The 144,179-nt window shown below is 38.5% G+C and overlaps 1 long non-coding RNA gene across 2 annotated transcripts; it reads left to right on the forward strand.

The window, feature by feature from the left end:
- The first annotated feature begins 10,396 nt into the window (after positions 1 to 10,396).
- LOC136319898 (uncharacterized) lies at positions 10,397 to 101,394 on the forward strand. 2 transcript variants are annotated; one of them, XR_010728239.1, is made up of 4 exons: positions 10,397 to 10,491; positions 44,326 to 44,436; positions 98,199 to 98,511; positions 99,935 to 101,394. It is a non-coding gene; the product is annotated as an uncharacterized lncRNA (long non-coding RNA). The 2 variants fall into 2 exon arrangements; XR_010728238.1 differs by lacking the exon at positions 99,935 to 101,394 and having other exon boundaries at positions 98,199 to 99,013.
- Positions 101,395 to 144,179: the final 42,785 nt, after the last annotated feature.

The raw sequence follows: 144,179 nt of genomic DNA on the forward strand, positions 1-144,179 counted from the left end.
AACCAGCAACCTCAGCGTTTCCAGGTTGACACTTTATCCACTGCGCCACCACAGGTCAGGCCCAGAGTATTTTATAATATTATAATTTTTTATATGTGCCATGACATGGAATGGTTTGAGAAGCACCAAGTTAGGAGGCTGTTGCTGTAGTCAAGGCAAGAAATAATAGTGGTTTGAACATAGTTCCCATAGGGATTATAGATAAATGGATAGATTTGAGAGATTCTGAGGGAAAAGAATTGGTGGGATTAGTCATTGACTGGATATGGGGAGAAGGAAGTAGAGGAGACAATGTAAAAGATGATCCCCAGATTTCTCATTTAGGCAACTCAGATAGAAAGGGTGCTGTTTACAGAAGCAAGGAAGACTGGAACAAGGTTGGGAAAAAGGGAATAAAGAAATCAGTTTTAGACACGTTGAGCTAGAGATACCTGAGAGGCTTCCAAGTATAACTAACAAGTAATCAGTTTGTCTTGAGGAAAAAGATGGAGCTAGGAAAATGGATACTGACCTATTGATGATACTTTAAATTGTGGAAATAAATGAGATCACCTAGGGAAGATGTGTAAAGTGAGGAAGAATAGGACTTAAAACAGAGCCTTAAGATAAATTTTTTAAAGACATGAGTAGAGGCAGAAGAATTACCAAAGACATTTGTGGAAAAATAAGCATTATAATGTGTGGAAAAAAAAGTAAAAGAGTGTTTCAGTATTGAGTTCTTCCAAGAAGTGAAACATGAGAAAAACTCAAGTGTCCATTGGATTTGGGTCTTGCCTCTTGAGGGCTAGCCAAGGATATGTTGTGGTGGGGAGAGAGTGTGAATAGGCTCAGATGGGTAGGTTGAGGTGTCGATATATGAGTGTTTAAGGTTCCTTGCGACATAGAATTTAGTCCAGAGTAGAAAAAGAGGGGCATAAGTCAGGAGCTGAAAGCCAGCTTTGCTTATACCACTACATTCTGGTAAAAGTAATGTTGTCATGATAGGAGGATGGACTATATTACCTTTATCAGTTTGTTATCTTGAGTTAGAACTGATAAATATGTAGACATATAGTATTTGAGCCTGTATTTATAGTCTTGCCCTGAACCCCACAAAAGCTAGGAGAAGGCCTGTTTTTACATGTTAGATTTCTATTCCTAAATATTAGTGGTCTACAGGTAAGGTGTTCCCAACTTTGATTTGCAATATTTCAAATTTCCCATAGATGTCTCTGTCTAATTACTTAGGTCTCAGCTCAATCAGTACCCCAGAGGTAATAACATTTGCGTCTCTTTAGCTCCCCGCTCCACCTTTTTCTGTTCATTACTCAGTCTTATTTTATGTCTAGCCCCTTACCTTACCTGACATTATCTTCTTTAGTTATTTGGCTGCCTAGTTTAATTTCTATCCTCCACCCCCACCCCACTCCTGTCCATTGAATGTTAGTTCCGCTGGGACCCAGATTATAAGCATTGTGTTCACTACTGTCTCCTAAGGATTTAGAACAGCACCTGAAATTAATAGACACAATAATTTCTATAATGTAAATGAGTATCTACATTTTAAAGTAAATGATGTTTCATTTACATCAGGTATATGGAATGTGTTAACCAAATATTTTCTGTAATATCACTGAGAGAAGATTTAATAGTTAGCCAAATTGATATATAAGTAGCATATCAATTATTTATCATGAAGATTTCTTAAGTATTGAGTGTTTTCAAAATGTTTTATTCTTCTGCACAATTTAAATCCATGTTTTTCAACCATTGGTCCGCAGACTGGTCCACCAGAACTTTTGTGCCTGCCCACAAAAGAGTTAACTTGCAATGATGTTGTGTGAAGATTATAGACCCAGTGATCTTAATCGAATTCTCTTATGCTCAGAGTGATTTCTGCTTTAGTGGTCCCTGAAATAATTATATGTTCACTGGTCCCAAGTGTAAAAAGGTTGAAAACCACTGATTTAAGTCACTTCATTCTTAAAATGACTAATTTTTAGGATAGTTCTCTATCAAGATTTTGCTAGGGTAAATGTTACTTCCTTTTTTTCCCTGAATACTATTTAATTAATTTAAATTCTTTGCTCATTGAAGTTTGAAATAAGATGTTATTGTGGCACTAATGATTGCTTTCAGAAATAACTGATATTTTAACTAAAATAAACATAAAATCAGACAGAATAGAGAATTTTATTTTCTGAGTTCCTGAGACAAGCTTAAATGTCACAATGTGCATTAGTTTTTAAAAGCAGATACTTAATCAGTTTAGAACATACTTCAGGAATAAAAATAATCTTGATAGAAATAGTGTTATTCACTACAAAAGTGCATTCATTAAATCTTTTATTTCAAAGACTAATATAAAATCAGTGTTCTTAGATGGTCTTTCACAGAAGAAATTCCAGAAGCAATTTGGTTTCATTTACAGTTATAAATAAGGGTGTTTCATTTCACAGAGCCTCAGGGAATCACAAATTAAAATTTTCCACTAAAATGGATGCCATCTACTATTCATTATTTCAATAAACAAACCACTCCACTCTGCTGAAGTTGTAATCAGGGTAAGGGATATATAGTGCTTGACATCTGCAAGGCTGAGAGGGTCTATTTTGCATTCTTATTCATAAGCAGCCCCTTTCTTATCTTGCTCTGAGCTCCCCAGGCCCCCACAGAGCTGATCTCAGTGGTGTAAAGCTCTATTAAGCAAATAGAAGCTCCATATTCAGAAGTCATCTCTGGGAATTCAAAGTGTTCCGAGAGGGAAATTGGTACGATCAAGATTAAAGTATTATAAAAAGTTCTGTTAAATTTCTGTTGAGATGCTAATTAATATTCTAAAAATTGTTAATCAATTCAATTATTTAATGTACTTAAACTTTAACACAAGGTACAGGAAAAGTAACAGGATCTTTCAATTATGCCTAGAGGCATTCAGAGAAATAGTCTAAATAGAAAATCATCAAATGGTGTTTTAGTTTGATTTCAATATTCACTTGTTCTATCACATTTAATAAGTTTGAGAAATCAATATTTAGTGCTCAGATAATTGAAGAAATATTAGAAGTATTAGAAGACTTTCAGGAAGTGAATAATGACAACTATTCCTTAAGGCAGTGGTTCTCAAAGTGTGTGCCAGGGTGCCCTAGTGTGCCCTAGAAGATTTCCAGGCATGCCCTATGGTATTCTAGAGAAATATGTGCCTGTTGGGAACCAGAAAACCAACAGGGTTTTTGGAGTTTAGATTTTTGAGGGACAGAAGTGTGGGGAATTGGCTGTAAGCTGGCAGTCTGCCCAACCCCCACCTCACTTGCCCGATTAGGTTGCAAAAGGCTGTTAAGCTGTGGTGCTGGATTGTTTACACTACCCCCCATGTTTCCTGGAAATACTAGAGGCAAGTTTCTTCTATCCTTTGTTTGGTGTAAAGTTAAGATGACATGTATGGTGGGGTTTTCTGCACTCAACACAAGAGTAAAAAGAGGAATTCTTCAATGTATTGACGAGGAAATGAGAGTTTGCCTTTTAAATACATGCCCAAACATGGAAGAAATTGCTAGGACACATCAGGCTCATGTTTCTCATAAATACAAGAATGATAAAACTTAACACATTCGTGCAGGTATCTACCGAATTTACTAAATCTTACTAAGAGTGTATCTATATATATAAAAAGATAACTTTTTGTCATTTTTAAATTTCTTAACCCCTCTTTATTGTGAATTCTAAAAAGCATAACTCAAAAAATGTAACATAAAAATGTTTTTTAATGTCAGAATAAATTTAATTTTGTCGTATTTATTTTGTTTAATTACCATAAAAGCACACTTGGATTTTATATTTTGTTCTTTAATATTTGACTTAATTATTATAACAAATTTCTCAGAAATTTGTATGTAGTGTGCCTACAATTATTTGTAGGATTTTAAATGGGCTTGGACTTCAAAAAGTTTGAGAACCATTGCGTTAAGAGAATCTTTTACCTGAAGTGCAGAAGACAGTATTAGCATGGATTATTAAAACCATGCTGGTAGTCTTAGTTTGAATTGTTAAACAAAGAAGTAATTTGCTAAATTTTTAACATTTGAAACCTAATTGTGCTGTCAACAGTAAGCTAAATGAGTTATGTTATGTGAGTTATGCTTTATTCCTATTAACATTAAAAAATTTGTGTTGTTAATAGGGACAGGAATTATATCAATATTGTTAACTATTAAAATGTCTATCTCTAAGGCTTAATGTATCTGAAGTGGTATATACGTAGTAGGGTGTATAGAAAATATGTGATGCTCAATCCCCTTTGGAAAACAGTACATTATTTTCTGTGTCTCTAGTTTGATTTGTAAAGAAAAATAAGTATCAGAAATGATCATTTATCTTCAATTGAACATATTGAGCAGGTAATAGGACAGTTTCTGAAAACAACAAAATTTAGCTGCAGAATCATAATAAGATGTAAAATCTTTATTTAAAATTTAGCTTTAAAATATTAGATCTTGGGAAAATGCGGGACATTTAGGGAATATAGAGAACAAAAAGTTAAATAACTACTTTCAAGATGCGTTTTTTTAAAAGATGATTTTTACTTTAGATTTTGAAATTTAGTATATAATTGTGTTTATATTAGAAGGAAATTGTTAGGGTTTAATCTATTATTTTTATTATGGAAACTTTATGGCTAAAACAGAGTATACAACTGTCTCTTACAGAAGGAAAAGGCCTGCATCAAAGTTATCCCTTGTTGTCAAGAGTGAATTAAAAAAAAAATTCAGAACTCAGTGCAAGTGGGCTGCCATGACTGTGTGTGGTGTTCTGGTGTATCTGTGCCTGGAGAGCTCAGTTATCAACTATTTATTCAGTCTTTATCAAGCACCAATGATTTACTGAGTGTAAACAGTAGTAGCCACTAACTATAGTGCCCCTAAAGGCTACTTAGCCTGGTACTAAGAAGTTATAGTTGATCAATCTAAATGAGAGGAAGTTTTATACCTTATATATCCAGATAACTCAAAACCTAATTAATCAGTATAAGCCGTCTTCATTAAAAGAAAACAATAGCATATTCAAACTGACACATGGTACTTATTAGACTAACAAAAATGGAGTCATTTTATTTTCATATTCTCTCTTTTTTTACTATAGGGCCTTTTATGCTATATACCATTTGCTGTTACTTGGCTGGTGTAGCAGACACTATGAATGTCTTGCATGTATCTCTTCAGATGTGCGAGCATACCAGCTTGACTTCCAAGGGCCAATAACTGCATCTTTGTTGGGAGGCTAACCTTACTTTTCCAAAATCCACTTTGTCCATATGCCCATTGGGAGGCTGAAAATGTGTGGGAATTAATGTCCTTCAGGTGATGGCCCTTAATCCAGTGACTTATGGTGTAGAGGTATAAATACTCAAGTTCTTCACCCCTTTGCTTGAATAATTCTAGAGCTTTCCTGTGGTGTCCACTGTAGGTACTTTAATAATGCGTGCTATATTGGCTGCCTTTCCTTTTCTCTATTACAGGAGTTGGGAACCTTTTTGGCTGAGAGAGCCATGAATGCCACATATTTTAAAATGTAATTCCGTGAGAGCTATACAACAACCCATGTACATTATGCATTATCCAATAAAAATTTGGTGTTGTCCCGGAGGACAGCTGTGATTGACTCCAGCCACCTGCAACCATGAACATGCGCGGTAGGAAATGAATGGATTGTAATACATGAGAATGTTTTATATTTTTAACGATTTTTTTATTATTAAATATTTGTCTGTGAGCCGAATGCAGCCATCAAAAGAGCCACATCTGGCTTGTGAGCCATAGGTTCCTGACCCCTGCTCTATTACCTTTACTCTGCCAGGGTCACTTTCAAATAAACCAAGTGCACTCAGTCCTCATCTCAGAATTTACGTCTAGGGGAAATTCAACTAAGAATTTAGTATTCTGCAAACAGTCCTGGTAGAATCTTGCTTGTGGCAGTGCAACTCTACTAAATACAGATAGTGGGTAAAAATTTTGTTTCTTTTTTGGGCCTGAAAAACATACATACTCTAACATATGTGGGAGATTCTTCCTGGATATATATAATATAATTGTATATCCACATTTACCTAAATGCTATATTGGATTAACTGGTTTCACTCCAAGATCAAATAATCCATCAAATTGTTCACTTTAAGTAATAGAAATAACTGGGTAAAGTGATTATGCATTCATTCTTTAATTAGGCAAAACTTATTGAATTTCTTTTATGTGCCAGGTACTATTTTAGGGTTTAGAGATATAGCAATGAATAAGACTAATGGTTATTTAGTTTAAATGCTCTGCCCTCAAGGAAGCTTAAAGTTGATCTTATTTTGTTTCCAGTTATATTTACATGATGTTCTTGCAAATGCATGCTATTCTTGCAAATGTTAGTAGTTGTTAATAGGTTATTGGTTTTACTCAATGTATTTAATTTTCCCCACCAGTATGTGCATTATAAGACTGAGGGTTGTAAAATATTTCCTCTGTTATGCTTTTCTAAAATGATTGTAGCTTACTGACTTTGCATTTTTGGTCTACTTTTTTTTTCTCCTTCAGTCATTCTTCTATTTCAAAAATCCTGTTTCAAGAATAACTTTTTGTGGCCTCAGTGGTAGAGTGTTAGTCTGGTGTGTGGAAGTCCCAGGTTGGATTCTAGTCAGGACCATCTGCTTCTCCACCCCACCACCTCTCCTCCCCTTTCTCTTGTTCTTTTGATTGGTTTGAGCACATCAGCCTTGGGCACTGAAGATGCCTCTGTGGAGCCTTTGCCTCAGGCACTAAAAATAGCTCAGTTGCCAGCATGGCCCCAGATAGGCAGGGCATCAGCCCCAGATGTGGGTTGCTGGGTGGATCCCAAATGGGGCGCATACGAGCATCTGTCTCTCTATCTCCCCTCTTCTCACGTGGAAAAGAAGGAAAAAAAAGAAAAGAATAACTTTGTTATTGTAGAATTTGTTTGTTTCAAGGTTTACTTTATTATTCCACTAATGCCTTGCTGAAATTAGCATTTTCAATGTTCTTATATTTGGTTCAGCTATATTTAAACTAAAGATTTGTAGGTTTTGATTAACTATAAAAATTTTCAAAACTGAGTACATTTTTTATTAAGGAAATAAGGAATCCAAAACACATAATTCTTTCTTTCCTTTTGTATTGACTTTACTAGGGTGACATTGGTTAATAAAATCATATAGATTTCAAGTGTATAATTCTTTTTTTGTGTGTGACAGAGACAGAGAGAGAGAGACAAAGAAAGGGACAGACAGGAAAGGAGAGAGATGAGAAGCATCAATTTTTTGTTGTGTCACTTTTGTTGCTCATTGATTACTTTCTCATATGTGCCTTGACTGGGGGGCTACAGTAGAGTGAGTGACGCCTTGCTCATACCAGTGACCTTGTGCTCAAGCTGGCAACCTTGGGCTTCAAGTCAGTGACCTTTGGGCTCAAGCCAGCTATCATGGGGTCATGTCCATGATCCCACGCTCAAGCCAGCAATACTGTGCTCAAGCTGGTGAGCCCATGCTCAAGCCAGATGAGCCCATGCTCAAGCTGGCAACCTTGGGATTTTGAACCTGGATCCTCTGCATCCTAGTCTGATGCTCTATCTACTCTGCCACAGCCTGGTTAAACTTCAGGTCTATAATTCTATAATACCTTATCTGTATATTGTATTATGTGTCCACCATCCCACAAATAATTCTTAACACTACACAGAATATTATCTATCAGTTTGAAGTAAGTACCAAATTTAGCTTTCCACTTTGTAGCAATTTTCAGCTTAATTTATACAATATTAAAACTTTCTTAGAAATGCATACAATTATTATTTTTTAAAATTTATTCATTGATTTTAAAGAGAGAGGAAGGGGGAGAGAGAGAGAGTCAGAAACATCAATTTGTTCCTATATATACTTTGACCAGGGATTGGACTTATAACCTTGTGTATCCAGGTGATACTGTAACCAACTGAGCTATCTGACCAGGACATACAATTCTTATAAATGGTTACTGCCTTTCTGACATATGTCAGGGTAAACATTTATAAATTAAGAGCTAGGATTTTCCTCATGTTTATGTTTTGGATTGGAATGTTCACTTGAAATTTATACTCAGTTGAACCTGGAGGAAACTAAACAGAATGTTTATATACATAGAGTCTGTTATTTGAAGATTTGTACATATGTAATATGGGTGTCCTTTTGAAAAATTAATTATTAGTCATTATCTGCCTTTAATATTCTTTGCACGTAGAAATGATTCTTATCAATCTGTACTTGGCTTTTTATTTGCCTGCCTAAGATTCACTATTTCTTCTTTAGATTTTTCTTTGTAGAATGACCTCTCACTCTACTTGGGTTTCAGGTGTGATTGACTGTTTCCCCCTTCAGTGGTGGGAATACCAACTAGGTGCGACCATGATGGATAGTACATCCCCTTGGCCACTGTGATTGGTTCAAGAGTAGATATGTAAACCAAGTCAGGCCAATCAGAGCCAATTGACTTCAGCCAGCATATGAGAAAGATGCCTTTTCCTCCTGATAGGGTTGCTAGACTGGTAGTCTGCATATCTGAAACTATAAGTAGCTGTCTTTTTTTTTTTAATAATTTTATTTTTTTAATGGGGTGACATCAATAAATCAGGATACAATGATATTGTTTTTTTTTTAATTTTTTTTTACTTTTATTAATTTTTAGAGAGGAGAGAGAATGAGAGAGAGAGAGAGAGAGAGAGAGAGAGAGAGAGAGAGAAGGGGGAGGGAGGAGCAGGAAGCATCAACTCCCATATGTGCCTTGACCAGGCAAGCCCAGGGTTTTGAACCGGCAACCTCAGCATTCCAGGTTGACGCTTTATCCACTGCGCCACCACAGGTCAGGCTTCTTTTTGAGAATTTAGGAAGAGCTTGCTTGAAAACAAAGCCTATAAAGGGAATTGTAGCATAGATGGAGGGAGATAGCATCCTATGATGAGGCCCAAGCATATAGGTCCAGTGGTGCCTGGATATCTACAACCTGGACTCTTAACTTACATGAATCATTGAGTTTCAATTATTCTACCAACACCCTCCCACCACTCATTCACAGCATTTTTTTCTCACTTCTAACTGTAGGCTTTCTTATACTTACTATATATCCCAGAAGTCAATGTGTTCTCCCTTCCCCATTATGACTTTTGAGATTAAAACACAAAATAAAGAGACTTCTGTTTTAAAAGCCTTTCTGCTCTTGGGGTGTGTACTAGAGAGTTAAGCCTTTCTTTACTGTGAAACAGTAAGAGGTGTCTATAGTGTAAAAACCATAGGTAGATGCACAAAGGAGACCAGAGCCATTGAAATTTTGAGTATGATCTAAATCTACAGTCATATAGCAGGCCTATTATCCTTAGAGATATACTGTTTACTCAACAAATGTTTATCAGGTTCCTACTATTTTAGGCATGGAAATAGAGCAGTGAGCAATACAGATAAAAATTTCTGACCAGTTGGAGCTGACATTCTTGTATTATTCCAGAAGACTTGGTACTCAGAACTGGAGCCATTTCTGGAGCAGATGGCACTCAGGAAGACTTCATTTCTTTGTCTAAAACACAATGTTTTCCATTATACTTGAATTAAAATCCAAAGGATTTAACATGTTTGCTAGGATTGCAAAGATCCGGCCCATGCCTTCTTGTCTGAGATCTTATCCAAAAAATTACAGCTCCTTACTCATGCTGCTTCAGTCCAATAAACTTTCCTTCTTTCCTCTAACATTAATGTGTCTCAAATTTTTGTATCTTCTCCCTTCTCCCCTTCATTTTGACTATTTCTTCCCCCTGGGACACCTCACGTGGTCATAGATTAAATGACACTTCTTCAGGGAGACATCAACTCCTTGCCCAGTCTAAAGTGGATTTCCTTAATATTCTGACAAAGAATCCTATTTTCATAGTATTTATCATCATGTGTATATGTATGTATATATTTTTTTATTTAGTGTTTATTTGATACCTCTCCACCACTGTAAGCTCTATGAGGTCAGAGACTATATTTATTTTGTTCACCGAATTACTCAGTCATTGGCATAGTGCCTAGCACATTGTAGGAATTTAAATACATTTGTTGCATAATTATGGGACTTGATCTCAGGCTCTTTAGATGTAGACTTTATTGTCTCAACCATTTTTTGAGCCTCATGTCTTCTAAGTCAAGGTCCCTTTGCAGCCTTCTTCTTTAGCTGCCTGTCCTGGGGTCATTCTGGTACAGCAGTCACCATCTATTTATGTAATAGGCTGGGCCTCAGACACCAAACTGGGAGAGTGACCACAGAAACCTGATGAGATAACAGGAACCAAAACAGAAACTCCATCCTTACAACTAGAGCTAGAATTGAAAGGGGCAGCATAATCCCAGAAGTCATTGGTCATCATAGGGCATTGAATCTCAAGCCTGACTGTGGGCAGAAGAGGCTCAGGCAGCCACATGGAAGCCAGTGATGAGACTGGGAATATGGGCAAGTGTGTCAGCTTCGAAGCTTGTTTGTTGTGTGTGTCAGTTGGGGGTGGTTATATAGTGGACAGCTATTTAGGATTCCATACGACTGTCTAACACATGGAATGTCTAGATAGCTAGGCACATATTGACCCTCTAGGTGGGTGAATCAGTAGAACCTGGGATGCTGGGGGATGCTGGGGGTAATCAGGTGCAGGAGAAATGAGATAGAGCTGACATACTGACCTTGCCTATTCCCAACTCATTCTGGTTCTTGGTTGGTTTTAGATGGGGTGAAAACAGATAAAATCTTAGCCTACTGTGGTTTCTTTATAGACTTAAATTTTTAGATCCAAGAAATTAATTATTCCCCTCAATATTTTATTAATGAAAGTTTTTAAACACACAGCAAACTTGAAATAATTTTACTGTGAACATCCAAATGTTTACCATCTAGATTCTATTATTAACATTTTACTTTGCTTGTTTTATCATATCTCTATTCTTTATCCACTCATTAATGCACCATAGTGGGTTAGTTTTCAAGAATTAAATTTGTAATAATAGCAATATTTACCAAGATAAAGCTGAGTTATGAATTCACAGAAAATTCAGACATGTCTGAATATATCTAGAGGACAAGTGAGGTTTGGCCACTAACAGTTTATTTCTGTAAGAGCCTAAGGAGGCTCCTGGGAAATAACTTATTTTTAGGTTAACAGTAGATTGTATTAGTTTTGATGTAAATTGCAGACATAGACACATTTTTCCTTAAATACTTCAGCATTCATATTATTATCAAGGATTCAATATTTTTTTGCATTTTTTTCTTTTGAGGAAAATTTTACATATAATAAATGCACAAGTTTTTAGTATAGTTTTGCTGAATTTTGACAAATAAATACACCTATCTAATCCAAACCCTATTAAGATATAAAACATTACCATCATTCTAGTAAGTTCCCTCATGCCCTGTACCTGTCAATTTCTGCCCCAAGTCCCAGAGGCCAGGGATGTTCTGTTTGTTTTTTTTCTATCATAGTTTCAAGACATTGATTTACACAAGTTAAAGTCATCAGTGAGCCCTTGAATAATCTTTCTCCAGTAATCTGTTCTTCTCATGATTCAAACAGAAAAAAAACTCTGCTTCCAAGATGTAAAAATCAACCAAAACTGGGTGCAGTGTCAACTTCCTAGTGACTTTTCCCAGCCAGGGCCTAGGGTTACCTTATCTAACTCACGTTTCCTCAGGGTGTGCCAGGGCCAAGGGTCACAGGGTCACACTAACAGAAACAGAACAGTATTTCTTTGGTTATTCTCTCCCCTCCATTTCCACCCCCAACCCCCAAGGCCCACTCTGAGGACATTCTGGCCTCTTAAAATCTTACCAGTGCTTTCCAGAAGTCTCCACACATCTCACACAAACTTGCTAACGTGGCCAAAACCATTTCTTTCTGTTGACACTAGCTTGTTACCTTTACTTGGAACCTTACTGCTACTTCTAAAATCTCTGCTAACCTAAAGGTGGGTTATTTCCCAGGACCATCCTTAGGCTCTTACAGAAATAAACTGTTAGTGGCCAAATCTCACTTGTCCTCTAGATATATTCAGACATGTCTGTATTTTCTGTGGGTTCATAACTCAGCTTTATCTTGGTATATTTTGCAATATTATAAATTTGATCTTTCAAAACTAAGCCACTGATAAAAGCCACAACCTTTTTTTCGGCCTTATTTCTCCAATACAATGGTAAACACTTTATGTTTTATGTTAGACTTTAGCTTTCATGCATTCTTTTTCATGTATTAAAGTGCACTCTTCTAAACCATCTTATCAGTAATGATTTTGAAATAGTGCAGGGTTGGCACTGACTGGCAGCCAAAAAGTAGCTTCACCTACCTTGTTTTTATTCAAGCACAATATTTAATATTTGAATATTCTATTTTATCCTTATTTGAAAAGTGAATTCACAATTGAAAAATAAAGGGGCTGGTAAGAAACAAAAGTCTAAGTACCTTAACAATGAATTTGGGACAGAGACTAAAGTTATTAAATAAGCTGGAGACAGTGATTTGTCAATCTCAATCAAAGTTTCATTAGACTTAAGTGGCTTGTCTGTATGTTGAGGTATGTATTTTTTTTAAAAGAAAGAACATGTGTGGATGCTTTAGAAATATACCATGAAAGACTGAGTCTAAAAGATAAAGTATAATGAGAGATTGTAAATCTTTGAGAAGAAAACCCAATGTTAAAATAGCATGTTATGATTTTCCTAGTACTACTTATTGCAATTAATAATGATAAATATACTATGTATTTATTTAGTTAGTATAGATTCATCTCACTGATAAATATATCCCTGAGTATTTTTCTTCTTCTTCTTTTTTTTTTTAAATTTTATTTATTCATTTTAGAGAGGAGAGAGAAAGGGAGAGAGAGAGACAGCAAGGGAAAGAGAGAGGAGAGAGAGACAGAGAGAGAGAAGATGGGGAGGAACTGGAAGCATCAACTCCCATATGTGCCTTGACCAGGCAAGTCCAGGGTTTCAAACCGGCGACCTCAGCATTTCCAGGTCGATGCTTTATCCACTGCACCACCACAGTCAGGCCTATTTTTCTTCTTTCAACCATTCTTCCATGTGAATCTAGCAAAATGACTAACATTTAGATTTATTCTAAAAATATGTTGAATGAATTAATGAATTTGTATGACTAATCCTATAGAAACCTTCTGTGGTATTAGGTTGAAAGATAAAGCACATTTTAAATATTGATAGACACACCCAAATTGCTCTCCAAAAAGCATAAATCCCATTATTGAAGTACTGGAGCAATATAAAAAAGATGTATGTTTGTTGTTTTCTTGTGAAGAAATTAATATGCTGAAAACAACAACAACAACAACAACCCTGTTTTATTGTATTTAAAATGTTTGGGTAGAGAAGTACACTGTATTGAGAAATTATGTTTTAAATTTTTGAAATTTTTGCTTCTTATAGGTTGATAGTGTGGTTACTTTGAAATAATATAAAAAACAGAAAGTTGTGTGCATAGATGTTAGCCAGGTAAAGTGTGGGAAATTTATTTTTGATAGAGGGAAAAGAAAGTGCCAATACATGATATTAAAGTAGAAATCCAACTATTCAATAATAGATGTGAGATTAAATAAATTATAGTTGGGTAATATGGAGTCATTATAAAGAAAGAGATGAGTCTGTAGGCAGTGACACAGAAAGATACTTCTATTATATTACTGAGGGAGAAAACAAAGGTAATATAATCCTGTTCCCTTGACACGAACGCTCTGTGTGGGTGTGAGTGTGTTCACAGACACTTGTATCTTTGCCCACAGAGAAAAAGCGTCTGAGAGGGTACAAACCAGATGTTAACTGTTATTCCTGGGAACTTAGTGGGTTGAAGTCGTGATACAGAGATTTTAAATTTAATATGCTTCTGTTTTAATTGAGGCTTTTAAAAAAACTAACATATACATTTTGAAATGAACTATTTTTTTCAAAGAAAAAAAATGTGGTATTTGTAAGCCTGGTGGGCTGCTCTTAAAGTGCATTTGTTAATAAACATGCAAGAAGCATTAGGACGTTTCTTATAGCAGGTCTTTACAAGACTTACACAAAATTGGTTTGGTGAGATTAGTGATTTTCTAACATTTTTAAAGTCATGGAGCTTGTTGTTTAAACTGAATCCTAGGTAGAATTTCTCTATGTGAAAACAATAAAAGGAGAGTCAGATGGTGGAAGCTGCGAGTGAGGGGCCTCTCTCAGTGTTCTTCTCCCCTTATAATCTTTTGACAGCCTCTAGGGCTCTGCTGAACATAATTTGAAATACACTGGTCTCTTCCTGGGATGCTTTTGATTTAGTCCTTCCTGAAGGTCAGAGGGATATACGAGCTCTGTGATTCTAAAGCACAGAGAATAAAGAATGCCTACAGGTAACCCTGGAATTCTCTCTTGCCTTACAGAAAACATGTTTAGAACAGGAAACATTTGTGTCATGTAAGATATTTCCAGATGTACCATAGAAGAGAAACAGTTTTTATTTTGTATTTTTTTACTTTGGAGTCTTTAAAATCGTACTTCTTAAAATCCAAGCTTTATTTTCTGTGCCCTTTTTATATCTTTATAGTGATAGCAACAGTTTTGTTAAACTAACAAATATAGGTTCTATAAACATCTGGCTGCTCTGCCAATCTTAAATATAATAAGACAACTTTAAAAAATACAACATTAGTTTGTATTTATCTAAGAATATGCCTTTTCCAGAAGCAACTGAACATAAAAAGCATAAATAGTATTTAATAGTGAAATTTAAACTGATTAAAAAAATTATTCTTCCTTTAAGAAGTCTACATAATTTTATTTTTAGTGTTTTATGCCCAACATTTAATTTCTGGAATCTGTAATTAAGGAGCACGATTTCAAAATACCATATATGTTTAACTTGTTGATAAAACTTACAATTTATTTTGATATAAACATGCGATTGTGTTTAAAATAATAGAGAAGGCATATTATCACAATTTATTTATAGAGACCCAAGTTTTTGTTTTGTGCCTTAAATGGCTTTATTAATTTTTATTTAAAATTTGTGTAGGCCTGTGTGATTGACTTCATAGTAGAGGGAAACAAAAACAATCGTAACATAGAAGATGATAAATAAATACATATCTCTCTTCCCCACAAGGTGGTACTGTGGTTCTTTTACTTTTTCGAAAACTAAGCATAGAATTGATCTTTTCCCACTTGCCTTCCTTCCCCCAACATTTTACAGGTGATCTTCAATTAGATTCTAATAAAACTATGAAATAATTTCAAAGGAAACTTGATACTTTTAGGTTTGAGGTAACTGACAAGCAACTAAAAATTCTTTATTTAGCCTCCCTTAAGAATGTTTTCCCATTAGCTTTTTGCTTCTTAAAAAAATTTTTATACAAACTTCGGTTATAGTTTACAGTATTTTATTTATACTCCTTATACTGTATATACTATGATAGTGTATATAGTAGTTGTTTTTTGTTATAATGAAATGACATTATCAGACATCTTTAAAGTGTTTCAATAAGTGAGCGCAAATGCAACTTCATTTTTAGGCAATTCAAGTTTTAGGCAACTAAATTTTCTCTCTTCGTCTAACCAATCTCAATAATTAAGAACTTGATCTAAACCTGAATTATATAGGTAAAAATTAAAGAACATGCTAAAAAAATCCACTTGAGTAGAGCTTGTGCTTTCTTTTTACACTGTATATTTCAGCTTATTTGAAGATGAAAAAATATGTTCATATATGAATATGGAACATGATATACAAGTTTGTCTCTGTAGTAAGAAATCAAGCCTGGGTTCTTGTTTCAGCTTCCTGCTTCCACCCGCTGGTCTCTGGTCGCTTGAGGACGTTTGTTGTGAGCCCTTGCATGAATTTCTGGGCCTGGCGTCAGGGACACAGTGACAAACAAGCCACAGCGATACCCTCAGGGCAGCGATGGTCTGGGGGGGGGGGGAGCCCCGCATAATAGAAATGTAATGATTGGAAGTGGCGGGCGAGGGCACGTGTGTCTTGAGGCAGCGTTTGCATAGTAAGCGGAGTTCTTCCTTGACTGCCCGATTATTTGGTGGCCCAGGGAGGGGGCCGGGGGAGATTAGGAAGATTTGCTTCGGTGAGCTCAGAGTCTAGGAAGTGGAAGCAAATCTCTGATGAATTTGTTGGGTGCAATAATAATCATGGGAGGAAAAGGAGAAATGAAAGAAGAAAAAGGATTCCTAGAGATTGGGGAGACAAAATCAAGGAAAACACAGGATCAAAAATAACAGCAAAAGCCAGGGAAGAGAGAATGTAAATAGAACATAGAAAAAGAAGAAACGGAATCTAGCTAAGACAGAGACGGCGTTTTCGGTCCCGCTTACCGGGTGGAAAAACATCGACTTTAGAGGTTAGGTAACTGCTCAAGGTCATCGAATTAAGTACCAGAGCCAGGATTCTCGGGGCTCCACGCCCGCGATCCGCCCGGGGAAAGGAGGACGTGCGGGGCTGGTGGAGCGAAGCCCCGCGCGGGGCTGGAGCTTTCGCGCTACGAGAGCGCAGTGGCCCGCCAGGCGGGGAGCGGTCGACCCTTACCTCCCCAAGCAAGGGAGCTTTTCAGGGGCGCGGCCCCGGGCCCTCTTGGGACGTCCCCTCCCCAGCCAGAGTCTGGGCGGAGGAGTGAGGGGCGAGAGGCGTCCCGTCCTTCCGCTCCCGGTGGTTGACCGGCTCTGCCCGGACCGCGCTCGGGTTACCCAGTCACCGAGTCGCAGGGTGACCCCTCTCCCGGCCCGCACCTCCAGCCCGGGTCGCGCGCAGCAACGCTCCCTGAGAGCTGCGGGTGGGCGCTGCACTTGATGGGTGCCGATTTGACCACACGCTTCAGGGCTCGGGCGCCGAGCGGGGACGAGGTTTCCAGCGCCCGGGTCCCTCCCTGTCAATGAGACCAGACTCAAACACGAAGAGGCCGCGGGTATTTACTAGCCTCCCGGTAACTTACACGAATGTACACAAATACAGAAGACTAGGGACGTGTACACCTCTTAGGAGGTAAAAACACGACAATCACAAGGAATAATGCCCCACACAGTCTATATTGTAAATCGATGCAGTTTCTTATTATGAGCATCCTATTCGAGAAATAGCTCCTGCCAATTCTTAGTAATTACTTAATGATTATTAATTGACGAGACACCTTTCACCTAAAAACGTCTTGTCTGCATTGTCTTTTTTCGCAGAGAACTGCAAATTAAACTTTCTTTGTTAGGGAGAACAAAGAAGAATCCAAATTATTTCAAGGAGGCTTTAGCGTTTGACTTGGCAAACAGTTTGCTAAAGATCAACCTTCGTTCTTTGACTCGCCCCCTCCCTGTCACAGCCTCACTGCGGAGTTGTCTTTGCAACGAGGCTAATGCTCCCGGCAGGTTTTAGAGATTAGCAATTTAGAGTTAAGAGGAAATTTTAAAACCTTTTAACTTTTACTTTCGCACCAGAGGTAAATGAAGCCTGGAGAAGTTAAGGCTATCTTGGAAAATTGTACCAAAGTTTGGGACCTGACACCAGGTCTCTGCTCTGGTGCCCTGCGTGCTCCTTGTCATGGTCGTGATGGCCTTTGCGTGGCCCGCATGCTATGCTCCCACTTATGAGCCCAATAAAATACCCCCTTCTTGAAAGTTTGTAGAGAAGGCAATGTCTTCTTCCTTCTCATTTAGAAAATTATTTTCTTTTGCTGTCAGCTTCATTCTGACATAGATCAGTGGTGTAAAAGTGTGTGGTATAGAATAGAGTCGTTAGTAAATCCATCTCGTTTTTTGTTTCATTTGACAGCAACACATTAAATTAATCCCTGTCCAAAAGAATCACATTAAGGGAGCTGTCAATGCTAATCCTCAACTCATTGTTGCTACCTAGCTCAGGGCTGATTTTAATAGGTTGCTCTGACATTTGTTTCTTCAGAGGCACATGGTGACTTCATCTAGATCCAAATCTATTCTCAACAGAAACTGGAGGCCCCACAAATTTTCCTAGCTCCTGAATTCTCTGGGCTTCTAGCTTGGGGTTTGGGTTTTGCTGGAAATGTTGATTCACACTTACACCTTTAACTGAGTAAATATATTTATAACAATAAAAAGAAAGTGAGATAGACTTTTCCCTGAGAAAAACAAAAAGCTAATATTTTAAAATTTAAAAATAGGATGATGTGTCTATCCTTCTTATACTTGTTTTTAGCATCTTTCATTAGCTACCACCATTGTCTATAGATCTGATTGTACACAAATTAGATTTAAGAAAAATTTGTTAAAAAATAAAGTGGTTGAGCTTGACCGGGTGGTGGCGCAGTGGATAGAGCATCGGACTGGGATGTGGAAGACCCAGGTTCGAGACTCCAAGGTTGCCAGCTTGTGCGAGGGCTCATCTGGTTTGAGCAAAAGCTCACCAGCTTGAGCCCAAGGTCGCTGGCTCGAGCAAGGGGTTACTCAGTCTGCTGAAGGTCTGTGGTCAAGGCACATATGAGAAGGCAATCAATGAACAATTAAGGTATTGCAATGCACAACGAAAAATTAATGATTGATGCTTCTCATCTCTCCGTTCCTGTCTGTCTGTCCCTGTCTATCCCTCTCTCTGACTCTCTCTCTGTCTCTGTAAAAAAAAAAAAAAAAAAGAAATGGTTGAGAGAAGAATAGATTACATAAACTAATAAAAAGGGAAGAGGAGGGGCAAGGATAAGAAAAACTGGAGAAATATAAGAATAAAAGATCTGTAGAAAAGATGAAGGAAAAATAGAAAATTTACTGGTAGGAAAGAATAAAATATAAGTAGTTTATTGTACAGAAAAATTTAGGCAGTTACAGAAAATAGAAAAAAAAACATTTCAATAAGATTAAAATACTCCTTTAACTAACATTTAGAAACTATTATTATAAAATCTTTTCTTTAAATGTAATCTTTATCCCTCTCTCCCCTGCCTTCTGCACTCCACAGCCCACACTGATATAGATTATCCAGCTTTGTGCTTATGACATTTATGGATTCCAGATCTAACAATCATATATTAGCTTTTGTCTGGCCAGATAAGAGAAAACAGAAAACTGATCCAATCTTAAATCATTTAACCTGTTCTTAAAATATGCTTCCCACCTGGTTGTTTCTATTTTTGTAGATGTTTGGCAAGGTTTTAAAGATGAAATAGGGGCTAAAATTTGAGAAATGGGAATCCATTATTTAACAAACTTGTATTGCATGATTAGTATACAAATACACAGATTTGCTATATCCATATATATCAGTAAATTTTGTATATCCTATTTTTATAAGCTGAATTATACTTTATTCAAATTATGAGGTGATGCTGTAAACCTTTTGGTCAAGTGAACACTCACCTCTGCCTCATTTTTCCTTTCTGAAAACATGCCTCATTTTTCCTCCCTGAAAAATCCCTCCCAGAATTTTCAAGTAAGCACGTCATAGGTGTATGACTGATTGTGAAGATTTTAGTTATTTTAATTTAATTTTACTTTTATTATAGTTTTAATCTCCTTTTGCTCCCTTTATCTCTTCAAAGTTATCTCTGGACATAACTATTTTAAAGTTACTTTTATACACTCTCTGTAGAAAACAGTTTTACTGAACTATTTCTTTTTAAAGATTTTGCTCTTAATTAATTTTTTATTGATTGATTTTAACAAGGAAGAAAAAGGGGGGAGAGAGAGAGAGAGAAGGGGGAGGGGTGGAGAAGCAGATGGTCACTTCTCCTGTGTGCCCTGACCAGGAATCAAACCCAGAACTTCTGCACGCCAGGCTGACTCTCTACCACTGAGCCAACCGGCCAGGGATCACTGAGCTATTAAAGACAATTTTATTTATTTGAATGAACAACTGAGGTTCATACTGAGAAAACAGACTAGGGTTTTGGTGGTTCAAACACTAAGACTGCAAAGGATCAGTAAGAAAAGTACTATGCATTCAAGAATCTCCAGACAAATGCCAGGAGTATGAGGCATAAGAACTTAGGTTCGTATTGCATCAGTGGACTAAGACCTCGTTGACATTTTAGAATCTGGTAGGTTAGAGCAGACATGAATGGAATGCTAAAACTCCAGAGACTCCAAACTTGATGATGCCTGCACTCACTCAGCACAATGTCTTGAACATATTAGGCACACAGTAAATTCTCTTTACATCACAGTAATGAATGTGTGTGTAGAACATGCATGGGGGAAAGAATACAGAACAAAATGAATACAGAGAGGAAACAGAAAAGAGAAGACCAAAGTAGGTGGCAAAATCGGAATATTATTAGTTGTGGAATTGGGCATCGTTGGTAGTACTTTGCTGGGTTGCAGTAACTGAAGAACTGACTCCATGGGAATCAAGGCAGAAGGTAATGCCAGTAGGCAACAATGCAATAGATATATGAGTACTTACCTCTGGAACAGTATCTGTATGCTCTGTTCACTGTATTCATGCTCAGGAAGGAATGCCTTCAAGGAATATGTATTTCAAAGTAAAAACATGTTCATATTTAGATAGTGCACTATGTGTTATGATGTTGTGTAAGGAAATGACTTTCAGTGATTAAACTTCTGGGGGTCCTCATGGTTCTCTTCTGTGCAATCAGGAAGAGCTTCTCCCTTTGTTCTTCCCTGCTGGACAAAGGAAGTAGGGAACACCCTAACTACAAATCGTTGGTGGCAGTGCCCAGGCCACTGGTAGAGGCAGGGGTGGGACCTAGGGGCTGTAGTTGGTTTGATTGTGGTTGCAGTGGCAGTGGGGTTGTACACGGAGGGGAACTTTCTGTAGAGTAAACTCCCGGTCATTCTCTGGAGCCTCAGGCCATTTCCTAATAGTCCCTCCCTCTACCAATCTCCCTGCTCTGGTTCTGTTCACTGGCCCTACGGTTGGTTTGGCTGCTTTCCTTTCCACACTTGTCTCCTGTGATTTTAGTCTGAGGTTTTCTCTATCCTATGGTCGGACAGAGCCCTGATGCACTGCTTTTGCCCTGTCACTTATCTGACCTTGAGGGAAACAAACAAAGCATTTTTGGTTTTTAGAAAGAATTGCTTTTGTTAGTAATAACAGGAGCAGAGAGAACCAATAGAGCTGAAAGTCTATTTCCATAGTTCCTTTCTTTTAAACACTTAGATTTTTATGGAAACACAAATATATACAGAAACACCTAAATCAGAGGTTAAGTTTCAGACTCCACTTCTCTAGACACTTGTCACAGGAATTGGAGTTTATCTATGTCTGGGAAGGACAGGCTTCTGGGAGAATGGTGAAGATTTGAACGGGGTTGTGGGTACTGCTGGCAATGTCACAGCTTGGACTGGTTGGCGTTAGAGATAGGAAAGAGGAAGTCAGTGCTCTGGGGCTTTGCCTTTCGCTCAACTCTCCTCACTTGCCATTGCTTCTGAACATAGTCCTCCTCCCCCCACCTCTACTGCACCCCCATACAGCAGGGAGCAGGGCGAGAAGTCAGATGCAGGATTGTTTCTAAGTGTTGATCATTTTCTCTGAGCTCTTGATGGCCTCTCATTACTGACCTGTGACATATTTCTGTGATACTGTTTTCTGGGTTAGTAAACCGGGCTGTGGAATATAAAGAAGACCCAAGGGGAGAAAAGGAGGTGTATGAACTTATATACTTTTAGTTTTGTTCTATTGCTTCTCTGCCTTTAGAAAAGAGTGTAACTGACAACTACAGGCCATTTTCAAACTTAAATTATATCTGTGCAATTTTGGTAGAAAACCCCTGGGCAGGTATGATACCTTTTTTTCTGTGCCTGCCAGGTACCAAGCACATGGAAGGCATTTAACAAATAATGATAATAATTTAAAACAATGGGAACATTGGGTGTATAGGGAGATAAGAACTGCAAGACCGAGGCCCACTAATAATTAATAATGTCCCAGGAGGTGGTCCCACTGTTCTTGGATTTTAAATCCCCTTGTTCAATTTCTTGCTGGAGTAAATTCCACACAAAAAAGAATAATCTTTAATTTGATACTTAGTCACTTCAGTGTCCTGTGCTGAGCTGGCTAAGATTTCATATTCTTATGAAAATATACGCATTCTTAATCAGTCTGATAATGTTGCTCCCCAGGGCTTCTAAATGCAAAAGCAAGAGATCATATATTCAGATATATAGCTTCAAAGTTATAGGATCATCAGAGAAGTTCACATTTCTCATTTCTTCTTATTTCATTTTTTACTTTTTATTCTTGGAGTTGAAGGGAAAACAACACTGTGAAAACTTCTAATTAAATATATAATGAAACAAAGCCTGGCACCTACAAGTTATGGCTTCACCAGGAAAGGATTCTTGTCCTTTTATATAAAAGACTAACTTGACACTCATTTTAATAAAATGACAAAATAACTAGAGTATATCTTTATTTATTTATTTATTTTTTATAGTTTTCCAAAGTGAGAAGCTGGGGAGGGGGTTGAGGAAGGAGGGAGGCTGACTGACTCCCGCATGTGCCCAACCAGAATCCACCTGGGATGCCCCCAGGAGGTGATGCTCGGCCCCTCTGGGGCATTGCTCCGCTGCAACTGGAGCAATTCTAATGCCTGAGGCAGAGGCCATCGAGCTGTCCTCAGCGCCCAGGCCAACTTTGCTCCCATGGTGCCTTGGCTGTGGGAGGGGAAGAGAGAGAGAGATAAGCAGAAAGGAGAGGGGGAAGGGTGGAGAAGCAGATGGGTGCTTCTCCTGTGTTCCCTGGCCGGGAATCAAACCCGAGACCACATGCTGATGCTCTACCGCTGAGCCAACCAACCAGGGATAGAGTATATCTTTGATTAAGGTCTGATTACCAATTATTTTGCTGCCCCTGGTGCTCACTTCCTGAAGGTTTGGAGTCTGCCTTTATTTGAGTTAAAATATTCAGAGACCATAGAAAAGGGTACCTCAAGGAAAGATTGGAAAGAATGCAAAGTGTGTCTTTTTCCTATGTCTGGTGCACCCCTTTGCATCTGCGTTTGATTTAGACTTCCTTTCTCCTTCCTATTTTAAAGCTTATGATTTTACTCTTTTCTGAACTGACTCCATTACATTTTAGATTGTTTTCATAATATTCTTGGATCCTTCCTCTCTATATCCCTTCGTCATGGTCTTATTTTGAGGCTGTACCATCTCTTGTCTGAATTACTACAATAGCTTCTTGAGTGGTGCATTTAGTCTAGTCTCCTTGTAGTTCATCCCTCACCCCACTGTTAGAATCTTCCCCTTAAAACACAGGTCTGCTTTTGTCTTTCCCCTGCTTAAAAATTTTGATACCCACTTCTATAAGCTATTAGATAAAAATCATACTTTTTAGCAGAGCATAAGAAGAAGCACTATGTCGTCTGGTTCTTGGCTGTCTTCCTAGCCTCATCAATTGCTTTCTGGGCCGGGGATCTTTTTATGGGCTGCTTGGCTTCATCCATATCTTTGAACATGGCATTCTATCTACTTGGATTGCATTTGTTCCTTTGTTTCCCAGGGAGATACCTACCTTTACTTCAAGGTGCACCTTGAAATGACCTTTACTGAATTTGAGGTGGCAATTATTGCCTCCTCATCCCCACTCTTTCTTTTAAGAGAATCTGTCCCTGGACTAGAATAGGATTAAGTTAGAGTCTCTTTCAAAGGAATTGATATGGGTAGAGAATGTGAATTAGATGGCTATGGTTGTTAGATGAGTAAGGTTTTATGATCTAAGTGGTTGTTATGATTATATGTGCAAGAGAGCTTTCTTGTAGAAAACTGGGACAAAATGCAGAGAAAATATATGAGTGAGATGATAAATAAGAGAACAAGTGAAGAATTATCTTGGTTCTCATTGGTTTATCAGTTCCTATTGGGGACCCTCTAAAGAATAATTGCTTTTTAGGCACTCTTAAGTTTTTATGCTAATATCTTCTTATTTAACTTGCTCATTTAAATTTCTATTTTTTTTATTTTTCTTTTTTTAAAAATTGAATCTACTGGGGTTACATTTTTCAATAAAACGATATAGTTTTCAAGTGAGCCATTCTACAATATATCATCTGCACATTGCCTTGTACACTCACCATCCAAAGTCTAGTCTCTTCTGTCACCATTTATTCCCTGTTTACCCTTTTCCATCTGCCCACACCCCCTTTCCCTCTGGTAATCACCAGACTGTTATCTGTGTCCCTAAATTTTTGTTTTATTGCTTAATCCCTTCACCTATTTTACCCAGCCCCCAACCTAGCCTCATCAAGCTCTGACAGCTGTCAATCTTTTCTCTATTTTGAGTTTCAGTTTGCTTCTATTTTTTGTTTGTTTGCTGATTAGATTCCACATATAAGGGACATCATTTGTTATTTGTTTTTCTTTGATTGGCTCGTTTCACTTAGCCATAATACCTTCTAGGTCCATTTATGCTGTCATGAAAGATAAGATTTTCTTTTTTAAGACTACATATTATACCATTGTGCCTTTTTTATCCACTCATCTACTGATGAGCACTTGGGCTGCTTACAAATCTTAACTATTGTAACTAATGCTACAGTGAACACATCGGTGCATATATTCTTTTAAATTAGTGTTTCAGGTTTCTTCAAATATATTCTCAGAAGTGGAATCGCTGGGTCAAAGACAGTTTGACTCTTAATTTTTTGGGGAAACTCTATACAGTTTTCCATGGTGACTATACAGCTGCATTCCCACCAAGAGTGCAAGAGGGCTCCCTTTTCTCCACATCCTCACCACCACATATGATCTGTGGATTTATTGATGCAAACCATTTAGACAAGTGTGAAGTGATATCTCATTGTGATTTTAATTTGCATTTCTCTGAAAATTAGTGATATTGAGCATCTTTTCATATGTCTATTGGCCATATTTGGGGAAGTCTTTATTCAGATCCTTTGCCTATTTTAAAAATAGGATTGTTTGTGGGGGTTTTTTGGTGTTGAACTGTTTGAGTTCTTTATGAATTTTGAATATTAACCCCTTATCAGATGTATCAGGGAATATGTTCTCCCATTCAGTGGGTTCTCTTTTCATTTTATTGATGGTTTCCTTGCTGTGCAAAAACGTTTTAGTTTGATGTAGTCCCATTTGTACATTTTTTTCTTTTGTTCCTCTTGCCCAAGAAGAGATATCAGAAAAAATATTGCTATATCATGTTTATTGATTTTCAGATATTGAGCAACTTTGCATCCATGGAATAAATCTCACTTGATCATGGTGTATGATCTTTTTCTTTTTTACTTTTTATTTTTTTATTTTAATTTATTGTGTTTACATAGATTCTAGTGTCCCCTCGAATGCATCCCCCCACCCCATGTTCCCCACAACATCCCCCTTGTCCCCCTCCCCACAACGCCCTCCCCACTTCCCTCCAGGATTTGCTTTTCTGCTCTCTATAGCATTGTGTTATGTGTGTATAACATCCCATCTTACCATCTCCTTTCCCTCTGTCTGATTTCCCTCTGGACCCTTTGATCCCACCTCTGTCTCTATTCCATTCCTAGGTTCATAATGTTCATTGGATTCCTCAAAGGAGTGAGTTCATATGATATTTTTCTTTGTCTGCCTGGCTTATTTCACTTAATATAATAGTTTCCAGGTCCATTCACATTGGCAAAAGGTAAGATTTCCTTCTTTTTCGTGGCCCCATAGTATTCCATTGTGTACATATACCACTGCTTTTTTTTTTTTTTTTTTAAATTTTATTTATTCATTTTAGAGAGGAGAGAGAGAGGGAGGGGGCGAGAGAGAGAGAGAGAGAGAGAGAGAGAGAGAGAGAGAGAGAGAGACGGGGGGGAGGAGCTGGAAGCATCAACTCCCATATGTGCCTTGACCAGGCAAGCCCAGTGTTTCGAACCGGCGACCTCAGCATTTCCAGGTCGACGCTTTATCCACTGCGCCACCACAGGTCAGGCTACCACTGCTTTTTAATCCACTCATTCACTGACGAACACTTGGGCTGTTTCCAGATTTTGGCTATTGTAAACACTGCTGCCATAAACATGGCGGTGCATTTCTTCTTTTGAATCAGTGATGTGATGTTCTTGGGATATATTCCTAAGAGTGGGATGGCTGGCAGTTCCATTTTTAATTTTTTGAGGAATCTCCATACTGTTTTCCATAGTGGCTGCAGCAGTCTGCATTCCCACCAGCAGTGCAGGAGAGTTCCCTTTTCTTCACATCCTTGCCAGCACTTATTATGTGTTTTGTTAATGAGCACCATTCTGATTGGTGTGAGGTGACATCTCATTGTGGTTTTAATTTGCATTTCTTTAATGATTAGTGATGTTGAGCATTTTTTCATCTGCATATTGGCCATCAGTATGTCCTCTTTGGAGAAGTGTCTATTCATTTCTTTTCCTCATTTTTGATTGGACTGTTTATCTTCCTGGTGTTGAGTTTTACAAGTTCTTTATAAATTTTGGTTATTAACCCCTTATCAGATGTATTGTTGAATATGTTCTCCCATTGTATAGTTTGTCTTTTTATTCTGTTCTTGTTGTCTTTGGCTGTGCAAAAGCTTTTTAGTTTGATATAGTCCCATTTATTTATCCTGTCTTTTATTTCATTTGCCCATGGAGATAAATCAGCAAATATATCGCTTGAGAGATGTTGGAGAGCTTACTGCCTATGTTTTCTTCTAAGATGCTTATGGTTTCATAGCTTACATTTAAGTCTTTTAACCATTTTGAGTTTATTTTTGTGAATGGTATAAGTTGGTGGTCTAGTTTCATTTTTTTGCAGGTAGCTGTCCAATTTTCCCAATACCATTTATTAAAGAGGCTATCTTTACTCCATTGTATGCCCTTACCTCCTTTGTTAAATATCAGTTATCCATAGAGCTGTGGATTTATTTCTGGGTTCTCTATTCTATTCCAATGATCTATATGCAATTCTTATGCCAGTACCAGGCTGTTTTGAGTAAAATGGCCTTGTAGTATAACTTGATATCAGGAAGTGTGATACTTCCCACTTTATTCTTCTTTTTTAAGATTGCTGAGGCTATTCGTGTTCTTTTTTGGTTCCAGACAAATTTTTGGAATATGTGATCTATATCTTTAAAGTATGTCATTGGTATTTTAATTGATATTGCATTGGATTTATAAATTGCTTTGGGTAATACAGACATTTTAATGATGTTTATTCTTCCTAACCATGAGCACTGTATTTGCCTCCACTTGTTTGTGTCTTGATTTTTTTATCAATGTTTTATAATTTTCCAAGTACAAGTCTTTAGTCTCCTTAGTTAAATTTACTCCTAGGTACTTTATTTTTCTGGTTGTAATAGTGAAAGGGATTGTTTCCTTAATTTCTCTTTCTGACTGTTCATTGTTGGTGTATAAAAATGCCTCTGATTTCTGAGTATTAATTATATATCCTGCCACTTTGCTGAATTCATTTATCAGGTCCAGTAGTTTTTTGACTGAGACTTTAGGGTTTTCTACATACAATATCATATCATCTGCAAATAATGATAGTTTTACTTCTTTTTTTCCAACTTGAATGCCTTTTATTTCTTCTTCTTGTCTGACTGCTGTGGCTAGGACTTCCAGGACTATGTTAAATAAGAGTGGTGAAAGGGGGCACCCCTGCCTTGTTCCTGATCTTAAGGGGATTGCTTTTAATTTTTGCCCATTGAGTATGATGTTGGCTGTGGGTTTCTCATAGATGGCTTTTATCATGTTGAGGTATGTTCCCTGTATTCCCACTTTGCTGAGAGTTTTGATTATGAATGGGTGCTGGATTTTATCAAATGCTTTTTCTGCATCTATTGAAATTATCATGTGGTTTTTCTCCTTCCTTTTGTTTATGTGATGAATCACATTGATTGATTTACGAATATTGTACCAGCCTTGCCTCCCCAGAATAAATCCCACTTGATCATGATGTATGATTTTTTCCATATATTATTGGATCCGATTTGCTAATATTTTGTTGAGAATATTAGCATCTATATTCATCAGGGATATTGGCCTATAATTTTCTTCCTTTGTGTTGTCTCTGCCTGGCTTTGGAATCACAATTATGGTCGCCTCATAAAAGGAGTTTGGAAGTCTTTCTTCCTCTTGAATTTTTTGAAATAGCTTGAGAAGGACAGGAGTTAGTTCTTCTTTGAATATTTGGTAGAATTCACTTGTGAAGCCATCAGGCCCTGGACTTTTCTTTGTTGGGAGTTTTTTGATAACTGTTTTGATCTCATTTGTTGTAATTGGTCTATTTAGGTTTTCTGATTCTTCCAGATTGATTTTTGGAAGATTGTATGTTTCAAGGAATTTGTCCATTTCATCTAGGTTGTCTAGTTTTTTGGCATACAGTTCTTCATAGTATTTTCTTACAATATTTTGTATTTCTGTTGTGTCAGTTGTTATTTTTCCACTCTCATTTCTAATTTTATTTATTTGAGTCCTTTCTTTTTTTTTCTTGGTGAGTCTAGTTAAAGGTTCATTGATCTTATTTATGTTTTCAAAGAACCAGCTCCTAGTTTCATTGATTCTCTGTATTGTTTCTTTAGCCTCTATGTCATTTATTTCTGCTCTGATTTTTATTATTTCCTTCCTTCTACTACATTTGGGCTTTACTTGCTGTTCTTTTTCTAGTTCTTTTAGATGCAGGGTTAAGTTGTTTATTTGAGCTTTTTCTAGCTTCTTAAAGTGTGCTTGTAGTGCTATGAACTTCCCTCTCAGGACTGCTTTTGCTGTGTTCCATAAATTTTGAGTTGTTGTATGCTCATTATCATTCATTTCCAGAAATTTTTTTTTTTTTTTTTGACTTTTCTGAAGCTGGAAACAGGGAGAGACAGTCAGACAGACTCCCGCGTGCACCCGACCGGGATCCACCCGGCACGCCCACCAGGGGCGACGCTCTGCCCACCAGGGGGCGATGCTTTGCCCATCCTGGGCATTGTCATGTTGCGACCAGAGCCACTCTAGCGCCTGAGGAAGAGGCCACAGAGCCATCCCCAGCGCCCGGGCCATCTTTGCTCCAATGGAGCCTTGGCTGCGGGAGGGGAAGAGAGAGACAGAGAGGAAAGCACGGCGGAGGGGTGGAGAAGCAAATGGGCGCTTCTCCTTTGTGCCCTGGCCGGGAATAGAACCCGGGTCCTCCGCATGCTAGGCTGACGCTCTACCGCTGAGCCAACCAGCCAGGGCCAGAAATTTTTTAAATTTCTTCTTTCATCTCATTCTTAATCCATTCGTTATTTGACAATCTGCTATTTAGTTTCCATGTGTTTGAGAATTTTTGAGTTTTTCTGTTGTAGTTGATTTCTAGTTTCATGCCATTGTGATCAGAGAAAGTGCTTGATATGATTTCAATCTTCTTAAATTTGTTGAGACCACTTTTGTGCCCTAACATGTGGTCTATCCTAGAGAATGTACCATGAGCACTTGGAAAAAATGTATATTCTGCTGCTTTAGGGTGAAAGGTTCTGAAAGATATCTATTAAATCGAGTTGATCTAATATATCCTTTAAGTCTACTGTTTCTTTGTTAATTTTATTTCTTGAGGATCTATCTAGTGATGTAAGTGGGGTATTGAAATTCTCTACTATTATAGTATTGCTGTTGATCTCGCCCTTTATATCTATCACAGTGTACTTTATATATTTAGGTGCTCCTATATTAGGTGTGTAGATATTTATAATAGTTATATCTTCCTGTTGGATTGCTCCCTTTTTCATTATGTAGTGGCCTTCTTTATCTCTTTCTATAGTCTTTGTTTTTTTGTTTTTTTTTTTGTTTTTTTTGTATTTTTCTGAAGCTGGAAACGGGGAGAGTCAGACAGACTCCCGCATGTGCCCGACCGGGATCCACCCAGCATGCCCACCAGGGGGCGACACTGTGCCCACCAGGGGGTGATGCTCTGCCCCTCCGGGGCGTCGCTCTGTTGTGACCAGAGCCACTCCAGCACCTGGGGCAGAGGCAAGGAGCCATTTCCAGCACCCGGGCCATCTTTGCTCCAATGGAGCCTCGCTGCAGGAGGGTAAAAGAGAGACAGAGAGGAAGGAGAGGGGTGGGGTGGAGAAGCAGATGGGCACTTCTCCTGTGTGCCCTGGCCGGGAATCGAACCCGGGACTTCTGCATGCCAGGCCGACGCTCTACCACTGAGCCAACTGGCCAGGGCCTCTATAGTCTTTGTTTTAAAGTCCATTTTGTCTGATATAAGTATTGCTACCCCAGCTTTTTTTTCATTTCTATTTGCATGAAATGGTTTTTTTCCCATCCTTTTATCTTCATTCTATGTGCATCTTTTGTTTTAAGGTCTGTCTCTTGTAGACAGCATATGTACAGGTCCTGTTTTCTTATCCATGCAGCTACTCTTTGTCTTTTGATTGGATCATTTAATCCATTTACATTTAAGGATACTATTGATATGTAGTTGTTTATTGCCATTTTATTCTTTAAAGCTGTATTTCTCTTTTGCTATATTCTTTTCCCACTTAATCTGTTTACAATAGGACCCTTAACATTTCCTGCAGCATTGGTTTGGTTGTAATGAATTCCTTGAGTTTTTTTTGTCTAGGAAGCTTTTTATTTTTCCTTCAATTTTAAATGATAGCCTTGCTGGATAAAGTAGTCTTGGTTGTAGGTTCTTGTTCTGCGTTACTGTGAATATTTCTTGCCATTCTCTTCTGGCCTCAAGTGTTTCTGTTGAGCAGTCTGATGTCATCCTTGTGGGGGCTCCTTTGTAGGTGATAGCCTTTTATTCTCTAGCAGCTTTTAATATTTTCTCTTTATCACTTAGCTTTGGTATTTTAATTATGATGTGTCTTGGTGTAGGTTTCTTTGGGTTTCTCTTTAATGGAGTTCTCTGTGCTTCTTGAACTTGTGAGAGTTTCTTAATTTAGTGAAGTTTTCAGCTATGATATGATTGAACAAAGTCTCTATCCCTTGTTCTTTCTCTTCTTCTTCAGGAACCCCTATGATGCAGATGTTATTTCTCTTCATGTTGTCACAGAGCTCTCTAAGAGTTTCCTCATACTTTTTGAGTCTCTTTTCTTTTTTCTTCTCTGCTTTCATTCCACTTGTCCTCCTCCTCACTGATTTGTTCTTCAGCTCTATCCATCCTGTTTTTAATTCCTTCCATTGTGGTCTTCATTTCTGATATTGTATTTGTCATCTCCGACCAATTCTTTTTTAATATTTCAATATCCTTTTTTATACTTGCTATTTCTTTATTTAGGTGTTTGTAATGAGCATCCATTGTTGTTCTAAGATCTCTAAGCATCCTTACAATCATTATTTTGAACTTCGTATCTGGAAGTTTGGTTATTTCCATATCACTCAGTTCATTTCCTGGAGGTTTCTCTTGTGGTTTCATTTGGATTGCACTTCTCTGTCTTCTCATTATGTCTGTGTGTTTGGGTGTTTTGTTTGTAGAGCTGGTTGAGTCTAGGTTTGGTTTTGTCTGCCTCCAGTTTTCAATTGTGTTATTTTAGGTCTTCTTGGGTTGGCATCAGCTATTATTTGTAATCCACTTGCGGATTTGGGCTGCTCTGAAGTCTTGATTTGTTTGTTTTCTTAACAGGTGATAGTCTTGTTTACTGATCTCAGCAGGGGACTTATTTGAAACTCTATCCAGGAATGCCATGGGTGTAACCTGAGACTCTGAAGGCCTCTTCTGCTAGTTACTCTCAGCTTCAGTAGGGGGAGTTGCATCTCAGATCTCCATAGAGATCTTCTCCCTTCTCCCCATTTTTTATTTTCAGCTGTGTCTTGTGCTGATTGGAGCTGGAGAGATGTCTGGAGATCTGTGACTCAGAAGCACTTCAGTCTTTTGTTTTGTGGAAGGATCAGCCCCTCCCCAAGCTATGGCTGCCTCCAGCACTGGATGAGTCAGCTTCTCAAGTTGTCCCCTGCATTCCTCTGCCTCTCACCATCTGTCTCTCTCTCTCCCCTTTCTTTTTGGAAGACAAGCCAGCCCTTTCAACAAACCTCATTTCCTGGTTGCCAGACAAGTGGCTCTGAGCAGTATTTTCTGCTCTTTTTCTTGGAGTGACAGCCCTTCTGGGCTCTCAGCCTCACCCCTCCTCTGTTCCTGTAGGCAGGGGAGATTCAGGTGCTTCCTACCAGGTTTGTTGTGGCTTCTTCTTTGCTCCTTGGTTTTTGAGAGCTGTTGTTGTAGTCCAGAGTTGGTTTTTCATGCTGATTGTTCATAAATTAGTTTGTAATCCAGTTCGTTGGTGTGAGCTGAGAGTCTGTGCATCTGCCTACTCATCTTCCAGTTTGATTTTTGAAAGATTATATTTTTCAAGAAATTTGTCCATTTCATCTAGGTTGTCTAATTTTTTGGCATACAGTTCTTCATAGTATTTTCTTACAATCCTTTGTATTTCTGCTGTGTCAGTTGTTACTTCTCCACTCTCATTTCTAATTTTATTTATTTGAGTCCTCTCTCTTTTTTTCTTGGTGAGTCTGGTTAAAGGTTCATCAATCTTGTTTATCTTTTCAAAGAACCAGCTTTTGGTTTCATTGATCCTCTGTATTGTTTTTTTAGCCTCCATGTTATTTATTCCTGCTCTGATCTTTATTATTTCCTTCCTGCTACTTCCTCTGGGCTTTACTTGCTGTTCTTTTTTGATTCTTTTAGTTGCAGGGTTAAGTTGTTTATTTGGGTTTTTTCTAGCTTCTTAAGGTATGCCTATAATGCTATGAACTTCTCTCTCAGGACTGCTTTTGCTGTGTTCCATAAATTTTGGGTTGTTGTATACTCATTTTCATTTGTTTCAAGAAAATTTTTGACTTCTTCCTTGATCTCAATGTTGACCAATTCTTTATTTAATAACATGCTGTTTAGTTTTCAAGTGTTTGAGTCTTTTTCAGTTTTTCTATTGTTGTTTATTTCTAGTTTTATGCCATTGTGGTCAGAGAAGATGCTTGATATGATTTCAATCTTCTTACTTTTTTTTTTTGTACTTTTCTGAAGCTGGAAATGGGGAGAGACAGTCAGACAGACTCCTGCATGTGCCCGACCAGTATCCACCCGGCATGCATACCAGGGGGCGACGCTCTGCCCACCAGGGGGCGATGCTTTGCCCATCCGGGGTGTCGCTATGCCGTGACCAGAGCCACTCTAGCGCCTGAGGCAGAGGCCACAGAGCCATCCCCAGCGCCCGGGCCATCTTTGCTCCAATGGAGCCTTGGCTGCAGGAGGGGAAGAGAGAGACAGAGAGGAAGGAGAGGGGGAGGGGTGGAGAAGCAGATGGGCGCTTCTCCTGTGTGCCCTGACCGGGAATCAAACCCGGAACTTCTGCATGCCAGGCCGACGCTCTACCACTGAGTCTTACATCTTTTGAGACTCATTTTATGCCCTAACTTGTGATTTATCCTATAGAATCCTATAGAATGTACCATGAGCACTTGAAAAGAATGTATATTCTGATGCTTTGGGTTGAAACGTTCTGAAGCTATCTATTAAATCCAGTTGATTTAGTTGTCCCTTAATTCTGCTGTTTCTTTGTTAATTTTCTTTATTGAGGATATATATATATATATATATATATATATATATATATATATATATATAAAATTTGATTACTTTCATTTCATCCAGATCTTTTTTTCTGGGGATTTTTCTTGTTGAATCATATGGCTTAATTTCCTCTGTCTTCCCATTGTTTTTGTGTGTGGCTTGCAGGCTTGTTTGAGTTGTGGTCTTCTTAACTAGTAGAGACACTTTAAAGTCTTAATTTGTCAGCTTTCAGTTTGTTTAACTCAGCAGGGAGCTTGTTTACTGACCTCAGCAGGGGGCTTATTTGAAACGGTGTCCAGCAATGTGGTGGGTGTGATCTCAGAGAATCTGAAGGTGTGTTCTGCCAGTTGCTCTCCATGATCAGAGCACATTCTCAGTATCAGAAGAAGGAGGTGTATCTCAGGTCTCTCTGAAATCTAAGTTACTGCCACTGCCTCTTACTCCCTGCTTTCTGCTGTCTTTTTTTGCACTGATTGAAGCTGGAGTGCTTTTTGGAGGTGAGACACCTGAACCACTGGTTTGTGCTGAGTGGAGGGATCAATCCCTCCTCCAGATATGGCTGCCTCCACACTGGAGAATGAGTCGGCTTCTCAAGTCAGCCCAGGTACTCCTCTCCCCATCACCGTTTGTCTCACTCTCCCCAGTTTCACCGTGAAAGATGAGTTAGTTCTCTCAGCCCTCCTCGCCCCTGGAGCCCCAGGCTAGTGGCTGTGAGCGATATTTTTTGCTCTGTCTTTTTAAGGCACCTGTTGGGCAGGTAAAATATAATATGTGCACTTTGTTAAAGATGGCCCTGCCCAAATGGAAGCCCATCACCCAGGTAATATTAGTTGCCCTTCTTGCTTGGAATGGGCGTGATTATATTAATGTGTGTTGGGGAAGGCTGTGGGCAGGCAGGATCCTTGTAGCCTGGGTCTTGGTTTTAGGACTAAGCCTCTCCCACCCTTTCTGATGTGGGGTGGTGCAATTTCATCATGCCTCAGATAAGTGACTTTGTATTAGAGACTTCCCTATTTGTATATTGGATTAAAGGTTTGGATTTCTACACTATAAAGTGGGGCAGACCAGGAGCTTGCTCTCTTGGTTCCTGAGTTTAGTATTAGAGGAGAGAGCAGAGAAACACCATGTGGAGGAGGCCAGGAGAAGCAGCCAAGATGGTGGAGTGCTGAGTGAGAAGCCAGTTTGTGCAGAGTTTGTGCAGGGAGAAAGAAGGAGATGGGGAACAGAGGTGAATAAGTCTGGTGAGCTAGAAACCTTTGATTTTAGGAAACTCAGATAAAGTCAGTAGTTTTGTGAGCACTGAATGAGTGGGTTTTGGAGCCCAGTGCGTGTTTTTACTTGCCCACCAGGTGCAAGCTAATAATAAAGGTGATGGCCCACCAGTTCTTGGCTCAATTATTTCATTACCATCTGTTCAAATCTAATGCGAACCTGCATGGACTGTGATGGTGGCCCAGGCTTCTGGCTTTACAGCACCCCAGCTGCTTCCCACATACAGAACTTTTGCTCTTCTCCCTACTCAATGCTGTCCGTCTGTCTCCTCCAGTCTTTGGATTTCTAGGCTGGGTTTCCGGTTTTGAGACTGAGGGCCCCCATCTCTCAGGGTCTCTCTCCTTGTAATGAGAGCCCTTCTGGAAGCTCTGCCTCAGCCTCCTCTCACTCTTGGGAGCAGAGGAGCCCCCACCACTCCCCCACACTCCCCACCAGGATCGGTGTGGATTCCTCTGTTCTCCTTGGTTTTTGAGACCTGTTTTAGTCCAACATTGGTTTTTCATGATGACTGTTCTTTGATTAGAAATTAATTTGTAATCCAGTTTGGTGATGGGAGTTGGCAGTTTGTGTGTCTGCCTACTCTGCTGCCATCTTGTAATCTTCTGATCTTTTTAATGTATTGCTGAATCTTGTTTGCTAATATTTTCTTGAGAATTTTTGCATTTGTATTAATAGGAATATCAACCTATAAATTTCTTTCTTTTAGTGTTTTTATCTGGTTTTAGAATTAGGATAATGCTGGCCTCATAAAGTAAGCTTAGGGGTCTTCCCTCCTCTTGAATTTTTTGAAATAGTTTGGTTTTATTTTGAATGTTTAGTAAAATTCACCTGTGGAACCATCTGGTCCAGAACTTTTGTTTACTGGAAGTTTTTTGACTACTACTTCAATTTCATTTGTTGTAATTGATCTACAGTGGTGCCTTGAGATACAAACAGACCAACCTATGAATTTTTTAAGATACTAGCTGCAACTCGGTTCGTATTTTTGTTCAAGATTCGAGTGAAATTCTGAGATACAAGTCATGATTCGGGAAGCTGCCAGTAGTTGGCACATGGGTCCAGTATTGGCAGTTTGATATACGAGTTGACTGACTTACAAGCTCGGTTACAGAACAAATTAAATTTGTATCTCAAGGTACCACTCTATTCAGATTTTCTAATTCCTCCTTACTCAGTTTTGGAAGACTGTCTGCTTCTAGGAATTTATTCATTTTGTCCAGGTTGCTCAAGAGTTTATGTTTCTGGTTTTCAAATGATTTTTTATTAAGACTCATTTAGTACATGATATAAAATGATTTTATATATGTCCATCTTCCCCACCAGACAGTAAATTCCTCAAGGGTAGGGACACTGTTTTATTTATCTTAAAGTTCTCTGCAACTAGTCCAGCTGTGGTAGATGGACAATATACAGTGTGTTTGAATGAATGAACACTAACCTCAATTTTTAAGAGCCTTTTCTAACAAAGAGCTTAGGAAATTACAAAGTTGTTGTTACTATCATAATGGGTGATAAAGTGTTAGATCTTCTAATAACATATTTGTATTTTTATAAGGGCTTTCTGGAATTTCTCCTTTGAGGTACAGGAGACATAAAAGGGGGGAATTTGTCAGTATTAAATTTTGTAGGTATTTTGGAGCATTTCAATGTCTCTGAAATTATAACATACCTTTGTTTATGGCCGGGAAGGTGTAGGGCCAGCTTCAGGAGGCTGCTGAATAGGACTCCTTCCCGACAGAGATTGATAAAGTGGGATCTATGATTGGAACCTCACTACCTGAAACTGCATTTACTTCCAAATAGTTTTATTAGCACAGGTCTTCCAGGAAAAACAGAAATATTCTAAGTGAAAACAATCAAAATACCAAGTCACTTGAAGTGATATTATGGAGGAAAAGTTCAATTTGTGAATCAGTGTATTGCTGTTTAAATATTATTTTCTCTAATAATACACTCTCTTACACTTTCTTTGTTGGTCAAAGGACACTTAGCAGTCAGCAACTAAATACTTCTTTTCTATGGCATCAATTAAAGACAATATTATCCCATTATTGTTGAAATCTTATTACAAGAAAATGAAATGAAACAGATCACTGAGATTAGCCTGAGATGAATGTTTCCCTTCCCCAGATTTAACCTTCCAAGATTTTGGGTAATGTAATTCTTGACCTCCATTTTTAATGATAAGGTGTACGTTTTTACCCTCTTTTCTTCCTTCTTTAAAGTAGTACATTAATAAGCTTCCCCTATTTTGGGGTTATACCAAGACTTCCCCTTTTTTAATTGGTTTAACCAAGGATGTGAAATTCATTTCTCAAGCAGCCATCCTCATTAATGGGCACTTTTATTGGTGTAGATACTTTTGAGAATGTGAACCTTCACCAGAATTTTTAAAACAAGGCTTTTTTTGCAGACAAATTGTTAAACAGGGAATGCACCCTTCTTAGTACCATTTTTGGTAAATGGGCCAGACATTAGAGGCTAGCCTCGGTTGATAACTTAATAACTTCTGCTTGTGGTTTAAGGTGATGTTCCTTTTAACATTAAATAATTATATTTAACATATAATAGGACAGAGGTGCAGCCTGATCTGTGGTGGCTCAGTAAATAAAGTGTCAACCTGGAACACTGAGGTTGCTGATTTGAAAACCTGGGCTTGCCTGGTCAAGATACATACGGGAATTTATGTTTCCTGCTCCTCCCCCCTTCTCTCTCTCTCTCCTTTCTAAAATTAATAAATAAAGTCTTTAAAAAAATAAGATAGAGATGCAATGCAGACATGTTGGATAAACATAAACTTAGAGATGTTTAATACAATCTACACTTATTCTTTCTTTTTTATTTTATTTTAATTTTTTTAATTATTTTTTTTTGTACTTTTCTGAAGCTGGAAACGGGGAGGCAGACAGACTCCCGCATGCGCCCGACCGGGATCCACCTGGCACGCCCACCAGGGGGCGATGCTCTGTCGTGACCAGAGCCACTCTAGCTCCTGGGGCAGAGGCCAAGGAGCCATCCCCAGTGTCAGGGTCATCTTTTGCTCCAATGGAGCTTCGGCTGCGGGAGGGGAAGAGAGAGACAGAGAGGAAGGAGAGGGGGAGGGTTGGAGAAGCAGATGGGCGCCTCTCCTGTGTGCCCTGGCCGGGAATCAAACCTGGGAGTTCTGCATGCCAGGCCGACGCTCTACCACTGAGCCAACCGGCCAGGGCCAGCACTTATTCTTTCATTGTGAAAATTTTGCTGAGCTCTGGTAAAACTTATACGCAATATTCTCCAGAGACTTTAAGAACATAAATTTAACATAAATGTAGGTTAAACAGCTGGACAGAATGCCAGTGTTTTAAAATACACCTGTGAATCAAAGTTAGAAAACAAAAAGATCTTTTTAACTTCAAAGTAGCCAATTAAGTTGCAAACACTATTGATAATAGTTGCCTTATTCAGAGCCTTATTATATAAAACACCATGCTGTCTTGAAACTGAAGAGGTTGCTGAGAAGTCATCTTCATAATCCATAATTGAAAGAATTATAAGTGTAACAATTATTTCCCTCTATGTTGCTTTCACAATTTCTTGTTCTCTGCAGGAGTCTTGTTCTTTTCCTCTCTTTCATCTCATTGCACCAATTAAGCAATATTAAAGATTAGACTCTGCATGTCTACTGAGGAATATAAAAGTCGCTATTTTTTTCATAATTGTGAACTATGTTTATATAATTGATCAACTTTTTAAGTAAGTAACATCGATTGCAATATATGTTTTATAAGTAATATCTATTTGGCCTAAATTTTACATTTTATCAATCCCTGATTTATAATAAAGCAATGTGATTAATCTGAAGATGGACATAAATAGTATAATATTCAAACTGGAAAAACTACTCTGTATGGTGCAAAAGAGATAAGAAATAAGAACAATTCTCATGTGGCATATTTTAATCTAATCTTTAAAATTTTCTGTCATATTCCAGAAGCTGTTTCTGGGTTTAAGTACTTTAAAATATTAGTAATGATCTAAATGAAGATGTTAGTACTTATCAGGTTTGATATCATCATTTGTAGATAGCATGCAGTGACAGAGGACTCTTACAAAAATCTGTTTTTTTCTTCTCTACATTTAAGAAGTTCAGTTAATATTTGTTTAGGAGTGATTGCTCTCCATGCTGGGAATGTAGATGGGACATCTGTTTGTTGGAAACCCTGATTTAACGGTTGAGTTGAAGGAGAGGTAAGAAGCTGTCTATATGTAGTAGAGAGGAGCAGAGTGAAAGCAAGTAAGAGAGAGGAGAGGAAGAACTGAAGGAGAGTGAGGCCACAGCTCCAGCGAGAGTCTCACACATTTTGAACATGCAAAGTAAAAGACTTCCAAGTGTAAGTTCAAACTCTTCTTATTAAAAAATAAAAAAACTCCATCAAATTATGTCATCTTAACCAAAGCTAACAGCACTTTAAAATTCTTAGACTACATTTATAAAACATCTAAATATTTCTTCTTTCCTTTTGTATTTTAATAAAATAAAAAATATATTTGTATTTTAACAAAATACTATATATTTTAAGTAAAACCCTTATGTTTTACATGATTTCAGAGCCCATCTAATTCATTCTCCTAATTGTACAGGAGAAAAACTGAGTATTTTATATTATGATTAATTACATACTTTATTGTCCAAATCAGGACACCGAGAATAGTTTTCTAAATAGGTTTCTATAATAATTACTGCAGTACAATAGGGTTAAACTGGGGAACTAGAATTTATGAGTACCTTAATTTTAAAAAATAGAAACTAAGATTACCAAATGGTTGAGTCATTAAAATTAATTTAATTTTTTTCCTGCCATTATGACAGAGGGAAAAAGTTAAATTGGCCAATCTAATAATAGCTAGCAATTTTTGATTACTTATTATGTACCAGGCATTATTTTGAGCATTTTATTTGTAAAAACATGATGAATTTTTATGATAACTCTGTAAGATTGTTACTCTTAATTTTGTAGATGAGAAAACTAAGGTCTAGAGAGGTTAAATTAGTCATAAAGTAGTTAAGTAAGAGATGGGATTCAAACTCAGATACTTTGGTTCCAGAGTCTTAGCCACTACCTCTTCCGCCTCTCATACTTCTCACACTGATGGTTGTGAGGGCGGGTCTAGAATAGCAGTGATATTTGAAGGGCTGAGCAGATCTCAGAGGTTTGTAATCCTAGGGGGTTATAAAAATTCAAAGTCCAGGGTAGGAGGTTGTGAAGTAAATATATACTTAGAGACCAATGCAAAATATCTGGTATTATAAATCAGAAATTAAAGAATGAAGCTTCGGTTAAAATCATTGACACAAAATGACAAAGTTGCAGGTTTGATCCCCAGTCAGGGCACACATAGGAAGCACCCAATGAATGGTGGCTTAGTGGAACAGCAAATGGATACTTTCCTTCCCCCTCTCCTCTCTCTCTTCCTCTCTCTGTCTCTCTAAAAATCAATAAATAAATAAAAAAATAAGCCCTGGCTGGATAGCTGGGTTGGTCGAAGTATAATCCCAGAGTGTGGAGGTTGCTTGTTTGATTTTCTAATCAGGGCACATACAGGAGCAGCACCATGTTTCTGTCTCCCTCTCCCTGTCTCTCTTTCTCTCTCTCTTTCTCAAAAAGAACAACACACACACACACACACACACACAGGAAAAGAATGAAGCTGCAGTTATGGATGCCCCTCAGTGTGCTTCCTAAGGCGTGGGTCTTACACATGGCTTCAAGGAATGATACCTAATCCCAGGGGGAGCCGACAGAGGCAAAAAGAGCATCTGACTAAGGTGAGGAGTAAAGGTAGTAGTAGTAAATGAAGGTTTCTGATAATTTATTTGATCTACCCGTGACCTCAGTGGTGAGATTCAAATAATTTAACAACCAGTTCTCTTACCTAATGACTGTTTTAAGTATAAAAAAAAGATATACTGAAAGGTAGTTTATTGTTTCATGCATTTAATACTTAAATAAGAACAATAAAAGAGGTCCATAAAACTAGATTATGTTATAGGAGTTTTACAATGTTAATAAAAAATATTAAATAATATCTGACAAAACCCAATAAAACTGTTATTTAAGATATTTCCATATTGTGGCCCTGACCAGTTTGCTCAGTGGTAGAGCATTGGACTGGTGTGTGGATGTCCTAGGTTCTATTCTTGGTCAGGGTACACAAGAGAAGCACCCATCTGCTTCCCCACCCTTCTCCCTCTCACATCTCTCTCTCTCTTCACTTCCTGCAGCCATGGCTCAACTGGAGCCAGTTGGCCCTGGACTCTGAGGATGGCTCCATGGCCTCTGCTTCAGGTGCTAAGAAAAGCTCAGTTGCTGAGCAATGGAGCAGCGCCCCAGATGAGCAGAGCATTGCCCCCCTAGTGGGCTTCCGGGTGGATCCCGGTCAGGGTGCATGTGGGAGTCTGTCTCTGCTGCCCCTCCTCTCACTGAATAATAAAAAAGAAAATTCTATATTGCTTTTTGATTGGTGTTCTCACTTGCAATTTTTTTCACCTATGGGCAGAATGAACATCATCACTACAGGTGCTTAAAATAAGCTGTTGAACCAATGAACGTTAAAAAAGAGTAAGAAATGTAAATTTGTGATTTCCACATTGGGTGGCTGCTCAGGCACCCACCTTAGAGAGAATCCTGATTACAAGTGCCATTTTAACCACTGGTTTGCCAAACTCAACAAAAGATTAGGTATTGGTTCTGCAGAACTGGTGTGAACTGGCTGAATCCCACCCCTGCTTGAGCTGTATATACTACCTTGGCTTCAGTTTTTGTTGGTAGTAGGAAAAGCCCTCCTCTTGCTTCCAAGGAGTAATAGAATGAAAAGGAGCTGATGGAAACAGGAACAAAGGATAGCTTTCTAGTCAACACACTCAGGCTCCTTGGCACAGCCTTCATTCCTGGCTACCACTACTTAACCTGCTTGAGACCTCACACAGGTTCCTCTATGCTGAGGCTGTGCTGAGAAATCACAGAGGGACCATTGGACTTATTATTATCTCTTGACTTTTATATCTCTTTGTAATTATGGAATTATATCTCTCTGTGGAATTATGAGATTTCAGAACTGGGAGCAATATACTGCCAGTTCTAATGTGAGTTCTGTTGGTCTTTTGGGCAGTTATTTCTATCCCATTATCCAAGATATCTCTAATTACTATCATTTATCATTAAATTGACTTTGCTGTAAACATAAATTGATTATATATACTTTTAAACCTTTGGATGTATTATTGTGTCTAAGTTTTCTTTTAAGAGAAACACACTCATTCACCTAGGTCTTAGTTGTTTGTATTCATTAAACTGGCAATCACAATCTTAATTGTGCTGGTTAATCTTATTCTCTTATCAAGGAACCATTTTATTGAATAGTAGTACCATAGGGAGAAAACAATTCATGTCTTCAAGTATAGAGGTAGGAGCATATACCAAAGAGCAAACCAAAACAAAAGATAAACGATTTAATCAAAAGTAACATAAATAATGGGAAAATGATAGTAGGAATTACATTAATTCTCTGTGATATAATTTAAAAGTGCAATTACCAGATATTTTTTAACCCTAATTTGTTTGAATATTATCAAGAATTCTTGAAAAATGGTCAAATGCAATGTTAAAATCTAAAAAAAGTCTTATCTTACAAAAGCTAACAATATATCATTTTAGATTGTGTTTTGAAAGTACTTGTATATTTTTTTCATGTGTACTATATTTAAAAACCCTTTAGTTTTATATTAGAAAGGAGATCTAAGATGATCTAATTCACTTTCTTCCTTTATAAGGTGAGCAATCGCGAATCAGAATCCTTCATGGCTCGCTCAAGTTTGTATGGGAGTACAAATAGAACTGGAATCCAGATTTCCTGTCCCCCAGCCTGCAGCCCTTTCAATACTTAGTATTCACTTATTTTTTTCTAAAGATTTTGTTTATTCCTCTTAGAGAAGAGAGAGAGCGCATGCATGTGTGAGAGAAGCAGGGGAGGAGCTAGGAAGCATCCACTCCCATATGTGCCTTGACTGGGCAAGCTCAGGGTTTGGAACTGGCAACCTCAGCGTTCCAGGTTAATGCTTTATCCACTGCACCACCACAGGTCAGGCTGTATTCATTATAATAAAAAATCAATATGATATATATGGAACATAAACTGGATGCTATAAAACTAGTGCTGAAAGAGAAAGGCAGAAATCTAATTCAGGAAAATGAAAATTTTTTCTCTAACAAACTAACACTCCTTTGATGCACACAAAGCACCAGCCCAAGTCAGCAAACCATATAAATAATCCTAAATTCTAACTTTGTATCTGTCACTGTCTCTGCTCAGTATTTGGTAGGTCAGTTCACCTCAATGATGGTAAGCCCATTTATATAATAGAAAAAAATTATGTCTTTACTTTTTGAAGCAGGGAAGGGACTATATTTTTTTTAAATGAATGTATCAACAATTGAAAGGAACTTGAAAATTCTATGTTCTGAACGTTCATTCACATTTTGATGAGAAGCAAATTATATAAAGTGCTAACAATAATGGTTAAATAAAGCAGAAAATCTTTAAGCATGTTTTCTGTTCAATTCTACTTTTCGATAGACAAAATTAACTATATTTTTCACATATATACTTTTCTTTCTTGGTCAAATTCTTGTTAGAAATACTGTATTGTGGGACTATAATAACTTTCCTAGACTAAGTAAGCCAAGCTAAATCATACACATAATTTCTCCCTAAATCCCTGCCTTAGCTCAATGTATTATTGGTATGGATCACATTAACTGTGTAATTTCTGAATCTCCATTACTTTCTGATATTACAACCGAACCAAAAAAAAAAAAAAAAAAAAAAGAGCATGAATATGAAGGTAAATTGTGAACAAATAGCATAGCTATTTAACTTTTGTTTGTATACATATGTTTATATATTTTAGAGGTTGGGGTAAATTTTTATTTCAGATTAAAGAAATGAAAATGAAGGAAGAACCAAAATAATCTATTTTGGAGCAATAGCTTTCTTAGATTAAATGCTTAAATTATAATATTAGAATAAGCTTAACCCCAATCTATATTTCATTTTCAATACATGCAAGACTTAATTATAGACATAATTAATAACAAAATGTTTTGCACTTTTTTAATAGGAACTAACATTTAAATCTATTTGACAGAGGTCTGTTTGCTGCACCTTATTTGCATTATCTGTTATACAGAACAGATGAAATGCATATTATTCTTGTTATTTATTAAAGACATTTCCATTTTAACCTTGAAGGTATAAATTTGAGTCAAAGAAATAGATCTTAAATAAAAATATTCCTTGCAGTTAATATATTGGCACTTCTTTTCTGATTATATTTTTTATTTTAACCATAAGAGGGCACATTAGTTCAAGAAAAATGAAAGAAAAAGCACAGCAACAAAAAAGAAATAGGCTTAAGTGGTTGGCAGAGAAAATTTGTGTACTTAACTATGCTTATTTTCATTCATTTCTTTGTCATTAACATTCTTTATCAGAGTTTCCTTTTAATTTGTAAAGTAATCAAGCCTATATAGTTACATTAAGAAATAACTTCACTTTTTATTGCTAGCTACTACTCTTAGGAGAATGAGATTGGCCTAATTGAATTTGAGGAGTATGACTGTTATGTGACTAAGGAAGACATAAATCATGGCATTTGAAGAACATCCTGAGTTCAAAGGTATGTACGATTAAGTTATTATGAAATAAGTAAATGCCAGTCCCTGGTCTTGTAGCTAATAAAAAAAAGACACCTATGTGTGAATATATGCAGCTCAGCAACTATGCTTCACCACAAGTATTTATAACTTTTAAAATTTGGTCCAAATTACAAAGAGAACAATAGATGGTCCCAGAGTGAACACAAGGCTTTATTTCGATAGAAAGGCTTGACTAAGGTCGTAAACTGCAAGAAGGCAGACAGCTCAAGTGGCTTATGAATGACTGCCAAGTCTCAGAATAAGTTCATTTGTTTTTAATCTATGGCTAACTGTTATTTCTAATGTTCAGTCTTTTGCTCTAAAGGTTGCAGGTTCTTAATCTGTAAAGATTGAAATAGATACTGGCTAGTATTGAACAATAATGCTTTTTATAATGTGAATATAAAGGACTACTTTAAAGGATTAATTTATTATTTTATTTAATCAAACTAATTGGGCACCCACTAAGTTTCAAGGTGCTAGGGAGTAAAGATAGATTAATACATTGTCTTTGGCTTGGAAATACAGTTTTTAAAATTTCCCTGTGATTTATAGAGAAATAAATCAGCAAATAATTATAGTATATGATAACTTTATATATTAATGGGAGAACAGGAACATTTAGCAAACTTATTACAAAATATTTTACATTATATTTTTAAGGGAATTGAGGAGTTAAACAAAACCATTAGTATATATTATTTACATTGTAAGACTGTAGACCTGCTCTGGTAATATTTTTTTTCCCGAGAGTCAATTATACAATAACTTGTAGTAATTAGTAGCATAAAACAAGGTAATAATGTAATTAAAACCAAAATATTTACTTGCTATAGAAGACACTTTTATGCATCTTAATTCTGCCCCTCACAAGCTAATAATACTCTATAGGAATTTCTGTGTAGCTTTTACATCTGGTGGTTTTGGAATTAGCATGTACAAAGGAGTTCAGAATTATGCTTTAATTATGATTTGAATAAAGATTTGAGTCTGAGCATGAGTTGTCAACAGAACTGTGAGCTGGGGTAAAAAGAGATAAGGGCTGTTAGAAGGATAAAAAGTATATTTGCAGTCACTTACTTTAAAGTGTCTTTTGTTTTAAAAGAAGTAATTAATGTTAGAAATTAATTGGTTCAGAGTCTTGATTTTAAAGTTATCACTTGGTTGCTAAGATGAAGCCTTTTCAAAATTACTACATGATATGCAATGACAGGAACATTTCAGTTGAAAGGTAGAAAACATAATTGAAAAGCTAGCTTTTGAGTGCCTGCTTATCGCCCTAATTGATAGCAGACAAGCCCTAGGAACTAAATGCTGTAGTTCAATAAAAACATGTATTTAGCTGGATTTCACATTATTATGCATGGTTTCCTCTAAGAGCTAAACATTATTGCTGATGTTTTCATATGATCATAGACTTGAAGTGAAGTCTGGTCAGTATGCATTAACTATTATAAAGCAATCATTAAGTCAAAAATATGTGCAAACAACGTATACAGATATAGTATCTAAAAATCTTTTAAGGTTTGGATAACCAAATAGGACATCCATAAAATTCATAAAATGTAGCCATAAAGAATGATGTTTCGGCCTGACCAGGCAGTGGCACAGTGGATAGAGTGTTGGACTGGGATGCGAAGGACCCAGGTTCGAGACCCTGAGGTCGCTAGCTTGAGAGCAGGCTCATCTGGTTTGAGCAAAGCTCACCAGCTTGGACCCAAGGTCGCTGGCTTGAGCAAGGGCTGGCTTACTCGGTCTGCTGAAGGCCCACGGTTAAGGCACATATGAGAAAGCAATCAATGAACAACTAAGGTGTTGCAACGAAAAACTAATGATTGATACTTCTCATCTCTCTCCGTTCCTGTCTGTCCCTATCTATCCCTCTCTCTGACTCTGTCTCTGTTAAAAAAAAATGATGTTTTGGATGTACATTTATTGACATAGAAAGTACATTATAAACAGGCTATACAATATGAAGCCAACCACTATAAGAAAAAATAATATGCAAAAAAAAAAAAAAAGAGGGAAAAATTCAAAAGGACATAGTTAAAATAGGAAAGGACTAATGTTAACAGTGGTCATCTCAGGCACTAGAACCAAGTTTCAAATTGGTCCTTTAACCTATGAACACATTTTTTTTTTTTGCATCTTTTTTTTTAAGTATATCATTTATTTTATTTATTCATTTTTAGAGAGGAGAGAGAGACAGAGAGGGAGAGAGAGGAGAGAGAGACAGAAAGAGAGAAGGGGGGAGGAGCTGGAAGCATCGACTCCCATATGTGCCTTGACCAGGCAAGCCAGAGTTTCGAACCAGCGACCTCAGCATTCCAGGTCGATGCTTTATCCACTGCGCCACCACAGGTCAGGCCTATGAACACATTTTATTGAGAGAGAAAGCTTAGAAAATTGTCTAGTGCTAAGACCTGATTTTCTGTGGCTCACTGCTTCATGTGTTCTACTTCTTCAAATTATGCCATAGGAAGTATCTTTAGAGGTTGGTGTTTTCTATTGATCTCGACAGTTGTTTTCAGTAGTTTAAAAGTTAACTGTTCGGTGATTTTTCAAGAATGCACTAGAGCCTTGATTCAGCACATACTACTCTCCAGCATCCCAGGGAGCAAAGATCCTTGTAGACGCTTATTTGCTCTAAGCATCAGAGTGGGCTGGCCAATAGACATATGAACAAATGCTCAATATCACTAATCATCAGAGAGATGCAAATTAAAACCACAATTAAATATCACTTCATGCATATCAGAATGGTTATCATCAATAAATCAACAAATAACAAGTGCTGGTGAGGATGTGAGAAAAAGGAACCCTTGTGCACTGTTGGTGGGAATGCAGACTGGTGCAGCCACTGTAGAAACAGTATGGCGTTTTCTCAAAAAATTAAAAATAAAACTGCCTTTTGACCTATTTTTCCCACATCTGGGAATATAGTCAAAGAAACTTGAAATACTAATTTGAAAGAATATATCCACCCCTGTGTTCCTCGCAGCATATTTACAATAGCCAAATTCTGGAAACAGTGCAAGTCCCTAACAGTAAATGAGTATATAAAAAAGCAGTGGCACATTTATATATATAATGGAATAATACATAGCCATAAAAAGGAAATCTTACCCTTTGTGACAGTATGGATGGACCTGGAGATTATTATGCTAAGTGAAATAAGCCAGGCAGAGAAAGAAAAATACCTATGATCTCACTTATATGTAGAATCTAATGAACAAAATAAAGTAATGAACAAAACAGAAACAGAGGCATAGATACATGGAATAGACTGACAGCTGTTGGAGGGGAAGGGGTTAGGGGGCTGGATGAAAGAGGTAAAGGGATTAAACAAACACACTCATATGTGTATATATGTAACACATAGACACAGACAACAGTATGACGATAGCCGAAGGGAAAGGAGCTGGGAATAGGTGTGTGTGGCAAAGGGGGAAAATAGGGACAGAAAGAAACTTTGGGGCAATGGATGCACAATGCAGTGTGCAGATGATATTTGTTGAGGTGTACACTTGAAACCTGTATGGTTTTGTGAACCAGTGTCACCCCAATGAATTCAATTAAAAAAGAAAGAGTGGGATGCACAGACTCCACTGTCAGTTTATCTCCTGTGTGTAACTCTCCAATTCTTTCAGCCTGCAGTTCACACCTTAAATGCCCTTTCTCTGAGAAACTGAGAAGGAATCTGTGCAGCATAAGCTTACATGAGAAACTGAAGATCATTAATTAGAAAGGTGCTTCTGGGCAACAGGAAAGTTTTTCATCGGAACGATTTCAAACCTAAGAAAGTAACTTCTTTGTGGAAGACCATCATATTTTTCTCTCCTGATGTCCTTCCTATTGCAATTGTATAGTTTAAAGCACAACAAAGTGAACAGGACTCTTCTCTCATTAACTCTCACACTTTGTCTTCCTCTTTTCTATGACTTTCCTTTCTTCTTCCATTTTGACATTAGTGGTCCCGTCTAGGGATTCGGGGGTACATTTTATTTTATTGTCATAAAGAAAAGTTCAGGAATATGTTTGAAGAATATAACAGTACTTTTCTTAATGTGCATATACTGTCAAAAGTTTTTTTTAAAATAAAATGTGTCTGTTTATTAAAAGGAAAATGAAAAATTAAGAAAAATAGTTGCATTTACGTGTTTTTCTTCATTCCATATTTGCATGTCTCTTCTTCTGCAGTGACAACTCTGGCTTCTGGCAACATCAACACATTTACTCATTCGCTTATCCCTTCAATGCACATAAAAAAGTTTAAGAATTCATATCCCTTCACCACCACAAAAATGAACCTACTAACATGAGTTCCATATTTATTTGCAATTCTTTTACTCTCTAGCTCAGGGATCGGGAAGCTTTTTGGCTGAGAGAGCCATGAACGCCACATATTTTAAAATGTAATTCCATGAGAGCCATACAATGACCCATGTACTTTACGCATTATCCAATAAAAATTTGGTGTTGTCCCGGAGGACAGCTGTGATTGGCTCCAGCCACCCGCAACCATGAACATGAGCGGTAGAAAATGAATGGATTGTAATACATGAGAATGCTTTATATTTTTAACATTATTATTTTTTTATTAAAGATTTGTCTGTGGGCCATATGCAGCCATCAAAAGACCACATCTGGCTCACGAGCCATAGGTTCCCAACCCCTGCTCTAGCTGGTGTTCAAAAGTAACTTTGATTAAATCTTTATTTCTCTCACAGTATGCTTATATTATTTATTTAAAATACAGATCGGATCATTGTTGTGGTTTGCATTTCATTTTGTTTCCCTCATCTTTGTTGATTTACTTTTTGAATATATAAAACATTAACACACTTCCAAAAGTATCTTCCTTTATCTTCAGGGGACATGTTCTAAGACCCCCCCGCCCCCCACAGTGGGTGCCTGAAACTGCAGCTAGTACTGAGCACTATATATACTGCTTTTTTTTCTACACACACATATAGACATACCTATGATAAAGTTTACTTTATACATTAGCCACTCCACAGTAAGAGGTTAACAACAATAGCTAATAATAAAATAGAACCATTATAAAAATATATTGTAGTAAAATATATTTTGCGAATGTGGTCTCTTTCTCTCAAAATACCTTTTGTACTGTGATATGTGAGATAATCAATGAGGTGAAATGAGGTGAATGATACTGGCACTGAGATGTAGCGTCAGGCTACTGTTCACCTTCTGATGGATTGTCAGGAGGATCATCTGCCTCAGGTGATCCTGGATCAGAAAGCCATGATGATGCAGATGGCTGGATATCAGGAGCAGACAGATGATGTTAAAGGTTGGGGTCCTCAATAGTTGAAGGGTTTTTTTTTTTTGCCAAAACTTTTGGAAGAACATTGTAATCAGAGGTTGTCCTTCTTTTTTTTTCTTTAACCTTCCTTCCTTCCTTCCTTCCTTCCTTCCTTCCTTCCTTCCTTCCTTCCTTCCTTCCTTCCTTCCTTCCTTCCTTCCTTCCTTCCTTCCTTCCCTTCCCCTCCTTTCCCTTCCCTCCTCCTCTCCTCCCCTCCTCCCCTCCTCCCCCTCCTCCCCCTCTTCCCCCTCCTCCCCCTCCTCCCCCTCCTCCCCCTCCTCCCCCTCCTCCCCTTCCTTCTTTTCTCTCTCTCTTTCTTTCTTTCTTTCTTTCTTTCTTTCTTTCTTTCTTTCTTTCTTTCTTTCTTTCTTTCTCTCTTCTTTCTTTCTTTCTGATTTTATTTATTTATTTTAGAGAGGAGAGTGAAAATATAAGAGGAGCAGGAAGTACCAACTCCCATATGTGCCTTGACCAGGCAAGCCTAGGGTTTCAAACCAGCTATTTCAGCATTCTAGGTCAATGCTTGATCCACTGCACCACCACACATCAGGCAGAGGTTGTCACTTTTTCAATCAGCAGAGTGTTGCTGCAGAGGTTGTAATCCTTGATGAATAGGCCCCTTTAAAAGCACATTCTGTCTGAGGACTGCATTGCATAATTTTGTCCTTTAATATCTGTGAAATTCAAAACACTTGGTAAAATCTTGTTAATGTCCACATTGCTGGTTTTGCTTCAGATTCTTCTTTATCTTCCTGTTCCTCTATAGATGACTTAAGTTCTACCAATTCTTCAATGTTAAAACACTTCTCAGTGGCTTTCAATAGGTTCTTGCACTCCTTTAAGCATGTCAGAAAATCTTTCTCCACCAACTTGTTTTGCTGCTTGTTTTCCTAACTTCTCCATTAATCCTTGGAAAGCCTTTAAAATCATTTGCAACTTCACTACATAAGTTCTTCCAGAAGACATATACAGTTGCTGATTTTAATTCACCCATTGCAGCTTCTATAATGTTACTGAATTGCAATATTTTTGGTGCTGCATTATGTTTAGATTAGCATCTGCATCAATTGCTGATCAAATATGATAAAAAAAACCCAACAAACCAGGTGGGCATATGTGTCCTTGATAAACTAAATGATGCCCTGGTCAAAGAGATGAAGCAATGAGGTTGTATTTTGTGGTAAAAATACAACCTGAACATTTTCAGTTTCATAGCAAATAGATTCAGAATGCTCGGGTACATTGTCTATTATTACTAGTACTTTAAATTTCAACTCTTCTTCTTTCAAGTCTTTTTTTCATTTCTGGGATGAAGGATTGGTAGAACCATTTCATAAATAAGATGGCTGTCACTCACATTTCCGCAGTTAGTTTTGGAGAGCAATATGGGTCTTTGCACTGTACATGACACCTGACTTTATCATATGCCCTGCCACATAGTATCAGAGTTAATCTTTCCTTTCAGTTACATGGTGTTTTTTTACACACATAAATGTAGATTCTTCTGCCAGAAGAGCCCAGTTTTATCACAATCAAAGACTTGATTTGTATGTTATCTTTTCTTCTTAATCTACTTCTTCACTTCACCTCTGCTGGAAACATGGCAGCAGCTTTTCCCTTCTTCATCAGCAGCTGCAGCCTCTCCAGTAATTTTTATATTTTTCAGTTCAAATCTATTTCGGAGTATGTGTAACCATCCCTTACTTGCAGTAAATGGCTCGGTGTCACTTGTTTCTGGGATTCCCTTGCTGAAATCTTCATGTAGGCTCAGTGCTTTCTGGTGTAACATGTTGCTGTCAATCGGAACACATTTTGGCTTCATGCTTTCCACCCACAGACTTAATGCCTTTTTCATCTCAACTAAGCACTTATCACACATGTGGCCATAACTTTTAAAGTTTCAAATGCAATAGGAAAACTAGCATGAATTTCTTTTTTCTTCTTCACTGTCCCACTTTTGTTTTGTTCTATATATTGCTCTTAAGAAGTCTTTTACCAGTCAAATTTTCTTACTTTATAACTAATTTGGTATTTTTTTCTGCAGGTCCTGAGAACGTTTTTATTTATTTTTATTTTTAGCAACAGAGACAGAAAGAGAGACAGATAGGGACAGACGGGCAGGAATGGCGAGAGATGAGAAACATCAGTTCTTTGTTGTGGCTCCTTAGTTGTTCATTGTTTGCTTTCTCACATAGGTTTTGACTGGGGGGCTACAGCAGACTGAGTGAACCCTTGCTCAGGCCAGCGACCCCATGCTCAAGCTGGATGAGCCCGCACTCAAGCCAGCGACCTCAGGAATTCAAACCTGGGTCTTCCGCATTCCAGTCCGACACTCTACCCACTGCGCCACTGCCTAATTGGGCCTGAGAACTTTTTTTTTGCTTATGAAGTCCAGTAGTTTTATTAGAACTGTTTTCTCTAGTTTTCTCATGTATACAGTGATGCCTTTACATATGTAAAATTTGTTATCTCTTATTTACAGAAAATTTTCCTTGATTAAATTTTAGTTCCGGTTTATTAGTTTGTGTTTCTTCTACTGGGATTCCAAGTATTTTAGTATGTTGAACCTTCTTTTCTTGTTTTCCATTTTAAGTTTTTTTTTTCCTGCTCTTCTTAATTTCTTTATCTTATTTTTATTCTATTGGTTGTTATTCTACCTTTTCAACCTTTCTCTTTTTTTGGTAACACTCTTATTTATTTTTTTAAAGATTTTATTTATTCTTATAGAGAGGGGAAAGAGAGAGAAAGAGAGAGAGAGAGAGAGAGAGAGAGAGAGAGAGAGAAGGGGAGAGGAGCCTGAAGTATCAACTCCCATATATGCTTTGACCAGGCAAGCCCAGGGTTTTGAACCAGCAACTTCAGTGTTTCCAGGTTGACACTTTATCCACTGCGCCACCACTGGTCAGGCTCAACCTTTGTTTTCTTTAAAAAAAAGATTTTATTGATTGATTTTACAGAAAGAGGAGGAGAAAGCGAGACATATGAATGCATAGTTGCTTCACTATAGTTGTTTATTGCTTGCCTGTATGTGCCTTGACCGGGCAAGCCCAGGGTTTTGCATGTGAGGCTTCAGGTGTTCCAGGTCAATGCTCTATCCACTGTGCCACCACAGGCCAGGCTCAATATTTTAATAAAAAGTATTCATTTAAATTTGTTCATTTGTTCTGTCCTAGGAAACTGAAAATTTATTTTTTTTTACTGAGATGATTTGTTCTTTTCACTAATTTCTTTATTTAATCATCATCCATGCTTATTTTCCAATTAAAAGAAATTTAGTTTTTTAATTTCTAAATGTAATTTTCAAAATACTCACCTGAACACATTTACTCCTAAAATTAGGTCGTCCATATATGCTGATGAACAGAAATTTCTTTCTGCCTCATGGCTTTTCATTTCTTTTTCTTTCTCTTTTTTGAGGGAGAGAATTTTCACCAACCAAAATGCAATTATTCTTTTCTTTGTGTAGTAGCTTTCTTTGAAACTAGTTTTAATTTTTTTTCTACTTCTAGGCATTTTTTAAGATAAATTTTCTAATTTAAGAGCACTCCTTTCTGAAGTATAATGAAAGTCAATCTCTTTAATCAATGATGTTGGCAGTGCTGGTGCAGGTGGAGGGATGAGTGTTTCCTTTTTCTCTTTTGTTTTCATAGAATTTAAAAGTTTTCCTTCTTTATTTTGCCTTAAGAAATAAGAGGTACCATTTTCATTTTTTTTCCTATTTAACATGATTCTTCCCTAGGAATAATGCTTCTCGAAGGCTGTTACCTTCTCTCCTTCCTTTTAGCCTCTTCCCTGTAGCTGGTGCTGTGCACTACCAAATCCTGTTTTCAGGAGCCTGGTGTTTTACGTTGGACTTTTTTTCTTTTGGGAGTAATTATTTTTGTGTGTGTGCCTAGTCCCTGTCCTTTGTTCTCCACTCTCTTTTTCACTGTTTCTGTGGTCTCCTTTTACCCATTCTTTAATTCCACAAGATTGCAATAATTCTGGGAGTTTTGTTGGAATGTTGTGCTTTTTTCTCTATTTACGGTAATTTTAAACACAGGGTATTGTCTTTCAATAATGTTGAACGGTTGTGTGTGGTTTTACTTGTGTTCCTTGTTGATTTTATGTTATTTTTGTTTGTTTTTAAAGAGCATAAGTAGAGAAGCTTGGAAGTGTCTATATCAGAAGATATTTTGAAATAAACTATTTCAAATAGCAATGTTCTGCCTTATTCCCTTTTATAAGGAAAAGGTCCTCTGATGGGCTGCCCCTTAGACTGCATACCTACTCAAGGTTTTATCATCCTTAAAAATTCTTAAAATGAATTCTTCCCTCATGTTATGCTATACAATCTATTTCTTCACCTTTTTAAACTTCTCAAATGAGTGGTCCATATTTGCTGCCTTTAATTTCTCTTCTCCCATTTATGTCTCTATGCTGTTGCACCTGTGTTCCTAGCACTTATCAAAATGTTTCTCCCTAATGTCAGCTATAACTTCCTAGTTTTCAGTTCTAACAGTATTGGTCAGTCCTCACCTCCCTGCAGTTCGGTGGTCCCTTGAATTCCATGGCATGGCACACACCAGTACTCCTTTTGGTTTTCTGATGGAGCGTCCTGTAACCTTTATTGAGGGGTGTGACCAGAGGGATAGATCCTTACTAATCTTTTGCCTAGCTCAGTGCCTGGAATGAGTCAGAAACTCAACATTTTCAAAAACACCATATACGTGAAATAAAACCTATCTCCAGGCTATGACCTTCAATGTGTGACCTGCCATAATTAGGCCCAGCTGGGGCTATAGGTCCCAATTACTCTCTAGTCCCATCATTCATTCAAGAGGCATTTAAAATTGGAAGATTTCACAGATAAATCTGGGTTTCTTCCTTTTCTTGCATAATGTGAAGCTGTAGTAACAGGGAGATGGCATATTTTTAAGAACAACCTGTTACAGAATTGAGTAGCTACTGCTCTTTTATGGACAGGAATGTGCTCTCAAGCCTAATTTGATTCATTAATTTACTTTGCCTGCCTGTGGCATTTTAATTTGGCCGTCTGATTTCAACTTGTTATCTATACCCAAACCTCACCTTGTCTTATATGATATCACAAGGATGTAATGATGACCCTGCATAGGTATTTGGTTAGAAATAAAGGGACTTGGTATTCTAAACACATTTATTCCTAAAATTGGGTCTTTTATAGATGCTTATTGGTTGACTTAGCATGCAATTGACTTGTAAATAACTTTTAGAAACTTTAATACAGGAAATGGAACCTGTAAAGTCATATCTCAATTATCTGTGATTCATTCATTCAATCATTCATTCATTCATTCATTCATTCATTCATTCTTCTTTTCTAAGTGAGAGAAGGGGAGATAGAGAGACAGACTCCCACATGCCCTAGGACTGGGATTCACCCGCAACCCCTGTCGATGCTCTGCCCATCTGGGGCCATGCTTGCAGCCAAGGTATTTTTAATGCCTAGGGTGGGTGCTCCACGGAGCCATCCTTAGTGCCTGGGCAATGAACCAATTGAGCCATGGCTGCGGGAGGGGAAGATAGAGAGAGAGAGAGAGAAAAAAGGGCGGGGTGGAGAAGCAGGTGGGCACTTCTCCTGTGTGCCCTGACTGGAAACTGAACCCAGGACATCCACATGCCAGGCTCATGCTTTACCGCTGAACCAACCAGCCAGGGCCAGTTATCTGTGTTTTAAAGAGAGGGCCACCATGAGCATAAAATAACACTTGCTAATCAGTGCAAGTGTGCCTTGTTTAAAAACACACAAGACAAAGATTTAAACTTTTTAAGCCACAATTTTATGACTTGATAGCTTTTGTTATGCACTATTTAGTTCCTTTATAAGAGGAGTCAGTGCCATATACTTTTGAGTAGTGACTATCAAGCTCAGGTAAGGCATGATCATAAATAACTGTTTAACCTTTTAAAGTTGAATTTAGTGCTAACACCCAGCATTTTAAAATGTCAACTTTTTAATGAAATATAAATATTTCAGAAAAAATCTATTTATACCTTTCTTTCAGTATCATAACTATTTTGTAAAAATTTATTTAGAAAATTAAATTTAACAGAGTGACATTGATCAACAAGAGTACATAGATTTTGGGTAAACATCTTCACATCATTTGAACAGTCAGTTATGTTATATACCCATCACCCAAAGTAAAGTCATCCTCCATCACCTTATATTTGTCCCTCTTTATATCCTTCCCTGAATCCCCACTCCCCTCCTTTCCCCCTCCCCCTGGTAACCACTGCACTCTTATCTATGTCCATGAGTCTCAATTTTATATCCCACCTATATGTGGAATCAAACAGTTTTTAGCTTTTCTGATTTACTTATTTCACTCAGTATAATGTTATCAAAGTCCATCCATGTTGTTGTAAATGATATTTTGTCATTGTTTCTTATGGCTGAATAGTATTTTATTGTATATACAGTGTGTTTGTGAAGTCATGGTGCACTTTTGACCGGTCTCAGGAAAGCAACACAAGATGATAGAAATGTGAAATCTGCACCAAATAAAAGGAAAACTCTCCCAGTTTTATACCTATTCAGTGCAGTTTGATGTGGGCTCACGCACAGATTTTTTAGGGCTCCTTAGGTAGCTATCCCGTATAGCCTCTACAGACTCGTCACTGACTGATGGCCTACCAGAATGGGGTTTCTCCACCAAACTGCCGGTTTCCTTCAACTGCTTATCCCACCCAGTAATGTTATTCCTATCTGGTGGTGCTTCGTTATAAACGCGCCAATATTCACGTTGCACTTTGGTCACGGATTCGAATTTAGTGAGCCACAGAACACACTGAACTTTCCTCTGTACCGTCCACATCTTGACTGGCATGGCTGTGGGCTGCTCCGCTGTATATATGGTGTTACATCATCATCTGCGCATGCGCACATGCTGCCACATCATCTTACAGAAACTGGAAGTATTTGGTGCAGATTTCACATTTCTATCGTCTTTTGTTGCTTTCCTGTGACCGGTCAAAGTGCACCATGACTTTACAGACACACTGTGTGTACCACTTCTTTATCCAATCCTCTATTGAAGGGCACTTTGGTTATTTCCATGTCTTGGTCACTATGAATAATACTGTGATGAACATGGTGGAACATGTATCTTTATGTACCAATGTTTTTGAGTTTTAGGGGTCATATGGTAGTTCTAGTGTTAATTTTTTGAGAAACTACCATACTTTCTTCCATAATGGTTGTACTAATTTATGTTCCCACCAGCAGTGAATAAGGGATCCTTTTTCTCCACAGTTGTTATTACCTTTGTTGATAGTAGTCAATCTAACAGGTGTGAGGTGGTATCTCATTGTTTGCATTTCTCAAATAGTGAGTGAAGATGAGCATTTTTTCATGTATCTGTTGGCTTTTTGTATTTCTTCTTGGGAGAAGTGTCTGTTCATGTCTTCTCTCCATTTTTTAATTGGGTTGTTTGCTTGTTTGTTGCTGAGTTTTGTGAGTTCTTCATATATAAATATTTTGAATATTAACCCCTTATAGGGGTTGGTATTTACAAATATCATCTCCCATTTAATTGGCTGTTTATTTTGTTGTCAGTTTATTTTACTGTGCAGAAAATTCCCATTCATTTATTTTGCCTTTACTTCCCTTGCCTTTGGGGTCAAATTCATAAATTGTTCTCTATGACCAAGGTCCATGAGTTTAGTATCTATGTTTTCTTCTATATAATTTATTGTTTCAGAGCTTATATTCAGGTCTCTGATTCACTTTGAATTAATTTTTGTGCAAAATGATGAACTGTAGTCAAGTTTTATTCTTTTGCATGTGGCTTTCCAATTTTCCCAGCACCATTTATTGGAGAGGCTTTCTTTTCTTCATTGTGTGCTTTTGGCTCCTTGGTTGAGGATGAATTGACCATACATATGTGGTTTTATTTCTGGGCTCTCGATTCTGTTCCATTGTCTATTTTTCTTCCAATACCATGCTGTTTTGATTATTGTGGCTCTGTAGTATAATTTGAAGTCATGTATTATAATGCCTTTGGCTTCATTCTTTTTCCTCAGGATTGCTTTGCTTATTCAAGATGTTTTATGGTTCTATACAAACTTGTTGATTTTTTGTTCCATTTCTTTAAAAAATGACATTGGAATTTTCATGAGAATTGCATTAAATTTGTATATGGCTTATGGTAATGCGGTCATTTTAAGTATATTTATTCTTCATATCCAAGAACATGGGATATTTTTTCATTTCACTGTTTTTTTTTTATTTCCTTTAATAATGCTTTGTGGTTTTCAGTATATAGAGCCTTTACATGAGTTCTTTGTATATTTTGGATATTAGGCCCTTATCTGAGCTGTTGTTTGAAAATATCATCTCCCATTTAGTTGGCTGTCTGTTTATTTTGTTGTCAGTTTCTCTTGCTGTGCAAAAACTTCTTAGTCTGATGTGGTCCCATTCATTTATCTTTGCCTTCACTTCTCTTGCCTTTGGAATCAAATTCATAAAGTGCTCTTTATAACCAAGGTCCATGAGTTTAGTACCTATGTTTTCTTCTATGTATTTTATGTTTCAGGTCTTATATTTAGGTCTTTGATCCATTTTGAATTAATTTTAGTACAAGGGGCCAAACTGGAGTCGAGTATCATTTTTTTGTATGTGGCTTTCTAGTTTTTTCAGAATCATTTGTTGAAGAGGCTTTCTTTTTTCCATTGTGTGTTATTGGCCCCTTTATCAAAAATTATTTGACCATATATATGTGGTTTTATTTCTGGGATTTCTATTATGCTCCATTGGTCTAAGTGTCTGTTTTTCTGCCAATACCATGCTGTTTTTTGATTGTCGTGGCTCTATAATATAATTTGAAATCTGGTATTGTAATGCCCCCAGCTTCATTCTTTTTCCTTAGGATTGCTTTGGCTATTTGGTGGTTTTTTATAGTTCCATATAAATATGATGATTTTTTATTCCATTTCTTTAAAAAATGCCATTGGAATTTTGATGGGCATTGCATTGAATTTGTATATTGCTCTGGGTAATATGGTCATTTTGACTATATTTATTCTTCCTATTCAAGAACAAGGAATATTTTCCCATTTCATTATACCTTTCGATTTTCCTTAACAGTGTTTTGTAGTTTTCATTATATAGGTCCTTTACATTCTTTCTTATGTTTATTCCTAGGTATTTTATTTTATTTTTGTTGCAACCATGAAGGGGATTATTTTTTTGAGTTTGTTTTCTGATGTTTCATTGTTGGCATATAGGAAGGCAATGGACTTTTGTTATTTATTTATTTTTTATTTATTGATTTTTAGAGGAGGGAAGAGAGAGAGAGAGAGAGAGAAAGGGGAGGAACAGGAAGCATCAACTCCCATATAAGCCTTGACCGGGCAAGCCCAAGGTTTCAAACCGGCAACCTCAGCGTTCCAGGTCGACACTTTATCCCACTGCGCCACCATAGGTCAGGTGGCAATGGACTTTTGTATATTGATTTTGTATCCTGTGACCTTACTGTATTGGTTTATTGTTTCTAGTAATCTTTTTGTGAAGTCTTTGGGGTTTTTGATGTATAGGATCATATCATCCTCAAAAAGTGAAATCTTTACTTCTTCTTTTCTGATATGAATTCCTTTTATTTCTTTTTCTTGCCTTATTTCTCTGGTTAGAACTTCCAGCACCACATTAAATAAGAGTGGAGAGAGTGGACATCCCTGTCTTGTTCCTGATTTAAGGGAAAAAGTCCTGAGGTTTATGCCATTTAATATGATGTTAACTGATGCTTTATCATATATGGCCTTTATTATGTTGAGATATTTTTCTTCTATACCCATTTTCCTGAGTGTTTTAAACATAAAATTGTGTTGTATTTTATCAAATGCCTTTTCTGCATCTATTGATAAGATCATGTGGTTTTTGTTCTTTGTTTTGTTGATATGGTGTATTGTGTTAACCATTTTACGTATGTTGAACCATCCTTGTGATTCTGGGATAAATCCCACTTGATCATGATGTATTATTTTTTGATGTGTTGTTGTATTCAATTTGCTAGTATTTTGTTTAGTGCTTTAGCATCTGTATTCATTAGAGATATTGGTCTGTAGTTTTGTTTTTTTTGTGTGTATTGTCCTTACCAGGTTTAAATATGAAGGTTATGTTGGCCTCATAAAATGTGAAAGTATTGCTTCTTCAATTTTTTGGAAGACTTTGTGCAGAATTGGAACAAGTCTTTTTTGAATATTTGATAGAATTCACTAGTATAGCCATCTGGCCCTGGACTTTTATTTTTGGGGAGATTTTTAATAGTTTTTTCTATTTCCTCCCAGCTTATGCATCTGTTTAGGCTTTCTGCATCTTCATGACTCAGTCTAGGAAGATTGTATTGTTCTAGGAATTTTTCCATTTCTTCTAGATTGTTAAATTTGGTGGCATATAGTTTTTCATAGTATTCTACAATAATTCTTTGTATATCTATGATATCTGTGGTGATTTCTCCTCTTTCATTTTGGATTTTGTTTATATGAGTCCTTTCTCTTTTTTCCTTGGTGAGTCTTGCCAAGGGTTTGTCAATTTTGTTGATCTTTTCAAAGAGCCAGCTTCTTGTTTTATTGTTTTTTTCTATAGTTTTTCTGTTCTCTATTTCATTTATTTCTGTTCTGATTTTTATTATTTCCTTTCTTCTACTGGTTTTGGGTTGTCTTTATTCTTTTTTTTATTCTAGTTCCTTAAGCTGTGAAGTTAAGTGGTTTACTTGCACTCTCTCTTGTTTGTTCATATAGGCTTGTAGTGATATGAACTTCCCTCTTATTACTGCTTTTGCTGCATCCCAGAGATTCTGGTATGTCGTATTGTTATTTTCATTTGTCTGTATGTATCTTTTGATCTCTGCACTTATTTCTTCTTTGACCCACTCATTTTTTAAAAGTATGTTGTTTAGTTTTCAAATTTTTGTGGGTTTGTTTACCTCTTTTTTGCAGTTGAATTCTAGTTTCAAATCTTTATGATCAGAAAATATGCTTGGTATAATTTCAGTTTTTCTGATTTTGCTGATGTTATTTTTGTGGCCCAACATATGGTCAATTCTTAAGAATGTTCCATGTACACTAGAGAAAAATGTATACTCTGGCACTTTGGGATAAAATGTCCTGAAGATGTCTATCATCTCTAATTATTCCAGTCTTTTGTTTAAGGCCAATATTTCTTTATTGATTTTCTTTTGGATGAACGATCTAGAGATGTCAGCAGTATATTGAGGTCTGCAAGTATGATTGTATTTTTGTCAGTTTTTGTTTTTAGATCAGTAGCTGTAATATATTTTTGCACTCCTTGGTTTGGTGCATATATATTAAGAAGTGTTATGTCTTCTTGATTCTATGTCCCCTTAATCATTATGAAATGACCGTTTTTGTCTCTGATTACCTTTGCTCTCTTATAGTCAGCATTGTTAGATATAAGTATTGCTACACCTGCTTTTTTTTTTTTGATGTTATTTGCTTGGAGTATTGTTTTCCAGCCTTTCACTTTGAATTTGTTTTTATCCTTGTAGCTTAGATGTGTTTTTAGAAGGCAGCATACAGTTGGATTTTCTTTTTTAATTCATTCTGTTACTCTGTGTCTTTTTATTGGTGAGTTCAATCCATTTACATTTAGTGTAATTATTGACACTTGAGGGTTTTATATTGCCATTTTACATATTGCTTTCTATTATTTTTGTATCTTGTTTGAGTCTTCTCTTTTGTTTTTCTATCATTTGTTTTTATTTGGTTGTATTCCATACTTCTTTCCTCTGTTACTTTTTTTTTCAAGTCATGTGCTTCTGTGGTGGTTTTTTCAGGGGTGGTTACCATTAAGTAATGGAAAGGGTTCCTACCATGTTCACTGTAGTACACTATTTCATGAGTGCTTCTGTACTCCATCCTCCTTTGCTACTGTTAATCTTTGTCCTCTCCCATTTTTTGTTTTTATTGTCAGTTTAAATTTGATTTTATTGTGTTCTTGGTGGAGCTTTTACTTGTGGTTTTGTTTTGTTTTATTCTTTGTATCTGGTTGGAAAACCGCCTTTAGTATTTCTTGAAGTGGGGGTTTTCTGGTGATAAATTTTCTCATCTTTTCTGTATCTGTGAATGTTTTTATTTCTCTTTCATATTTGAAGGATAGCTTTGATGGGTATAGTATTCTTGGCTGGAAGTTTCTCTCTTTCAGAACTTGAAATATTGGGGTCCACTGTCTTCTAGCTTGTATAGTTTCTGCTGAGAAATCTGTTGATAATCTAATGGGCCTTCCTTTATATGTTGTATTCTTTTCCCTGGTTGCCTTGAGAATTTTTTTTTTTGTCATTGGTTTGTACCAATTTTATTATGATGTGCCTTGGAGTAGGTTCGTTGGGGTTAAGATAACTCAGTGTTCTATTTGCTTCTTGAATTTGAGGCTTTAGTTCTTTCCAGAGGATTGGGAAGTTCTCGTCTATTATCATATTTGTTTGAATATATTCTCCATTCCATTTTCTCTCTCTTCTCCTGATATACCTATTATTCTTATGTTGCTCTTTTTGATGGAGTCATATAATTCCTGTAGGCCTTTCTCATTTTTTTTTTTAAAATTCGTGAGTCTCTCTCCTCTTCTCTCTGTTGTGCCTCTAGTTGCCTGTCTTCTATGTCACTAATTCTCTCTTCTATCTGGCCTGTTTATTAGCTAAGCTTGTATGTATCTTTTGATCTCTGCTTTTATTTCTTCTTTGACTCAGTCATTTTTTAGAATTATAATGCTTAATTTCCACATTTTTGTGGATTTCTTTGCTTCCTTTTTATAGTTGAATTATAATTTCAAAGCCTTATGGTCAGAAAATATGCTTGGTATAATTTCAATGTTCCTGAATTTGTTGATATTAGTTTTTTGTGGCTCAATATGTGGTCTGTTCTTGAGAAAGTTCCATGTATACTGGAGAAACATATATAATTTGCTGTTTTGGGATAAATTGTCCTGTAAATGTCTATTATGTCCATTTGATCCAGTGTGCCATTTAAGGCCAATATTTCTTTATTGATTTTGTTTGGATGATCTATCTAAAGCCATCAATGGTGTATTGAAATAGCCATGTATAATTTTGTTTGTGTCTGCTTCTATTTTTAGATCAGTTAGTAGATGTCTTATATATATTGGTGTTCCCTAGTTTGGTACATATATGTGTAATAAGGAGTGTTATGTCTTATTCATACAATGTCTTCTTTATCATTATGAAATGACCATCTTTGTTTCTAGTTACCTTTGTTGTCTTTTTTTTAATAATTTTTTAAATTTTATTTATTCATTTTAGAGAGGAGAGAGAGAGGGAGAGAGAGAGAGAGAGAGAGAGAGAGAGAGAGACAGGGGGGAGGAGCTGGAAGCATCAACTCTCATATGTGCCTTGACCAGGCAAGCCCAGGGTTTCGAACCGGCAACCTCAGCATTTCAGGTCGACGTTTTATCCACTGTGCTACCACAGGTCAGGCTGTTGTCTTGAAGTCAGCATGGTCAGATATGAGTATGGCTACACCTGCTTTTCTTTGGGTATTATTTTCTTAGAGAATTGTTTTCCAACATTTCACTTTGAGTCTACTTTTTTCCTTGCAGCTTAGATGTGTCTCTTGAAGGCAGCATATGTTTGGGTTTTACTTTTTGATCCAATCTGCTACTCTGTGTCTCTTTATTGGTGAATTCAATTCATTTACATTTATGGCAATTATTGACACTTGAGGATTTCCTATAGCCACTTTTATTTTTTTTTTCTTTTTGTATTTTTCTGAAGCTAGAAATGGGGAGGCTATCAGACTCCTATATGTGCCCAAGTGGGATCTACCTGGCATGTCTACCAGGGGGCGATACTCTGTCCATCTAGGGCATTGCTCTGCCGGCAGCCAGAGCCATTCTAGCACCTGAGGTGGAGGCCATGGAGCTGTCTTCAGTGCCTGGGTCAACTTTGCTCCAGTGGAGCCCTGGATACGAGAGGGGAAGAGAGAGACAGAGAGGAAGGAGAAGGGAAAGGGTGGAGAATCAGATGGGCACTTCTCTTGTGTGCCTTGACTGGTAATCGAACCTGGCACTTCCACATGCCATGCTGATGCTCCACCGCTGAGCCAATCAGCCATTGTCCATATATTGCTTTTTTATAGCTCTGTGTCTCATTTGGTTCTTCTCTTCTGTTTTACTGTCAGTTATTTTTGTTTGGTGATATTCCATACTTCTTTCCCCTGCTTCTTCTTTTTTTAAGCTATGTGTATCAGTGGTGGCATGTTTGTGGATGGTCACCATTAGGTTATTAAAAGAAACATCATATTTACAAAAGTCCATTATCTCATGAATGCTTCTGTATTCCATCCTCCTTTTCTACTGCTGATCTTTATTCTTTCCCCTTTAATGTTATTGTTATCACAGGTTATCCTTGTTTTTACTATGATCCTGTTGGAGCTTTTACTTAGGTTTTGTTCTTTGTATCTTCTTGGATAACCCCTTTAGTATTTCTTGTAATGGGCATTTTCTGGTGATAAATTACCTCAGCTTCTCTATGTCTGTAAATGTTTTTATTTCTCCTTTATATCTGAGGAATACCTTTGATGGACAGAGTATTTTTGGCTGGCAATTCCTCTTTCAGTACTTTAAGTGTTTGGGTCCATTTTTTTCTGGCTTATAGAATTTCTGCTGAAAAATCTGATGATAATATAATGGGCCTTTCATTGTATGCTATAGTCTTCTTTTTACTAGCTGCCTTGAGGATTTTTTTTTTTGTTAACTAATTTGTGACAATTTTATTATGATGTGCCTTGGAGTAGGTCTGTTTGGGTTAAATTAACTTGGTGTCCTGTTTGCTTCTTGGATTTCGAGGCTCTAATGCTTTCCACAGGGTTGGGAAGTTCTCATCAATTATTTGTTTGAATAAGCTCTCCATTCCCTTTTTCCTATCTCCTTCTTATATATTCATTATTCTTATATTTCTCTTTCTGATGAAGACAGATAATTCTTGTAGGGCTCTCTTATTTATTTATTTTTTAATTTGTGAGTCTCTCTCTTCTTCTCTTTGTAGTATCTCTAGTTGCCTCTCTTTGATGTTACTGATTCTCTATGACCTGTTCTATTAGCTAAGCTTACTACGTAAATTTTCATTTTATGTATTGAGTTCTTCATCTCTGTTTGGTTGTTTTTTTATAGCTTCAATTTCCTTGGTGAAGTACTCTTTTTGTTCATTAATTTGTTTCTTGAGCTCACTAAATTGCCTGCTAGTGTTTTCTTGTATCTCACTGACTATTTTTAGAATTTCAATTTTGAATGCTCTGTCATTTAACTCTTAGGTTGAGATTTTTTTCCTGGAGACTTTACATTATCTACTGATATACGTCTCTATCTTGTGTATCCTTAATATGTGATTTTATCTTCCTTAATGGCATTTGAGAGTGGTATTTTTAAGAACTCTAACAAGAGACAACTAAAAAATGAAAAATAAAAATTGAAAAATTACAGTGAAAAAATAGAAATTCTAAAATAATAATAAATAGAAAATTAACTACAGAAAACATAAAGAAAGAACCAAGAAAAAAGAAATGTGGGGAAAAATGAAATAAAAAACAAACAAAAGAGTAAAAAATTTAGTAATTTGAATAAAAATGAAGTTCATATGAGAAAAAGAGAAAAATAAGGGAGGAGAGAAAAGAAGAGTAAAGGAAAAAACTGTCAAAAAAGAACCCTTACAAAAAATAAGAATAAAAAAATATAAAAAAACTAAGAATATTGAAATTCAAATGGGAAAAAGAGAAAGAAGAAAAAGAAAAGAAGAAAAAATGAGAAGAAAATAAATATTTTCTTCAGTTTTGAGAGGTTACTTTTTTCTTTTTTCCAGTAGGCATTACTGTACTGCAAGTTTGGCTCTGTAAAATTCTTGTGCAAAGCTCTGCTGAAGTGTTGCTATTGTAATGATGTCTTGTTGGTGGGTGGGGCTGGTTGTTAGGGTTTTATAGTTTTAGCTTTACAGCTTTGAAGCTTTATGGCTCTTGCAATGGTCATCTTAGGTCTCCAAATAGGTTGGGGGGCTGTACTTTGGTCCTCTCCAACACTGAGGATAGTGCAGGGCATGGGTAGATTGTGGGCTATGTGGGGCTGTGCTCTGTGAGCCCATCGTGCTTGACCTCAGCACATGTCAAACTCTGCAAGTTAAGCACATGCAGATTGAGTGCACTTGAATGCCATGCAGGCTGAACTCCATGGGCTAAGTGTGCACTGATACAGTGAATGCTATAGGCTGTGTGTGCACCCAGCACCGGCATTTGCAAGTGGAGTCCATCAATGCTGACAGACCCCAGGAACCTAGGTCATTTCCATGCTTTTGGTTGTACCCACCTTAATTCAGCTCTTTTCCCTCTGTCCCTCAGTCTCTCTGCTTTTCCTGGCTCCAAAACAAAACCCAAGCTACATGTGCTTTCCTTTCTTAGATCAGCAACAAAAGAGAAAAAATTTGGTACTCTGGCTTCTCTTCTTTCCAGAGTCCACCATGAAAATATTTTATCTTCTTCCTCCCTTTTTAACCCATTCCACTTTCAGTTCCTTTAGTGCATGGATCTTTCAGGCACAGCTGCAAGCCCAGCTGGAGTTCCTTCACTGCATTATAGTTGTTTAATTTGTTGAAATTTCAAGGGGAGAGATTAAGAGTATTTTCACATCGCATTTCTGATGTCACTAAAGAATACTTTTTAAAAGAACTTTTTATCTAATGGCTTTCTTTGGTGGAATGTGGAGGGAAATACGTTTCTGAGTCAAGAAACTGTTCTCTACAATTTGCCTACTCTTAGCTGGCTCTTTCTCCTTTACTTGCTATTAGGTTAGAGACTATTGGTCTCCTGGTTCTAAAAGGATAATAGAGAGCAGGGAAGGCTGTGGGTAAAGGGATAAAATTTTCCACTTTTTAATTTAAGCTCAAGGGAGTAGGTGGGCATACCAACTTCCATCTCCCAGAACCAAAGTGGATTACAACTTCATTTTAAGAACAATCATCTGGAAAACCCAACTTTGGACTAAACTAAGAGGACTCTTTAACCAAGGATTACTGAAGAAGCCACACTGAGACTAGTAGGAAAAGCGAAAATGCGGAGAGGGCTGCCCAGATCCCAGCAGCAAGTGGCAGCCCAGAGGGACTCGCATGGCGGGAGGTGAGTTTAGCAGAGAGGGGAGGGTCCTGAGCCCCAGGAACAAAACCCCAGATTGCAGCCCCAGAGCCTAGGAGAGGCAATAGACAGTATTTAGCTGTGGAACAAGCCAGGATACTGTTTTTGAGAAAGAGAGATTTCTCAGACCCAGGATTCGTCTTAAAGGGTCTGTGCAGAAAATCTCTTTCACAACCACTCACCCGGGGCTCTGAGGGATGGGGTGAGCTGAGAGGACTGGAGTATCAGGAAGAGAGTATAATCTAGGAGGCACAGGGATAAACACTTTGAGGGACAGCCACCCTAACCCCTGGGCTGAGTCACTCCCTAAATCTAAAGTGAATATTTTTCCTTGAACCAGCACTACCAGCAAAGGGAAGCAGGTCACCAGCCAAACAGAAGCTCTCCTGCTGCAGTCAGAGCAGAGAATTGCTTAGAAGCAGGGAGCCATCAAGGATACAGTATTGAGTGCTAAGGTCTGAGCTGCATTGCCACCCCCACATTGCTGAGTGCTTGCCAGAGGGCGGGCGGCAGTGAGATGTGCAAGCTCAGTCTTGCCCGCTGGGGCAGAAGCCTGGGCCGGCCATGACTGAGGCCCCGTGCAAGTGCAGTCCTGCTCAGTGGTGGTGAAGGCTGGGGGTGGCCATGGTGGCGGAAGAGGCGCATGAAAGCAGTCTGACTGTGGCTGCAAGTCAGGCATGTGACAGTGGTTCCATCTGCAGTTCTGCCTGCAGGGGCAAGGTGAAAGTTGGGGAACTGGCTGAGACTTGTGGCTGGGCGCAGGGGTGCAACCTCGCCCATGGGTCCAAGGCTTGCAGCCCTGGTGCTCGAGTGCAGTCTCGCCTGCGGGGCTGGGGCAAAGGCTGGGGCAGGCCAAGGCTTGTAGCCCAGATGCAGAATCACAGTCCCACCCGTGGGAGTGGAGTGAAGGCTGGGAACTGGCCTGGACTTGCAGCCCAGGCACACAAGCGTAGTCTAACCCTTGGGGGTGAGGCAGAGGCTGCAGCAACCACAGCAGGGTGCCGGCAACACTCGTGCCCCAATGCCCGAGGTGGCAGCAGAGGGGGTGGTGGGCCTGCAGACAGACCACACCTAGGGAACACAGAGGCCACACCCATCAGACTCCTGTGGCCACACCCTTCTTATACACAGACAAATGAGAAGGCAGAGAAATGTAACCCAAATGAATCAACAAGAGAAAGCCCCAGAAAAAGATTTGAATGAGATGGAAATAACCAAATTACTGGAAGCAGAGTTTAAAATAATGATTGTTAAGATGCTCAAAGATCTTAGAGCAACAAGGATGGGCATAATGAGCACCTAATAGCAAGTATAATTTAAGCTCATATATTTTCATGAGGTCATCATCAGTGGGTTATTCATTATATTCTACTATTTTATTTAGCATTGTTTTACATGAGTATTGATCTGTCTGTATTTCATATTTAATACTTTGTTGTTATTATATATTCTATGTCAGAATGTGCTCTATTTTGGAGATTTGGATTGTCTTCTGTTTTTCATTGTTAGAGTAATGGTATAACAAATATATTTTAATTTTATTCTTTTTACTCCCTTTAAACGATTTTCTTCCATTCCTTCTTAAAACTGTTCCCTTCCTTGGTCTTTTGGAAAACACTTGTTATTCCTTCTCTGTCTTTTTTAAAATGGTCTTTTAAGATGTTCTTAGATCTTAACTGTAATCTAGGTTAAGCAACCATTTGGAAAATTTGAAGTTCTAATATCCTTTAAGTGTTTAAGTTTATTCAGGTAATTCCCAGATGTCTATATAATGCATAAACATAGACCTTTATATGGTACACACTGTTAGCCAGGTTCTCTTTTAGAAGATATAGTGGTGAGTAGAATGTGGTTTCTAGTTTCCAAGACCATCCACTCGAGAAGAGGATATAGGCATTCAAGTATACTTGCAATAGAGCCATATGGGTACAAAGAAGATACACAGGGGAGGCTCATTAATTTTACTGGTTGAGGGAAGCTCAGAAAAGTTTATATTGAAAAGGTAATTTTGAGTTCAGTTTTAAAATAGGGGTAGTTGTTTAGAAGCTAGAAGGGGTGGAAATATGCAAAGGGGAGATGTGGAGAGAAAGGCTTTCCAAGAAGAGAGAATTACCCATTGAAAAATACTGATGCAAAGCAGATAGATTATTCAGATGATTTCTTACATTTTCATTGCTTGGAGCTCTTAAGAAAAAAAACAGAAATAAAGGTGATATAGACTGTAAGAATAGTAATTAAAGAATTATAAGTACAAGAATAATATATAATCTGATTTGCATTTTAGAAGATCATTTTAATATAATTATAATTAGATGAAATAAAGCTAAAATGGGATATAAGGCAGAAACAATGGAACCATTTAGGAGTCTATTGCCATAAATAAGGATGAAATGATAGGGGTCTAAACCAAGATGGCAGTAATAAGAATGGACAGGTAGAAAGGAGAAAAAACACACACTAGGATTTGGTCACTGATTGGCTGCAGTCGGTGAGGTTAAAGAAGATGAAAATGCGACTCACCTTTGTGACTTCAGTGACAATAAATATTTGTCCAGTGAATAAACAGCACGGATAAGAGGGTAATAGTACTAACCCAGATATATAATTAAGATAATTAATTCAGTTTTGGCCAATTTAACTTGGAGGTACCAGTGTCATATGAGTGGGTGGCTATATGATGAAACTAGACATCTGGAGAGAGGTCTGGGCAGGAGCTGTCAGCTCCAAGCAGTTCCCTAGTTCCAGTTCTTGTAGGACATGTCTACCTAGATATTCCACCATCACCTGAAAATTATCATAGTCAAATTCTAACTCATCAGCTCTTCCCCCAAGATAGTTTTTAATTCCTTCATGGTTAATTATAGCATTGTTAAACCACTCACCTCTAGACTCTAAGACACAGAAGAAAGCTTTATGCTTTTCATCTTTATTGTTATTGTAAAACTTACTATCAAATCCTGCAATTTTTTCTTCAAAATTTCTCCAGAAACCTAGGTTTTAATCCAGACTCTGCTGCTAACTGGGAAGATGATTAACTTGTACAAGCCACACAATCTTCCAAAGCCTCGGTTTTCACATCTGAAAAAAGATAGGCTTTGAATTAGGTAGCTAGTAAATTCTCTTCTAGGTATTCAGTTTGGAATCTTTTCTTTTTGATTCTGATACTACCATTTAGGTTATAACTGCCTCCAAACTGGTGTCACAACTTTTGGTGTCATTCCCATTCAACCCTATGCATATAATTGTCACCCGAAGCTTCCTTAAGCACATGTTATAGCCTTGTTTAAAACTAGCCTAGTGGCTCCCTTTTGCCCATTGCATTAAGCCTGGCATCTTTGTCAAGTTATCAATGTTAGACAAAATGACTTCTACCTAACCAAGCCTATCTTTCATTACTTTATATCATCACTCCTTATCTTCAGTCAGTTTAGACTTCTGAATGATTTCTTTAAAGAACTTAATTGTGATCCTTTCCCCACTTGAAAGTTCAGTACCTTTCCCTCTGAACCCTAAACTATCTTTCAAAAATCAAGTCAAGTCTTCTCTTCCAGGGAGATTATACTGAACTATTCCATTCCTTAATAATCTTCTTTCCTTATATAATGTGTCCATAAAGTCATGGTGCACTTTTGACCGGTCACATGAAAGCAACAAAAGATGATAGAAATGTGAAATCTGCACCAAATAAAAGGAAAACCCTCCAAGTTTCTGTAGGATGATGTGGCAGCATGTGCGCATGTGCAGATGATGACATAACACTGTGTATACAGCGGAGCAGCCCATGGCCATGCCAGTCAAGATGTGGACGGTACAGAGGAAAGTTCAGTGTGTTCTGTGGCTCACTAAATTCGAATCCGTGACCAAAGTGCAATGTAAATATTGGCGCATTTATAACAAAGTGCCACCACATAGGAATAACATTACTCGGTGGGATAAGGAGTTGAAGGAAACCGGCAGTTTGGTGGAGAAACCCCATTCTGGTAGGCCATCAGTCAGTGACGAGTCTGTAGAGGCTATATGGGATAGCTAGCTAAGGAGCCCTAAAAAAATCTGTGCGTGAACCCACATTGAACTGCACTGAATAGGTATGAAACTGGGAGAGTTTTCCTTTTATTTGGTGCAGATTTCACATTTCTATCATTTTTTGTTGCTTTCCTGTGACTGGTCAAATGTGCACCATGACTTTAAGGACACACTGTATTTCCAAGAGCATTTGTACTCTGTATCACAGTTTAGCTATCCATAGATTTGATTTCAACTGATTCTTATATGGAGACCATCTTCTGTGACTGCCACAGCCTAACAGAGTGCAAAATCTGACACACCATAAATACATGTTGGTATATTTGCTTTCAGGAGCACACACTGTTTTCAAGGTCAGAAACAGACTATAACCTCGATGTTTGAAATAGCAAAACAAAATAACAAAGGCAGAGCTCTGTTGGAGGGGATAACCTATAAGATGATTAAAAAATTGTATACCAGCATCGACATGGGTAGTTGAAAATGCTAAATAGCCTATTAAATAGAAAATTAAATCTTGAATTATTTTTGGTATACTCACATGCAATTACCAATTTGGGCAATATGGGTTTAGGTATTGTCATTAGAAATAGTGCATTTAGAAATTAAATCATCTGTGTTATCATAAAAACATTTTGGTTTTAAGGATAACTTTTTTAACTACTGAAGAGATTTAGTGCAATTTCAAGCTACATATTGTTTTAACAGTTCAGAGTTAAAATAGATTCCATGAAATTTGTGAAGCAAAAAGCCACAAAATAGCCATAAAATACTCAGTTATGCTGTAAGGTAATATTTAGCTAAGTTTTGGAATTTGTATGCCTCTTTGGACTTTATAATTTATTTCTATTACAATAGGTTTTAAAATAAAAGAGAACTTATCTGTGACACTTAATCTTTTATCTATATCTGTCATCAAACACCTGGTTTTAAAATTATTATTTAGAACTTTCATACATTGCAGTGCACCTTGAAGTACTTTTAATTATTATGACAGTTTGTTATAAAAATACTGTGAGATTCTACATGAATTTCTGTATGACTTTTTCTGATATCTTTGGGTTTTTGGCTATTGCTTGTTTATAAGAAAGCTTATTTGCCATGATACTGCCTTCAAAAAGTTTTAAGTCTCCCAGATTAACAATGCATTACAGAGCAAGGACAGGCTAACCTATGGTCAGAATTTATTATTATTTTAAAAAATATCTATATTTATTGATTTGAGAGAAATAGAGGAAGAGAGAGAGAGAGAGAGAGAGGAGAGAGAGAGAGAGAGAGAGAAACATCAATCTGTTCCTGTATATGCCTTTACTGGGAACTGAACCTTCAACCTTTGTATATTGGATGGTGCTCTAATCAACCAAGCTATCTGATCAAGAATTTAAATGTAAACCCTTATAGGCTTAATACGGGATACTAAAGACAATCATGATTCATATTCTATGTTCTCTAAGGTTGAACAAGTGTCTTGACACCTGAGAGCTGGATGATTTAACACAGTGATTCTCAGTGTAGCCAAAGTGGTTGAAAACGATAACAAGGATTGAAAAAGTGAAGGACCTAAGCTGTCTCCTGAAACACAAGAGACCCAGAGAATATAAGTATGGCAGAGATCTTGTGCTTTCCATCTATTCAAAAAAAAAAAAAACGTGGGTGAGCATTTCAGTTGGTTCCCATTCCTTACCCTCATCCTGCTGGTGTTTGCTTAATATTCACTATAGATACATTATATATTTTATTAACTGAGTGCAATCTGCTTTTCTTTGATTTGGATATGATTGTACAACTACTTGTCATATACAGTAGTCTCCCCTTATCCACAAGAGTTATGTTCCAAGACCCTCCAGCTGATGCCTGAAACTGCAGATAATTCCAGTCCCTATATATATATATATACACATATATATACATACACACACTATGGTTTTTCCTATGCATACATACCTATGTTAAAGTTTAGTTTATAAATTAGGCAAAGTAAGAGATTAATAACAATAACTAAAATAGAACAATTATAAAAACATACTGTATAAAGCTTATGTGAATGTGGTGGTCTCTAGGTCTCTTTCTCAAAATATCCGGGTATATATTTATTTATTAAGTGAGAGATGAGGAGGTGGAGAGGCAAAGAGGCAGAGAAACAGACTCCCACATGCACCCCGACTGGGTTCTACCTGGCAAGCCCCTCACCGGGTGATGCTCTGCCCATCTGAAGCCACTGCTCCATTGCTTGGCAACTGAGCTATTTCAGCCCCTGACGTGAATCCATGGAACTATCCTCAGTGGCTGGGGCCAATGTGCTCAAACCATTGGAGCCATGGTTGCAGGAGGGGATGAAAGAATGAGAGAGAGGGGTGAGGTGGAGAAGCAGATGGTTTCCCTGACCGGGAATTGAATCTGGCACTTCCATACACCAGGCTGATGCTCTACACTGAGCCAAACCAGCCAGGACCTCAAAATATCTTACTGTACTGCATTTACCAAGTGTCTTCTTGTGATGATGTGAGAATCAGTGATTTTCAACCTTTTTTTTTCCATGGCACAAACACACACTAATTACTAAGGTCAGTGCCCCTGACTAAATACAACCATTTTCATCTCATGGCACAAATAAATTAGTTACTAAAGAAGAAGAGGTCAGGGCCCCTTTTTCTTTAGTAATTAGTTTATGAGTGTGTGAGAAACAAAGGTTAAAAATCACTAGATGAGATAAAGTGAAATACTCAGAATGATACATAATTTAAAACTTATGAATGTATAACAATTGTGAATATACAGCATCTCTGCTTGGCATTAACATTATAGAGATGACTCCAATTTGAGTCATGGATATAATAAAAAATGAATTCAAGTTAACATTCATTTTGTCATTGTTCCTTATTGTTATGGATTGAATTGTGTTCTCTTCCCTTCCCCGCCATGTGTTGAATGTCTAACCTACAATGTGACCATATTTGGAGATAGGACCTCTAAAGGAGATAGGGTGGGGCCCTAAGCCACTATGATTGGTGGCATACTTATAAGAAGAGAAAGGGACAACATGTACACCTGCACACAGAGAAGATTGTGAGGACACAATGAGGAGGCAAGGACACTGCAAGCCAAAGAGAGAGGACTCAACAGAAAACAAACCTGCTAACACTTTGCTTTCAGACTTCCATCTTCCAGAACTGTGAGAAAATAAATTTCTGTTTCCTTAAACCATCCAGTGTGATATTTTGTTATGGCAGCCCTAGCAGACTAATACACTTATATATGGTAGAGTTTCAAGACATGGTTTTATTGGACTTAGATTTGAACAACTCAAAATGATATACTTAATTCCAATCAGCATCAGTGTCAATACCTGATTGACTAAATTCTGTAATCATTACATTCAACATTGGTTTTAGTGGGAAAAGGATCAGACCTTAGTGGCCTGTGCTTCTCAGTTATACAAGATAAATAAATTCTATGAATCTGTTGTACAGCATTTTGCCTATAGACAACAATGCTGCATTGTACACTTAAAACTCTGTTAAGAGCATAGAACTCATGTTAAGTGTCCTTACCACAATGAAACAAAACAAAGCAATTTCTTCCCTTGCTTATTCAACTCCCCACCCACTCCAACTTGCTTGAAATCTCAGGTAGGAGATGCACTTTGGTGCCTGCATTTGTCCTGAGTGCTCTGTGTCCTGGGATCTAGAGCATTTAAACCTCTGACTTAAGACTAATATTGATCAGAAGCCATAAATACTCATGACCTAGTATCCTTACTTAAAAGGATGCATGGTATAACATGATCTATTTAGCTTGGGGCTTCAAGACAATTGTCGATGATCACTTCATTAGTAATTTGTTTTCTGAAACTTAAATGTGTATACCTCATTAATTTAGCTGATGCATAGAGAGCACATGTTGAAATTCAGTGTCAGCCTTCAAATGATGAACAATTTTTCTACCACAACACAAATCAGAGGCTCAGACAGATAATGTAAGTTTAAGTTTGATTATCACACTTGGTAATAGGCAATCGCTTATGACTGTGTATCAAGCACCTGTGCACAGGCATTTGTTGGTAGGATATGGCCTCTGTAAAGGTCCTCTGTAGGGGACTGTATCAGTCAGGGCTTAGTTAGGAAGAAGTACTATGAATGTGATGGGAATAGGAGATTTCTTATAGGACATTTAGGAGGAATTGGAGAAGTAAAATCATGAAGCAGAGCTGGAGGATCCCAGAATGAGTTACTAAGTTACTGACCAGCATACTTGAAGTTCTGGCTAAGATGGTCAATTCAGAGCTTGCAGGGAAGTCTGCACTGCCTGAGCTGAGAAGCCAAGTTCATCTAGTTCCAAAGCTGGATCACAGAAAAGTCTTTTGAAAGCTGTTGCTTCTGTGTGGCTACTACCTCTTAGAATCCGCAGCTGAGTAGATGCTGGAGTTCCTGGGGCCACTGTTGGCCAGCAGGGGCATCAGTTGGCAAGAAGAGCTGTACACAAAGCAGAGGAGATTGAGGACGATCTGGGACCTACCAGGCCACCATGTGTGACCACCTCCCAAGAGTAAAGGCTGCTGCTTAACTTCTGTCTTCCAAATCTTGCACAAATTCTTTTGGCCAACTTTAAACTAAAATCTTTAGGATTCTTAGTTGAACCAAGTTGACATAGCACAACATGACACAGCACAGGGCTCTGTAGGACGGTAGAGTTATTGTTTATGTTTTAGAACTAGCACCATATTAGGAGTATCATCTGAGGACTGTTGCAAGGTACATGTGCTGAGAAATATCTCCCCACCCACTGAGCTGTCTTCAGTGTTGCCCAGAAGTCTCACCATTTATCTCTTTCTCAGTTGTAATGCATAATCTTACTGGGACAGTTAGTACCTTAAATTTTGTTAGTTCATCATTTATATAAACTTTATCATTTTGCTGGCCTAACATAACTGGATAAAACGTGTGCAAAAGTAGACTTGGCCTACTTAACTGTATTTTCTAGTAGTAATTCTGCTTAGAATTAGCCTCTCCACCCACTATAGTGATGAAGGATAAAGTTACAAATGGTACATGTGAGATGTTAATATTCATATTTATGTTCATGAAGTTCACAGAAGAATATTTAGAATTATTTTCAATTTGGAAAGTTATGTAACTGTGCAACGATTTGTTCTTTAATACCTGGAAAATCAACTTATTTTCAGCTCGCCTGGTCTTACACATACTATTTTAATTTAACATTGATTAACTCTATTTTAAATCTTGAGATGAAACTTTAAGACCAGGGTGTTTATTAAGCTTCTCTTCCTTTCTCTTCCTTTCCCTTCCCTTCCCTTTCTTTTTTTCTTTCCTGATATGGTTCTTTAAACAAAGTGCAATAGTGATTTTTGTCTCTGACCTCTGGCAAACTGATCTTCTGCAAATTAGCTTGGGTGCTTTCCTTTCAATGGGCAAGAATGCAGGCAGACAGGGGCACCTAGAGGCAGCTACTCATGTTCAAGTTACTGAGAGATGTGATATGCAACAGCAAAATTGGGCAAACACGATAGGTTGACATCGAGAACATGTGAAGTGAGGAAGTTGTTCTAGTTTGTACATGAGACAGCAAGATAAATTAACGAGGGAAATTAACAGTTATTTATACTGTTGGCATCAGCAGGCATCTCAGCAAAGCTGCTGACAAAGGTCACAACTCACCTGCCATGCAACAGCCAATAGTGAGGTTCAAAATGATTCGTTTTTAAACATTATTTAGATACTTTATACTCTGTGGTGACAGAGGAGTGTCTCTTTTTCCCTTCTCCTCTCCCACCCCTTGACTCTTTAGCTCATGGTGAGCATGCACATGCTTTCTCTTTCTAAAAACACACAGAAGCAATAAATCAGCCAGTTTAAGAAGACCCAGCCTGCCCAACACAGATCGATTTCACAGGGAAGTCGATGGGCTGCTAATAGAATTACAACTACCTGTCAAAACAGGGAAAACATATCTGTGACAGTGACAAAGGGCAAATCAATTTAAGAAGAGGTACTTTTTTTTCTTCCCAAGACACAAATATGGAGTACATGGGTATCTCTGAAAGTCTGTAATTGTGAGGTAGAAGCCTTATACTTGGACTGTTCACGCTAAGGTTATGTCAATGATTCTGGGAGAGCATTCTCTTCTTTTCAAGGTGCCGTGAATGGCCAAGGATATCCATCTGGCAAATCTTTATTTTCTAAGTCAACTCAGTCATTTTCAGAGGCCTCATAAAACTGTTGGCAATGTGAATTTTACTAACGGCAACTTCCACATTCTGACTTAGTTTCTTGCAAAGGGAATCTTAATCATGAGCACAACTCCCAGCCTAAGTTCATTGTGTATTAATATGAGACTTTTTTTAGATCAAGGACTTGATTATTAAAAACAATTTACGCATTAACTGAGTCTAGTACCATAGATTTTCTGCAAAACAAAGAAATAAACAGTAACGTAATAAGAAATAGATATTTGGCCTCTTCTCTCATTTTCTAGCCTATAGCTCCTAAAACTCTTGGAATCTCTAAAGTGACAAGTGTTATTTTGTCTGGTAATGAGATGACCAGTGTCTGGGGGACTTCTATATAACCTTAGCATGGGAACTGGTTGTCAAGGAAACCAACCATGCTATAAAAAGTTTGGAATTTTCAGGCTTTCTCCTACCCCTCTGCACCTCTATCTAGGGAGGGGAGAGAAACTGAAAGCTGAGTTAATCACTAGTGGCCAATGTTTTAATTAAATATGCATATTTAATAACTCCTCCACAAAGATTGTAACTAAAGGGGTTTGGAGAGCCCCAAGGTTGGTGAACACATGGAGGTGTTGGTAGGGTGGTGCATCCAGAGAATATGGGAGGTCTGTACCCACACCAAAACCTCATTCCTCAATCCCTTGCTATATGCATCTTTTTCTATTTGGCTGTTCCCGAGTTGTATCTTTTATAATAAACGTGTCATAGTAAGTAAAGTGCATTGATGAATTTGGTGAGCTAAGGAGAGGGGTGTGGGTACCTCCAATTTATAGCAAGCAGGTCAGAAAGCCTAGGTGACAACCGGGACTTACAATTGGCAGGAGGGGACAATTTTGTGGGACCAAATCCTTAATCTGTGGTGTGTGCCCTAACTCCAGGCAGTGAGTGCCAGAATTACTTGGTATAGAAAACCCACACATTTAAGTGTCAGAAGTGGCGAGGTGAGGAGAAGAAAATAAGAGAGTTTCCCCTTTTAGAAACAATGATAATGCAATGCATTGTTACAATAGATTCTAACTATGTGATTATAATCAGGAAATACAATGGATTTCATACTTACCAAAGCTCAGCCATCAAATGTGCCCTCATTGCTGTTCCCTCACTGGAGGAGAGCTGTGTGACATTGGAGTTGTGTGACAAAATGAACAGAAATTAAGAAATGCGGTTCTGAAATCAAACACATCTGCATTTTGTTCAGCATCTGCCCACTTACTAGCTGCATGATTTGGGTAAGCTGCTTACACTGTTGGAGTCTAACTTGTCCCTTCTGTACAATGCGGCTATTAATAGTGTTTATTTCATACAGTTGTTTTGAGGAAAAAATATGCTAAAGTATAAATCCTATGGCCCTCTGATGCAGAATGGAGAAGACCTGACATCATTTCTCTAATCTTCTTTTTACTTATGACTGGGCGAAGAACAGAGTGATCCCACTGGTCACATTTTGCTCTAGAATGCTGGGTGAAGTCTCCCCATTCTGTGTTTAAGTGAACAGATATGGCCCTGGCCAGCTGGCTCAGTGGTAGAGTGTTGGCCTGGAGTGTGGGTGTTCCTGGTTCATTTCTGGTCAGGGCACACAGGAGAAGTGACCATCTGCTTCTCCACACCTTCTTCTTCTCCTTCTCTCTTCTCTTCCCGCAGCCATGGCTTGCTTGATTGGTTCAAGTACATTGGTCCAGGATGCTAAGGATGGCTCTGTGGAGCCTCTGCCTCAGATGCTTAAAATAGCTCAGGTGTGAGCATGACCCCAGATGGGCAGAGCATCGGCCCCAGATGAGGATTGTTGTCTGGATCCCAGTCGAGGCACATGTGGGCACCTGCATCACTATCTTTTCCTCCTCTTACTTGGAAAAAGAAGAAAAAGATAAAAAATTATAAAAAAAATTACTAACAGATATGTAAGAACTATGTTTGTTCAACCTCCTCCATATACACACCTCTCCCATGTCGTGGAGCTTAAGGATGTTGTATGTTCTTCTATTGATGTTTCCATCGCTACATTAAAAAAAAAATTTTTCATTAATTTATTGGGGTAACATTGATTAATAAAATTATACAGGTTTCAAGTGACACAGGTCTCATTCCTGCCTGGGAAACTAGATTAAGAAGGTAAGGAAAATGCCTTGTACTATCTTTAGAACTTTGTGTTTGCTGGGGCATGGGTTTGCTACCTGATATTGAGGGCCAGTGATTCAGCCTCCTGGTTCAACCTGGCTTTGCTGAGTTTAGTTCTCATTTACAAGAACTCAGTTGTATCACCACTCCTACAAAAAAGAGGGAAAAAACAAGATTTTACATACTTTTCAGAGATGTTAGTTCGGGGGTCCCCAAACTACGGCCCGTGGGCCACATGTGGACTGAGCTCATTTATCCGGCCCTGCTGCACTTCTGGAAGGGGCACCTCTTTCATTGGTGGTCAGTGAGAGGAGCACATTGACCATCTCATTAGCCAAAAGCAGGCCCATAGTTCCTATTGAAATACTGGTCAGTTTATTGATTTAAATTTACTTGTTCTTTATTTTAAATATTGTATTTGTTCCCGTTTTGTTTTTTTACTTTAAAGTAAGATATATGCAGTGTGCATAGGGATTTGTTCATAGTTTTTTTTATAGTCCGGCCCTCCAACAGTCTGAGGGACAGTGAACTGGCCCCCTGTGTAAAAAGTTTGGGGACCCCTGTGTTAGATAGTAACCAATGATATATATATATATATATATATATATATATATATATATATATATATATTTTTTTTTTTTTTTTTTTTTTGCCAGGGGTCTCCTCATCTCTTCCAGATTGAATGCTGATCTGAGCTGCATTTCATGAGGACTTAGTAATAAACCTGCACTTGGCTTAGCTGTTTCAGAATGATGTCTGTAAAGAGGGCCATAACCTCATTTGATGCTCTGGTGTCAGCTTATACCACAGACCTCTCATTGTGCTCTAAAATATTTGCATTCTTACTGCGGTTCTCTGAAATGCAGCCTCCAGCTATCCTAGTTTTAGAGCTATTGTATTAGCATTGTTGCTTGACAAAATCAAATACTAACTAGTTAATTCCTGTTCTTTCTTATAGTTTTTACCCTTAAAGAAACTTATAAAACGGTATTATGGAAGGTACTATGGTACGTCTATGTGGGTAAAGACAAAAATGCAAGTTTCCCTTGTTATTGATTCATCTCAATTTATAGTTAGGAAAATTATGGGATGACTCCGTATTTAGGAGAGTTATACATCATTACCCTGGACGTGCATCTTTCTCACAATGGCGAGACTGTTCTGATCTCTGAGGGGTGAGAAGGATGTCGGCCTGTGGGCTTGGTCTCGGGTACTTTCAGTCTAATAGAACCACAGGAGGACTGCGAGCAACTGCCGTCTCTGTGTTAGGCCCTGGGTTGAAGTTTTCGGGGTTGGTCTGAGGAAACTATCTGCTAATCTCTTTGCCTGGAACCAAAGCCAAGGAAGGTGTTCTGAAATGAAGGTTCAGAAGAAGAGCAAACATTTGCAGGCTAATGCCCAGCAAAAGTGTCAGCTTTCTGCCTGGTTCCTGAGGAGATGAGGTGGGCGCGAAAGCGCCTGTGGCTCAGGACCGGGCGATAAGCATTCCCCTCCCGTCTCTGTGCCCCAGTAGTCTGTGTGATGCTTGGTGTCTACCTTAACCTAGCTCTGTCTTCCAGTTACAGTGCAGAGAGTGGGGGGAAGCTGTTGCTCTTTTGCCAACGAGAGAAATTATTTTTTAAATTTAACAACTATATGATATGATTATTATTTTTTAAAACCATAAGCAAGAAGTCTCTGAGTATCATTGTTCTACAGTCAGTCCGATAATTTTCTCCTTGGCAGGTTCTCTCCCCTCTTCCTTGCCCCAGGGACCTGCTGTGGCTAGCTCCTCTAGAGTGGGGGTAAGACTGTCGGGGGAATACCAGTTAATTGCTGAGTAGCTAATCAGAATTGTAAAGGTCAGTGATAACAGGCAACAACTTACTCCTGTTCACAAACAGCAGGATGTGACAGAAGCAATTTATCTTGATAATGCACTTCAGAAATCTATGGAGCTTATTTTGTCTCCTTCAAGCTCTGTCTGTCCATCTTCATCTGCCCCTTTCTGCTGCCGCTTCTCTCGCTTCTTTGGGTTTTATTTCTGGATATTCCATGGCTCTGTGTGTTTCTCTTTTAAAGGGTTCTGCACCCAATTTCAATTGGTTGGGGTTTGCCCCACACCACCAGCAATTGTCTGACACCTGCTGTGTGCCCTACCATTCAACTCAGTTCTGTTCCTGTCTACCCAGAGATAGCATTAGCTGCCACTAGTGAAGAGCTCAGTCCCACAAGACTGCCATTCAATCCGGATGCCAATTTCAAGCCAGGTTGTCTCCTGTGCTTCATGACTAAAGCATGATTGATTAAATCATTTGTCATTGGTGATTGATTCAACCTCTAGCTCTTCTCTGCTCGCCAGAAATCAGGGGGTGGGACTGAAAGTTCCAATTCTCCATTCACGGTGGGTTCCTCCTGTACCCAGCTTCTTCAGGCTACCTACGGGCTTTTCAAAAGTCACCTCATTGACAAGAAAATCCACCTTTATTGCTCTCATCATTTAAGGAATTCCTGTGCCAGGAACGGGGATAAATACCAAATATATATTTCTTATTGTGCATCACAATATCACCCTTTTGTTATTCTCACCTTTTAGTAACACTCACGCAGAAGGGACCCCAGTGTTCCTCTCCTTTAAGTCTCTTTAATTCTTTTCTTTTCTCTTCTTATCTTTTTTCGTTGCTTTTCTTTCTTCATTCTCTTTTTCTGTCCCTTAATCCTATTGTTCATTTGTCTTTTCTTGCTAATAGAACTAAAGTATCATGTTACTAGTAACCAATTTCATGGCTTGCATTTCACCTGCTTCCACAAGACCCCCTTGCTCCCCTTTCCAAGGACCTAACTAATTAGTTTTCATAAGTACCGGGTTTGGAGAGGGCAAGGTAGTGCCTCACATGGGAGGATACGCAACACCACGTGCTCCTTGAGCTGAGCTCCCCTTGAGCTGCGCCGCTTGCTTCTGCAGTTGCGTGGGGCAGAATGCCACCACCAATTCTGCCTGTGCCATCAGTGACCACGTTGACGCCTGTGCCAGGGTCTGGCTTCTTGTGCTCTGGAGGATGCGGGCCCTCACTATGCCTGAGTGCTGATGCTTTGTGCCAGGGTTTGCTGTTCTGTTGTGTCCTACTCAGAAGTAGGGAGGATATCGCAGGCCTCAACTGGGCCAACGATTTCACCCCAGGGCTGAAACAGCTGTCTTCGTGGCCTGCATTAGACAATTCCAGCTGGAAAGAGAGGGCACAGTCAAAGAGGGTTTTGAGGAGAGTTTGAAGGAGAGATTATTTTCAAAGATGTTATTAGTTATTAATGGTTCATGAAAAATTTTTACGGCTTTATTAATAATAATTACATAAAAACAATAATTGCAATAACTTTTATATTATGTCGGATATAAGAGTGTTGAAGAATAATCAAGGCTTCATTTTGAGACTGAGAATTAAATCCCAAATCCTTTACATGACCTACGAGCCCCCCTGACCTCACTCTACGCATCCAGCCTGATCTTCAGAATCTACCTACACCCCAAACTCTGCCTTCCTCTTGTTTTGCAGAGTGGGCCAAATGGTTTTCCTCCTCAAGACCTTTGCATGTGTTGGTTTCTACCTGGAACCCCTGTCCTTTCTTCCCCTTCTTCACCTGATTAGCTCATTTCTCAGGTCACAGTGTTATTTCCATAGAGCATTGTTATGCACTTTCATCACACCATCAATCATTTTTGTCAATAAGATTTTATTAGAGTACAGCCACACCAATTTGTTTATGTATTATCTATTGCAACTTTTGTGCTACAAAGGCAGAATGGGGCATAGTTATAAGAGACACTCTTGTACCTGCAAAGCTAACCATCTGGACCTTTACAAAAAAAGTTTGATAACCTCTGCTATAAGGTAATACAGAATCTCCACTTCACAGAGGAGGAAACTAAAAGTCAACAAGTGTCAGTGAGTTCCTTATCTCTAGATTTCAAGTAGCAGAACTGAGATTCAAAGTCATCACACCTCTTTTTATCAAGTTTTCCCACAAAGAGATCTCCTTGTTCAGTGGTAGTCAACCTGGTCCTTACCACCCACTAGTGGGCGTTCCAGCTTTCATGGTGGGCGGTAACAGAGCAACAAAAGTATAAACAAAAAAATAGATTTAACTATAGTAAGTTGTTTTATAAAGATTTATCCTGCCAAACTTAGCGAAAATCCGACATAAAGTATTCCAACCCACTTGCTGTAATTCTGCTTTATAAATTTTATAAAGTAAAGTTACTTCCCTACTTTATAAATCACCATTACTGTGGAACTGGTGGGCGGTTAGAAAATTTTACTACTAACAGAGATAGATACAAAAGTGGGCGGTAGGTATAAAAAGGTTGACTACCCCTGTCCTAGTTGATATGTTTAGGGGAGTGGAACAAATCTTCACAGGAGAGGTGACATTTGGTCTAAGGAGAAGTTGGGATTCTGCAATGGACAAGACAGGACAGAGCATTCTAGGCTGAGACACAGAGGGATGAGAAAGCTTGGAGTATTGAAGAGATAGCTTTTCAGACTGACTAAAATATGGTATTAGCAGTCACGGGGGCAGTGAAAGGAAATTGATAGGAAAGGAGGGTGCTGGAACGAGAGGAGCCTGTGCCAACCAGAAATCCTGAGCTTGAGCTTGCAAGCCTGTGGTCTGTGTTCTGCTTGTACATCGTTCTAAGTAAAATAACTTGAGCTTTGGTTCTAAATGGATTTATTTTTCATAAATTATTTACATGTAACCTTATGTTAGTATTATACTATATTGTATACATTATAAAATATACAACTATAGAAATTTAAAACAGGTAAACTGAAGGTAAAATAAATATTTTAAATAATTTTATTTTAATTATTAATGGTTCACAGTACCTTTTAGATGTCTTCTAATAATGATGATATTTAATGAGAGTAATGTTAATTTATATGCTTAATTATTTTTGAAATTTGTGGCTGTTTGAAAGTATTATTCCAAGATTAGTTTAACATGTGGTTTTAATGGTATCACAGCATAAAATAACTCACAAAGATACATGGATTCAAGGGAAAGAAGTACATTGTTGTTTTCATTTACAAATTATGATAATTATTTTTCAACACTATCCACACCGATTATGCTAATGTTTTTGTTTTAATTTATCTGGTATGCTTACATCTTTACTAATGTCAATGACTTGTCAATATGCAAATCAATTAAAAACTGCTTTGTTTTAATATTTTACACAATGTTTTTGTTCACAACATATTTCAGTCAGTGAAACTGTTCACTTGGAAATTCCTAAATAGTCAAGGAAGTTGTAAGTTTAAGTATCTAGATTTGGTTCTTAAATATGATACATACCATTTCCAGCAACAAAAATCATAAAACAAGGAAAATGTTTCTAAACATTTGTTTTCAAAATGGTCTCTTCAAAACAGAAGTTTTTCCCAAAAAGAAGTTATTTCCTCTTTCTCTCTAATGCTGTCACCTTTACCTAGAAGAAATAGATATTGTGCTTATTTTTTAACGAGTAAATGCATGTCAGTGAGAAGTCTGATTATCTCAATGTTGCATTCCCCTCCTCCTGGGGTTGACCAAGTTCAAACTGGAAATGGCAGAAATGTTTGTCTTGCCATTTTGTTCTTATTCATAGGCATCATTAATTTTTGGTTTTTATTTTTAAATCACAGCTTCTCTGAAAGATCTCTTTAAGCCATTTTTTGATCATCGGTAGTGAAAAGTATCCCATATAACCTGTAAGTCTGTTTTACCTGGAACATGTAAACTGAACTGTGTTGTAATGCAGTGGTCCCCAACCTTTTTTGGGCCATGGACCGGTTTAATGTCAGAAAATATTTTCACAGACTGGCCTTTAGGGTGGGATGGATAAATGTATCACGTGACCGAGACAAACGTCAAGAGTGAGCCTTAGACGAATGTAACAGAGGGAATCTGGTCATTAAAAAAAATAAAACATCATTCAGACTTAAATATAAATAAAACAGAAATAATGTAAGTTATTTATTCTTTCTCTGCGGGGACCGGTACCAAATGGCCCACGGACCAGTACCGGTCCGCGGCCCCGGGGATTGGGGACCACTGTTGTAATGTGCTCAAGAAAAAAAATGAATGACAGAGGGCTCCACCATCCAATCCTTGAAGTCAATGCTTATTTTAAACATAAGAAATCTAAAAATAGAAGTTGTAACTTTTTACTCCCATACTTCAATGGCTTAGCTTGTTCATCCCTTGGATTTTATTTCAGAGACCACTGCTCTGAATACTAGAAAGCAAATCATAAGTTACTAAATGGGAGGCAGGTGACATGATCAGATTCAGTTTGTCCTTGGGATTGTATTTTTTGGTTTTGTGTCTAGACACCTTAACCTTTTACCTAAGTTTTGTACTGTGTACATATTTAAATAAATAAGTTATCTGGTTTTAAGTATTATTATTCAAATATCTTCAGAATAGGCAGCCACTCTGAGCCATGTGAAGGCTTGTCCAGCCTCATAGTATTTTGATACCCTCTGAAGTTCTCTGGTAACTCCAGGGCTTTGCTCTTTATGTTGGAGAACAATGTGCTTTGGGTACAAGGAGATGGCTGAGATGACTTAAGCACTTCAGTGTGGGAAGAAGAGTAGTTGTGTTCTGCAAGAGTCAGGGAAAATGCTTTTTTGTGACCTTATTAAAACAGGATTTAAGAGAAAGAATTATTAGCTCTGACTGCATATTAAGAAAAGAAATAAGAACTTAAAAAAATGAGAAATGAGTTTAGGTTAAAAGTTGCTTGAGGAGTTATGCCCTTTTTAAGACTTAATGAAAAATTCCTTTTTTGAAAGGGAGAGGGAAAGGGGGAGGGGGAGGGGCACAAAGAAAACTAGATAGAAGGACAATCTGACTTTGGGTGATGGGTATGCAACATAATTGAAAGACAAGATAACCTGGACTTGTTGATCTTTGAATATATGTAACCTGATTTATTGATGTCGCCCCATTAAAAAAATAAAATTATAATTAAAAAAAAAAAAAGAAATCCCACACACACAAAAAAATAAACATATGAAGATTAGGAACCAACCACTGACCTTGAAACAAGTAGAGAAAAAAATGGAGTTGGTGCCTGAGAAATAGGAGTTTCCAAAACAATACCTACCCAGGTGAAATTTAATAGCCATTCTGGTTAAAGTGCTGTGCTAATTTATCTTGCAGACTACGTACCCAGTACTTGAGGGACTTCATCCCTTGTTAAGCCTGCAGGTTTACTTCAAAGAGAAGTAATTTCATTATCTCTTTAGGAAATAATTATGTAGAAGTTTATTGCTTCATTTCATGATTTTTTTTTCAATTACTGTAATTGTGTGAGTTTAGAAGACAAAATAAATTGAAAAATTTAAAGACAACTATGGATAGTTGCAAATGGCTTCTAGCAAATGGCATCCACATATAACGACACCCTCCAAATTTTCGAGTGGTTGTAGAATGCAAATTATATCTTGGGGAAAAGAATATATAGATATACAAAATGTTACATTGAAATCTTAACTAAGGTACCCAGATACGATCGCTATCAGACACCAAAATGAGTTGTGAGATAGAGCATCTGTTTAGAATTCCAAATGCTTAAAGCCTGATTTTATGACTCTTTAGTCCTTAAATCACTTTGAGTGTAGAAACAGGTTGAGAAGGTGAATATTTGTGGACAGGGAATTTCCATAAAGAATTTCTTTGGGAAAAGGTACTAGATAAGTTGCAAGTTTTTCCTTCTTTACAAGAGTGGTCTAGAAGGTGCCTGCACTCTTTCTTTTAGCCTTCAACGAGACTACTTGGAGACCTTGAAATGTGCCTCTGCAGTGAGCCAGGCACGTCTGCTTCTGCATGGGCAATTTAGAATATGAGGGATGAGCTGCCCTGGAGGAATGAATTATTTCTGATACATTGGGATTAGTCTATAGCTCCTGTATTTGTTCAGATGAAAGATTGATGGTTATATCCCATGATAATATGAGTCACACATGAGAGAAAGTTGATGTGGTGGTTGTCTTTGATCTTGTTCAATAACACTAATGGCACTCCAGCAAGCAGAGAGAGCTTTAGGTCACTGATGAAGTCCCAGCAGCTGCAGAAAAAACTGGGTCACCAGTTGTACTGGAGATGTGTTGCCTGAGTTTAAGAAGTGGCAAAAAAAGATCATGGTGCTTGAGAATCTCCCAGGAACTCTCAAATGTGCCTCAAAAATAAGGGCTTTAAATGCTTGATAGGCTCAGTGAGCACAAAACTGTCTTGCAATGCTGCCAATCAAATAAGACCTTTCTTCTTTCTCTCTCTTCCCTTGTCCCACTCCAGCCATGGTAGACAGTAAGATGGGGGCGAGGTTTTGGAAGTGTAAGACAGGGACAGGAAGGGAAAGAGAGGACAAGATGACCTAATTGCCTAATTGAGACTGAGTTTGGTACCTAATGTGACTTGGAGCACTTTGTACTCTGACAGTGAACTGAAAAGATATAGTATTGCTCAAGGTTCAACTGGGGAAGTAGAAGAACTTTCCTCTGTGAATACATTTTAAAAGTATAGTGGGAGGCAAAAGTAAAGCTATTTGCTGATTATATACCTCATGAGCCTTGATTACTCCACATCCTAGTCACAGAGGCATCCTTTAGCTCAGGGTTCTCAGAAGGGAGGCATCAGGACATGGTAGAGGCACTGTCTCAGGGATTTGGAGCCTAGAGGAAAAGCTGAGGAGCACTATTTCAACCCCTTTCCCCTTCTTCTGGCTACAGTGCAGGCCTGGGGACAGAGGGACATCCTGTTGTTGTGAAGCAAGCCGTAAGTGCTATTTCTTTTGTTCTAAAGGTGAGCTGTTTGGCAGCATCTGGTCTCCTCATCAATGACCTATCAAAAGGCCAGTGGGTGTTGGCATCTGAGGCTTGAAAAGCAATGCCATGTGACTTTTATATATGTCCAATGCAAAGATAGTAATATTCTCACAGTTTATGTGGCACATATATACGTACATATATTTATTTTTAATTTAAAAGATACTTATTTATTTTTGCATAACTAGGTGAGGAAGCAAGGTAACAAGCACTGAGGGACTAAGGCATGGGTTGTGAGTTAGGGAAAATCACATCTTACAAGTTCAGAGTGGGAAAACTAGTGAGACTCCACGCGGTGCAGAGATGAAGACTGCTGGTTTTGGAGTCAGGCTTTGATTCCTGGGACCTCAAATAAGGGCAAGCCTCTGTTTGCTTATCTATAAAAGGGGTAAAGTACTGGTCTCCTGGGATTATTATAGAAATTAAAGAAGGGACTCCCCACTGAATCCCTGCTCTAATTCTTGATACTTGATAAATGTGAAGCAATTGTCACCGCTAAGATTATTATTGTTTTCCTAATCTGTAGAGTTGGTTTTCACCATTTGAAGTAGTTGCATAAAGTCACTGTGAATATTGAATTAGTGAATACTGAGTCATTGCTCCTGGGGGAGATAAAGGGTAAGGTTCCTGGAGCCCTGGTCACAGTATTTGATCAACTGATCAATACATAACTGTGTTTTATATGTGTTTCTGTTTCGAGACGCCTCATTTAATATAGTATATGATTGATTCATTACCATTGAACTCATGTACAACAGCACTAAAACTCATGTTTGAATAAAGATTATCTAAAATACCTATTTCTCTGTAAAGGCACATTCTTGTACTTAGGGATACAAGAGAGTACTTTCACAAGGATACAAGGTGAGGTTTGATTAGGGCCCCAGTGAAAAGTGGTCATTCTTTCATTTATTCTCAATGCTATATTTTGCTAAATACTATTAGAGTTTATGTGGCAGAGATTGTTAGTACTCATGCAATAAATATACATTTATCAACATTTCCTCCATGTATGTATACACTTTGGGGAGCGTTTTTTTTTTTTTAAAGCAGTGAAGTCACCAAGAAAAAACACAAAAATGAGGAAGCTGAGACACAAAATAGACTGCAAAAAGGACATGTTTTCAGTATGAAAGCTGAAACACAAAGACAGGCATGTTAGCTTGTTTGACCTCCGGTGAGAACATGCACGTTGGGCAAGTCTAATTCAAATCTTTTACTTCTTTACTCATGTCTGAGAATGACCAGGAAAAGCATCAGAGTATTGATTTGGGGGTTCAAATAAATTTTAGTGAGGGGGTAAATTTGCAAATACAAAATTCATGAATAATGAGAATGAACTATATCTGGATAAATTCAAGGTCTGTTTGATCATCTTCAGTAAGGGGAGAATGATATTCAGAGGCAGTTCATTCTGTCCTTGGCCAATTTCATTTTTTACAAAACTTACCAAATTTTACCCCATGGGATCTTAAAGAAGAAATTTAACATTTCTTTCAAATGACTGTCATTCATATATGCTGGGAGACAGCAACTGTGTCTCCCTGGATTTATTTGTAGATTAAGCATCTCCTTTTCCTAAGCTACTCCCCATATGATGATCCTTTAATTGCCCTCGCTGTTCCTGTTGCTCTCCTCATAACATTTCGGTGTTCTAACATTTTTAGAGTGTGAGGCCTGTGACTAATGCTGAATATCTGAGTACCAGGTGAGGTTTGATTAGGGCCCCAGTGAAAAGTGGTAATTCTTTCATTTATTCTCAATGCTATATTTTGCTAAAGACTATTAGAGTTTATGTGGCAGAGATTCTTAGTACTCATGCAATAAATATACATTTATCAACATTTCCTTGTCCAGTGTATCTAAGAGTAGTCATGTGACTAATTCTTGCCATTGGGATGTGCATGGAAATGATGCTGCCTGCAGGTCCGGTCCATAAGAACATTCCAAAGAATCCTGCAAGTCAGGTGCTCCAAGTGACACAGCTACAAGGTGGAAGCAGCTCTGGGTCCTAAGTTCCCACATGGAAGAGAGCTGTGCAGAGAGCTGTTCAACCATCACCAGGCTTGGCATGATTGCAAAGTTGAATTTTATTCTTTTAGATGCCATGATGTTTTAAAGCAGCATACAGTGTTAATTACTGTGACAATCTCTAATACTTTTATTCTGTGGTCATATTATGCTGTTGATTCACATAGAATGTGATGTAAGCTAAAATTATTGTTATTTTCCATATAGGCTGCTACTTAGATATGTAGCCTTATCATGTATTTGCTGATTATTTTGGACATTAGTCCAATATATTACCTTTTTTTCTATTAGGTTTTTTTTTTTTTTAGATCTTGTAATCCTTTTCAACTTCTCAAGAACTTCTTAGATTGTGATTCTGTCAAGCAACCATCTATCAATTTTTGTGTCTTCCACAAATATGTAATCCTTTAAACTGCTCATTGATAAACACTTTATTATTGTGCTTAGGAACACAAGACAGTACTTGCTATTTAGACAAAAAAGATATAAATCTTCTTTCTAGCCCATTTACATATTATTTTCCCATGTAAATTACTGGTCAATTCTGACATTGTTCCTTTTTCTTTTCCCCCCCTTTTAATGCTTTCTGTTCTTCAACATAAGTATTTATTATCTTATATGGAATTTGTTTTCCCCCTTTATTTTTATTTGTAATCTTTCAGTTTCTAAAAAATAAATTCTTTCCTCTCCTAGAGAAAATCACTTGTCAATAGCCAAGCTTATGTCATTCTGGAATCTGATCCCAGGACCCAGGTATAAAACCCCACAATTTGCCAACATTTGCAAAGCAAAGTACTCTCCTATTATTTTCCCTCCTTTTAAAATCCCAACTGTCAATTGTAAAACATTTAAAAACACTACTGTAGCCTCAAGCCATTTATTTTTTTAGTGTGGTAGAAAAAACATTGCCCTCAAAATTAGAAGACTGGTTTGAGTCCTGGTTTTCCTAAGTGTAAGCTTAATGATCTTGAAAAGGTACCTTAACTTCTATGAACCTCAGTATTTTTTAAAATCCATAAATAGAAGTAATAGTTCCCATTCTAAAGAAGCCTAAAATGTATGGGAATTGAATGTTTAATGCTAGGTGAGTATTAGTGTAGCTGTTATCTGCTCTAAGAATGCTTGCTGGTTTTTTCTTTCACCGTCCTTCATTGCCTCACCGATTAGTAAGAGAGTATGGTGGTCAGTTGGTCTGATATATTTTGGAAGGTTCTCAGATTTTACCCTGTCTATTTGCCCCAAGAATACCTCCCCCTCCCATTGATTATATTGGATATATGCTGTAAAGCCAGTGGCCGCGGCCACCATCACAGCAGCCCAGCCCATGCAGGTTCGCATTGGATTCGGTTAGTTGGTAAAGAAACAACGGAGCCAAAAACTGGTGGGCCATCATCTTTAATCTTAGCTTGCACCCGGCGGGCAAGTAAAAACACACACTGGGCTCCAAAACCCACTTACATTCAGTGCTCACAAAGCTACTGTTTCCTAGAATCAAAGGTTTCTAGCTCACCAGACCCATTCACCTCTGTTCCCCATCTCCTTCCTTCTCCCTGCACAAACTCTGCACAAACTGGCTTCTCACTCAACACTCCGCCATCTTGGCTGCTTCCCCAGGCCTCCTCCACGTGGCCTTTCTCTGTTGTCCTCTCTGCTCTCTCCTCTAATGATAATCTCAGGAACCAGGAGCAAGCTCCCGTTCTGCCCCATTTTATAGTGTAGAAATCAAAACCTTTTATCCAGTATACAAAATAGGGAAGTCTCTAATACAAAGTCACCTATCAGAGACATGATGGGATTGCACCACCCCACATCAAAAAGGGTGGGAAAGGCTTAGTCCTAAAACCAAGCCCCAGGCTACAAGGATCCTGCCTGCCCACAGCCTGCCCCCAACACACATTAATATCACCTGGGTGACGGCTTCTGTGTGGGCAGCGCCATCTTTAACAAAGTGAGCATAATATATTTTATCTGCCCAACATATGCCCACTGATTTTTGTCCTTCAAGAGTAGACATGGGCACTGACTCTGGGACTGCAGACACTAGTTCTTGTCGATGGGTTCAGCTACAGACTTTCCCACAGTCTCCTATAGATGCTCCATGAAAAAAATGTGTTTTATGGTCACAGATGTCTAAGAAATGAAGACTCTGTCTTAGAGATTTACAATACAGCGCTAACATATTAAAGGCTATGAGAAACATTGCAGTAAAGAAACCCATTTAATTTTGTTTAATTCAGTGGTTCTCAGAACTATCTGACCTTGGCACCCTTTCTTTCATGGAATTTATATTAATGTCATACTGAACTAGTTTTCACCAGAAGCCTCCTCTGGAAATGTTGGCCTAGGATAGTCAACAGCTAACAGTTTATTTTTATTCTGGTCTTTCCCCCAACGTGACCCTTGTCAGCAGTGTTTCAGAGAGCCCTCACAGACTGCTGCCTGGCTGTTCAGTACCCTCACACACAGTGGGAGAAAGCCTTCCTTACTCTCGGTCCCTCTGCCTGCCAGCCCTCTAGGATGTTCTTGTAAATTTGCCCAAACCACAACATTTGCTGCTTTGAGTTTATCCTTTAAATAGGGGGCATCAAACAGCTGTGGGGGTATGTGTTGGGAGGACTTTTGTGCCCCTGAGAATAGGTTGTAAAGGCTTCAGGAAGGGAACAGGGAGGATGCTGGGGAGCCTCTTTGTGGCCACTGCTCGATTCCGTGCTTCTTCAGGACATAGAGGATGCACTACCAGTATAGACATAGTACCTGGACTTAACAGAGCCAGTCAGCTCAAGGGAATATGAGGTTCAGGCAACTCCCACCTGTTTCTGCAGTCCTCATGTTTTCCATTATTGTCCACTCCTCAGGATTCCACTATGACTCCTGATCAACTTCACCAAAATTATATCACTGAGAATTTGAACTTCAGGTTCTCGTTTCTGATGACAGCTTCCTCATCTGCTACTTGTTTCCTTCCTTAAATACACTTACCCTGAATTTAGCCTTGAAAATCTCAGCTTCCTGCATGCTTACTATATACCAGATATTTTCCAAAGCACTCGATCTTACAACTGCAGTATAATGTAGGGACAATTATTGCCCGAGTTCAGAGAAGTTACATAATTCTCATGAATTTTTTTTTCAGAGGTAAAGCTAGACTCTAAATTTAGGTTTATCTTTCCCTAAAGCCCATACTATGGTGAATGACATTATTCATTATTATTATTATTATTATTATTATTATTATTATTATTAAGTGAGAGGTGGAGAGGCAGAGAGACAGACTCCTGCACATGCCCCAACCGGGATTTACCCGGCAAGCCCTCTACCAGGGTGATGCTCTGCTCACCTGTAGCTGCTGCTCAATTGCTCGGCATCCAAGCTATTTTAGCACGTGAGGCAGGCCATGCAGCCATCCTCAGTGCCTGGAGTCAATTTTGCTTGAACCATTCAAGCCACGGCTGTGGGAGGGGAAGAGAGAGATAAAGGGGGAGGGGAGAGAGAGAAAGAGAGAGAAAGAGAGAAAGAGAGAGAGAGAGAGAGAGGTGGAGAAGCAGATGGTCGCTTCTCCTGTGTGCCCTGACAGGCAATCGAATCCAGGATATCCACACGCCAGGTGGATGCTCTACCTCTGAGCCAGGGACTATGGTGATTGATTTTAGATTGCCTTTTTAGGGTATACGGGGCACCTCCACATCAGACAACCTAGTGAGCTACAGCTGTCCTGTACAGTTTAGCATTTTTATTTCCTCTCTTGCACATAGAACAAATCTGTCCCACACTAGTCCCTCAGGGGCTTGCTCTTTTCCTTGGGCAAATCCCCAGGTACTGCCAGAGGAGACGCTGGGCCAGGCGGGCTCAGACCATGGCAGATCTATGCGTTCCAGCTTTAATCTGGCCCTACTATGGTTGTCAGCCCTTTTCCTCTCTCACTGACCCCAAACCTACTGTATGGGATTTATTTCCTTCTTCTCTCTTAAGCTCCCAAGCCTCCCATTGCATTGTAGAGACTTTGCACAGGAATTTGGGGAGTAAAAATAATGATACAGTAAAAGAAAGGCAAGGAGTTCGATGTTGAGGTCAAACCTAATAGTTTTTTTTTATCTCCCGCCTGCACTTCAGCATATTGTTTACCCTCCTTCCTCTCATTCCATCTTTCAGTCTCAAAGGAATCAGGTTCTTACTTCTGGTTATAGTCTCCCTTATACTCTAGGAAATAATTTCTTACCATTTCTTTCTGTCTCTTTTCTGCCCAAATCATTCTCTTCTCTGACATCTTAACACTTAATCAGTTCATGTCTGCTTTATTCTTGTATTACCCCAGCGCACTGAGTTTTTCAAAGATTACTAATGATTTTTTCTTTCTAGATCTAATGAACTTAATTAGTTCTTATCCACTTCGCCTCCTTTAGACATTTGATGATGCCGACAACCCATAAAAAACATTGTCTTATGATCTCATTTATATGTGGAATATAATGAACAAAATAAACAGACAAACAAAATAAACAGACAAACAAAAGAAAGAGGCACAGGCCATAAAATAGACCGACAGAGGTCAGAGGGCAGGGGCTGGGGGGGCTGCATGGAACAAGGTGAAGAGATTAAACAAAAAATATATGTATACATTACACATAGTGACAATAGTGCAGTGACAGCCAGAGAAAATTGGGGTGTAGGCCAGGTAGAGGTGAACAAAGGGGGGGAAATGGGGACAGAAAGAGACTTTGCTTGGGGCAATGGCACACACTGCGGTGTGCAGATGGTGTTTTACTGAGTTGCACACTTGAAATCTGCATGGTTTTGTGAACCCAAATAAATTCAATTTTTAAAATTTTTCTTCTCATTGACTTCTATAGCAATATGTTTTTTGCCTCTGCTCTTTTTCTGCATCTTCGCTAGCTCCCGTGCCACCTTAATCTCCTTCCTATTCCTGTTTCTCAAAACCAGTCATGTTCTCCGCTTTTTGTTTCTCACATGTGCTTCTCTTGACTCCAACTATGACTTCCATGTTGAACAACTTCCACATCTGAATTAGTAATCTTGCTTCTGTCTTGGCCGTAATTATAAATTTACAACTGTTGATGGCATAAGTGTACTTTAAAGGGAAATTGAAGGTTTTATTTATCTCTGAAATGGGTTCTTATTTTTGTAACCACTTTATTTCTGTTTATGGTCCCAGTAATGTGACAGTCTTTAAATAAGTTTAAAGTTGTTTTGCTTTCCCTATCTCCTTCATGCAATCTACATTAGCTTTGACCTTTTATTTCAAAATATTTTTCAAATTATCTGTATTCACATTTTCTCCACACAATAACCTGGTTAAAACTGAAGCTGATGAAGTTTGTTTCTAGGACTCTCATTCAAACAGTTTGAATCCCTGAGCATCGCCAGTGACGTCTGTTTCTTGTTCCCTCAAATTTACAGTGCCATCAGTTTGTCTTCCTTCCTCTAATTAAAATTCTCCCTCTCAAAAACAAAAACACAAAACCTTTAAACTCATTATCCTTGAGGTAGGAATAGCTGATAACAAATTACCATATTGCCAATTCCTGTTAATACATACAACTCAAGTTTCTTTAAAGTAGGATCAGGTATTGCATTGAAACAGTGGAGGCTCTAAATCTTAAATATCATCCATTCTGAATAGGGACCTCTGAAAATAATCAGCATGTATGGTTACCTACTTTGCTTGCGTGAAAGCCCAATGTCATTACCTTTGCTGACATCCTAATCTTATGAACTCTTTGTTTCTCCTCTTTGATTCCTGGGTCTTCTCTCTTTCTTTCGTCTTTCTTTCTTTCTTTCTTTCTTTCTTTCTTTCTTTCTTTCTTTCTTTGTTTCTTTCTTTCTTTCTTTCTTTTTTTCTTTCATTCTTTTTCTCTCTCTCTTTCTCTCTCCCTCCCTCCCTCCCTCCCTCCCTCCCTCCCTCCCTTTCTTTCTTTCTTTTTTTCTATTTTTTTTTTTAGTGAGAGGAGAGAAGGCAGAGACAGACTCCCACATGTGCCCCAACTAGTATCCACCCAGCAAGCTCACTAGGGGGCGATGCTCTGCCCATCTGGGGTCCTTGCTGGGTTGCAACCACAGCCATTTTTCAGTGCTGAGGCAAAAGGTATGGAGCTATCCTCAGCACCCAGCACCCAGGACCAACTTGCTTCAATTGAGCCATGGCTGTGGGAGGAGAGGAGAAGAGAGAGAGAGAGAGAGAGAGAGAGAGAGAGAGAGAGAGAGAGAGAGAAGTAAGAGGGGGAAGGAGCGGAGAAGCAGATGGGTGCTTTTCCTGTGTGCCCTGACCTGGAAACAAACCTGGGACATCCACACGCTGGACCAACACTCTACCACTTAGCCAACCAGCCAGGACTTGGGTCTCCTTTCTCCAGTCAACTCATCTACCAAATTCCCACAGCCGTCACTTTCCCTCATTGCTTCCATCATTGCCTACTGTACCAGGTTAGGTCCACTGGTTGTTTTGACATTTCTGTTGGGCTATTCTCTCTCACTACCTTTCTGATGTTATTCCTGATTACTCTACAAATTCTTTCAGTCAGCAAGTGGGCCTTTTACTTGTGCCCCTCCTTGTACTCTGCTTTTGTTATTCTTTTTACCCTTCTCTTCATCTATTGAAATCACATTTATCTCTCAAGGACAACATAAATCTTACTTTCTCTATAAAGGTATTCCTTTACTTTATCCAACACTAATTTCTCTTTCTCTTGAATTGCTATTGTAATTATAGTCAGAACCACTTAAATCAGCATATATTGTTCTCTAAATTTTTCATTACTCTTTATTTAGTCTCTCTTCCTCATGGGCCAGGGTGACATCTTACACTGCTTTAACATTTATACATTATAAGCATTAGATAAATATTTGTAGATTGGCAGCTTTTCCTCTGTGTTTATTATAAGTTGACCCAAGTTGATAATTATCTGAATACATTGCTGAAGTTATCCCTTGATTGAGTTAAAAATGAATTTATTTTTCCCACCTGAAGAGGTAAAATATATGCCCATCATGTTCACAATATTTGTATGAATTCCACTGATGTTACTACAAATACTTGGTTTACAATAAAAGTTTTGAAATTCAGTTCTAAATGATAGCATAGTATGGGTTTAAAGAAGTTCAATAATGAAAGCATTTAACATAAAAATGTAAATGAATGTGTGAATATGCCTCAGACTGAGTCACACAACCTTTCCAAAATGAATAGCAAAAATATAAAGATTAAGATAATTTCTCAGGCTCTCACTGTTAAATTACAGTGAAATAAAATCATTTAGATGGGAGTTATAGGCATTGCATCACTAATTATAGTGGTTGCATTTGCTTTTGTTCCAATGCATTGTAATTAATGAAGATCTATAGCTCTGTGCTTTGTCTTGGAAAACATATTCAGTTTTTATAGGTATCAATACAGTTGTGATATTCTTCATTTATTTCTCAAGAATGACTCATTTTAACACGGGGGAGCCCATTGTTGAGGTAGCAACATGAAAAGCACAGCAAGATTTGAGCTTGGACAGACCAGAGAGCAATTGACTCTATTCAGATATGCCTAACCTTGTCTCGCTACCCTGTAACTATGGGCTATAATAACATATAAGACATTGTGTAGTCCAACTCAGTAATGATAGTATAATCCTGCTTTACAATTTTTTTCTTAAGCCTTAAGAATGACTTTAGGGCACCAATGAGGAAAAATTAGCAATGATATAAGTTAAAATGTATATTCTCGACTTGATTCTTTGTTCAGACTGTGTGATTGTATGTGTTTGCTATTTTCAATTGTAGGATGTTACAAACCATTTGAGGGAGGGAGATGAAAAGTAGGTAACTAAAAGGACTTTCAACCTTAATGATAGCACTGTTTTATAAGCACCAAGTATGAAGAGCCCCTCATAAAAGGGAGTGGTTGATTTCTCCCTCCTGTTAGAAGTATCACATCAATGCAGAATTAATGATAAAGCAAATAATTTCCATCTTTTTTCTCTCTAGTCCCATTGGCTACAATCCTTCTGCAAAGGGCACTGGCTCTGAAAGAAGAGGCGATGGATTGGATTTGGCAGATGGCCCAGCTGAAACCTGACAGCTACCTCCCCACAGCCTCTGTGAATGTTTGAGGGCTTCGCACTGCTGTTGTTTTGAGGCAATTGGTGTGCACACAAGAATGAAAGTACAAATTGTGCCACTGGATCCTTCTTCCCTGCCCTGGAGGCAACAACAGGGCACCCTATGGAGATGTGAATGTCTGAACAGTACCCTTCTAACTTTCTCCCCAGTTCCTTGTTGGAGCTGGGTGTGCAGCCTGGTAGGTATTGGGAAGTGCAGACTGATTGCCAAGAACCTTCTGTGAGGCCACTAGCTTGGAGGTGGCACTGTCTACTGCTCCAAAGTGATGCCTGCTTGGTGTTTGAAGCCTCTGAGAATTCTCAGGGATGCAAATGATGGGCAAGAAGTGGCAGCGAGATAGGCAACTCCTTTAGTGCCAAGGGGCTAATCGTCCTCTATGCTTACAGGGAGAGAGATTGCATCCTCTTACCTAAATCCATAGAGGGTTATAAACTATGAGTTGACAAGAACCCAATTTCCTCTGTGTGTGTTGAAAAAGTGGACTGATTTTTGATGTTTTGCAAAAGAGTTTTAGAATTTTGTTTTAAGGGCCACTTAAGGTTTTTCAAAAAAAGCACTTCCATGTTTTTAGAAGACAACATTTCCACATAATATTAAGAAGAGATTCTTTCAAATCTGAAAAAACCTAATTGACTTTAGATTGCCTTATCAAAATATGAACTCCATATTTTGTCACAAGACTCCAGCAGATATATCCACTACAGATCTTTTACTTTAATTTATTGGTTACTTCACAGAATTGCCAATTGCACTACAGTCCTGTGTATAGTGGGAAAAGCACTGTCGTATGACTCTTGAACAGATGTGCTACAAGAGTCTTTTCATTTCCTTTCCTGAAACCAAAAAATAATGACACTGCTATATCATGTGGTGAAAAGAGCAATAATTTGATAAACATTGTCTTTCCATTAGATTAGTGCAATTAATCTGATTCTAATTTGGCTGAAACATTATCATACTGGAGTCCCCAGAGCCCTGTGAATAATCTCTAAACACATTGGCACACTCAGTAGACAAACATTACCTCCACTCTCACTGTTCATCCATATGGTCTCTTCCCATGGTGATGGAGGGCACCCTGCTGTTTCAATCAAATAAATGTCAATTATCTGAGATGGATTTTTAGTTCTTGAGCTTGGGCTTGTGGTGCAGCCAGAATGACTGGCTAGAATGGTCTACAACTCTTTTCTGCACGTGCTGCTTGCATTTAATAAGGAACTCACACCTTTGCCCACATTATCCAGCTTTCCAAGAACTCCATAAACCAAATGAGTCGTTTCAGAGGCTATGTATGTGTGCGTAATGTTTGTATGTATATATGTATGTGTGAGAGAGAGACACAAAGAGACAGAGAGACACAGAGAGACAGATTCTTGACCTTCATTTAGCTTTACTTGGCTTATTCTGGGAGGTAAAGAGTATTTTTTAAATTCAAGGGGGAGACTCTTTATCCTCCACGATCTAAAATAGGGCTACTATGCAGATGCATGCCCTGTTCAGTCACTTCTTCCTTCGTAGTGGCCCTCTCTGTCCCCGAGCGGAAATCTGGACATAGAATCTCAGAAACAAAGCCCAAATCAGTCTGCTGGTTTCTTTGACAGGACTTTTCCAAGACACATTTGAGTATGGCGGACCTTGCTGGTGAGAGCTGCAGGAATTCCCCGCCAACCCCGTGGGAGTTCCTGAGAGACCAGCTGCAGCTCTGGACTTGACTCTTCAGGGCAGTGGAGGGAAGGAGGAAGGGAGTGCACCTTCTCCACATTGGGGGAGGGCTCTGGGAAGGCACTTCTGGAGCCAAAGGGAAGAATCTAGTCTGTAGACATGCTGAAAGAGCATGTCATGCTGAGAAGACTGTCAGTTCTACATTTCTTCACAGAGCCGTCTGTCTTTAGGGTGTCAATTATCAAGTGTTGGTTGTATTACCAGACAAGCCCTTCTCTTAAAAGGTTGTAAATTTGCCCAGAGACCTGAAGGCCTCAGATGACTACATGTCTAGACTAAAAGCACTAGGTCACCCTCCTTGCTGCTGCTACTGTGACAAGCTGGCACAAAGAGAAAGGCAGTCCACAGGGATCTGGACTAATTCACTGTGGCAATTCACCGAACGTTGTCAGAAAGGATTTCAGTTTCCATGTTGGCTGTGATCCTGAATTAAGGAGGAAAGCCACCGAATGCTCAGAGTGAAAAAACACAGTAGCATCAAACTCTTCCTGCCTCTGAAATGGTTTAATCAGAGACTGTCAGCCATTGACATCAGATGTCAAGCCCCAGGTTGCCCCTGCATTTAGAGGGCAGGAAGTTCCTTACTCCACAGGTGGGCCCTGTGCACCTGCTCTGCAAAGCAGGAGATGCGCAGGATGGATATTTTAGCAGCAGCTGAAGCGTTTGCTGAAGAGATTGTACATTATGCCAGGCTGACACGAGGAGGATCATGAAAAAAAAAAAAAAGACTGAAACGAACTAGAGGCGATAAAAGTGCAGTGGTTAAATATCAAGGCTCTGGAGGGGGGTGGCTTATGTTCAAAGTCTGAAGTCACCACTTATTATATAATCACGGGAAAGTTACTAAGCCAGTGGAATTCTCAGTTTCCTTATATGCAAAATGAAGATTGATGCTATCACATAGTCCATGTGTTTGTTGTGCAACTAACTAAGGTAGTGAGTGAAAAGCACATAGCATAGTGCTGGCACATACTATGTGTTCAATAAACATTTCCTGCTATTCTCAGAGAGTGAAAGGTTCAGAAACTTTGCTTCAAACTGGGTGGCTCCACCACTTGCAAGTGTTGTGTCTTTGAGTAGGTCAATAAATCAGTCTAAGCTTTAACATCCTAAGTATCTTACTGATGTTACATGGTTATTTTGAGATTCAAGTGACAAAGATGCAGTGTTGTAATAAAAACATAACCAAAGTGTCTATAATTTCATGGCAGCAGTAGCTATAGGCCTCTAAGTGCAAACCAGGTAAAGTGCCTTGTTCAGAGTGCTATACAGAGCTGATAGGTTAAATAGATTTAACAGGCACTATCTGCACAGGTTTGCTGAGGCTGCCATCACAAAGTGTAATGGACTGGTGGCTTAAACTAGAAATTATTTTTTTTCCCACAGTTATTGAGGCTAAAAGTGCAAGATCAAGGTGTGAACAAGGTTTTTCTTCTGAGGACCTCTCTCTCTCTAATTTACGAAGCAAATCGGTATGGATTTAATTAATTATAGAGGTCAGACTTCTGTCTTACAATTCAAATTTTAGTTTTTCTTCAGGGGCAAAACATTGCAGTAACCTTATTCAGAGTGTATAAACAGATTTGTACACATGAAAAAAAAAACATTCCCTCCAATCTGATGGCTCTCGGATACAGCAGAATCATCCATCATCTATTTATTTATTTTTAAAAGATTTATCATGATTGCCTGGAAATGACTGTGTGTGGTGTGTGTGTGTGTATGTGTGTGTGTGTGTGTTCTTGTTCAGAAAGGCAATGGGAAGCAGGATAAAAGAATCACTGATGTGTATGTGACAATATTTCCCTTCCCCCAGTTTATTGAGATATAATTAACATATAAAACTGTATTAATTTTAAGTGTGCAACACAGTGATTTGATATATGCATATATTGTGACACAGTCACCAAAAAAGTTCAGTTAACATCTGTCACCACGCAGTTATACTTTTTTTTCTTGTGATGAGAACTTTTAAAGATTGGCTCTATTGGCAAAGCTCAAATATAAAATATAGTTCTGCAAACTATAGCCACATGTTCTTTATTACACCCCCCAAAACTTACACTGCTCACAAAAATTTGGGAATATTTTATTGCTTCGTATTCATTTTGAAATATCCCCTAATTTTTGTGAGCAGTATATTTATCTTATAATTGGAAGTTTGCACCTTTTCACCATCTTCTACTTTCATACCCAGCCTCCATCTGAGGTCTTGTTGGCTTGCAGGTATCTTTATATAGTCTTTCCTTTGCATGTGTCTGTGTCTTAATTTTCTTTTTGTATAGGGACACCAATCATATTAGATTCAGGCTAACTCTAGTGACATCCTTTTAACTTAATTACCTTTTTATAAGCCCTATGTTCAAGTCAAATTGCATTCTAAGGTACTGGGGTTATAATTTCAACATACAAACTTTGTTGGGTCACTCTCAGTCCTTCACAGAGCCCCATGCTAGAATTATATTCTCATTATAATATTCTCAATTTTATCAGATTTTAATAAAAAATAGTAGAAAAATATTGAACTAGATATCATAGCTGATGTGACCTAGTCACATTTGTGTGTCATCATTCACACAAATCAGCTGAATGAATTTGAGAGAGTTCTTTCCTATTTCAGAACCTTGGTTTCCTCTACTCTAATGTTTACTCTAGCGACGACATCTTATACCAATTTAAACAATATCTATTTATCTGTTACTCTTTCCATCCCATCAACCAGCCATTCATTTTATCATCCATCAGTCCGTCCATCCATCCATCCAATCCATCCATCCATCCATCCATCCATCCATCCATCCATCCATCCATCCATTTCATTCAGTCAGCAAATTGAGTACTTATTATGTTCCCAGCACCAAGACAATTCAAAGCAGTTGCTACTCTAAGGGGGGAGACAGAACTGTAAAAAGTACAAGATTCTCTCTGTTCCCTCTTCTACATGACAGGCCTTTGAATACTGAGAAAGGCTGACATTTTCCACTTTTTTTGTCCTGGCTTCCTATTACTTGATTAAATATACTCTAATTTTTTTAAAACTATTCCTTATATAACATTGTCTCCAGACATTATACTTTTCAAAATTATTGTTTTGTGGAATTTTCTAGTTTTTTTTTGTTATTTTACTAATCAGAAATAAATAATAGGTATATGAAGATACTCAAGGTACTTTAATGCCACTAGATTAGGAAGCAGACAACAACCAGACTTTACCTACGCTGGGCCCTCACACTGATTTAATCTGGATCAAGGTAGTATGTTGCAAATTATGCTGGCATCTCAGATTACATTTTGCTTCCATTTTCTCCATTGGTGTCACTCAGCCACATTTACTGAGCTCTCATTTAACACAGAGTGCTGTCTTGGGCAAGGTTAGTATATATCTTTTAGTCAAAATCAGAACTCATAATATCGACACAGTGCCACAATATTAAAAAAGCAAAACAAAACCTATTAATCATGTGACAGATACTTTATAAACTTCATCTTATTTAATCAGTATAACAACTTGGTGAAATATTCACCATTTCATAATTGGAGCTACTGGGTCTTGGAGGTTAAATGATTTGCTCAGGGTCACACGACTGGAAAGACGGTCCAGAATTTATTCTCTGATTACTTTGATTCTAAAGACTTGCCTCATAACCCTCTGCCTAGCACCTCTCTAAGAGCCCTCGGGTCATTTCAAGGTCAGGGAACTGCTCGGTGGGTTTTTCTGCTGGGCTGCTCAGATGTTACAGTTCCCATATAAGGCTGAAGTTAGCTGGCATATTTAGGCCATGCCTCATGGGGATTACACTTGATGGAGATGGTGTGGTTTTGTGTTTGGGTCTCGGCTTTTCCCTTTTGCTGTCTCACTTTGAATATTTTGTCAGGGTGATCAGGCTTTGCAGGATAGCATCTCTCTAACAAAATACAGGGAAATGACTTATAAGCCACAGTGCCATTTACCGTGGGAAACAACTGATTTTTAAAATCAGGAACATTTCTTGAACAAGGCACTCCCTTTCTGTGGGGTCAGTCACTCAAAAGGACAAATAATAATTCAGAAGGTTGCTTGGTGAGCATAAGATTTACAGCAAAGAGATTAGGTTTTGCCCATGGGAAGCTTCCTCAGGCTAATATAACTTGGAGTTAATCCTTCTCTGCCCTATGGTTATTTCTGCCTAAATTACTGGAATCCATCTTCTAGAATTGCAACATAATTTTTTTTGGTCACTGTTGGACTCAGACACACTGATAGTCTAACCTCCCAATTGTCCTTAGGCAATGTTTCTCTTTTGGAAAAATGTCTATTATCAAAAACATTCCTTGTTACATCCTTCACATTGTAACGCTCTAAATTGTTGTTGGTCTTTTTTAGCTTACGCTGTGGGTTGTCTACTCCTTAATGAGGTTTGGGTTGGTCCTTGTATTGGACATACAGGTTGAGTCATCTATTTCCCAGCAGGTAGGAGGTTTGAGGCACTGACTTCAGCTAGAAGGGGGAGTCATAATTAGTCTAAAAAAATCACAGTAAAGCCTTATTCCCAAGTCAGCATCAGTGTCCATTTTAGAAGGCTGGGCCTAAACTGGCATACCATTTCCTTAGCTAGAGAGATTGGTTCAAACATTTGTGCATGTTTCAATTTGGCCATATGGAATGGGAAGAGAGATTTGAGGGAGAGGCACTGTTGGGAAAACCTTCCCTGCTTTTAAGAGGAAGCCGTGGAAAGAGTAAGGGTACGAGACCAGAATAATAGGAAATATTTTTCTTCCAACTTAAGGGTGAAGTTCCCATGGAGGAGGAAGGAGCCTGGAACGATGCAGGGGGAAGGGCTGGAGTCACTGTATTAGCTCAAGACCAAATCTCAGCTTACCTCTAGCTTTCACTTTTGTGAGCAAATAAACTGCCCTTTTGTGCGATCCAGTTTGATTTAGGTTTTAAGGTCTGTGTAGTCGGAGATGTACTAATTGAATGATGAATTTCTCAAATCCATTTTGTGTTCACAAACCACCAGAAAAAGTTCTGCAGATGGCAAAACCTATCCATTATATGTGATTTTTTGATACTCTCAGCTCAGGGAGCGAGATTTTTAAAACAATCATTAGATTATGGGCTCCAATTTACCTTTTGTGCAGTTACTGTGGTTATCCACATTCCAGTTCGACGCTCTAACCACTGCGCCACCGCCTGGTCAGGTTACTGTGGTTATCAATCCAAAAATAGCTTGCAGAAATTTCAGCATACCATTTCTCTGGGCTGAAGGCAGAAACTCTTCTGCAAGTATACCTATATATCAGTCAAATATATCATTCCTCAGAAGCATCAGTTAGTTACCAAGTCCAAAAGCCTGCCCCCGACCTCTCCTTGGCTCTAAGACGTTCTTTGTTTAGCGTCTGGTGCTGCAGAAATTGTCTGAAGACTTTACCACTTCTGGATCTCCAGATGAATCAAATTTTGGGGGCCTATTGTTTAGGCTCCAACCAGAATCATAAATACTATCAAAGTGCTGGTTTTTAATAATTAATTAAGAGGCTATGCCAGAATGTGAATCAATGTTCATTCATAAAAACAGTCAAAACGTTTGCTGAACTAAACAGCGTGTTTCTGACCTAGTTAACTGATCTTTTGGAGGGAGCTCCTTATCTTGTTATGAATCAATAACAACAATCAACAGTTTGGCAGCTGGTCTGTAGTCCTCACTTTGAGTAGCAACAGATATGGTTCTAACCAAACCATTCAATTCATTCATTCACTTAATAAACATTTGCTAAATTAATATATGGAAGCAACTCAAGAATAATCTCAGTAGTTATCTAAGAAATCTTCTGCTTTGCTATGTCCTCAACCAGACATCATGCCTTCCTCCACATTCCTGCTGCTCTTGACTTGATTCAGGCTTCCATTACTTTGTGACGTGCTGCCGTTTTCCTTCTGCCAGTCTTGTCCTCTCTAGGCCATAACATGCTGTAAAAATATTACTTCTCTAGCTTCTGTGGGTCAATTAAACTGACTGCAGTGGACTCTTTGCTGGACTACACCACCAATGAATGTTAGAGCCCCATACTGCAAATATGCTTGGTTAACGAGCCCTCTACCTTTCTCTCCTGAGATGAATGTGTCTGCCACTGTGTCACTTCCTATGTGGCCTCTTTTTATGCCATTTGTGTTCTGGAGAAATATCTGACTCATAATGGTTGACAAATGATAATGCTAACCCAGAGGCCAAGAGACAGGAAGAGTATCTTGTTGTATACGATAATGAAAATTCTGTGTTAGTTCAGCCACTTGCAGGAAGTGACTCAGGAAGGACAGGCTTTGAAGGGGACGGGGAGTAGACATTCTTTGAAATTAGGAAGGGCATCATAGTTATCACTGCAACCTGAGAGAACTAGTCAACAATGCTCTGAACAAGAGTGGAGACAAACTGTCCGAAGAATATAATGACTTCAGTGATTTGATGAGAAAGGAAGTGCAATAGTTCTTGGGAGAGCCTGAGACCTCATCTCTCAGGAAATGATGCTTTAAGGACCCTCAAGTTCATATTACATTTTGGCCTAATTTCTACCAATGAATTCCTGTGCCTAAAAGGTTATTTTTTAAAATTATGGATGCATAATATTAATAATTTCTCTATCTCTTGGGTTTTGAAAAGCTGAAGCTTAATTAATTATACTATTATTTTACATAAATTTCATTAAGTGCATCACATTCTTCTCTGATTTATTTTCAGCAATGTTGTTAAACATTTAAAATTTTTGTGATAATTTTTGGAGTCAACATTATGAACATTAATTGTACTGTATTATTCTATAATGTGGTGATATCTTTGGTAGGCAATTAAATTATGTGGTGCTATTTTACCCTTGTATAAACCTCATTTATGAGAATAGCTTAAAACATTTTATTTATTCATTTATTTATGCTTTTTAAAAATTATTTTTAGGTGAGAGGAGGGGAGGTAGTGACTGGGGCCACTTGACCAGCTATTTTTAGGCCTGAGGCTGCCCACCAACCGAGCTATCCTCAACTCCATGCTGGGGCCACCCTCAAAACAATCCGCTGCTGGCTGTGGAAGGGGAAGAGGGAGGGAAGGGGGCAGAGGAAAGGGGAGAGAAGATGGTTGCTTCTCCTGTGTGCCCTGACTGGGAAGTGAGCCAGGACGTCCATACACCTGGCCGATGCTTTATCCACTGAGCCACCAGCTAGGGCCTATTTATTTATTTTTAAAAGTTTTTTCATTGATTTGAGAGAAAGAGGAAGGGAAAGAGATAGGTAGATAGATAGAGAGAAGCATCAGCTTGTTCCACCTTGTTGTCACATTTCATTGTGCACTCATTGATTGCTACTCCTACCTGCCCTAACTGGGGACTGAACCCAGGACTCAGTGCACTGGGACTATGCTTTATCCACTGAGATAATCGGCCAGGGCCTAGCCTAGAACATTTTAGATAAATAGGGGTAATGAAAGGTCATTGATACTACCAGGTACTTTAATGCCTTTTAAGCTACAGTAATCATGTGTTTTTATGGTATAGAGATAGAATATATAGTCCAGATATTTATTCTAATAATAATTATTTAGCACATAATACATAGGAATTTCAAACTGGTGGAGAAATAATAGATTATTTAAAAATGTATAATAAGAGATTATTTAAATATGTAAAATAATAGATGATTTAAAAATGGCATTGGAACAATGATCTAATACATAGAGACAGAAAGGAGAAAGAAAGGTGGTTACCAGGGGATGAGAAGGGGGAAATGGAAAGTTATTATTTAATGGATACAGAGCTTCAGTTTTTGTTTTTTTTTTTGCATTTTTCTGAAGCTGGAAACAGGGAGAGACAGTCAGACAGACTCCCGCATGCGCCCGACCGGGATCCACCCGGCATGCCCACCATGGGGCGATGCTCTGCCCACCAGGGGGCGATGCTTTGCCCATCCTGGGCGTCGCCATGTTGCGGCCAGAGCCACTCTAGCGCCTGGGGCAGAGGCCACAGAGCCATCCCCAGCGCCCGGGCCATCTTTGCTCCAATGGAGCCTTGGCTGCGGGAGGGGAAGAGAGAGACAGAAAGGAAGGCGCGGCAGAGGGGTGGAGAAGCAAATGGGCGCTTCTCCTGTGTGCCCTGGCCGGGAATCGAACCCGGGTCCTCTGCACGCTAGGCCGACGCTCTACCGCTGAGCCAACCGGCCAGGGCCAGAGCTTCAGTTTTGTAAGATGAAAAGAGTTCTGAAAATGGATGGTGTGATGATTGTACAGCAATGTGGATGTTACTTATGTCACTGAACTATGCACTTAAAAATGGTTCAGATGGTAAATTTTAGGTTATGTGTATTATTTAGCATAATTTAATAATAGTGTACTGGGAAGAGAAATGATGATGATTAGTGCTAACAAGCATACTCCAGAGTCAGACACACCTGGGTGTTATTCCTATTCTTTTTTTCCTTTTATTAGCTCAATGACTTTAAGCAAATTAGTTAAACTCTCAGTGCCAAACTTTTTTCAATGTATAGTTATTTTGAGGACTCAGTGAAATAATTTCTATAAAATAGTTTTACAATGCATAGAATATAAAAACTGTTCAATAATGCTACCTATTATTATATTAAAAGTCAAATGTTGAACATATAGATTTATAGACTTGATACATATAGAACTCTAATAAATCAATGAGAAAATTATAAAAACCCTAAAGTTTGTGGACAAAGAACATGTTAGCCATTTCTGATTTCAAGAAATGAGGACATTAAGTAATTAGGGACCTTTTTGAATAATAAATTAAAGAGAGTCTCAGAGAAATCCAAGGAAAGGAAATTAGCACAAGATTAGAAATAGATCTAAGGTAGTCCTAGTGATTCTCACAGCAGCATCTCCATTTATCACCTCTTGTTTAATCTCTGTCTCTTTTATTTTCACCTAATAGATCATTGCCCACTCTATTTTATCAACATCATAGTGGGTTTGTGCTTCCTTGTATCTTTGATTTCTTCATGACTTTGATTTGCTCTTGGCCACTCATGGATCTTGTTTAGGGGATCTTTTCAGCTTCAATTCTCACTGCTAATAGCCTGATTTTTCTCCATTTATTCAAGTAAAATTATTAGAAATGGAATCTGATTGTAACTATTTTTTCTGTCAAGAATCTTACTGGGTGTTTTTTTTGTTTGTTTGTTTTTAGCAAATTTTTTTCATATCAGGTTGTCTTGAAATTCACTGCTCAGCTGACTTTTGGCGGCATTTATATCCTGTGACCAGCCCTGTTCAATTAGCTGTGGTCTGGGTAGCAGGTTTCTGTGCAAACAAAATTTATCATCTAAGGCTGCCTCTACTAAAGGGGCCATTTGGTTTTCTAAGTTTTCTTTTTATTAATTACTTTTGTAATGAACAGATTGTTGAATTTTTTTCTAGTTGAAGATAGACTCCTCCTTCAATTTTTATTACTGCTTTTAATATATAGCTCATCTCTAACTATTTCCATCACCTTGTTCACAAGCTGCTAATCTATTTTCAAACTTCTGTCTATAAATCTGAATAGGACAGAAATGAGTGGAAAAAAGATGGCCAACTTTGTAAATTTGAGAACAAGTCAATGAACTCTGCTTTGAGGGTTATTGTTATTATTATTATGGAAACAAACACATGATTTTAGTGTAGATGCTTTTTGAGTCACTTCAGGTTTGTTGTGGCTTCTGGGAAGGTGAGATGGCTAAAATTTATCAGGTTTAGTATAATTTCTTGTTGTAAGGCCAGTAGTCGCGGCTGTCTCCATCATGGCCATACAGGTTCGGGTTCCCATTAGACTCGGGCAGATGGTAAAGGAACAGTGGAGCCAAAAAATGGTAGGCCATTCCTTTATTCTAGCCTTGCATCGGCCGTCAGCAACAGACAGGGAAAACACTTCCCTCTTCATTCAGTCAGAGCTCACAAAGCCACTGACACGTTCTCTTATACCACAACCAGGAGAATCTTCTCCAATTTCTCCTAGAATCAAAAATCTCACCAGTCTCAGTGGAGCTCGCAAAAGCCTCTCACCTCTGGCTTCCCATCTGCACCCCTTCTCTCTCTTTCCCTGCCAATATGGCTTCTCTTTCCCTGCACAAACTTTCTGGCACCAAAACCTCTCCTCCAGCAAACATTAGCAAGACAATGGCCCTTCTCAAGCAGGAAGGTAATTTGTAATTTCACAGATATATACCTGGTGCTGCCCAGCCCGCAATGCAAACTATAAGCGAGCAAACATAAAAATCACATTTTCAAGCTTATTTGACCAACACTTGTACATTTGAGTAGACCTATGTGCATAGTATGTTACATTCTGTTATGTACTTGTGTTACTTTTTTCTTCAGAGTGCTTTTGCTATGAAATACTTCATTTTCAGTCAAATTTTCTTGTTAGTTTTTGGTAAAGGGAGAAGGTTCTCTTTTCAATGAAAACAATTAAAAGTAATATAAGACTTTACAGTGTCAAAATAAGATGATCCTTTTTTGCAAATACTACCATGTAGTTTTTAACCATCTGTTCTTAATTGTGCTTGTAGAAAATTATCCTTATATTTTAAAAGACATTACTGTGAATGTTTAGGGACATGAAGGAGAGCCCAAGAAAGTAGGAATTCACATGATGTATGCTACAAAGAAATCAGTAAAAGGAAAAATTTTACCTATATGTAAGGAAGATGGAACTGAATCGAAAAGAAAGAGATAAATTTTCTATTTGAGCAGTGGAAACAGTCAAAGGTAAACTGTAGGGTAAGGGTCCCCAAACTACGGCCCACAGGCCGCATATGGCCCCCTGAGTCCATTTATCCTGCCCCCGCTTGTTGGGAGGATAAAATGTATTATGCTCACTTTGTTAAAGGTGGCGCTGCCCAAGTGAAAGCCATCACCCAGGTGATATTAAAGTGTGTTGGGGGCGGGCTGTGGGCAGGCAGGATCCTTGTAGCCTGGGGTTTGGTTTTAGGACTAAGCCTTTCCCATCCTTTTTGATGTGGGGTGGTACAATCCCATCTTGCCTTAGCTAAGTGACTTTGTATTAGAGACTTCCCTAATTTGTATATTGGATTAAAGGTTTTGATTTCTACACTATAAAATGGGGGCAGAATGGGAGCTCACTCTCTTGGTTCCTGAGATTAATATTAGAGGAGAGAGCAGAGGATAGCAAAAAAGGGCTACGTGGAGGAGGCCAGGAAAAGCAGCCAAGATAGCAGAGTGTTGAGTGAGAAGCCAGTTTGTGCAGAGTTTGTGCAGGGAGAAGGAAGGAGATGGGGAACAGAGGTGAATAAGTCTGATGAGCTAGAAACCTTTGATTCTAGGAAACTCGGATAAGTCAGTAGCTTTGTGTAAAGCCAGTGGCCAGGGCCACCATTACAGCCGCCTGGCCTATGCAGGTTCGCATTGCATTCGGACAGTCGGTAAAGAAACAATGGAGCCAAGAACTGGGAAGCCATATTCTTTAATCCTAGCTTGCACCCAGCGGGCAAGTAAAATACACACACTGGGCTCCAAAACCCACTCACATTCAGTGCTCACAAAGCTACTGACTTATCCGAGTTTCCTAGAATCAAAGGTTTCTAGCTCACCAGACTTATTCACCTCTGTTCCCCATCTCCTTCCTTCTCCCTGCACAAACTCTACACACACTGGCTTCTCACTCAACACTCCACCATCTTGGCTGCTTCTCCTGGCCTACTCCACATGGCCCCTCTCTGCTCTGCTCTCTGCTCTCTCCTCTAATCTCAGTAACTAAGAGAGCAAGCTCCTGCTCTGCCCCTATTTTATAGTGTAGAAATCCAAACCTTTAATCCAATATACAAAATAGGGAAGTCTCTAATACAAAGTCACTTATCTGGGGCATGATGGGATTGTACCACCCCACATCAAAAAGGGTGGGAAATTAATCCCAAAACCAAGCCCCAGGCTACAAGGATTCTGCCTGCCCACAGCCCACAGAGACACACATTAATATCACCTGGGCAATGGCCTCCATGTAGGCAGCGTCATCTTTAACAAAGTGAGCATAATACATTTTATCTGCCCAACACTTTGTGAGCACTAAATGAGTGGGTTTTGGAGCCCAGTGTGTGTTTTTACTTGCCTGCTGGGTGCAAGCTAGGATTAAAGATGATGGCCCATCAGCTTTTGGCTCCGTTGTTTCATTACCATCTGTCTGAATCCAATGCGAACCTGCATGGGCCAGGCCTCTGTGATGATGGCTGTGTATACTGGCTATACAAATGTCTCTTGGATGCAAACACCAAGGGAGTGTGAGTAGGTGACCTTTGTGCAGATACAAAGGAATGCATGTGAATGGGCTTTAGAAAATTAGCCGAGAGGTTCTGGATTGCCCCTTCCTTTGTGCTTGTTAATTAGAAAAAGAAAAAAAATATTCTGACCAAATTAGCCCTTTCTCCCTCAGCAAAATGGCCATTAATCATTCTTCCCATTGACACTTGATCTACCTCCCCTATAACCCTGTTACCTCTGTTCTGCTTCTGATAATAAAAGCTAAGAGAGAAGGAGATTTAGGAGGACTCTCTTTGCCTCCCTTGGCAGGCCTCCCCTGCTTCCTCTTGATATAATTTTGTGTCTTGAGTAGGTTTTTTCCCCACACAACACTGGTAGCTCCCAGCGGGCTGGAGTACTACAGTAAACCATAGTGATTCTGTCTGGGGACCCACATATGTGCATATCACATAGTAAGACACAGTTGCTTCCACAGCAATAAACCAGTTCTACTTCTTGTTTGTTGAGAATTACTGTATTTTTCACTTCATAAGACACACATTTTTCCCTCCCCAAAGTGGAGGGGAAAATGCCTGTGTGTTTTGTGGAGCAAAAAATACGGTATTTTACTAAATATTTTAACACCATTTGGATCAGAATATTTTCTTTTCTTATTTTCCTCCTTAAAACCCTCGGTGTGTTTTATGGTCAGGTGTGTCTTATGGAAGGGAAAATATGGTAGGTTCTTTTTTTTCTCAGACCCCCAGAGATGTTGAAAAAAAGATAATACAAAAATATATAAAGCATATCCTCTGTCCCATTTGTACTGGAGAAGTCAATATATTTATAATGTATAATAAAACAATAACTGTAGCTTAATAATGAAGACACTAAATGATAAAAACAGGGATGATGAAGATACTCTCTGAAAAATCATAGATGAGTCTTGAATCTTGGAGTGCTGGTGCAAGGTGGGTAGGAAGCTGGAACAAAGTTAGTCAACAGAATTTCTGCGACATACATCAAGTACAGAATACTGAAAAGGATGTAGTACTAGTTCCAATTTGGGGGCATATGACTTATATCTAGTATGACAAATTTATAGATTGACAGAGAAATAGCATTAAAATTGTTGGTTTGACTGCAGAGAAGCATAACTGAAGTTCTGTTCAAGTGGGAATTTGTTCTGCTCTTTTTCTCTTCTAACTCAGTTAAATCACATGAAAAAATGCAGAGCTGAAAAGAACCTTGGAAATCCAATTTCTGATTTTTAAAAATTAAGAAACAGATGCTCAGAGAGGGTAAAATAATTGCTCTAGATCATTTAGCTAGAGAGTGATTGGTTCAGGATGGGAAATCAGATCTGTGGTACAATGTCATTTGAATTTACTGCATAGAACTTGCCCTGTGTTGTGCTTGCAAAAATCAGAATTTATTTCACACTGCATTACTAAAATAACTGTTAAAGTTCGTTACTATTTCTTGAGATTTGGAATCGTTGTTTTGTATTTGGTAGCATTGATGGTTCTTTTTTCATACATACACAAAGAACTCATGAGTGAGTTTTCTGTCTGTATGTTTTACAAGGTGATTAGAGATTGATAATGGACATTTTTTTTTTTAGATTTTATTTATTCATTATAGAGAGGGGAGAGAGAGAAAGAGAGAAGGGGGGGAGGAGCAGAAAGCATCAACTCCCATATGTGCCTTGACCAGGCAAGCCCAGGGTTTTGAACCGGCAACCTCAGCGTTTCCAGGTTGACGCTTTATCCACTGCGCCACCACAGGTCAGGCAATAACGAACATATTATAGGGCCAGTAAGCTTGCTTTGTATCAGGGTGAGAGGATGAAATGTGGTTGTGTAATTTCTGTGTGTTGGTAATGACTCCAGACTGTGAGTCATTACCTGGATTATAGTCCCATCTCTGCATTAATTAACTGTGTTAAGGGTCTTAATTTCCTCATCTGACCAAAGAAGTCTTTAGTTAAATAATCTCTCCGGTCCTAACAAACCAAAATATCATAATATTCTAGATTAGGAAAAATATTAGAGAAACTGTAGTCTATACTTATTACAAGGCAGCAATGAGTTAAAGATTTGAAAAAGTCTAAGTCTGCTTCGTCATAATTCACTAAGCAATTATCCAACTCTTAATTTCATACTAGCTTTTGGATTTTTTTACTCACAAGGTTGTCTAACTTGAACTGTCAAATGATGAGAAGTGAGTGCACTTACCTTTATAGGCAATCACACCGAACGCCTGATTCCACTAACAAAAGGGCTACAACTCTCATGCTTGTCTGCCTTTGCATGGGTTGTGTTCCCTGCTTACCAGCTCTTCACACCATCTTAACCTTGGCCTAGCAAACTCCTAGTCCTTCTTCCAGATCCAACTCAAATGTCACCTCCTCGTGCCCTTCCATATCCGTCTTGGTTGTCAGTCAAACCAATGTTTATTCTTCACCTTCTATGGGCAAAGCAGTCTGTCAGTAGCTGCGGAATGGCACAGCCCCGGCTCTCAGAACTCAGTAAGGGAGAGTGACATCAAGGAAATAATCAAAAATAAATAATAATTACAAGAGTGCACAGTGACACGAGGGAAAGCACTGAGTGCTCCTGGAGTGTTTATTGGAGGAACACTACTCAGGCAGAGTTAGTTCTCCTCTGGGTTCCCACAGCACTTTATTGTACATCTCCATCATGACATTAGTTACATCGTATTCTTACAGTATTATAGATTTCTATGTCTATCTTCACTCCTAGACCTGTGTTTTCCAATATGGTATCCAGTAGTCTATTACATTTAAAGTAAAGAAATAAAATAAAATAAAAATTCAGTTCCTCAGTCATACTGAGCACATTTCAGGTGAAGTCCTTAAAATTGTGTTTTATTCATCTTTGTATCGCTAGGATTTGAAACAGTTATTTATGTAGCATGGGCTCAATAGTGATTGATTTATTTTTTAAAAAATGTTTATTTTATTGATTTGAGAGAGAGGGAGAGAGAGAGGGAGGGAGGAACATTAATTTGTTGTATGTGCCCTGACCTGTGATCAAACTGGCATCCTCTGAGCTTTGGGACAATGAATTAAGCATATCCAGACAGGGCACTTTATTCATTTACTTATTCAAATATGTTTGTGTAAGTTCTATTATAGAGAAGGTATAATTCTAAGTTCTGGGTTTAAAACAGTGAACAAAAAAATAGTTCTTGCTTTCATGGAGCTTATGATTTAGTGAGGTTGAGGGGAAGCTGGACAGTCAACAAATCAACAAGTAAATATATAATATATCAGATGGTGATGAGTTACTACGGAAAAAAATAAAACAGGTTAAGTTAGTCAGGAAATAGCAGGAGAAGGGTTGAGGGAGAACTTATTTTTTATGTAAGGTGGGCAGGAAAGGCCTCACTGAGGGAGAGTAATGCAGAGGGAACAGTATGCACAGGAGTGTATTTGATGTGGTCCAGGAACAACAGAGAGGCTATTCCTGGAGCCCAGTGAGTACCATAGAGGCATGAAAATGAGGATAGTGGACAGCAGTGCAGGGAGCAGGGCTTTAGCTTTTACTCTGAGTGGGAAAGGTGGGAATTGTTGAGCAGAGGAGTGAAGGGGTTGAACTTACATTCTAAACGTGATTACTCTGGCTGCTGTGTTGAGAATAGACCAAAGGAAGCAAGACAGAAGTTAGTTATTGGCTCTTAGGCAGCAAAAAATAGTGACTTGAGTGGGTTGATGACTGAAGGTGGTGGGAAGTGTGCTTATTTTGAATGCAGAGCAGACAGGCTATGCTGATGGATTGAATGGGAAGTGTGAGGGAAGGAGAGGACTCAGGTATGACTGTAAGCATTTTGACTTGAGCAAGTGGAAGAATGGACTTTGAATCATCTGAAGGGAAGAAGACTCAGGAAATTAAGAATTGGGTAGGAAAATTAGAATGTGATTTTGGACATATTAAGTTGAATTACCTGTTGAGCAAATTCAACTGAGTTAATTTCTTTCTTTTCCTTTTCTTTTTAATTTTTTTATTCAATGAGAGGAAGAGAGGCAGTGAGACAGACTCCCGCATGCATCCCGACCGGGATCCACCTGGCAAGCCCACTAGGGAGCAATGCTCTGCCCATCTGAGGTGTTGCTCTATTGCTCAGGAACCAAACTTTTCTTAGCACCTGAGGTGGAGGCCATGGAGCCATCCTCAGCATCCAGGCCAACTTGTTCCAACTGAGCCATGGCTGCATGAGAGGAAGAGAGAGAGAGTTGAGAGGGGGAGGGATAGAGAAGCAGATGGTCGCTTCTCCCGTGTGCCCTGACCAGGAATTGAACCTTGGGCTTCCACACACTGGGCTGATGCTCTACCACTCTACTGCTGAGCCAACTGACCAGGGCCTGAATTAATTTCTAAGATGAAATTTTTGTTGAGAGAAAATAGTAATGGTTTATTTTAATTTTAATAAATTGACTTTTGTATATATATTTTTAAAGGTAACCTTGAACAGAATTTGAAGACCTTGAAAAGAAAAAAGTCTCATTCTTGCACTTACAGATATTCAGAGTTCAAAAATACTATTTCACATGCAATTAGATTTATAAAATTCTCATGGTGGGAGAGTTTCTTAAAGTTTTATTTATTTTTGGATAGGGGCTTTAGAGGTCTAGAAGAAAAATAGAATGGGAAGAGTAAGATTTAGAGAGTAAATGTGTCAAAGCTTATATATGCAAATGCATGTGTGTATGTATTTATGCATCTAGATGTACATATGTGTAACTTAAAAAGACTAAACTATAAAATAGTAATTATGTGAGATAACAATAATATCAATAATATTCATATATTCTTTGAATAATAGTAGCAAATACTTCATTTGCATTTGTCTTCAATTTTCAGGAGACTTCTGAGGGTGCAGATAACGTATGTTCTGTGACAGAGGGGATGATTAGAAAAGTGAAGGAGCTGGCTCCTACTACTTAAACCTCTGGTTCTTCATATTCTTATCATTTTAAAGTTTAAGTTTAGCCATGCAAATGTGGCTTTGGGAGACTGTGATGGTTAAGCATGGTTAAATGCTGCTGTCAATGAGTAAGACCCTTTACAGCAGGGGTCTCAACTCAACTCAGCATGTGGGCCGCAGAGCAAGATCACAGCCGTTCAGCGGGCCACACTAGGTCTACAAAAGGCAACTGTTACGCAACACTTTTCTCACTGCAGTTGAAAACAAAAAAAAATCAGTACAACAAGCACAATTGTACATGCAGTTTACTCAGTGTCACAAAACGACCAGGAACTGTAGTTCGCATAACAACTGCTGTTAACTAAGTTAATATCTAGCTAGGATGCTAGAGAAATGAAAAATACAAGCAGGCCCCTAGGCTTACTTAATTTTATCCAAAATATTTTGAACTTCGTGGATTAGTCTGCGGGCCACACAAAATTGTTCGGCGGGCCGCGAGTTTGAGACCCCTGGTTTACAGTGTACTTTCCATACTGATTGGAGAAAGTATGATTTTCAGGGAAGATTGTGTGGGATTGTTTTTCAAGTGTGCCAACCCTTCCAATTCTCCCATCCTCCTATTCCCCCCAAACAGCAACAGAAGGAAGGAGGACAGAAGTGAAGGAGATCTGCCCCTTCTCAGAGGCAATGTCATGGTTCTTGATCATCTAATTGACGCTAGTTTAAGGAGTTGCCCAGAAATTCCTATATATTAAAACAGGAGTCATCATGCTGTTGAACATGTTTAGAGAAGGAAATTTTATTGTACTCAGATTTCATGTAAAGGGAACGCATCAGGGTGGGTGGAGAACTCAAAACATCTGACTGGATTAAACCATAGAATTATAGAATCCTGTTATTAAAGCTGGAAGAAATCTTAGAAGTTTTCCAGTTTAACCTTTTCATTGTCATCTGTCATTAGGATATTTAAAGTTGTGTCTACAGGCACAATTGGCTCAACTCTTTCCTAATTTATCTTGACGGTCATAACAGTCAAATCAATTGTGTGTGGAAAGAGACATAGAGACAATTTCAAGTGGGGTTTAACTTCTTGATACATTATTTTAAATATCAGTCATAAAAAAAGCCAAAGTTTAGAAGCCTAGCTTATGGCTTATGTCATCTTACATATTTTAAATGCACCATAGTTGAAATTCTAATGCCAAATGGATATCATATACTGCCAAATATGCCTTAACTAGACAAGGGCTGTGCTACTTATAACCTACAGAACACCACAAAAAAACCTAATTTTTCTAAGTGTAAAATGTGGAATCTGGATGAAAGAGAGTATTTCACTTGATTTATAAACTTTAAATAAAAAATAAGGTACTTCAAACCAGGACCTGGCTTCCAACATTTGATGGGTATTTATTTGACTGTGTGACCTGTTCCTGCATAAACTGCTACATTGTGGTTAGAGTGCTGTATGGCCAGTAGCCGTGGCTACCATCACAGCTGCCCGGCCTGTGCAGGTTCACATTTGATTCAGACAGACGGTAATGAAACAATGAACTGGTGGGCCATTAGCTTTAATCCTAGCTTGCACCCAGTGGGCAAGAAATACACACAGTGGGAAAACACTTCCCTTTTCATTAAGGGCTCCCAAAGCCACTGACTCATCCGAGTTTCCTAGAATCAAAGTTTCTACCTCACCAGCCTTATTCACCTCTGTTCCCCATTGTAAAGCCAGAAGCCAAAGCCAGAGCCACCATCAGAGCAGCCCGGCCCATGCAGGTTCACATTGGATTCAGACAGTCGGTAAAGAAACAGCGGAGCCAAAAACTGATGGGCCATTGTAAGGCCAGGAGCCGTCATCGTGACCATTCACATGCAGGTTCCCATTGGATTCGGGTAGACGATAAAGAAATGGCGGAGTCAGAGGATGGGGGGCCATCCTATATATTGGTGTCTCACCAAGACAGGCAAACCACAAAAGAAGACAAGGGAAAAGCAGAAAACCAGCTCTTCCCATGAAGGGCAAGGGATCAGGGGAGCCCCTGCAATTGTGATAGCAGGAACTGTGTGTCTGAGCTCCTGGTCTGTCCCACTTTATAGTGTAGAAAACCAAAATCCCTTAATCCAATATACAAACAAGGAAGTCTCCGATACAAAGTCACTTATCCAAGGCATAATTGGATTCCTCATGAGAGTGCACCACCCAGATCATACAATCAGTCAAGGGTGTGGGGAAAAGCTTAGTCCCAAAACCAAACCCCAGGCTACAAGGATTTTCAACACACATTAATATCACCTGGGTGACGGCCTCCTTGTGTTATCTTTAACAAAGTGAGCATAATACACTTTATCCGCCCAACACCCATCTCCTTCTCTCTACACAAACTGTGCACAAACTGGCTTCTCCTTTAACACTCTGCCATCTTGGTTGCTTCTCTTCTCCATGTGAACTTTCTCTGCTCTCCTCCTGCATGGGCTCCTCTGCCCCATTTTATATTGTAGAAATCAAAACCTTTAATCCAATATACAAACAAGAAAGTCTGTGATACAAAGTCACTTATCTGAGGCATAATGGAATTCCTCATGAGAGTGCACCTCCCCACATCATGCAACAGTCAAGGGTGTGGGGAAAAGCTTAGTCTTAAAACTAAGCCTTAGGCTATAATGACCCTGCCTGCTTACAGCCTGTCCACCACACTCAATGCAAACTATAAGCGAGCAAACCTATCTATCATATTTACAAACTTATTTGACCAACAGTGCCTTTTCAAAGTGTTCTCTAAATTTGTTTTCCAAATAAGTGTGAGTAGCTCACAAGGTAGGTAAATTAAAGGAAAATGAAAAGAAGGAGGAAAATGAAAAGAAGCCTTTAAAGGCTATGTCTATATATGAGGCAAAATAGGGCTTGCAGGAAACACAGAAATCATTTCAGGCTTCTAGGTCACTCGGGCACTCTTTCCTGGCAGAGAGCAAGACAGAATCGAATGTGCAAGGGTTTTGTTAGAGGAGATGCCTGTGAAAGGCAGTTAGAAAGGCTGGGAGAGTTGTCAGATCATGAGGAAAGTCTGATTGTGAGTGAAAGAGGGAGAAAAGCTCAGATGGATGCATCCTAGAATGCCCCATGTTCTAAGGAAGGTTTGCCAATGCCTTGAGCCCAAGTTGGACGATCAAGGAGTCTCCTGTCTGCCAGGAGCTAGGAACCCATCCCCCTGCTGCACAAGGTCACTGGCAGGCAGCTGACTGTGGGAAGCACCGCCTTGCGGCAAAGGCTCAGAAGGATTTCACAGAACAGCAACTGGAGCCCTGGATCAATTTCACTCCTTGTAATAGGATGTCTGCGCTGTGAATTCTCATGGCTGCTACATCGAACTATGGGCAAAATTATGAAACAGGCAATTTCAACTGCTTTGTCTCCATAACATCTCTTTCGTTTTTTACTCTTCACCACAACTCTTTTCCTTTAAAGAGTGTTGCTTCTTTTCTATTTCTCTTAGACATTCAGTCAGAGCCTTAGAAATGCCTTCTACTCCTGAAAAACTGTTTGCTCCTGGAAAAGATCTGATATTCACAGTAGGGTGAAATTCCATGTTCTTTAAATACTTTTTAGTTTTGCATTATTCCTTAAAATAATTCTTTTAAATGATGTATGCATTCACAAATTCTTGGTTTGGATTGCGTTATTTTTGAAATATTTTAAAGCCTATAATCAAGTGAAACACTTTCTTTCGTCTTAGCTTCCACACTTTACATTTATAAAAATGAGGTTTTTTTCATAATGTTCTGTAGGTTATAAATTGCACAGTCGTTTTCCATTCAGGTCATATTTGGCAGCATGTGATATCTAGACAACTTGGCATTTAATTTCAACTACGATGCATTTAAAATATGCCAGGTACCATAATTATGAGAACATGATGTATATATTCACAAATTTGGGTGTAGACACCTATAGATTTTCTCCCATAATGCCTCTGTGTATCATGGTGGTGGCACTTTTTCCTAAGGTTCTGTAAAGAGGCACAGTTCCTTTGCTCACTACATTACACCAGCCATCCATGGAGGTGGTGCTGACTAAGGGAGGATTCAGATAGCAGGCTGCAGTGGATCAAGGTCCGAGATAAGTAGGATGGGCACATTTTAATGGAGGTCCACTTTCTTTTGTTATCCCATTCTCCCCGTGTCTCACAGGAAACTCGCTAGGGACAGTAATGTTGAGGGGACCTATGGCTTAATTTAACTGACTCGGGTCCTGGCAGGTGCCACCTTGCTAACTCCCACTCAACTGTTCGGACGCATAATGGCATAATAAAGGTTTGTTGATTCTTAATTAAGCCAGAACTTAATCAATTGCTCTTGCTCTTAGATAATAGCCTTTCTCAACTTTTGAACTTTACTGATATCTCAAGAAGTTCATTTACAGCAGATTTGCTGTCCCTTTTAAATTTAGGCTCATTTCTTTCTCCCGGCCCCAGACAGACTGTTGCACTTTGCACTGGCTGATGTTATTTGTCTGTCCTTAGCCGTGACCTGGGGAAAGTGGATCGTTTCTAATGTTCTTCAAGCATCCCTAATTCCCTCAAGGTGAGTGTCCATAAGCAACTTCCTAGCTGGAATCTGATAGGGAAATACATTAATGACCATGGTGGAAATCTGAAATTTGTAGCAAATTGTGGACTAAAAACAGGAAGAAAAGCCATGCAGAGAGGATGCGCTTCTTCTCCTCAGACACTCTTATTAAAATCTTCATTGAGGTTGTTTCTATACTAGTGGTGCTTTATATTGAATTTAGTCATTTTGTTTGTATCTGTGGTTCAAGGACATCTTGGCATTTCCTTTTATTTTTGTCTAATGCAAGATTCTACCATTATTGTTCATAGACTATGCTTTTGTTTGGGAATGTGATCTGATCTTTTGATAGAGTAGTATTCGGTGTCACTCATGTACTTTAAAATAACATTTTAAAATTGCCTTTCCCCTTACTTAGTAATTTAGTTGCTTTTCCAGCATGCAACTTTTTATGGATGAGGTTTCCATTTAACACCATGATTTAGACTAAATTACTTTCTTAGACTCACATCACTCCCATAGTCTAGCTTTCTAATTCCCATATGCTCTACTATTGCTGAAGCAACTTCATCTATATAATGTGACTGAAGAGGCAGCCTTCATTCACAACAAAGCACAATCTGTTAAAGTGGTAAATATTACCCATTTCTATTATTAGAGCTGAAATGGAATTTTCTCTTGCTGCATTTTCAAGATGTGACATAATGAAATAGCAAGCATGGAAAAGTCAGAAATAGTGGAAGCTAATGGTTGCCATCAGTACCAGGGAAGGTTAGATTCAGTCCTCATACCTTGCTCCTGACTCCTTCTAACAGTGCCCCCAGGCACTCTCGTTCTCTACTTGAATTATAGGGTACCATGTGAGTTTTGTAAGTACCGGGGTAAGGAAGCGTGAAGCAAGTTTTCCGATTCTATATTGGTTTCAGACTAAACGAGAACAGAGACTCTCTTGATACTTCAATTCTCTTCAGCCTCTTACAGACATACCTTCCCACTTCTGAGAAGTAGCTGAGCTTTTGACTGTAGCTAGAGAGCCTTCAGACATCTCCCTTCTTTACTACAAATCAGAATTGTAAAACAAACAAGCAAGTGAGCAAACACAGCTATCCTTGTTGCAGAAATGTTATTAAAATTAGTGCACTGTATAGTTCTTTGCAGAATTGAGGGAGGGATGGGGGAATGGATGAGTGTATGGTGTGTACGTGTGTGTGTGTGTGTGTGTGTGTGTGTAACCTCACAACAGTGATTGAAGAAGAAACTCTGGGCTTATTGGAGAAAACTTCAAAAAGTAATTTTTTCTTTTTTTTACAAAAACTTATCATAAGAGCTTTATAGTTAAAAATCAGATTCAAATTGTACATCTCTGAATGGCTTGTCTTGTCTCATTGCTTAAAATAGCTTTCTACTCTTTTATGTTATTGTTAGACCATAATACCCTGAGGATACCAAGCCAAGTTAACAGGGTACCAGGACTTGATTTATTTTAGTAAACAATGGATAAAATTGCTGGTTTCATCAGAGTGGTCTGATTTGCAACGCCCCATGAAAATCTGCTTTTTGACTCGTGAGCTTTGGAATTTGAAGAGAAGCAGCTCATTTTCGCGGCACCTCCAAGGCTGCCAGCTGCTTCAGGATAAAGCTGAACATCCCTTTCCCAGACACTGGCTGCCAGAAACTCATTGAAGCAGGTAATAAATGCAAACTTCGTATCTTTTAGAAGAAGCGCATGGCCACAGAAGTTGTTGCTAACACTGTGGGTGAGGAATGGAAGGCTATGTGATTTGTTTCCCTATGCAGCAGGGTGCCTTGACCCATGGCTGTGGCCACCTGCTACTGAGTAAGGGCATTGCTGTCATAGACAAGAAGAACTGGAGAAGGAATGTGCAAATCTGTTTGGCGTTGCCTTGTGAATGCCAATTGGAGTGTTCTCAACTTGATCATTGTAAAAAAAAAAAATCTGGGGGGAGATATTCCTGGTTTCACTGATACTATTATGCCTCATTGCTGGGGGCCCCAAAGAGCTAGCAGAATCTTCAAACTTCAGGCTCTCTGAAGATGACATACATCAATATGTTGTGAGGAAACCTTTAAACAAAGAAGGTAAGAAACCTAGGACTGGAGCACCCAAGCTTCAGAGTCTTGTTACTCCTGCATCCTGCAGCACCAACTTCAGTGTATTGCTCTGAACAAACAACGTACTATCAAAAATAAGAGAGAAGCTGCAGAATATGCTATACTTTTGTCTAAGAGAATAAAAGGGGCCAAAGAAAAATGCTAGGAACAGACTGTCAAGAGATGTAGATTGTCCTTTCTGAAAGCTTCTACCCCTCAGTTCAGTCAAAAATGAGATTTTCTAAGAGTAACAAATAGATAAGATCAGACAAAAAAACCAAACAAACAAAAAACAAAACAAGAGATGCAAACCTCTCATCTTCCTTGTGAGTCACGTGTGGGGAGTGGAAAGGTCTGGAAGGACGGTCAGGAACCATACCTTGTATATAGTTTTGCCCATAACAAGCCTTCTGACTTCAAGTGAATTCCTTAACCTCTTTGGGGTCTGTTTTCTTTTTTTATATGTACAATGGTAAGGAATGGACTTTATGATCTTTCTTTATGATTAAGACATGTCCAAAAATCTATAAGATCCCAACAAGAAACACCAGCTGAGTGCTATATGTTTGGCATTGTTCTTTGACTTACTTATTGAGTGAATAACAGGGATGCCAAAGATTATTCATGTCTTTGTCAATGCTCAACAAACCGTGTTGAGATTATGTCTCTTTGACAGATGGAAAATGGTTTTGGTGAGAAAAGGAATGACTGAATCAGTGATTTCCTTGTTTGTTAAGATGTTCACAGCATGCAGGCTGGAAATTAGGAGTTTAGCCACACATGGCATTAATCTTTTCAAGTTATCTCTGTCTTTCTTGGTGACCAACTGACTTCAGTTCATAGGTCGTTCACAGGTATCACAGAGGCATCTGAGGCAACCATTAGTAAACAGACTTGATAACTCCTTTCTAGATCCTGTGCTTACAGGTGCATCTCCCTAGCTCTTTTCCAGAGCTTAGAGAAATGACTGGTGCAAACATTTTATGTGCAGCCACAAGAACTCACTTTTAAAAGTATGCACTAGCATCTGAAAATGCTTGTATTCTTTCTATGTAAATAATTCTTTACTTTAAAACTACCTCTCTGCAATAAAAGTGTTTTAACCAAATATATTCATATCATGTGCTTGATATAGATGTAGCCTAAGATTAAAATTTCCATGAGGAATAATGCTATGACAGGTTCTTGTTATGTACTGGATACATATTGTGTGCCAGGTATTTTTTGTAATATGTGCATTATTCATTTTAATGTTTACCAGCAATCTTATTAAAGAGAGATATTATTGCACCCATTTTGCAGATAATGTAATTGAGGCTCAGAGGAATTAAGTGATTCTCCAGTATAGGAACTGTTAGAACTAGAACTCATGTTCTAAGTCAGACCAGAAAGCTTTGTCTTCACCAATGCTACACAATTCTATCTTACCATTCATCTTCCTTCTGCCCAAGAACAAACTTCCTCACCTCCAACAGGTGATGCCATAAGTGCAAAGATGCTTTTTTTTTAAAACATCGGTATTCTTTGAAGGATACTGTGTTAGTGCCTTATTAGAGAAATATTCTGAAATTATTTTTCCAGTGAACAGCCACTGGGAAATATCTGGGAAGTCACATATTCTTATTGACACAGAGATATTGCTATTTTCTAAATTTAAGGAGATTCCTCCAAATTTAAATGAACATCTTCCTGTTGAAAATAAAAGTGCCTCTCAGTCAACAAATGAGCCTCCCCAACAGGTCTTTTAATTTGCAGGTGCTTGAAAATGAATGAAGATCAAAAGCTTTTTTTACAGACCACTTTTCTCACTAGGAGACATTTGAGCATGTTAAGAGTAAGTATCACTTAAAAAATTAATAAAACAAGTTGGGTTTTAAATATGTTTGAAAAAATAGGTTTGCACAAATATTATGCCATCTTGTGCTGTTCATTTTGTGCTTTTAGGCACCCAATGAATAGTGCTTTCCTACATCTAACCCATGCTTTTTGTGCACATAGGCTTTTGCAGTACAGAACACCTTAATTGAACCACAAAGATCATTACCACACAACACGTTTGTATATTGCAGAAAGCTCCAAAAAAAAGGTATCTGTGTCCTTGCAGATAAGGATGTTCCCGCATAGATTAACTGAAAGAAAAACAAGCCTAACAATGGATGTCGTCTTTAAAAAATAAATAATCTGATTTCCAAATAGCATCCCAAAGCCACTGTGGGAATAGCTGTCATTCTGTCAGATAGACTTGGCCTAGTTTGCAGTGGATCGTCTTAAATGGCAAGGGCCAAATGCGTGTTTTACATTTCTAGCTGAGCTGTTTCTTCTGCAGGCATATGGATTGTTGGACCAGCACTTTTATTTGGATTAGGGTTAGTATTTTCTGTCTTGTTTATTGGATTTACTTAAACGCAACCGGAACCAGCTCTTGACAAAACTATAATGGCTGTAAGGCTTATTTAAAGTATGCCCTAATCTTCCCTTTAAAGCACTCTCCTTCGGGAAGCATGTTGTATAGTGCATCTCTGAGAGGGGGCGCACTGGTTTATTGCCTGTCACTCTAGCTGCCGACCCAAGCACACTGTTTATTCATCACCCCTCCCGTCTCTGCTCCCCACACGTGTTCTGGAACATCCCTTTCACCTTGCCTTTCATTAGTGCTTACCCGACCAAGTTCCATTTTCCCTGGGTGACTGAGGCTAATGTGATAAACTAATGACTGATACTGGGTGAGCAAAACATTAGCATTTAAATAGGGACCTTTTGGAGGAGATGCACTTAACAAGGGATAGGTCATCAGAGGTAACAATTTCAGACATTATGACGGGAACAGGTCAAAGATAATTTTGTCAGATGGGGCCTTGAGGTTATGAGCGGGGCCAGACCTAGTTTCTAGCCTTTCTCTTAGTCAGGATTTCAAATACTTATGGCAGGATCCCACCAGCCTTCACACGACTTTTGACACAAGTACTTTGACCCAAGAATTTTTTTTTCTGGCTCCTTGAGAGGCTCCACCTTTCCTCCTTCAGAGGAGTAGATTGTTCTCGAAACAACTGAATACAGGATCTCTCTCATGATTCATGGAAGGAGACCTGATTCACCATGTGGCAAACGGACATTTCCAAAGGGTCTAAAACCTAGGGCTTCTGCATTTCATAGCTCCAGGGTGCCGTGCACACAGAAGCACAATGATTACTGCTTCCTGAGTGTCTGAACACAAAAGGTCTGCAGAAATCTGAATTTGTCTGGGAGGCTCCTGAACAAAGAGTGGGCTCGTTCAACTGGAGAAAGCCTATAGATGTGTTCTGACTCTCCTGTTTTCTGTAGGTACAACTCAAGTATCCTGATACAGGATACTTACCCCCGGAAATACTGAGATAATATGAGTTTGCTACACAAAGCAAAGACTACAAGGGATGCTTTGGGACCATTTAACAAGTCTGCCTAAAGAATACGATATGAGAAAGCAGTACTGACCTAAGGCTATTTGCTTTATTATCTTTATTAATATATTCAATATGCCCTCCCGGATTCTTTGGATTAAAAATGATGGGAGAGACATCTGTTCCAAAGCTGTTTCACTGAATGGTGATTTTGATGACTTCATGCCTTTTCAGACTTCTGCTCCCACCGCTGTTCTTTGGTTTTGATTTTAAAGCAGTTAAATGGGATCTCTGAGCCTTTCATTATGTCTGCCTTTAAAAAAAAAAAATCTGAATAAATAATTCAGAACATGTCAAGGACAAATGCTTGAGTTATAGAAACTTTTAAAATTACTTATTATTATTCCAAGGCAACCCAAAGGATCTTTTAATTTCTTTGATTGTTTAAAGTAGTGCTATAGAAACATGACATCTCAGAAGTGGAGAGAGTTTATAATTGAGCACAAAAGCTGAGTGTGAGGACAATGCAATTGGTTGCTGGGATTCCCAGGGACTCCGGAAAGTGAACGGGGTCAGGAAAAGTTTATCGGAATTTGATAGCAGCCGCCGTACAAACATCCAGATAAAACTACAGCCAATTACTATGTACAGCTTATTATGCCCTCCCCTATGCCCCACACTCCCCAAATTCTATAGAGATTTAAATCTTTCATCTAGAATAAAGATTTGTAGTGTAATGACCTGATTTAGCTACAAAGGAGAAATAAATCTGACAGCTGGGACCAGAAGAGGTATTAATCTCCAAAGTTCGTGTGAGCCTTTGTTTCCCTCTCAGTTTTTATGCAACAGAGGCAAAGAAAAAAAAATAGAGTGAACAGCTCTGTATTTTAGCTTGAATTACATTGCTTGGGAAAAAAAAATGGGCAGGAAAGCGGGTGTGGGTGTTAGAGTTGAAAGAAAGATTTTCGGTTCTTTAGAGACAGCGCGGAGACACGGGTTTGCCCAAGGCTTCAGAAAGAGGCAGGCGGACAGGGAGGTCATTCAGCAGAAGGAGCCCCAGGGCACCTGGACTTGGTGTCTGATCACCCAGGCATAATTCACTGGGACAGTTCATGATGTGGAGTCAGGTATTGAGTGAATGCTTATTCTACTTTTCGGTTTGGGGTTTGACCCCTAGCACACACTGACCCCAGGTGCAGACAGAGCCCACTCTGTGGTGGACCGAAGGCTGGACTCTGATCGAAGCCCTGTGAAGCAATCTTGGCTTCTGGATACCTGACCTCTTCAATTAGGCTTTCTAACATTTCATGCAGATGGAGTGCTTTTGGCTTATTTCACCAATTCTGCCTTTCTTTGCTCATTGTAAAAACACACATTCTAAAATATAATCGTATGTGGGTGATTCTAACAGTTCTAACTGACTTGCCATTCAGAAAGAGAGAAATAATTCGGTTTTAGAGGACTTTAACTTTTGAAAGTAAAGTGAGTACTGCTCACAGCAAAAGAGTATATTGATTTAATGGTCACACATAATCCTGTAAAATTAGTCATGAAATAGATACTAATTTTAAAGAATATTGCTGCTATTAAAATAGGCTTCTGCACAGCTGTAGAACAAACTGATAGGATTCCCCCAGGGGGAAGAGGTCTGTGCAGTCTTTGCCAGTCTATCAACTTGTTGTGTGTGTTAGTGACAGGTTGAGTACTGCAGGCCAAACGACTGAGATTCCGGAGCAAATTCGCGAGGCTTCCACAGAAATAAGCGATAAAAATGGCCTGCCTGACTTTTTAGTTAACTTTCTTTAGATTTCATTGAGTCAAGAGTCAAACCAACCACGAGTAAATGTGTTGAGCATTGTCAGAGAGCTGTAATAATGGACAAAGGCCCACTTTAAAATATTTCTCTTATATGGGTGATGAGTAGCGGTTTGGAATTTCCTTGGCCCTGTAATAGTGTGTGCTGAGATGGTGGTAACTTTCAGCAGGGACAGCTTGTCTTGGTTCATTGGACTAAATGAGAGGCTAATAACTGAATTCTCTGTGATAGCAGGACCTTATAGATAAGTCATGAGATTTTCACTAAGAAGGTTTGCCAATAATCAGTTTTAACATTAGAAGAATTAACACAATTAGAAGCTACAGACACTAGTTATAACTAGTGTTCAAAATGAGCTGGGTTTGAACCCAGTGTAACTTACTGTTTCATCCAAAACCTGTATGGCTGGAATAGAAAATCTAACTCATAAGTCTACCAGATGCTTGTTGGAAAGTGGGCAACACTTTGAAGGTATAGGATTAGGATGTAAAATCTCATTGGTAGAAGTAGAATAAAGCAGAAGAAGCCTGGTAAAGACAAGATGATAGTATTAAACCTACAGATAGAACAAACTGTATAAAGATTAGAGAGGAAATAACACAGCTGGTATACATTGTCAGCAGAAAACATAATTTCTGCACTTGTCTTACTATTTTTTGTTCTGTTGTTCCATCATTTCATAATTCATCATCCTGCCTGGTAAATCTTCTTTTAATCGAATTAAAGCCAGTAGAAAGCCAAAACTTCTAAGGAGTTTGGTTATTACTCCACCTCTACCTTCGAAGCAAAACTGGTTTTGAGGTAGAGTGTGAGAGTCCAAATACTAAAAATGACAGCTCACATTGAAGGGTGGAGAAGTCTGAGGCTGTAGAATCCCCCATTATAAAGCAGCCTGGGGCTATTTAGTGTAGAGGCAAACGGCCTGCTTATCTAATAGTCATGAGGTTACTACTGTATTAAAGCATCACACAATAATTAATTATTTTTACAGTGTTAACACTAAGTTATCATGAAACTGTGAAATGATGTTCAGTAAAAGTTTAGGCTCTTAGGTAAATATAGCTATGTGGAACTTACTCACTAATCATTCTGGATAAATGTACTGACTTTGCATTCTACTATTACTGTTATTTTTTCACCAATATCACTTAAGTGAAAACTTCATGGTAGCCCTTGTACAAATACTCATATAAGTTTAAAGTAACAGGAATTAAACTGATAGGTTTTCAAGAATATAATATTGAAAGCAAAAGCAATGAGATAGCTTTAGATATGTTAACTGTTTCCTACCTTTATTTACTTCTATCTTCACAGAGCAGATTTCTTATAAAAATTTAAAGCATGTAGAGAAAATAAGAGAAAAACAAAATCTTCCTATCTATTGTACTTACATTTTAAATAAAAAAATGAATCTCTTAGCTGGTTAAATGATTTCCAACTTGTGTCAACTTCTTCAAACATGTTTTCTATGGCCTTTGAGGCTAAGGTAGATAATCACAAAACTTCATTTTAAAACAGGAATTCCAAAAAAAGAGAAGGAAAAAAAAATTCACCCTAGCATAGCTGTTTTGAAGATCCTGGCCTATATAATTTGCTGTTGAAAACAGTTCCTCACTGCAGGGAAAACCAATCAGTCACACACATCTATGAGTAAGCTGTAGCACCATGGTGTCATGTTGAATATTGAAAACGTCAGTGACTATTTACAGAGGCAGATCCAAATAGTTCTGAGCAACTCTTGTGCTATCCATGCAAACAGTTTGTTAAATTAGGACAAAGAATGTTGGTAACATGGGTCAACGAAAATGGGGTGCGCATTCCAACCCAAAGGATCCTCCTCTAAGCCATTGCAAAGCGAGGGCACTGTTTTCGCTTGGCTTCAACACAAACTCCTCTTTGGCAAAATAACCAAATAAACATCGAATCCCAACTAAATCAAAGCCAAAGAAATAATGCCTCACAACTGCCCGCCATGTTTTCTTGGTCCATTTTCCTAGCATAGACTCCAGTAATCAGATTTTAACAAAGGCCTTCACTTTGTTTTGAACTGAGAATTTCTTAAAATTATGTACTGGGTCAAAAATGTAAACCAATTCCACTGCTCTCTTTCATCCTGTTGAAAAACTACTAATGAATATTCTCTAAATATTGAATAATCCTTTTCTAGTCAAGTGCAGAATGCATTTTCCTAATGGTAAGCTGTGAAATACTGCTAAAGGGTCTTTATAAAATAAACACTGGACTGACAGAGCTAGTTGTTTTTGCTTTATCTTCTCTTCAGGAACCTATTCCTTATGAGTATTCAATAAATAGTAAATAATTAGGGTTATAGCTATGCAAGCACAGCCAAAGGCTAAGTGGCGTTGTCAAGGTTGTAAAGCATGTTAGCAAGGAAACCTGGGATTGAAATTAAGAGTTCTTACCCACTTCCTGGGGCTTGAATCACTCTGTCTCTCTGTTTTCTTAATCATATATAACCACTGGGTTCCTTAGCAACTCCTAATCCAGTGCTCAGTTAGGCAAAATTTGAAAACCTCCAGGCAATGACCTGTTTTTCAATGGGAGAACATATTTACTTCCAGCTGGAACACATCAAGACAGGCCATTTCTCTTATAGCCCCATTCTTGCCAAAAGACTGGAAAATAACTTATTAGCGAGTCTAACATCTCAGGAGTCACAACAACAGCTGCACTGAATATAGAACACACAGAATGACTGGACGCTGTGAAACTGGGATGACTGAAACCAATGCAGTGATAATTCCAGGCATCACTTTGATCTTTTCAACTAGAGGGCAAGTCAGAAGGAAACTTTAATGCTTACATGATCAGGTTGACTTAGCTTGTCTGTTCATTTGTGCATTATCCTTGTTGCCTTTGTGTATGTGCTACTTGAGATCATAGTTAAATTCATAATAGAAGTTTACGACTATATATCTTATTTTTAGAACCTCTCTATAGTTTACATTTTAAGACTCTTAATTAGGTCACACAGCATATTGAAAATATAAATGCAGTTTAAAAATTTATATACATGTATTGGTCATAAAATTCAAATACTCTATAAGATTAAAGGAAACTAGGTTTAAATAACACATTATTTGTAATATGCACTCACATGACATTACTGAATGTTTATTAATTAAATGAATTGAATAACTTAGAAATTATATTATTTACTAAATATATAAATTTACTGGTTACCGTTTTCATATACTGGTATTTGCTTTTTAACCAGTTGGCAATAGCCTTGATGGTCTCCTGTGTCCTGGACATGTATCAAGAATGAAAAGAGAAAAAAAATCTCAATACTCCAGTATTTCATTTAAAAAAAAAAATTATTCTTGTTGCCTGACCAGGTGGTGGCGCAGTGGATAGAGCGTCGGACTGGGATGCGGAGGACCCAGGTTTGAGACCCCAAGGTCGCCAGCTTGAATGCAGGCTCATCTGGCTTGAGGAAAAACAAAAACAAACAAACAAACAAAAAACTCACCAGCTTGGACCCAAGGTTGCTGGCTTCAGTAAGGGGTTACTCGGTCTGCTGAAGGCCCGCGGTCAAGGCACATATGAGAAAGCATCAATGAATAACTAAGGTGTCGCGACGAAAAACTGATGATTGATGTTTCTCATCTCTCTCCATTCCTGTCTGTCTGTCCCTATCTATCCCTCTCTCTGACTCTCTCTCTGTCCCTGTAAAAAAAAAAAAAAAAATTGGCCCTGGCCGGTTGGCTCAGCGGTAGAGCGTCGGCCTGGCGTGCAGAAGTCCCGGGTTCGATTCCCGGCCAGGGCACACAGGAGAAGCGCCCATCTGCTTCTCCACTCCTCCCCCTCTCCTTCCTCTCTGTCTCTCTCTTCCCCTCCCGCAGCCGAGGCTCCATTGGAGCAAAAGATGGCCCGGGCGCTGGGGATGGCTGCTTGGCCTCTGCCCCAGGCGCTAGAGTGGCTCTGGTCACAACAGAGTGACGCCCTGGAGTGGCAGAGCATTGCCCCCTGGTGGGCAGAGCTTCGCCCTTGGTGGGCGTGCCGGGTGGATCCCTGTTGGGCCCATGCGGGCGTCTGTCTGACTGTCTCTCTCCGTTTCCAGCTTCAGAAAAATACAAAAAAAAAAAATTACTCTTGTTAATTGAACAAAAAGATTGAAGATAAATGCTATCACCCAACCATTTACTTGCTGCTGAGAAATTGACAGTTCAAATTTTGATAGTTAAGTATAGGAAAAATGTATAACCTTTTTTAAAATTTGAATTTATCTCTAAGTTGGTTCAATAATGGCAACTGTTGTGCATCCTATAAACAGTGTTTCATTGGTATACTTACTGTCATAATGTTGAAGAGACATTTTAAAATATTTATTGAAATATTTATATTTGTGAGGCACATAAGCACTAGTCCTAGATGTATTATATAACCAAACTAATTTTAATATAAATAAATAAAAAGAAATTAAAATTACAAAATAATTATTTTTACAACAATTGCACTTATTAATCATAAATTTGAGACTGATTTAGGGATTTAAAGTGTTGGGTGTCATGCTGAAAAAAATGTAATGTTATCCACAGACCATCAGTGAGTAACAAAAATAGAGGCACAGGTCACTTTGATAAAATTATAGCCCCCCCACAATTGTCTTTCGAATTTAAAATAGTAGTTGCATTCAGAGCATATCTTCTGGAAGCACCACTTGGAGAGTTTAATGGACAATCATCCTGAGCGCAGATTTATAGAACCAGCAGCTTCATCCAGCCACGGGTGCCGGAGCGCAGTGTTCTGCTAGACCTGCGCATGGCCAGGGCCAGCTACAAGCTGGTTAGAAAGGCATTGGCAGTGGAGCAGACAGAGCAAAGCTGCAGCCAAGAGATCATGGCTGGGACCCCTACTCTGTGCTCCCCACCTCCCACCACTGGCCAGCCCCCAGTGGGCAATGGTGCCATTAGTGATGGAGGCAAAGAGCGGGTGCCTCTGAGCATATCCCACCAGCCTGCTCCTTGCTCTCCAAAACAGTTTTTAATGGCCTCTTTTATTAAAATGTTTTTTTTTTATTTTCAATTACAGTTGACTTACAATATTATACTAATTTCAGGTGTACAATCCAGTAATTAGACAATTCTATAACTTATGAAGTGATCACGCCAATAAGTCCTGTACCCTTCTGACACCGTACATAGTTCTTATATTATTGACTGTAATCCCCTATGCTATATTTGTCAGTTCCCTGACTGTTTTAGTTATCAATTGGCACATCTTCATCCCTTCCCCTTTATCACCCATCACCACCACCCCCAAATCTGGCAACCGTCAAAATGTTGTCTTTATGAGTTTGTTTCTGTTTTGTTTTGTTTTTTAGGTTCCACATATAAGTGAGGTCATATGGTATTTATCTTTCTTTTTCTGACTTATTTCACTTAGTGCAATACCCTCTAAGCCTATCTGTGCTGTTGCAAATGGCAAAATTTTATTCTTTTTTATAGTTGAATAATATTCCATTATATATATGAACTACATCTTTATCCATTTATCTATCAATGAACACTTGACTATTATGAATAATACTGCAATGAACATAAGGATGCATATATCTTTTCAAATTAGTGATTTGGATTTCTTCAGATAAATACCCAGAGTGGAATTGCTGGATCCTTCTTTGTCTCTTGTTATAGCCTTAATTTAAAGTCTTTTTGTCTGATATAAGTATTACTACCCCAGGTTTTTTATTTTTGTTTTCATTTGCGTGAAATATCTTTTGCCATCCTTTTAATTTCAGTCTGTGCATATCTTTTTATCCAAAGTTGGTGTCTTATTTTCTTATCTATTCAGCCACACTTAAGTCTTTTGATAGAAGCATTTACTCTATTTATTGTTAAAATAATTTTTTATAGGCATGTGGTTTTCGCTATTTTTTAATTCATAGTTTTGACCTTTTTTTCTTCTTTTTTTTTAAAGAAGACCCTTTAACATTTCTTGTAATATGGGTTTGCTGATGAACTCTTTTAGCTTTTTCTTATCTAGGAAGGACTTTATCCATCCTTAGATTCTAAAAGAAAGCCTTGCTGGGTAGAGTAAACTTGGCTGTAGGTCCTTGCTTTTCATCACTGAATATTTCATGCTAATCTGTTTTTTCATGTCTTCTGGTTTGCAAAGTTTCTGTTGAGAAATCAAGTGACAGTCTTATGGGAGCTCCCTTGTAGGGAACTAACTGCTTTTCTCTTGCTGTTTTTAAGATTTTCTCTTTGTTTTTAACCTTTGGCATTTCAATTTTTATGTGTCTTGGTGTGGGCCTCTTTGGATTCTTCTTGTTTGGGCTCTATGTATGTCTATTTCCTTTGCCAGGTTAGAGAAGTTTTCAGTCATTATTTCTTCAAATAGGTTTTCAATTACTTTCTATCTCTCTTCTCCTTCTGGTACCTCTATAAGGTGTATGTTGTTGTAATTGGTGTCCCTCTTAAACTATCTGCACTTTATTTCTGACTTTTGTCTTTTTGTTGTTCTCATTGGCGTTTTCATTATCTTTTCTTCCAAATCATTAATTTGATTCTTGTTTAATCTAATCTACTGCCAATTCTCTTTAATGTATTTTCTTTATTTCAGTTATTATATTTTTTATTTCTGCTGTTTTTAAAAAATGTTTTCTATGTCTACTTTTATGTTTTCTCCCTCTTTGTTAAAGTTCTCACTGAATTCATCTACTTTTCCTCTAAATTCATTGAGCATCCTTATAACCAGTATTTTGAACTCTGCTTCTGGTAGATTGCTTATCTCCATTTCGTTTAGTTCTTTTTCTGGAATTTTTTCTGTTCTTTCATTTGGGACATGTTTCTTTGTCTACTCATTTTTTCTGACTCTCTGTGTTTGTTTCTATGTGTTAGGTAGATCTGCTATTTCTCCTGTCTTGCTAAAGGGGCCTTATTAGTCAGTGTCTTGTGGGTCAGTATTCCTGGCCACCTGAGCTGGGTGCTTCAGGTGTGTCCCCTGTGTTTGCCCTCCTGTTGTAGTTGAGCTTTTATTGCTCTTGACTTGTCAAAGGGAAGGATTGATCCTCAGGCTGATTGGCTGTGTGAACTGGCCATGACAACATCAGAGGAACCATTGTGCTCATGCTGACCCCACAGAGCAAGATTTGCTTTAGTAGGGTTCTCATGCTTGCTGAACCCATTCTTTGGGTATGTTGTTTGCAAAATTGGTTGGGTGGTTCTCTGGTAAGGTCTGAAGTTAGCCATTGGGGGTGTTAGTTCTAGGGCCTTTGGAAGAGGCTTGGGTGTAGGCCAAGGCCAGCCACTGACTGTACCTGGCCTGAGGCCACCTGGTGTGAATTACAAAATGATCTATAGATGGTTTCCACTTGTGTTGTGCTTGGAGGTTCTGGGAGAAGCTAAGCTGTGAACTGAGGCTGGCTGCCACTAGTGCAGGGCTTGGGGCTGCTTAGCATGAGGTATGAAGCATAGCGAGGCCAGGCACTGCTGGTTGGAGTTGTGAACCTTTGAGAGATTTTTAAAAAGTCTGCAGCATGAGCTGAGACAGAACATTTGTATGAAAAAGTTTCTGGAAGCAGTTTGAGTAAGCCAGCAAGTTAGGAGAGGTGGGGTCTATGGAATCACAATTGGGGGTGAGGAAAACTGTTAGCCAGGCTGATGGAGACTCAGACTTGGTGCCTGCCTGTGCCTGTGGGCTAGGTCAGGGACAGGCTCAACGAAAGAACTATGGCCTCTGCCAGTACTTCTGGGAGAAAACTGTTTCTCCATACCTCTTCCTGAAGCCAGATAATTCAGTTCCTCCCTCTATGTTTCCAGTGCTTTTAGAGCTGCTGCCCCAGGACTGGATCTCAGAGTGAATGGGTCCACCAGTGAGGAAATCCCTGCACAGGCCTTTTAAAAGGAACACCTAGGATTCCAGCAGCTTTCTGTCTTACTCAGCCACAATCCCCACTAGTTTTTTTTTAAATGTAGTTTTAGAAAGAGAGGAAGGGAGAGAGAGAGAGAAAAAGAGAGAGAAACATTGACTTGTTGTTACACTCACTTATGCCATCATTGGTTGTCTTTTGCATGTGCCCTGATTGGGGATTGAACCCACATCCTCAGCATGTTGGTATGATGTTCTTACGAACTGGACTACCTGGACAGGGCCCCACTTCTTTTCACAGCTAGAAGTGACAGGGATTTCTTTTTCCAGCACTGGGACCCTAGGCTGAGAAGCCTGATGTGAGGCTGGAACCCTCTTGCTCCTCTGGGTGGATGTCTGCAGCTGAGATATCCCTCCCAATTTTTAATTGCCAATTAGATATAGGACCACCTTATTCCATCCCTCCTACCAGTTTCAATGTGTTTTTTATGTATGTCCTTAGTTAGAGGACTTCCGTTCAGCTAGTCTTCAGATGGTTCTGAATGATGGTTGCTCGGTAGTGTAGTTGTAATTTTGATGTGTTATAAGAGGAGGCTGGTACAACTTTTACCTACTCTTCACCATTTTGATGGGAAGTGGCTGATGACCCCTTAATGGAAGCAGGTTTTGATTTCAATTGTTACAGGGACACAACAGCAAAATAATATTACTGCAGTAAAAACATAAAATAAGTGAATGCTATTACTTATTGTGTTGTACTTTGTGGACATTAACTCATTAAATACTAGAGTAGTAACCCGTGAGTCAGAGATGGATGATTCTGTAGCTGAAGAAACTGAGTCCCAGGGAGCATAAATCTCACGTAGATAGCTACAGGGCCAGGCTTTGAACTCAATTCAGTATGACTCTAAAACTTTTTTATGTTCTTCATTGTTAAATATTGAAAGATGTTACATAGGTGTATTCAGGTCTGGAGTTCTATAGATATATCAAAATGAAAGCTTTCACTTTTACTATTAAGTAAACTTAATAAGATTGGAATAGATGTAATTTGCACACTCGTTTTCCTGAAAAATAGGTAGAAGAAAGGAGGAATGCAGAAACAGTGTATATGTGAGCTGTACATAGTTTTATTCTTAAAAATACACAGGTGCTGGGGGTTACTTATTTTGTAAATTTATTTTATGAGTCATGTACTGTAAAATTCTATCATCACTGCCATTGAAAAAAATAATTTACTGCAGTGTTTATATATCTTATAGAAATACCTGCAGTTTAAATGACATCTCCAAAAAGTGTTGTAATTTTAAGATTGATAATAAATAATTAAACTAATCTTGAGATGCAACATTGAGAGGACCTTGAAGAAGAAATGTAGAATCATGCATAGCAATTCTTAATAATTACACTTATTTTACTAGTCAAGAGCACCCCGTAAGATCTGAAAATTGGAGCTTTCTTTTTAAGATTGCCTATTAAAGTAAGAATATCTGAAAAAATTTGTCATGATAGAAGAATACTAGATAGCGAATGGCTTTCAATTCTCTTGCCAACTACAGTTCATTAACAGTTGCTGTCTACAAGAACCATTGTGTTGAGAAGGACTCTGAGATGCCGTCCGAGCTCTGGAAAGAAGGCTATGTGACTGACTAGCAATGTCTACCTTAGATGAAACATTTGGGCACAATCACACATGTTCCAGTATTACTTTGTCTGGCTAGTGTCTCCCCTCCCTCACTAATTTATCAGATTTTTATTGGATATGGATGATCATTGAAGACAGAGACAATGATTATTTCATTTTAAAGTTGTCCTGGTTTTTCAGGGTCTGCGGTTTTTAAGGGGCTTTCCAGGATGTGGGAATTTCAGTCCTAAATGAGTACAGTCTTGAACTGTCAATCACTCTATTAAACAAAACAAAACAAAAAAACCCAATCACTTTTTTTTTGTTTTTTTTGTATTTTTATGAAGCTGGAAACGGGGAGAGACAGACAGACTCCCGCATGCGCCCGGCGGGGATCCACCCGGCACGCCCGCCAGGGGCGATGCTCTGCCCACCAGGGGTCGAAGCTCTGCCCACCAGGTGGCGACGCTCTGCCCACCAGGTGGCGATGCTCTGCCCCTCGGGGGGGCCGCTCTGCCGAGACTAGAGCCACTCTAGCGCCTGGGGCAGAGGCCAAGGAGCCATCCCCAGCGCCCGGGCCATCTTTGCTCCAATGGAGTCTTGGCTGCGGGAGGGGAAGAGAGAGACAGAGAGGAAGGAGGGGGTGGGGGTGGAGAAGCAAATGGGCGCTTCTCCTATGTGCCCTGGCTGGGAATTGAACCCGGGTCCCCTGCACGCCACGCCGACGCTCTACCGCTGAGCCAACCGGCCAGGGCCCCAATCACTTTTAATTTTGCCATATTCTATACTCATAGGAAAGTATAAAAAATAGTACAAAATTCCATGTACCTTTTCCTCAGCTTTTTTCAATGGTGACCTTAAAATATACATACACTCGCTCTATCATCAGGTGACATGCACTCTCTCTGTATTTTTTTTTTTTAACAGAGACAGAGAGAGAGTCAGAGAGAAGGATAGACAGGGAAAGACAGACTGGAACGGAGAGATGAGAAGCATCAATTATTAGTTTTTTGTTGTGCATTGAGACACCTTAGTTGTTCATTGATTGCTTTCTCATATGTGCCTTGACTGCGGGTCTTCAGCAGACCGAGTAACCCCTTGCTCGAGCCAGTGACCTTGGGTCCAAGCTGGTGAGCTATTGCTCAAACCAGATGAGCCCGTGCTCAAGCTGGCGACCTCGGGGTCTCGAACCTGGATCCTCCGCATTCCAGTCCGATGCTCTATCCACTGTGCCACTGCCTGGTCAGGGTCTCTGTATTTTTGCAAGCATTTTTCCACTATACTAAAGCAGCGGGGTTCAGGGTTTTCAGAGCTTAAAAATTAGACAGACCACATGAGAGGTACTTCACTGAAACTCAGGAAAACTGAGAAGAGCATAAAACCCTCTTTAAACTCTACACAAAGGAAGTTGGGATCATAAAATGAACACGGAATTGTAAACTTTAAAAGCAGGGTTTGGCAAAATAGTTCAAATCTCAGTTCAATGATGTCTAACTATGGGTTTTCCTCAGTTTCTAGGCAGTTGGAAAGATAAATTCTAGTAGATTTGAAAGAATATTCACTATGCCCTTGCATATTACGCAGTGTAGAGCTTATAGGCAGAGAGAAGTTGGCAGCGTGAGCGAACTGGTGAATCACTGAGGCTCAGTGTGGGATGGAGAAGCAGAGTGGGGTTTTATCTTGGTGGGAAACAGCTAGGCTGCAAAGTGATCTGGGCTTTTTTTTTTTTTTCAGTGTGCTGTCATAGGTTTGTTTTGGTCTTTAGAAAATATTCAGTTTGGAAGTTACCCATGTAGCAACAGCATGAATCAATGATTCAAGCTTATGGGAAAATTCAGTTTTAGCTCTCTGAAAGTATGATATATGTGTGAGTGCATGTGTGCACACATACATGCACATTAAACATTCAGTACTACATAATACTAAACATAAATACTAAAGGCAAAGTTTACTTAAAATTTAGAGCATCTAAAAAAAGTAATCTAAAGAAATTGATTGCTTTTCTCCTTTTTCTGTTGGTATTTCATTTTAAGCTCCTTTGTCTAACTTCCAAGTTCATCCTGGTTTTAATTAAAAACCAAATGCCAGACACCACAGATCTTGAGGCTTATTTGGTCTTGTCTTTGACTTCATAGTCACCGTTTAGCTCCAGTACTATATTCATCTTCACCTTGACTTTCCCCCTTAATTTGTTTCCCAGCTTTCTTATCTTCTTTCTTCACCTTCCCCTCGTTGTGGCAGGGAGGAGTCATGCAAATAATTTTATTATAAGCCTTTCTCTTCATTGTGATTAAACTTTCTTTGAAGTCTGTGAAATTGGATACTAAATGACCTGTAAGAAATTAAAGGGTACTGGATTTAATTATACTGGCGCCCAAAAGATGTCTTTTAAACTGATTAGGGGAAAACTTGCCTCCCATTAGTAAACTGAAATCAAAGTTGTCTGTGTGTTCTTAACAAATACGTTAACATCCAATATTTCTCCTTCGAATGCTATTTACGTCACATCTTTCCATATCTTTTTCTTGGAGCAGGGTGGAGGGTGGAGGAAGACAAATGAAGGCATATCAAACCTTCTCCCCAGTTCTAGTGAACAGGTCACTCCTGGTCCTGGTTATGTTGCTCCACCTTGGCCCAGCTGGGACGAATCTTCAGTGAGAAAGTCAGGCTGCCCAGAAGGGGAAACTACATGTTTGCTCACATTGTGTCCACACAGGGACCAGTGTGATTGAAGTTAATTAAAAGCAAAACCAAATAGAGAAAAACACACGCTTTGACGCCAAATAACTGTTTTTTCGCTGATGTTTTCACTTCTGATTTCATTCTCTGTCCTGGCTGGTTGAGCTGCAGAAGTTCAGGCAGTTTCAATGTTTAGCCTGGTATTTTTTTTGACCTCCCAGAACCTCGTTGGCATAACTGTCCTTACTGGTTATGGGACTCCATGTCCTGCATCTGGGGGGAGGCTCACTGTCAGGAGGGTTCCTCAGTCAAGGGCACATACAGATGGCTTGTCTGTCTGTACGTTCCTGGGAGAGTTGGGGTTCCCGACATCCTTTGTGTGCAGTGAAAGAAGAGAGCTGACTTACAGGGTAAATAAAATATCAGAGGAAGTAAAAGTTAGTTGTTATTTATGACTAAGAGAGATTTATGAGATTACATAGTAACTGAGCCTACACTTTAAGCTGTAGTCATTATAGTCTACCTCATTAGAGGGGAAAAAATGTGGAGAACGGAAAACACTAAGTCCTTCTTTTTAAAAAATTGTTTCTGGTCTTGGTGCAAATGTGATCCAAGAACGCTCTACATTTTTTTACAGCATCTTTCCACAGGAGACTTCACTAGAGACTGTAGATCCGAGTCTAACAGAGCTAAGCGGAAAATTCTCTATGTTAGGTCTGGAGAAACAGTCTCAGAAGACAGCACTTCACATACGGTGCCCACAAAAAGTAAATGGCTGAGATAAGAGCACCTGGACCTTTCATTTTATTTCTAGTCTGTTTTTATCTCTCTCTCTCTCTCTCAAAAAAAAAAAAAAAAAAAAAAGATCCGTGAATAACAAAGGAAGGGAAAGATGCCCTTGCTGAATTCATTGATATGCCAGGCAGTACCCCACATTCAATTCCATTTCAAAAGCTCTTTTCCTTACAGTGCTGATGGATTCCACAAATCTTGGAGCAAGTTAAGGGACAGAAGGGTGTTTGTGGGTATGGCAAGCTATTTTGAGTGTGCTTTTTGAAAACTGAAATTACTGGAGCAAAAAATCTGTAACGGCTTAATGTTATACTTATAAGGGGAAGAATTCTTGTAAATCTAGTGGTATGTGGCTTAAGAAATGAACAAAGTTAGAAGCAGTCTGGTCTACACACACCAACATCCTAGATGCTAAATCCTTTCTACTCAAAGTGTGCTTCCTGGACCAGGAACATCAGCATCACCTGGTACTTCTTAGAAACACATCTCAGGCTCCATTTCAGATTCAGAGTCAGATGATGCTTTTTAACAAGATTCTAGAAGTTTGTGTGCGCATTAAAATTGGAGAAGCATTGTGCTAATTGGCATGAAGGAGGGGGCCAGACCTGGCCAGGGTAGGTGACACTGCAGGGCTGAGCCAGTGATATGAACGTAGATCTGGGACGGTGTGATGAGAGAATTGATGCTAAGCGGGATGATCAAGGTGAAGGCTTGTGCGTGTTCATAGACTCAGGACAGGGAAACGGAAGGTAAAAAGAGTCAGCCAGCAAAGCACAAGGACCTGGACCTGGACAACTTTGAGAGTAGTTTCTTGGAGCAAGCCAATAAGCAGTGAGGATAGGGGAAGAGCCAGGTGAGGTGAAGGGCAGGGCGGGCTGAAGGGAAATGCAGCTTGTAGAGGACAACAAAGAGAAATGAATGATTGTGCTGTCTGAAAGAAAACCATGCTTGGAAACTAGGGTAACTGAAGAGGTTGAAGGCGTGGTTCATAGCTAGGATGCCTCTATCTCAGGGAGGGGATTTGTTGAGGTCCACAGACTGATGCAATAGAAGAGTCAGCACATGTCCTTCTCCAGGGTAGTCCCATCTGTTTAGAAGAAATTTTCCTTAAGGTAGATGGATTCTTGGTTTGGCCTTCAATGCTGACATTTTTAAGTCACATTAACTTCTTTGTTTCCATTCACTTAACCCAGAAATAAACTTAATAGTAATTCTTGGACATACTATTACAAGACCTGAGAAAAATTAATATTTTAAATGATCACTGGGAAATACATGAATAAACAGGAAGTTTTTAAAAAGAGTATAACATTATAAGGCCAAATAATAGTCTAGCTTTGACATTGTGCCCACTAAAAGTACAAATGTTAACATATAAGGAAGATTTTGTCTGAGAAGCAATTAAAATATTTGATCCTAAAGTTACTTAACTGCTACCTCTTTACCCCAGAATAGAATTAGTCATATTTGAAATTAGTAATGAAAATTTAATCTTAGCCCTACATCTGGTACTTCATTTCATACGACTGCACTCAGTTTCAGAGTTGAATGCATGCATTGAACTTGATCTCATTTTACATATTATTTTGTTAGCTTTCTTTATCTGGAAGTAAAACAGCAATAATAGTCCCTGGGCAGTGTTAGTTACAAACCAGACTGAGGCACCATGCCTGACTTTGCAGGCTGAGGAAACAGGAAGTTTCTTTGGAGGTTGGATTCTTTTTAATGAGATTAAGAACGAGACCATGTTTCTATTTGTAGCTAAATTGTTTAAGGAGAAAAAAAGAAAAGGCCTTTGAATTTTGCAGATGAGCCCCAGGCTAGAAGCACACAGAAACAGCAATGTCTCCTGTGTACCTTGGACTCCAATTAGCAGTCTTTTTAGACGAAAAAAGGCTTTAACTTTTTGTAAGAGTGACCATGATTAATATATAATACAAACCTATGAAGGGTTTCCGTAATACTCCACTTCATTTGCTAAAAGGAACTTCCCAGTGACGGACTGAGCAGGAGCCTGTAGAACCATGGAGTGCTGCTGAAGATTGATGGCACCTCTGCAAGTTGTTCAAACACAGGATGTTCTTAGCACGTGCTAATTAAGCATCCTGTTCCTCCAATAAAAAGGATGGGTATACTTGGGAGGGGCTGAGGTGATGTGGG

Source organism: Saccopteryx bilineata, chromosome 1 (genome assembly GCF_036850765.1).
Source record: "Saccopteryx bilineata isolate mSacBil1 chromosome 1, mSacBil1_pri_phased_curated, whole genome shotgun sequence".
In the NCBI taxonomy this organism is placed as follows: domain Eukaryota; kingdom Metazoa; phylum Chordata; class Mammalia; order Chiroptera; family Emballonuridae; genus Saccopteryx; species Saccopteryx bilineata.